At 40.1% G+C, this 144179-nt stretch overlaps 4 protein-coding genes and 1 long non-coding RNA gene across 10 annotated transcripts; 3 read left to right on the top strand and 2 right to left on the bottom strand.

Annotated features, from left to right (window-relative positions):
- The first annotated feature begins 7635 nt into the window (after positions 1-7635).
- On the top strand, positions 7636-17819 carry Rab9b (RAB9B, member RAS oncogene family). Its single transcript, XM_052170749.1, has 3 exons — positions 7636-7783; positions 13361-13432; positions 14326-17819. The coding sequence occupies exon 3, from the start codon at positions 14365-14367 to the stop codon at positions 14968-14970; it is 606 nt and encodes a 201-aa protein (XP_052026709.1). The 5' UTR covers positions 7636-7783; positions 13361-13432; positions 14326-14364; the 3' UTR covers positions 14971-17819.
- A 23993-nt stretch (positions 17820-41812) lies between these two features.
- On the bottom strand, positions 41813-103948 carry Plp1 (proteolipid protein 1). 5 transcript variants are annotated; one of them, XM_052170476.1, is made up of 11 exons: positions 103805-103948; positions 94404-94523; positions 87375-87465; positions 57819-57966; positions 55452-55598; positions 47968-48154; positions 47120-47276; positions 45786-45954; positions 45233-45306; positions 44345-44410; positions 41813-43492 (listed from the first exon to the last, which is right to left on the bottom strand). In XM_052170476.1, the coding sequence occupies exons 5-11, from the start codon at positions 55453-55455 to the stop codon at positions 43421-43423; spliced, it is 729 nt and encodes a 242-aa protein (XP_052026436.1). In that variant the 5' UTR covers positions 55456-55598; positions 57819-57966; positions 87375-87465; positions 94404-94523; positions 103805-103948; the 3' UTR covers positions 41813-43420. The 5 variants fall into 5 exon arrangements, with proteins under 5 accessions (XP_052026436.1, XP_052026438.1, XP_052026437.1 ...); XM_052170478.1 differs by lacking the exon at positions 94404-94523 and adding an exon at positions 59051-59111; XM_052170477.1 differs by lacking the exon at positions 94404-94523 and adding an exon at positions 55701-55821.
- LOC127674773 (glycine receptor subunit alpha-4) lies at positions 96390-115617 on the top strand. The gene is made up of 9 exons (XM_052170472.1): positions 96390-96457; positions 99935-100065; positions 100337-100404; positions 101128-101351; positions 101491-101573; positions 103012-103152; positions 106729-106943; positions 111004-111153; positions 115327-115617. The coding sequence occupies exons 1-9, from the start codon at positions 96390-96392 to the stop codon at positions 115615-115617; spliced, it is 1371 nt and encodes a 456-aa protein (XP_052026432.1).
- LOC127674777 (uncharacterized) lies at positions 112055-134488 on the bottom strand. Its single transcript, XR_007975359.1, has 9 exons — positions 134246-134488; positions 132518-132642; positions 131484-131690; positions 128582-128673; positions 118346-118492; positions 116059-116161; positions 114374-114579; positions 114081-114121; positions 112055-112284 (listed from the first exon to the last, which is right to left on the bottom strand). It is a non-coding gene; the product is annotated as an uncharacterized LOC127674777 (long non-coding RNA).
- Positions 132531-141674, top strand: Morf4l2 (mortality factor 4 like 2). Of its 2 annotated transcripts, none has more exons than XM_052170474.1 (4): positions 132531-132596; positions 136265-136354; positions 139264-139341; positions 140372-141674. In XM_052170474.1, exon 4 carries the CDS (start codon positions 140396-140398, stop codon positions 141260-141262), a length of 867 nt encoding a protein of 288 aa, XP_052026434.1. In that variant the 5' UTR covers positions 132531-132596; positions 136265-136354; positions 139264-139341; positions 140372-140395; the 3' UTR covers positions 141263-141674. The 2 variants fall into 2 exon arrangements, with proteins under 2 accessions (XP_052026434.1, XP_052026433.1); XM_052170473.1 differs by lacking the exon at positions 132531-132596 and adding an exon at positions 134861-134963.
- Positions 141675-144179: the final 2505 nt, after the last annotated feature.

Below are 144179 nucleotides of genomic sequence, written 5' to 3'. Positions count from 1 at the left end.
ATCTTAAAAAATGCTCCACTTCATTAGTCATTAGGGAAATGCAAATCAAAACAACCCCTAAGATTTCATCTTACACCAGTCAGAATGGCTAAGATTAAAAAATTCAGGAGACAGCAGGTGTTGGAGAGGGTGCGGAGAAAGAGGAACACTCCTCCACCTGCTGGTGGGGTTGCAAATTGGTAACAACCACTCTGGAAAGCAGTCTGGGCGGTTCCTCCGAAAAACTGGGCACCCTCACTTCCAGAAGATCCTGCTATACCACTCCTGGGCATATACCCAGAGGATTCCCCACCATGTAATAAGGATACATGCTCTACTATGTTCATAGCAGCCCTATTTATAATTGCCAGATGCTGGAAAAGAACCCAGGTATCCCCTCAACAGAAGAGTGGATACAAAAAAATGTGGTATATCTACACAATGGAGTACTATTCAGCCATTAGAAACAATGAATTCATGAAATTCTTAGGCAAATGGATGGAGCTAGGGAACATCATACTAAGTGAGGTAACCCAGACTCAAAAGGTGAATCATGGTATGCACTCACTAATAAGTGGTTATTAACCTAGAAAACTGGAATACCCAAAACATAATCCCACACATCAAATGAGATACAAGAAGAAAGCAGGAGTGGTCCCTGGTTCTGGAAAGACTCAGTGAAACAGTATTTGGCAAAACCAGAACGGAGGAACTGGGAAGGGGGTGGGAGGGAGGGACAGGGGAAGAGAAGGGGGCTTACGGGACTTTTCGGGGAGGGGGGGCTAGAAAAGGGGAAATCATTTGAAATGTAAATAAATTATATCAAATAAAAAAAAAGACAAAAAAAAAAAAAAGAAGAAAAAAAAAAAAAAAAAAAAAAAGAATGATTTTTGTTGTAGCATGGCATATATATATACATATACATATACATATACATATATATATATATATATATATACATATACATACATAATATTTGTAGTCCTGTCTCCTTGTCTGGTTTCCTCCTTTCAGTTGGTTCTGTTCCTCCACACAGTTATTTCATGTTGTGGGGCGTGTGTGCGCATGATTGTGTGTGTGTGTTCTAGTTCTCCCCTTTCCTATCTCTCTAGACTCCTAAACTATTAAGAAAATGTAAATTAAATCAACCATGAAATTCCATCTCACACTAGTCAGAAGGGAACAAATGTCAAGGAAACAAGCAATAGATAGTAGGCATAAGGACGGGGCTAGGACATGGATCTTTATGTACTGAGGATACGAATGTAAAGTAAGTGGCTTCTGTAGTAATCACAGAGTTTGTGGAGTTTCCTCAAAATCTCCTAATTGAACTACCATATGACCCAAGTGATAGCATTCCTGTGAACACATATGAAAGGTCCAGTCAGTATGCTTCAGAGTTACTTGTTCCTCCATGTCTATTTATATTAGCTCAATATAGAACCAGCAGCCCATTCATAGACAAATGGATAAAGAAAATGTGCCATGTATATATGCCTTTTTTCAGCCATAAGGAAAAATAAAATGATATAATTTGCAAGAAAAAATGTATACAGTATAAAAGTAGCAGAAGGATTGTCTTCATGAATAAAACTACTGCACACGCTGTATGTTTTGTCTATTTTTACTTTTAAACATCATACTTGCCGACAAGCAACCTATTTCTTGGAAGCTTCTTACCATCCTCCAAGGGAAAAGCTTGGACTCTCTTGGGAGAAAGTTCAACAAAATCTAATCTACCTGCAATCTCCAAGACCAGAACTAGTACCAACTTGTGTGGGTGTTAAGAGATTCTAGATTTCACTATTTCATAAGAAGAGCTTTCTGGTGAAGTAATTCTCTAAATGATTGAACTTATGAAGCAATTATTCAGAAGCTGAACACCTATGAGTCTGGGAATTGTAGAGGGGATTCTGAAAATAGCTAAGAGGATACATCAAATCCATAGTTCCCAAATGCATATACATGGGCTATATTAGAATTGTCTAAAGATATATAGATATATATAGAACTTACTAAAGATATATGTCTCTGAACCCTACTACAAGATTGTGGAGTAAGATTGTACAAGTTTTGAGGAAACTCCACAGATTTCAAGGTAACAGAACAGGAATGTTTAGTTGTGATAAGTCATCAATGTCATTTGATAGACAATTCGTTTAGGAATCACTAGATTATATAATCTTAACATATATGTCTAAAGCTGCAATTTATGACGTGAGTACTAAAGAGATGAGGTAAAAATGAATTTTCTGCTTTCCTAAGATTTCAAGTGACAGAGGACCTGTAATGAAGAGCAAGATAACAGACATTATACTTATTTTTCAGGTTCCAGAATCCTTAGAGGAAACTGAAACTTATTAACTAATCTCACTATGTTCATGCCTTATCTATTTCCTTAGAGTGAATAAGTACATTTGTATATGACTTGGATTCTTATATCTATCTTTTAGACAAAACCAGGATTAAGTACTAGATTAACAAAAACATGAAGTAGTCTTATAAGCGTAGACGAACAAATAAGAATGAAATATTTTCATTTTTCTTTTTAAATGTAAGAAAAAAGAAAAGACTGTCTAGTAAGTTAGTGTAGAGATGCATCATGCGGCTTCAACTCATTCCAGTCGGGCCTTATCTAAGCCTCCCATTTCACGACCACCCACCATATTCTTTTAAATGAGTATCAGATGTCAGTCATATCAATAATCTATATGCACTTTAGCAAAGCCTATAAAAGATGATTTTTTGGACTGGAGAGATGTCTCCGTGGTTAAGAGCACTGACTGCTCTTCTGAAGGTCCTGAGTTCCAATCCCAGCAACCACATGGTGGCTCACAATCATCCATGATGAGATCTGAGGCCCTCTTTTGGTGTGTCTGACGATAGCTACAGTGTACTCACATATAATAAACAAATCTTTGGACCTGAGCGAGCAAAGTTAACTGGAGCCACTGGGGCCGACCTCAGAGAGTAGGTTGACCAGAGTGAGCAGAGGTCCTAAATTCAACTCCCATCAGCCACATGAAGGCTCACAACCATCTGTACAGCTACAGTGCGCTCATATACATAAAATAAAATAAATCTTTAAAAAAGGATGAATTTTCTTTCTAAAGTTCTACCACAATATCTATGACAACTGAAAGAAAATTGACAGTTATTAATAGCATAAAATATATAGTCTAGTGCTCAAATTTCTCTGGTTGTATATTATAACTTTTAAGTTTATATTCAAATAAGGATGTTGATAAACTGTAAAAGGGAATAACCTGAGAACAGAGTGATAAAGCACTTAGAACTTTATTTTTTGTTGTTTGAATTGTATTGAATGGTATGCAGAGTCCAAGGGAGATGATATTTAGTTTAAAGAAATCTCTAGGATATAGGTTTTTTTGCTCCTTAAATTTGTTAAAGATTCCTTTTCTACATCTTTTATTCTCTTCAAGGTATTTTTAGGTCTAACTTTATGGAGCTATAAATCACATACCATGCTGTTGACATTTTATATAATCTATAATTAAAGGAGTTTTAGAATGCTTTCTGAATTGTGCCACAACAATGAATTTAACCACTCTCAAAAGAAGTTTCATAAATATTAACATTCAACTTCAATACTTCAATCTACCCTTTAATACTATATAATCAGTAGTCTATTTCAGTTTCTGTACATTTCCCTATTGTATACACTTCATATAAATCGTATAAGATGAATTTTTGTAACTGGCTTTTTTTCACTTAGAATGTTTTGCAAGTTTATACATTTATAACACATATCAGCACTTTATTCTTTTGTGACTTAATAATATTATGTTGTGGAGATATATTGTATTTTATAAAACATTCACTACCCTGTAACAATAGTTACAGACACTTGTGAGCCACCATGTGCTTGCAGGGAATGGAACACAGGTCCTCTGGAAGAGCAACAAATGTCCTAACTACTAAACCATCTCCCCAAATCCTTGCCATGAGTTTTTGTTATAGCTGTTCTAGTAGGTGTGGTGTGATATTTTATGGTGAACTCAATTTGCATTCCCTTGATGATCTGTGACACCAAGAAATGAAATAGAAAATAAATTTTCTATTCATTCACTATATTTATAAATCTTTTGGAAAAATAATACTCATTTTACTCATTTAGTTTTGAAATTTTTGGGTTGTCTGTTTTGAGACAGATCTCCTTATATAACCCTACCTGGCCTGGAAGTCACTATGTCCATCTCCCAGGCTGATTTATAGCTCCTAGAGGTCCATCTGCTTCTGCCGCCCAAATGCTAGCATTAAAGACATGGGCTACCGTAACCAGCAGATTCCATTTTAAAATAATAATTATTATCATTATCATCGTGGTGTGTGTGTGTGTGTGTGTGTGTGTGTGTGTGTGTGTTATGCAGGTATCTGTTCATGTGAGTGTGTTCATAACACATGTGTTTTAAGGAAGGACAGAGGTTGATTTGAAGTGTCTTTCTTGGTTGCTTTACACGTTATTTTTTGAGACAGGGTCTCCTGTTAAACCTGGGGTTAATAGACTGACTAGGCTCACTGGTCAATGAATTCCAGCGAAGTTCTTGCTTCTGACTTCCACTACTGGGGTTACACATGCATACTGCCATGGTCTGTGCCCTGCATTGCACAAGGATCCTGGGAACTTGACATCAGGCCCTCGTGCTTCCATGTCATACATCTGTGATGAGCTATCTCCCCAGCCTCTTGATAGTGTCTTGGTTTTTCAAAAGCATAAGTAAATTTAATGCCCAAGATATTTCTGTGATGTTAATAGCACTAACATTCCTTGATTACTTACAAAAGTCCTAGATACGTTTTTGTATACAGATAAATTCCCATGATTAGCAGAGTATTATTATTTTCCACACTTACAAATTACAGAATTGAAGCAATGTTATGTGATAAAATGCGATCAGCAAACACACTGTTTAAACTTTCTGTTGGAAAGCTATACAAATCAGTCACTGTATTATGGAGGTGTCTATCACAGAATACTGTCTTCAGAAGCATAAAAGTTTATTTCTTTCATTTTGAAGGAGTCAAACTGTCTCTTGTCATTGGTATCATAGCTAAGAATTCAGTGCCTAGTTTAAGGTCTTGAAATTTTACTTATTTGTTTCTTATAAGAGCCATATAAATGTTCTTAGTATAGGATTTTCATTTAGGAATCCCTGGATTAACAAGGTTTTGCTTACCCCTAGTGTTTCCAACATTCTATAACAGTGTAATGTCTTTAGCAGACATGAGAGCTTGATTACAGGACTAGCTATCCAAGCCTAGAAATAAGAAAGAATTTAATATTCATATGTATGTTTGGGAGACTCTTGAAGCCTGTTAAAAACTGTCAGAAAACAACATCTCTCAGCAAAGAACAAACAAGTATAGATTATTGTGCCTGAAGATGAGACTCTACTAAATACTTTTAATTTAGAGCTGTTTACAAAACATTTTATTAGGGTATAGAAAATAAACATTGTAATATCATTATATTTCCTCTAATTTTACAATTTCTATGTTGGAGTGTTTTAGTGTGTGTTTTATAATGTATATATAAAATAATATGTAGTAAACAAAGTTTATAACATTATTAGTTGTAACTTTAATAACAAATATTACATATATATAAATTAAATATATACATACAAATATTTAGACCTTACTCCATTTTGTACTGCTATGCTAAAATACCCAAGACTGTGAAACTTGTGAAGATGCTTATTTTGATGAATCATTATAGAAGCTAGAGGATCCAAATGGAATGCCACCAGTACTTTGATGAGAGGTTCCTGGATGGGAAACACGATGAAGAAGAGAAAATGGGCACCCAGGAGAAAAGTACATGGTACATCCTTGCTTTTTTTTTTTTTAGCATCTCATTACCATCACAGTTAGCTCACTCCTTAGAGACCAATCAATTTTGTGAGATCATCATTAATCCATTCCTGAGGGTTGTACCCTCAGGACCTAATGACATTCCACCAGGCTCTATTTCTTCTCACAACCATAATCCTACCATTCTGGGGACCAAGCTTCAACACGTGAACCAAGGAAGGATGAACAACACCCAAGCTGTAAAAGGATCATGCAAAATATTTTCTTTTATTGAAAGTTAGAACTGGTAAAAATTACTTTAGGGGATGGTATATATCTTCTTTCATCTCAAGAGTATCATAGTGTGTTTGTGAGAGAGAAGAGGTGGGTTTAAGCCATGCAAGGGATTCCACTAGATTCGTTTATTTTAAAATATCAACAATTATTGGTGATGAATCATTTATTCATTCATATTTAGTAAATACAGTTAGTGAATAATATGCATCTAGATTTGGAGGGGGACTACAATTGTGAACTTAATTAAACATAGCATCTAAACCCGTAGTGCTGTAGGGGTAGACAGTTGTCACCAAGTAAGTATGTATTAAATATGTATAATTACACATGCATGATTTTGATGAGAAACAAAAGGACAGCAAGCTACAAAATGGGTATAAGAGATAAGTTGAGTCTGCCTACATTATGGGATTATGGAGAAAGAGTATCCTGGAAAGTGGCATTGAAGTGGAGTTTTGCTGAGGTTGGTTGTTTTGCCTTGTGAAAAGATAGAGGGAGAGTGGTGTAGATGGAGGGATGGTGTATGAGGAACATATGGTGGGAGGGGGCAGCGCCAGAGACACATGGCTGCTCAGAAAGCAGTGAGGCTTAAGACATGAGTGGAACTGAGAAATAGATAAAGTGCAGGCTAAATTACTTCAAGAGATTTGCTTTCTTTTGGTTATGAGGGTGGAGAGGGGTATGTATGTGCGTGTATGTGTGTGGGGGGGGTAAGTAATCACAAACTAACTGAAGATACCAGGGGGCCACCAAAGGTCAGGAGGAACTACTTTAGTGGCTGGCCATAATTGGAATATTGAATTTTACCCTAGTAGCAGTTCGTGGAACTTCGAGTTCTGCTGTCTGAGATTCTCTAGAACAGTAATTGGTAAGGCTGTGTTTTCTGTGTCTGAGTTACATATGTCAATCTTTCCTTTTGGAATATCATGAGAAATTCTTGAGCAATGGGCACCAACAGGGCCTACTAACGTGTTGTAATCGTGTGCTTTCCTGTAGAAGAATGTGGATATACATTAACCTCTTGGCATAAAAACAGAAAAAAATAGATACAAAAAAGAAAGAAAACAAAAGGAAGGAAGGAAGGAAGAAAAGAGGAAGGAAGGAAGGAAGGAAGGAAGGAAGGAAGGAAGGAAGGAAGGAAGGAAGGAAGGAAGGAAGGAAGGTTGGCTGTTTGGTAAATGAGGTAAATAGAATACAGTCATTGGGGGACATGAAACTGTAGGTGGCTAGCTTTGCCTGAGACTAGGCCCTAGGCAGAAGGCAAGCTGCCAGAGTAATTATTCGATTGGCCATTGTCACTGTGACTTCTAATCAATTGGGAGGGGAAGAAAGACAGGGAGATTCAGGTTGGACAAGGAGCACTAAGGAGGAGCAAGCCAGTCAGGGCACACTCTACAAGAGGCGGCAGGAGGTAGCTGCAGTGGGCACTGAGAAGGGGGCACCAGGAGGCGGCGCGAGCCCCGCCCCCTCCCTTGGCGGGCGCGGGCGCGAGACGCTGCGCTGCGCGGCGACAGCAGCGGGAGCGAGCGGCAGCTGTCAGGCTACCGAGGTCCAAGCTGCACTTGCTGCCCCATTGAGGACGAGGTGGCAGCGTGAGTTGTGGCCCGGGTCGCCGAGGAGTCAGGCTAGAGGCACGCGGAGCTGACCTGCCTGGCATCTGTAGCCCTGTCCTCTCTCCTCCCCATTGTGTTGGGTAAGGTGTCTGCTGCCAGTGGGCTTGAAGAGGGGGCTAAGGCTGGCGGACCCGGGAGGCCAGGAGGTGGGGGGCCTGTGGGAGGAGGGAGAAAGGGCAGTTTAGGTCATCGCTCAGGCGACTGGCACCTCAGTAAAGGGGCCTAAAAGCTGCCGAGGTTATAGTCCGAGGTAGGTGATGGTGGAGGGGGGCGTTGCTGAGTAATCTGGAGTGGCTGCCAGACCCGGCAGAGAGGCGCAGGGCTCCGTGGGGAGCGGGTGTGGTTCACTGAGCATGCGCCGCAGACTGGCTCTAGGAGCTGAGGATGAGGTGAGAGGACCTAGGTCTGAGGTAGTTGGGACTATGCGTGATATTTCACTTTTAAGTTCCCAATATTAAAACAGTGTTCCTCATGTAGAGATACCAACATCCCTGGTCTCCTAAGGACGTTTTATTAGTGTCCTGAAAAACCTTTACAGCCTATTAAGGAAGATGTGGCCTGGGGACAGTGCCAAGTTCCTATCAAGAGTGTCTTTGGCCATATTGGCTCAGAACTGTTATTAAGAGTGAAATATCAGACATGAATTTCCACCTTGAACACTTTGTTGCATATATGATGTAAATGCAGGCATGAAGTTACAAATAGCATTTCAGTGGCATGACAACTATGGCACTTTACAGCATGGGTGTAGCTGATAACTGAGCTCTGCGAAGTAAATTGAGTGCGTCACAGGGCTTCCCCACCGCCATAAAACAACCCCCCCCTTCCCAGCATCAGGTTGTATGGGAAGCAGCCTACATTTAAATTAGAGGGTCTTGAAGATCAATGATTTCTTGTGTTGATTTTTACATACATTAAAGAAAGCCACACCCATTCTTCAGTGCAGTATTTCTGAATATTTTTTCAGGATCAGACAGTAAACTGAATAGCCCCAATCAGCATGTCGCCACAAGATGGGGTTTGCTCACAGCTCCAGCTATGTCCCCTCCCCTGTGCAGACTTCCATCAAGGCCACTCTCATCCATTGTCTAGCCCCCCTCTCTTCCCCCACCAAGCCCTGCAGTACACAGCCCTGTAAAGACAACAACCTGTGCTACTGATTGTGAGCATCACTCCACACCATGGAAACTGAACTGATGCTGCCAATTTGCTTCTGCGTCTTCTTTTCTCGTCTCCATAACCACAGTACCATGCGTCATTTTTAAAAGGTTCAAGCCTCTGCTCCCAATCCCAAGCACCCCCAACTAAACACGGTAATTTTAATAAGCCTGTATGGGTGCAAACATAGCTGATTCAAAGGGTTTCAAGTGTGCTGAAGATTACAGAACTAGGAATATAGGTTATATGAATTTCTGATACATCTTATTATCCATGACAATATTTGAATCAAAGCCAGATATTTTTTCTGAATGGGACCAAAATTAGAGTAAATATTGTGGATCAAGGGCTGGAAATGTAGCTTAGTGGTAGAGTGTTTGACACACAGTGCCCTGGGTTTGATTCCCAGTACTGGGATTTTAAAAAAAAAAGGAAAAGAAAAGGGAAAAAAACAAGAATATTTCGTTCGGATCTAGTTTGAATGGGAGCCATATTGAATTTCACCTTCTTGTTAGATATTTTTGTTGTTATCAAAAGTATTTCTCTCTGCTTAATGTTTTTTTTTCTTTTTATGTTGGATCAAATTTGGCATCTCCTGGGGAAGGGAAGTTGAATTTGTTGATTTTTATACTGTGCTGGTTCATTTCAGTTTGAATATGTACTGACACAGATCATCTTTATCTTCAAAAATAATAGGGATGACAGCATCCACTGAAAACAAAATAGACATCATTGTTTTTCTCTTGATTTTGGTAGGAATGGAGATACAGTTTTAAATATGTATTTATTTTAAACTTTGAGTGTAGCAAAAAGGAATCTGAAAATCTTCCATTGACTTTCAACAGGTGGAGATTCTGTTAAGTACTGTCTGGAAAGGGATCCAGATGAATGCATAATTTGTATTTTTGGTTACATTATATGTAGTAACATTTGGATATCTTACAGGATCATGGATCGATTGTTGGCATAGATTCCAAGACATTAGTTTGGGATATCTATTTAATCTATTAAATCATAAATACTTATTGCTTATTTTTATGATGGATTCTGGTACCACCTGCTGAAAAGACTTCAAAAACATACACAAGCAGATAACACACTATTCAAAAATTTTAAATTAGTTAAAATTTTAGCATGAAAGACAGACTTTTTAAAAAAGAAGTCTGTTAACAACATCAAACAGTGAGATAATATCAACTGCAAATAATGAGAGATTTTATTGAGACATAAAATGTAGACATATTTATGGGGTACAATATGATCATTTGATAAAAAATATGCAATGTTTAATGGTTAAAGGGTAATCAATGCTTCCATTTCCTTAAGTATTACTGATTTCTATATATTGAGGACTTTCATAATCTGGGTTTTTTTTTTTTTCCTATAAAAGACCCAATGGAAAAATTATTTTCCTTTTTAAAATGTCTAAATATTTTTAATTAAATTTGAACATTGACAATTCCATACAGGTATGTAATGCACTGTGATTATTCTCCCCTTCAGTGCTCTCTTATGTCCTTCCCATACCTGTCAAGCACTCACTCCTCTCTGTGGGTTCTTATGTACTCCAGAACGGCCTTGAACTCCTCTAGCTGAGTGTGATCTTGAACCTCCGATCTTGCATGCATTTCCTGAGTGTTACAGTTATACATATCTGCCACCACGTCTGCTTTTATATGGTGCTCTGGGTCAAACTCAGGGCATTCAACTTCTCTACCAATGATTTGAGGTACCCCCTCTTCTGAATATTTTAAAATATATAATCAATTGTGCTGAGCAGTAGTTATCCTACTTTCTCTAGTGTGAAATAGAACTCTCCTGAGAATCCAGCCCAGAATCTCATAAATATTAGACATGTTCTTCACCAGTGGTTCTATCCTCAGTCCTTATGGTGAGATTGAAGCTTAGATGTTTATTTGTAAATCCCTTATGGATAACTCCTTGTCTTAAACATTTCCAAAGAAGTCTATATCTATTGGATGTTCAGTGATAAAACTTTACAAAATAGATTGGGAGGAGAGAAACCAGAGGTAGGAACAGAAAATCTGAAAGACTCACATAATTTGGATGTAAGAAGATGCTGGCTAAAGGGCAACAGAACCATGTGTAATGATAAATGCCTGTAACCCCATCTACTTTGAAGCATGGAATAGAAAAAAAGGATAAATTTCTTGAGAGCATAAGTCTGACACCAGCCTGGTCAACATAGCAAGACTCCAATTTTAAAAATAGAGGTGAAATAGAGGAGTAGAAATTGGTATTTGGAGGCCAAGTCAGCAGGATTTAGTGACTGACTGCAAGGAGACCAACCTGAGATCTGTATCTTTCTCCCTTTACAATAAAAAGGTATTAACAATGGTGGGGGAGGATATACAGGAGCAGTTCTTAACCTGTGAGTCATGACCCCTTTGTTGGGGGAGGTCAAAGAACTGTTTCACAGGTGTTGCATATAAAATATTCTGTATATCATATATTTACATTATGATTTATAACAGCAGCAATATTACAGTCAGGAAGTACCAACAAAAATAAATTTGCAATTGGGGGATCACCACAACGTGAGGAACTAACTGTATTAAAAGGTTGCAGCACTGGGAAGGTTGAGAACCCTTGATATAAAAGATCACCTTGGTAATGACAAGAACATACAGTAAGCATTCAAATGCTTTCTCAAACATCAGTAGAAGGATTAGACCTGAAGATTCTGTCAGCACTCTCGAGAGTCTATGCAGATGTTTAGAAATTGTTAGGAAGCCAGGCATTGCTACGCATTAAAGGTCAAGAAGGAACTAATATCTTCATCAAACAAATACATGGTTTTGTATAGCATCAAGGAAGACTCTCTTTTACCTTTGCCCCCAAAGCATATAGTTTATTTACCTAGAGTTACATGTGCATATTACCAACTAGAGAATTCTCAAATTGTCATTAATACTAAACATTATTACCGGAGGTGGGCATTTAGTTTCCATATTTCCTGTTTTTGACCCACCTATGAGTTTGCCCACAGCTGGGAAAGTAGGGGTAGTGAGTTATTTAATGATGTTAACACCTGTTTTCTAGGGACCGTTAATACCAGCCATCTATAGTGTATACTTCCTTCTGTTGCTTTTAAAAATGAGAGTTGAGTTTTGAACTATAAAATTATACTATAGACTAGTATTAAAAATGAAGTGGAAACATAGCTCAGTGGGTGAGGACTTTTCTAGCCCACTGAGGCACTATGTCCCCACCCCCAAACATATCAAAAGAAAAGACAAGCAAAACTGGAAATGAAAAACTGTGCTATCATATCATAATCTGTTTTACCATCATTTCAAGAAATACTTGTCACCTAAGCTAGTTCTAAAGACAGAAATTCTAAAACAGAGAAATTTGGACAAAAACCAAGCAACAGAAATGGTAGAAAATTTAAGGTTCTATAGAGTAGATTTAGCTTAAGGAGGAAGATAAAGCTTATTAACTTAGGAGATAGTGCTTACATTTTAGTTACTGACTTAGATAGTTAATAAACACTGGATTAGGTTTGCCAAAAAAAAAGTAAGATAATAAAACAGCTTCTTCATTCTGCTACAAGAAAACATACTTGATAAGCACAGGAATTATTTGTCTTTTTTGGATCACTATTCTAGTTTTGCTTCATTAAGATATGCCACAATTAAGTATTAATATTAACCAAATGTGTGTGTGTTTTAGTAAGGACAACTAAATGTTAAAACTTGTGTTCAGTAATGATCAAGACTACCTGCAACCTCCATCATTCAGGAGGGTTGAGGCAGAAAAATCAGGAGTTTAAGGCCATCTCAAGCTACATAGTAGGCTCTAGAACATCTTGGGCTGTACAGAGAGACTCTGTCTCAAAAAAAAAAAACAAACAAACAAAAAAAACAACAAAAAAAAAAACAACCCGATCAAACAAAAATCTTGTGTACAAGACAGATAACATCAAATAAAGAATAAAATAGTTAGCTAAGAAAGCATACTGTAAGTCCATAAACCATAATAATTTCTTCTAATTGATTCCACAGTAAAACATGTGGAATCAATTGAAGACAGCTTTGAGGCACATTGCTGAGTGGCCTGGTGGTTTTTGAGATGGGAATGTTGGTAGGTAGAAAGGGAAGAAAATGTAACCTCCGATTTACCTTAAATTCCTCTGCTTTCATTCTTCCAAATTTCACTTCTCGGGATGTCACCAACTTTCTTTGATTTACTTTTACTTTGAATAGAGAACTCAGCAGAACGACAACAAAAACAATTTTTTTTTTAAAAAAAAAATCACCCAAAGTACAAACTGATTAGGGTAAGTTGAAGTTTGGGTGACAAAGTTATTTTGATCACGTTAAATACCTGAAACATTTTGAATTCTTGAAAGTATGGAGGGAGAAGAATTCTCCGCAGGTTACTTGAGATTGTTCTGTGACTTCTCCCTGAATGGAGTATGGGTTTTACTCTATTATAGATTATTAAAAATCTGCTTCTCATTCTGTTTTTTTTAGAATCCTAATAAAATATAAAGCAACAAAAAGGACAAAGGAGAAAGTTGAAATTGTGAAAAGAAACCTAACTAGGTAGGTATTTCATGAGATTATGCTATGAATTTTGATATTTTACATTTTTACCTGCTAAAAGTGAATATTTAAAAATAGAATACATTTCAAAATAATTTTAAGGACTATTATGGTTTTTAATTACCGTTTAAATGTGTGTGCTATCTGAATCTCTTTAGCACACACTCGCATAGGTGACAAGAAAAGTACTGTGTAATTCCTAGGGTTTAGATTTTATCATCAATTTTCATATTATTGGGTTTGTGGTAATTAAACTTAAATTCAAATGCCCATAATATCCTCTTTTGAATAATTCCTGTTACATTGATATTAGTCAACTGTTAGAAGCTTAACTGTAATTGTGTGTGAAGAAAAAGTTATGGAAGATCCATTTATTAGAGCATCCATCGCAATACACGTATAATGGGAATAAATGCTTAGAGAACATTGAACTTTTTCTCTTTTCCATATTCTTGGGTCTGCTCTAAATGGGACCCAGATCTCAAATGACAAAATCAAGAATACAGCTTACACCTTTCAATAACACCCAGGTCCCTCAGAAGCAAACTTTAAATCTCAAATATGTTTCATGTTTTCATCTTGTTTGCTCATACATTTGAGTGGCATACCTGTTCTAGGCTCTCTCACCTAGAATAGTGTCAGACTGAACAAATTGTGGAGCTACCTGCTAGCTGGTGTGCTCATGGCATTCAGCCTTTCCTTGCCAGGTAAGACACTTCTTTCGAAAAAATGCGAACGCTTTTCCCCCTTTTACGAAAAGAGTTTTCTTTCTGTGTTTTAAGTCAAGCAATGCTTGTGTAAGAACATTGTCAGGGGTCTCATAATTCAGGGACATTTGCTATGAAGTTGATTTGTTTTGGGTTTAACTTTCCTACCTGTTCATGTATTTTCAGGTTCTTTTGTTTGCAGACTTCTCCGTTTGGTGCGGCAACATGAGTGGGAAATCCCTTCTCTTGAAGGTCATCCTCTTGGGTGATGGAGGAGTTGGGAAAAGCTCACTTATGAACCGTTATGTAACCAACAAGTTCGACTCCCAGGCTTTTCACACGATAGGGGTAGAATTCTTAAATCGAGACCTGGAGGTAGATGGACGCTTTGTGACCCTTCAGATCTGGGACACTGCAGGGCAGGAACGGTTCAAGAGCCTCAGAACACCATTCTACAGGGGAGCCGACTGCTGCCTGCTGACCTTCAGTGTGGATGACCGGCAGAGCTTTGAGAACCTTGGTAACTGGCAAAAAGAATTCATCTACTATGCAGATGTAAAGGATCCAGATCATTTCCCCTTTGTGGTTCTGGGTAACAAGGTAGACAAAGAGGCTAGGCAAGTGACAACTGAGGAGGCACAAGCCTGGTGCATGGAGAATGGAAATTACCCTTATCTAGAAACAAGTGCCAAAGATGATACTAATGTGACAGTGGCCTTTGAAGAAGCTGTTAGGCAGGTGTTAGCTGTAGAGGAACAGCTGGAACATTGTATGTTAGGTCACACCATTGATTTGAATAGTGGCTCCAAAGCAAGTTCTTCTTGTTGTTAGATGTAGGGATTCTTGACAAGTGTGCAATAAGTTGGTCAGTCTGTCGTGCAAAAACTACTGTGCTCTCTGGTAGTATGCACACACACACATACATACACACACACATATGCGCACATGTACATGGAAGCACGCTCACACATGTGATTGCACACACGCAGGTACATACACATCCATGAAAGTACGTGCACGAATGTGATTGTATACACACACACACACACACACACACACACACACACATGAAAGTAAAAGATAATGTTCTGTTTTTGAAATTGAATTTTCAAGTTGAAGTTGTAGAGCGGTTTTTAAAAAAAGCTTTATTGAGCCAAGTGTATTTTGTGTAATTCCTGCTATTTTCCCTTCTTGTGTGCCGCAGGACATTTCAGAAAGTTTTAGTCCTGAGAGATTTAAGTATTTTAAATCACAGTTTAAACCTAGAACCCAGCCAGATGAAGGAGTGAAAGAGCTTAAAGTGTTCCATTAACCAGCTAGCAAAGGCCACCAACAGACTTTTGCCAAGCAGTTTATGTCATTTCTACCAAAGGGAAAAATTAAGATTCTGAGCTGTGTTACGGAAAAAAATAATGGAAGCAAGAATTTCTAAACATGTATTAGAAAACAGTGGTGATGATTTGGAATGTAGATGTAAAAAAAACACAGACTGACATGTTCAAATCCTTACGTATGGTTTATTCTCGTATGAACTTAAGAAAAATCATTTCTATAAGAAACACTCTAATGACACTGAAGGTCTGTTCTAATCCATGTGTTTGAGTCACAGGACACTAGTGAATGGATTACACTTAAATATGCCAACCACATTTGCAGATACATGGTTGGCCTGCTTTTCCTTCATTAAGTCTACTGCTGCTGCATAGAGATGTTGCTTCCTTGACAACTTATCAATTTAGTGATGCTGCTTAGTAATGTGGCTTCGGGTGCAGTGCTCTCTGCCTACATTTTACACAGTCCTATGGTTCACCATGCTGGCTCATGCAGAAGGCCTCAGAAAAGATTGGAGAGTAATGGGCTTTTCTCACAGTTTCCTTAACTCAGTTGCTTGTTAGATCTCAGATAACAGAACGATCTGATTCTTAGGATGTCCCACCAAATGTTCAGCTGGCCAAACTAGGACATTAAAACTGGCAAAAGAGCAGATTTTTTTTTAACTTTGTGTTAGGATGAATTTCTCATAATTAAATTTGTTCAAATGTGGAATAGACTGCCTTAATCGTGAGCTCCCTCCCAATAAAAGTAGTCACTGGATGACCATTTACTAAAAAAAGAATTACTGAACTGGCTACATGTTTGGTATAAGGTTTTTTCAGGATTATGTTCTGAATATACAAGCTATGTCAGTGCCATGTCCTGGTTGGACTTACATGATAGTAAAAGTTAAGACTATAGAGAGGGCCTTCAAAAATCCTCAAGCCATTCTGGAATTAGCTTTTAACAGCAACGACTATTTAAAAAAATACCCCAAAGGTACCATGTTTATAACAAAAATGGTTTGACAATTTTTGAATACCATGACCACCAATTATATATACTGTATTCTGAGTGTGCCATCTGGGTTTTTTTAAAATTAGTTGATCTGCATGGATTTTAATCTGTGCTTTAAAACACATATGACAAAAAGTATGAACTAATGTAGAGAGGGACAGTTAGATAAGGCCCCCAAGAGATTTAGGCCTGGGATTGGGTGGGAGCATTCACAGGAATACAGCCTCGAATTCTCCATTGTAGCCACACATGGAATCAGCCTTACATGTGGGACCTTATGTGCTTTAAGAACTCTGGTACTTTTGGCCACATAGACAAGAGTAGGACAGTATTTATTTCAACTCAGACTTTCTAATTATTGTATAGTCCTGACCCTATTGTCCAATTAATTTAGATGCCAGAAGTCAAAGCCAAAACTGGGACCCACAACTCTTAAATATTGGTTCCTATCTTGCCTATGCCTATAGTCAGCCACACTGGTTTCAACGTTCTACAGTCATTTTGCTACAATTGTGTTAGGATGAAAATCTGTATGTCAGAACTAATAAATGGTAATTATTTTTTAAGTGCATGAGACCTGGGGCCTTCTCTTTCTACTTGCACTCTGCTTATAATAGTTTCTATCTGTAGATCTCAGGCCTTCATAAAGATCTCCATCAGCTCACAAAAAGTATTTGTCTCTGTAGAGTGGCATGTGGTCATTCGAGTAAAAATAAAAGTATGTGAGGATTCAGTTCATAGACATCCTGTCCATTGAGACAAGTGTTAATTTTATTGCCAGGCATACTGAAGCCCCTTTCTTCTTAGCCATACTTTTTTTTTCTACAAAATTACTTAACAATATCAAGTGCTTAACAATATGTGACAAAACAGTGGTGTTTTAGTGTGTAACACTCAGTGGGTGTTGACATAGTTTGATTAAAAACACCAAAAGCTGCTATCCCTGGTACCAAGAACTGTGCATATGCATTCAGAAATAGACTGTATATGTAGAATGTGCAGTATAATATTTTCAATAAGTGTTTTTAAATGAACACTAGATGTTTGGGATCATGTATTTCTAATTAGAAGTATACTGGTTTTCAATAGTCCATTAAAATCATATAAATATTTATTTAGTTTATTGTCATGTATTGACTTTCAAGGGGCTTCAGATTCCATATGTCTTCAGTGGATTGATGAATTTCAGGTGTCTTTGTGCTTGCCTTGGCCATCTCTACTTTATTCTGAGGTATCCCACCATCCTCTTGTTGCAGGTGCTGCTAAAAAATCTCAAAAATGTGGATAAGATAATTTGTTCCAGTTGTTTAAAAAATCATATGTGTCAAAGTGAATAAAAGTGCATTTTGAATAACCAGCATATAATGTTTGTGGAGTTTAATTTCTCTCCTTTTCTTCTTTTGAGCCGTTTGTCAGTATAATAGATACACCTGTCAGTCAAGTCCCTCTCTCATATGGTACTTGATGTGGTATTTGCATCATTTTGTATGTGATACTCCCAAGTGGAGTCCCAATTTTCATGCAGTAGTGATTGAGAAACAAAGTCAAAAGGTTTAAAGTTAGATATTCCTTTTATTTTATTTTAGAGCCGTCTGTAATGCATAGAGAGAGCTGGGACCAGAATATAGACCTTAATTTCTACTTTATTTTTAAAAACACTTATTAAATATTAAAATATTGTAAATATAAGCAGACTATACACATTCTCTTTATTTTCTTGACTGCTAAATGATCTAGACATTAAAAAAATATGAAAATATAGATAAAACAGGTCGGAACAGAAATGATAGTTTTTAAGACAGAAATGTTCTATTCTCTGGACCCACCTAGTACACATATTTTTGGCCATTAATGTTACACTAAGCTTGAGCATATATACTAGTGACATTTTAAATTACATTTATTTATTTGTGTGTGTGTGTGTGTGTGTGTGTGTGTGTGTGTGTGTGTGAATGTATGTGTGAAGAGATCAGAAGACAATTTTCAAACTCAGATCACCAGGCTTGATGGCAAGTGCCTTTACCAGCTGAGCCATCTTGCTGGACCAGCAACATTTAAATTATGGATGCAAGTCTCACCATTCATACATGATTCATCAGAATGATTCCATCTGCTACGGATTTAACAGACTCATCCATTCCACATGCTTTTGGTTATTAGACCTTTGGGAAGACAAAAATATTCTTTTTTCTTGATCCAGAATTATTACATCATACTTAAAATATAATGCTCTAAATTCTATAATGATATGACTTGGAGACTACAGAATATCACAAATTTCGAATAACCTTAAAAATGAACTTTTCCATGGCAAATTGCTTACAATGTTCTTGAGGCCTTAGGTTTGGTCTCCATCACTGAACAAAAGGGGAGGGCAATCAGCTTTGTCATCCAGATTGATATTTTCAAAGCAGGAATCTATCTTTCTGTCTGCGTTTTTTTTTCTCTGCCAAATCATTACTTACAGGAAAAATCTCCTCCTGATGTCTTAAGGCATGATATAAAGTCTCATTTTGGGTCCAGTACCTGAGGTTTTATTTCCCAGAAAATGGAGGGTATGCAAAACCTGGTTTCTGTTCTACCTTAAAATTGAATATTAAAAACACTTTGGGAAATTGAGGCATGATAATTTCATAATGGGAATTGAGACTGCCATCTCTGTTTCACTTTAATTACTTAAAACAATCCTGCAACAATATTTTTTCCGTGTTCAATGATCTAGATAGTCAACTCACATCTCTCTTTCCTTGCTAGGGGGAGAGACAGAATTTGTCACAGAGAGTGATTTTTCTTATACTTGATTTCAGGGAAGATAAACTGTGATATGTTGTCATAGTTCAGACTGATACAAGAAAATACCATAAGGTGGGTGGTTTACAAACAATAGAATTTAATTTCTCACAGTTCTGAAGGATGGCGATTCTGCGATCCTGTGTCTGGTGACTTCTCATTTACAAATGGCATCTTCTTAGTGTGTGCTGAGTACTAGTCCCATTCATGGAGATAAATGTCCCATGACATAATCACCTCATCCAGCCTGAATCTCCTGATGCCACATTAGGATTTCAATATAAATTAGGGCTGAATGAGCACAACTATTATGATAATAGCATATATCCATATATCCCCAAATATGTGTACTTTGGACGTCATCACAAACGTTCATTCTTCAAAGCAGATATCTTCACTTACCCCTACTTTTCACACCAACAGAGCCTTTACTGTTTAGTCTACTCTTTTTAAGAGGATAAAAGGAGAATGACAGGCATGTTTTTACAGAATACAATAAATATTATTTTTTGAAATAAATATTAGTGACTGGAGAGTGATGCCGTGTAAGACCCTGACCCTCTGTCAGTGGTACTTACTTTGATATGCCCCCAAGTGAGACACCAAGACACAGATCATACAAAAGCAAGAGGTTTATTTTCTGGCACATTAATTCAATTAGTCCTTCAAAGTAAGTTACTAAGAAGGCGGCCCAGAATGGCTTTTACAAGCAGTTTTTATACTTTTTAGTGGCATGGGTTACATCAGCAAGATTACAATTTAAACTCATTGGCTAAGCATATTGACCTTTAAATCTATTGACTAGCAAGTATGACATGCATTTGAACTCTACCCGGGACTTTGCAGAGGATCAGATGACTATTGGTACATTCTGAGATTTTTTTTTTTTTTTAACTCAAGAATGTTCCTGGGGGTGGAGAATGGAACTTGGCCTAGCCTTGACTCCAGGCGGGAGGGGGAAGCTGTAAGGAGGGTGTGGGACTGGACAACCCTTTAGGGTCCCTCAGCAGTAGTTAAGACTGCATGCTTCTCTCAAGCGATCTTCTGAGTTCAGTCCCTAACACCTATGTCAGGCGGCTCACAGTCACCTGTAACTCCAGTCCCCTAGATATTGAAAGCCTCTTATTTCTGTGGGCATCTGCAGTCACATCCACAAACAGACACACATGCATACAAATAATTTCTGTAATGCACTAAATCTAAAAGCTAAACAATACTCAATGACATTTTATTGATAAGTTTACCCACAGTGATCAGTGAACTGCCTTTTATTTAGCTGCTAGTGGTAGTTGTAGTGATTGAGGGGTAAGGCTTTTTTTCTCCTTACAGAGTGAGTGAGTACTTAGTATTTTCCCTGTGAAACTAAACATCTCCATAGCTGGAGATGAGAAGCTATCATCTTCAGTCATACAGGAACAGCAAAAGTAGTAAGCTGCATTTTTTTTTGTCTGCTCTAAGGGAACACAGACGATTATTATGCAGCCATATACAAATGTTTTTTTTTAAACAGTATGCTTTTTGTGTATAGATCTATATTTTTTCAGGCAATCTGTCAATTCCTTTCTTGCCCTGTCAACTATTGTCTAGTCTCTCTCTGGCACTCCTGAATTTTAATCAGACTGCCAAGCCATGTTATTTATTCTCAGTTGGCTGATTTAAAAAGGGAATTGGGAAATGCTACGTAATGAAATAAATAAGTCAATTGAATGATACTGATTAGAGTGAAAATTTGAATCATGACTTCATGTGGAGCATTTATGATGAAGCCAGAGATAGGCTAAGATATTCTGTTGTCCATTATGTTGACCACCAGCTGCTTTAAAAAGAACTCATTTCTCTTGCAATATATAGCTTAACAGCCTGCTGATAGATGATCTTGCATTGGTAGTTTTTAATCTTCTCTTTTTCTATTGTTCTGGGGGAGAAACAGTGTTACCAGTGTACATTTTGAAGCCTGTCTTTCTTTGGAGTGGAGGGGAGACAGACTCATATGTCTGTTAAGAAAGCCAGAAAAAGGAAATAGACAACAGGATAAAATAATAATTTGTTTCTAATAGCATTATTCTAAGATAAGCAGATTTGTCTTTGTTGTGTGGGCTTTTAATATATTTATATACAGGGAAAACTGGTTGTAATACTCACTGTGTAATCTTTTGCACTTAATATATAGTGACTATTTTCATGAATCATGTTTTTTCTTCTAGGAACTGAATTTAATGTTTGCATAATTTTCTATTGAAGAATGTACTGTAATACTTATAGTGAAATTGTGTCATTTTATATAATAAAGGGGAAGAGAAGATTACTACTAATAAGCTTATTTCAGATCTGTGCTAATTTTTTCTAGATCAAGGAATATGAATATTTTATGTCTTTTGATAAATTGGCCATTGGAAAGTCGTCCTAAATTATATCAACATTAGTACAGTAAGAGACTGACTTTCTCAAACACCCACACATACTGTCTTCTTTAAACACATAGACTTCAGCCAATGAAAGTAAAAACTTGTGTTTGCTCTTGCATTTATTATGAGAACAATAGCTATGCAGATACATATTGATCACTTTTATATTTCTTAGTAAATGGACCATTATGCTACTTAGCTTATTTCTTTCATACTTCATTTTGTTATGCTGGGGATAGAATCCATGCCTGTGCCTACTGGGCAAGCACTCTTATCTCTGAGGTCCAGCATTCATTTTTGTTTTCTATAGAATTTTAGGAATCCACTTTTATCTTCTGGGTTTTGACCTTTGGTCATATCCATATTCCTGCCTTTTTGAAATTCCTCCCCATATTTCTCCCTTTTCAATTCTGCTGATGGTCTTTTAAAATATGTTAAAATTACTGGAATGCGTATGTTCAGATAAATAGAAACCCGTGATAGGTGGGGAATAGGAAAATGCCTATCTGGTTTCCCTTTTGCACAGAATCACATTGAGAATGTAGCCATTATTATTCCTTGGCAATTCTGTGGGTGTTTACACTTGTCAACATAATAAAAAGCACAGACAGAAATCAAAACACTCTTCCATCCAGCCGCTTCTCTACAGCATATCCAGCAGCTGTTTGAATTGGTTCAGTTTTGCTGTAGTAAACAGATTGCTCTTAATTCATGCAAATTACAGTGAGAGTAACTTCAGCTTTCACCCACAAGGGGACAATAAAGACTTGCTAGTTTCCTGTCATAGACATTAGAGCAAGGACTGTTAGAGCCAGAGGCACATAGAAAGTGCCTAGCTTTCTTATTTTATATACAAGGAAACTAAACACTAGAGCAGTTGGACAAACAACAACAAACAAACAAACAAAACAACAAAACAACAAAACAGAACAGTAAAAAACAAAAAAGCTGTTCAAGGCCACAGAGATGTGTGTCCAAGGTATTTTCCCATTCACAGTACCAGGACTTAGTTAAACTGACTGAAAATGTAAACACATTTTTTTTCCTGATTTGTAAAACTCATTTTATCTCTATATGTTGAGGTGAAGCTTACAGATAGCATTAAATACTTAAAATATACAGTTCACTTATATTTAGTATATTCACAGTGTTGCAGAGGCACACACCTTCCCAGCTCAAATCTAGTTCTGGCACTCAATGTATGATTTATCTTATGATAACTCTATAGCCTTGCTAGAGTTTTTGTTTAACTTGAGAAAGTGATGCCTTTTATACCTAGTTGGTGTGAGGGTTACTAGAAATATAGGCACAAGAGACATAAGTTATTCTTATCCTTCAAGATATGAATCTGAACCAGATATGGTAATACATGCTTGAAATCCTAGCACTTAGAAAGTTGAGGCAGGCACATAATGAGTTTAGGACTGAACTAAATAGTAAGACTTCTTTTTGTTTTTTTACGATTTATTTATTTAATTTATATGAGTACACTACAGCTGTCTTCAGACACACCAGATGAGGTCATCAGAACCCATTACAGATGCTTGCAAGGCACCATGTGGTTGCTGGGAATTGAACTCAGGATCTCTGGAAGAGCAGCCAGTGAGTGCTGCTAACCACTGAGCCATCTCTCCAGCTCCAAAAATTCTTTTAAAAAAATAAAAAAAAAAATACCTACCACTCACTCCTCACTGGTTTTAGAATGTATTTTTTTCATACTAAAAATAAAGTTGAAGATTCCATAATGTGTTTTTCCATCTTGTGGTTATTGCTACAGTATATTGGATTTTAATGCACTTAGAAGCAACATTTTATCATAAAGAACCCCCATTTGGGCCCCTTGGCACAAGTTTGTAATGTTAGATACCTGGAAGTCTGAGGCAGGAGAACTTCAAGATACAGGGGACAGTTTTAGGTCAGCTTGGCCAATTTAATAACACCTTGTCCCAAAATAAAAATAATAAAAATAAAGGAACTGGTGATCCAGCTCAGTGGTAGGGCATATGCCTAAAATTCTATGCTCTAGATTCACAAGGTACCCTAGATACCCTAATAGCCCAAAACAAAAAAGTACTTCATTAACTAGGGTCTTGTAACAGTTTGCAAAATTTTCAGTATTGAGTGGTTACAAAATGCACTTTTTTAAACAAAGATGATATTTAGGGAAGTTTTGAAAAGGGACAAGTGACCCCATCATAAGCACAGTGTAGTACAGAACACTTTAGAATAAATGTTGAAACGGATTGTAAAGCACGAAGGTCCAGAATGATAAGAATGCATTGGGAAAGATGAAAACAGATCACTCTGGGAAGGAAGAAAATAAGACAGACAACTAAAGTGGAGGCTTTCAACTCTAATCAAAGTACCATTTAGGCTTCAGACAAAACTGTTCATAGACACTATCAAACATTCAAAAATTAAAGAAATCATAAAATCCATTAGAGCTAATACACATTCAGTAAGTTTCAGGACATTAAACACATGAAAATGAGTAGTGTTCCTATACACTGATACTGAATCTTCTATAAGTGAATTTGTTTAAATAAATTTCACTGATTTTTAAAAATCATTATTATTATTTTATATATATGGGTGTTTTACCTATTCCTATGTATGTGTACCGTATGGGTGCCTGGTATCTGTGGAGTCCAGAAAAGGGTGTTGGGTTCATTAAAATTGGACTTACAGATGATAATGAGCCAAGATGTGGGTGCTGGGGAATCAACGCAGGTCCTCTGGAAGACAGCAAGTGCTCTTAATTGCTACACTAGCTCTCCAGACCTTAATTCCATTTATAACAGCACCCAAAGAAGAAAATACTTGGAAATTTAGCAAGAAAGGAGAAGTTTATAAATGTAAAAGTACAAAACTTTGTTGACAGAAATTAAAGCTGATCTAAACAAATGTAAAGGCAACTTATGAAGTGGGGAAGAATAAAAACTGTTTTCTGCTACGGTACTAACATGTAAAATTTATAAAGCACTCTTTCAGCATAATTGGTGATGCATATGAATTCACAGAGACTAAAGCAGCTTAGTGTTTTCTTGAACTTTATGTGTGTGTGTGAATCAGTGGGCCTCTGAATCTTGTGCCTCGAGGCTCATTTCCTTCCTTGGTTTGCCGTGTCCAACACTGATGTGATGCTTTTTTTTTTGTTTTAGCCTATTGTATTTTGTTTTGTTATGTTTCGTTGTTATTCCCTTAGAAGTCTGTTCTTTTCTAACATGAAACAAAAAGGGAGTGGATTCATGTGGGAGGGGAGGTGGGGAGGAACTGGGAGGAGTAGAGGGAGGGCAAAATATAATCAATTTTCTAAATTGTATGAGAAAGAATCTACTTTTAATAAAAGGGGAAATTTTATTTTAAAAAAGTTTGTGGAAAAAACTAATTGATGACACATCTTAAAAATAGGCAAACTAGGTGTTCTGAACAGAAGACTATGATGAAAAATATGTGATGGAGAGGTAGAAAGACAGAAAAATGAAGAGGTGGATGAGCTGTGGAGAGAGGCAGAACTGGGGAACATGATAGCAATGGTAGGTGAAGGAGAGCTGACATTGACACTGCCATTGCCCAGTAGGGTCACTAGGGACGGTGTGCGACAGCCTGGAGCCTGTGCAGATGCACCCGAGCGTGCCGGCCAGCTGTGGGAGCCCCTGGCAAAGGCTCACATTCTGGATCAGACCTTTCTGAAGGACCATCCTGAAGGAAGCCTGAGAGCCACGTGGATGTGCATCAGTCTGTGCTGCTGCCTGCTGCCTTCCTTAGTGACGTCCTCAGGCTTTGCTGCCATGTTAATGTGAGTGTCCTGTGTAGCCACCTGAGGCCATATTGAGGCTCATGGTCCATGAGTCCACTGAAGGCTGTGAGTGGGTGAGTGGTCCTGATATGGCCAGAGGCCCTGTTGGTGTGTGTGAGGCTTGTGTTGTTACTGAAGTCCATTTGGATGCCCATGGTTTGGGCTGCTGCCTGAAGCCATGTCAATGCCTGTGGGCACAGAACTGGCCCTGCTTTTCGCTACTTTAGCAGGTCTCTCTTATCAGTAGATGGCTTCTGGCGCAGGCGGAGAAAGGCTCACTTTCCCTTGTGGGGCTGGACATGAGGAATGTGACCATGCTTTAGTGAGCATATGGACAACACAAAATGGACTTTTTTTTCCCTCTTTTTTCTGGAGGTACAAGGAAGGACAGGGTGGAGGGGCAGATATAGGAGGACTTGGAGGTGAGCACAATCAGAGTGTATGATGTGGGGTTCCCAATAAAAATTAATTAAAAATTAAAATAATAGACAAACTATTGAATCAGTATTTGGCATTTCTTAATGATCTAGCCAGGTTGTGGTGGCACACACCTTTAATCCCAGCACTTGGAAATCAGAAGCAGGCAGATTTCTGAGTTCAAGGCCAGCCTGGTCTACAGAGTGAGTTCCAGGACAGCCAGGACCACACAGAGAAACCCTGTATTGAAAAGAAAAGAAAATCTACACATTGTTAAATAAATACATGCACTGACATCTTTAAGTCTGACATTACTTGTTAGGAGAATGCAATCAAATCCTTAATGAGATTGTTTCACTCAAAAAGTCAAGTAGCAAGTGTTAATGAGAACATAGAGAAACTGAAATCTTCTTATTGGATGTAGAAGCCACTGTGAGAAAAGGTTTGACAGTAAGTACCATGGCAACAGTAACTTTAGTAACCATCACCATTCAGCAGCACTTTAAAATGAACTGTACAGTCCTGGATGTTCAGGTGGGCATGGAGACTCCCTGTTTTCATTTCATTCCCCAGCCTACAAACGATTGAGGAACAAAGCTTAGAGCCTAAAATATCTTCTGGATTTAAGTCAGACTAACAAGTAGCATTGTACTAGAATGGCGCCACAGTGCCTCTCAAGGAAATATTGTAAAAAGAAATGGTTTTGTGATGTCTGTGACTTATAGGAAGGGTTATTGTTCAAATGTAACCCTACAATCCAGATGCTCTGCTCCGATTACTCAGACTTAGCACAGGAGCAGCATGGGAGATACTTTTCTACAGTTTCCATAACGAAACCCTTGTGCTTTGAACAGCAGAGTTCAGCATGAATGTCATAATGAAGCCTACTGATACAGTTATGCTTTGGAAACTGGGAATGCACATCACTTGTTTTTGTACCAATCTATTTCAGGGTGGTTCAAATTAATTTAAAACAAGCTATGTTGTCAGATTCTTTTTCATGCTGTTTCTCCTATCCTTTCAGTGACAGTGCTCAAGATAGTCAGAGTTAAAAGAAGATAGTTGTAGATCTCTTCCTTAGCCTCACTTCAAGCTCTGTAATTCAGAAATGCTTAAGCTTAGATGTAGTTAGTTGTCTGTTACTTAGTAAATGGACTCAAGTTTGTTGAATTAATTTCTGTCAACCAGATTGGAGTATGATTGATAGTCCAGCCCTAATAAAGAGCTTTAGGTATTTTGCTCACTTCATTATATCAACATGGAAGAGATCCTATCTGGGAACCACTTCTGAAATACTTGCAAAATGGAATTTAAAGAATGAATGACCCAAGTCGTTACTCCCGACTGACAAAGGCTTTTGATATTGTACATTCCATTGTGCTTAGAGTAAAAACTAGGAATGGCTAATTCACAAATATTTGCTCAACATCTTGAACAACTTAATTGTTTCAAGGAATATCAGGAAAAATGATAAGTATAAGATTTTAATATAATTCTATTTTAAAGTCATATACATACATAGATGAAACAAAACAAGTGATGGTTTTTGAATTAAAAAAACATGGCCTCAGGGTTTCTTTCTCTGCCTTCCCGGTTTCATGTCCACAAGACTGAGTTTTACCATTATTATTTTTTTTGCCATTATTTTTAATAGTCATTACTCTTCTTCCATCATGTTTAGAATAAATAAATAAACAAAGGAAATCAATTAATAAACAATTAAACATTATGTCCCGGAGTGGCACAGTTTACTCTTTAGGTTCTTACAATGCAGAACTTTGCTGGTTGGAAATGAGGAGTTCTGTTACACCTCACGGATGAGAATGACGAAGCCATAGAACATAGAACAACTGTGCTGTATTTGATACGAATAGCAAATATAAAGACGACTCTAGGATTCTCACTCTAGTCATCAAAGCAAGTTAATTTTAACAATGAGTGAAAAGTTCTTGTCATACAAACCTTTCACATGTTTGGTCTTTCACATGTTTGGTAAGAGTCACACCAAGATACTTTATACTGTTTGTGGCTATTGTGAAGGGGGTCATTTCCCTAATTTCTTTCTCAGCCTGCTTATCCTTTGAGTATAGGAAGGCCACTGATTTGCTTGAGTTGATTTTATAACCAGCCACTTTGCTGAAGTTGTTTATCAGCTATAGGAGTTCTCTGGTGGAGGTTTTCGATCACTTAAGTAGACTATCATGTCACCTGCAAATAGTGATAATTTGACTTCTTCCTTTCCAATTTGTATCCCTTTGACCTCCTTATGTTGTGTAATTGCTCTAGCTAGGACTTCAAGTACTATATTGAAAAGATATGGAGAGAGAGGACAGCCTTGTCTAGTCCCTGATTTCAGTGGGATTGCTTCAAGTTTCTCTCCATTTATTTTGATGTTGGCTACCGGTTTGCTGTATATTGCTTTAATGATGTTTAGGTATGGGCCTTGAATTCCTGTTCTTTCCAAGACTTTTAGCATGAAAGGATGCTGGATTTTCTCAAATGCTTTTTCAGCATCCAATGAAATGATCATGTGTTTTTTTTTTCTTTGAGTTTGTTTATGTAGTGGATAGCATTTATGGATTTCCTTATATTGAACCATCCCTGCATCCCTGGGATAAAGCCTACTAAATCATGGTGGATGATCGTTTTGATGTGTTCTTGGATTCGGTGGGCAAGAATTTTATTGAGTATTTGGTATAGCAGGATGTTCTGGAAGTGAGGTGCCCAGTTTTCTGAGGAACCACCAGGCTGATTTCCAGAGTGGAAATCCCAGCTTGCAATCCCACCAACAGTGGAGGAGTGTTCCTCTTTCTCCACATCCTTGCCAACACCTGCTGTCTCCTGAGTTTGTAACCTTAGCCATTCTGACTGGTGTGAGGTAAAATCTCAGGGTTGTTTTGATTTGCATTTCCCTAATGGCTAGTGATGTTGAGCATTTCTTAAGGTGCTTCTCGGCCATCCGAATTACTTCAGGTGAAAATTCTTTGTTTAGATCTGTACCCCATTTTTAATAGGGTTATTTGGTTCCCTGGGGTCTAACTTCTTGAGTTTTTTGTATATATTGGATAGTAGCCCTCTAGCAGATCAATTTGTTGGTTGCTGTTTTTGTCCTTTTGACAGTGTCCTTTGCCTTACAGAAACTTTGTAATTTTATGAGATCCCATTTATCAAATCTTGATCTTAGAGCATAGGCTATTGGTGTTCTGTTCAGGAACTTTCTCCCTGTACCGATGTCCTCAAGGGTTTTCCCCAGTTTCTTTTCTATTAGTTTCAGTGTGACTGGTTTTATGTGGAGGTCCTTGATCCATTTGGAGTTGAGCTTAGTACAAGGAGATGAGAATGGATCAATTCGCATTCTCCTGTATGCTTACCTCCAGTTGAACCAGCACCATTTGTTGAAAAGGCTATCTTTTTTCTACTGGATGTTTTCAGCTCCATTGTAGAAGATCAAGTGACCATAGGTGTGTGGATTCATTTCTGGGTCTTCAATTCTATTCCATTGGTCCACTTGTCTGTCACTGTGCTAATACCATCAGTTTTTAACACTATTGGTCTGTAGTATTGCTTGAGGTCTGGGATACTAATACCCCCAGAATTTCTTTTGTTGTTGAGAATAGTTTTAGCTATCCTGGTTTTTTTGTTATTCCAGATAAATTTGAGAATTTCTTTTTCTAACTCAGTGAAGAACTGAGTTGGGATTTTGATGGGGATTGGATCGAATCTATATATTGCTTTTGGCAAGATGGATGGCCATTTTAACTATATTAATCTTGCCAATCCACGAGCATGGAAGATTTTTCCATCTTCTGAGGTCTTCTTCAATATCCTTCTTCAGTGACCTGAAGTTCTTGTCGTATAGATCTTTCACTTGTTTGGTTAGAGTCACACCAAGATACTTCATATTGTTTGTGGCTATTGTGAAGGGTGTCATTTCCCTAAATTCTTTCTCGGCCTGCTTATCCTTTGAGTATAGGAAGGCTACTGATTTGTTTGAGCTGATTTTATAGCCTGCCACTTTGCTGAAGTTGTTTATCAGCTGTAGGAGTTCTCTGGTAGAGTTTTTTGGGTCACTTAATTATACTATCATGTCATCTGCAAATAGTGATAATTTTAATTCTTCCTTTCCAATTTGTATTCCTTTGACCTCCTTATGTTGTCTAATTGCTCTAGCTAGAATTTCAAGTACTATATTGAAAAGATATGGAGAGAGAGGGCAGCCTTGTCTGGTCCCTGATTTTAGTGGGATTGCTTCAAGTTTCGCTCTATTTAGTTTGATATTGACTACTGGTTTGCTGTATATTTTATATTTATATTTTACTATGTTTAGGTATGGGCCTTGTATTCCTGTACTTTCCAAGGCTTTTAGCATGAAAGGATGCTGAATTTTGTCAAATGCTTTTTCAGCATCTAATGAAATGATCATATGGGTTTTTTCTTTGAGTTTGTTTATGTAATGGATTGCATTGATGGATTTCCTTATATTGAACCATCCCTGCATTCCTGGGATGAAGCCCACTTGATCATGGGGGATGATCGTTTTGATGTGTTCTTGGATTCGGTTGGCAAGAATTTTATTGAGTATTTTTGCATCGATATTCATAATGGAAATTGGCCTGGAGTTCTCTTTCTTTGTTGGATCTTTGTGTGGTTTTGGTATCAGTGTAATTGTGGCTTCGTAGAATGAGTTGGTAGTGTTCCTTCTGTTTCTATTTTGTGGAACAGTTTGAAGAGTATTGGTGTTAGGTCTTCTTTGAAGGTCTGATAGAATCCTGCACTGAAGCCATCTGGTCCCATGCTTTTTTTGGTTGGGAGACTTTCTATGACCCCTTCTATTTCTTTAGGGGTTATGAATCTGTTTAGATGATCTATTTGATCCTGATTTAATTTTGGTGTTTGGTATCGGTCTAGGAAATTGTCCATTTCCTCCAGATTCTCTAATTGTGTTGAGTATAGGCTTTGGTAGTAAGATTTGATGATTTTTTTAAATTTCCTCAGTTTCTGTTGTTATATCTCCCTTTTCATTTCTAATTATGTTAATCTGGATACTGTCTCTGTGCCCTTTCGTTAGTCTGGCTAAGGGTTTTTCTATCTTGTTGATTTTCTCAAAGAACCAGCTCCTGGTTTTGTTGATTCTTTGTATGGTTCTCTTAGTTTCTACTTGACTGATTTCGGCACTGAGTTTGATGATTTCTTGCCTTCTACTCCTCCTGGGTGAAATAGCTTCTTTTTGTTCCAGGGCTTTCAGGTGTGTCATTAAGCTGTTAGTGTATGCTTTCTCCATTTTCTTTTTGGAGGCACTCAGGGCTATGAGTTTTCCTCTTAGCACTGCTTTCATTGTGTCCCATAGATTTGGGTATGTTGTGTCTTCATTTTCATTAAGTTCTAAAAAGTCTTTAATTTCTTTCTTTATTTCTTCCTTGACCAAGGTATCATTGAGTAGAATATTGTTCAGTTTCCATGTGTATGTGGGATTTCTGTTGCTTTTGTTGTTATTGAAAACCACTCTTACTTCATAGTGATCTGATAGGAGGCATGGGATTAGTTCGATCATCTTATATTTGTTGAGGTCTGTCTTGTGACCAATTAATTATATGGTCGATTTTGGAGAAGGTACCATGAGGTGCTGAGAAAAAGGTATATTCTTTTGCTTTAGGGTGAAATGTTCTATAAATATCAGTCAAATCCAATTGGTCCAAAGCTTCAATTAGTTTTACTGTATCCCTGTTTAGTTTCTGTTTTCCTGATAGGTCCATTGAGGAGAGTGGAGTGTTGAAGTCCCCCACAATTATTGTGTTTAGGTGCAATGTGTGCTTTGAGCTTTAGTAAAGTTTATTTTATCAATGAGGGCACCCTTGCATTTGGAGCATAGATGTTCAGGATTGAGAGTTCTTCTTGGTGTGTTTTTTCTTTGACCAGCAAGAAGTGTCCCTCAGTGTCTCTTTTGATGACTTTAGGTTGAAAGTCAATTTTATCTGATATTAGAATGGCTACTCTGGCTTGTTTCCTGAGACCATTTGCTTGTAAAATTGTCTTCCAGCCTTTTACTCTAAGGTAGTTTTTGTCTTTGACACTGAGGTGTGTTTCCTGTATGAAGCAAAATGTAGGGTCCTGTTTATGTATCCAGTCCATTAGTCTATGTCTTTTTATTGGGGATTTGAGTCCATTGATGTTAAGAGATATTAAGGAATAGTGATTATTACTTCCTGTCATTTTTGATGTTATCTTTTATATCTTCTTTTGGGATTGATGAAAGAAGGTACCTATCTTGCATTTTCCAGGGTGAAGTTTCCCTCCTTGTATTGCTGTTTTCCTCCTATTATCCTTTGGAGAGCTGGATTTGTGGATAGATATTGGGTAAACTTGGTTTTGTCATGGAATATCTTAGTTTCTCCATCTATGGTGACTGAGAGTTTTGCTGGGTATAGCAGTTTTGGCTGGCATTTGTGTTCTCTTTGAGTCTGCATGAGATCTGGCCAGGATCTTCTAGCTTTCATAGTCTCAGGTGAGAAGTCTGGTGTGATTCTGATAGGTCTTCCTTTATATGTTTCTTGGCCTTTTTCTCTTACTGCCTTTAATATTCTTTCTTTGTTTAGTACATTTGGGGTTTTTGATTATGATGTGATGACGGGAGGTATTTCTGTTCTGGTCCAGTCTGTTTGGAGTTCTGTAGACTTCTTGTATATTCATGGACATCTCTCTCTTTAGGTTAGGGAAGTTTTCTTCCATAATTTTATTGAAGATAGTTGCTGGCCCTTTAAGTTGTAAATCTTCACTCTCATCTATGCCTATAATACTTAGGTTTGGTCTTCTCATTGTGTCCTGGATTTCCTGGATGTTTTGGGTTACAAGCTTTTTGCATTTTGCATTTTCTTTAACTGTTGAGTCCATGGTTTCTATGGTACCTTCACCATCTGAGATTCTTTCTTCTATCTCTTGTATTCTGTTGTTGATATTTGCATCTCTGTCCCCTGATTTCTTTCCAAGGCTTACTATCTCCAAAGTTGTCTCCCTTTGAGTTTTCTTAGTTGTTTCTACTTCTGATTTTAGATCCTGGATGATTTTGCTTAGCTCCTTCACTTGCTTGTTTGTGCTTTCCTGTAATTCTTTAAGACATTTTTATGTTTCCTCTTTCATGACCTCAGCCTGTTAACCAAAGTTTTCCTGTATTTCTTTAAGTGATTTTTGTGTTTCCTTCTTATTGGTTTCTGAATTCTCTTGAATTTCTTTCAATGATTTTTGTGTTTCCCTTGTAAGGGCTTCTAACTTTTGATCCATTTTCTCCTGAATTTCTTTAAGAGATTTATTTATGTCCTTCATGTGATCCTGTAACAGCATCATGACCAGTGATTTTAAGTCCATATTTTGTTTTTCTGGTGTGTTGGTGTATCCAGGACATGCTGCTAATGGAGAATTGGGTTCAGATGCTGCCATATTGCCTCGATTTCTGTTAGTAACATTCCTGCCATTGCCTTTTGCCATCTAGTTCTCACTGGTGTTAGTTGGTCTTGTTGTCAATGCTGGACTCACCAGTTCAAGCTGCCTCTTCGCAGCTGGTCTCTGGGTGCACAGCTGACCTCCTGCACTGCCTGGAGACTGGGTGCAGTGCCCCAGGCTGTTCCAGATCCTGAAGTGGAGGTCTGAAGGCTCCCGCCAGAGGCCTCAGGGCTGGATCCTCTGCTCTGCAGGGCCTGACTCACCAGAGCATGCTGCTTGCTCCCAGCCAGCCTCCGGGTATTCCGCTGGCCTGGAATAATGAAGTTAAGAGTGCTCTCTCTGGCTATTCTTCCAGAGGGCCCAGGTTCAATTCTCAGTGTCCACATGGTGACCTACTATAACTCCAGTTTAGGGAATTAGATGTCCCCAGTGGACATCAGGCACACTCAGCACATATATACACACATGAGGCAAAATACTCATACACACAAAATAAAAATTAAAGTGTGTGTGTGTGTGTGTTTGTGTACACTTGAAAATGTTTTCACCATCTTATAAATATGTTGCTAAAAACTAAGTCCATTTTTTTAAAAAAAGATTTTTTTAATGTTTATGTGTATGAATGTTTCGTCTGCATGTGCACCTGTGTGCTATCTATGTGCCTGGTGGACAAAGATGCCAGAAGAGGTCACCACATCCATTGGATGTGGAGTTAAGGGCAGTAGTAAGCCAGTAGTAAGGGGGCACTTTAACATGCTTAAAACTATACACAACAGTTTAATCTCATTTGTATTAATACTCTGGTACCCATTTTGATAGAACATATATTGGAATGATACAGATTATCATAGCCCTGCCCAAGGATGGCATGTAAATTCATGAAGTGTATCAGTTTTCTAAAACAGACTTTGTAAATGTCACAATTATATCTAATGCCTTGTATATTAATTTTAAAAATAAGTTTTTAGAAGCATAAGGAGTATAATAAGTGAACTTATGTTTTATTTTATGAGTCATTGAATAGATGTTCAGGAGAGTGAAATTTAATAAATCAAATTTCAGCTGTCAAACTTTAAATTAAGTGAACTGTAAGACTGAAAATTTAGTGACAAGATTTTCTGAGCACATGCATTTATTTAGATACATGAGTCTTTTTGAGGTTTCATTTTCAGCTATGACATCCATTCAAGATAAGTGTTTAAAATGAACTCAGATCTCTAGAATATTAAAGCATGGTTTCATAGTTAATGAAGCAGTCATCCATACTGTCCTCACTAAAATATTAATAACATATTTAAAATAGATATTCCCAAGGGTGGTATGGCAGGGTTCTCTGGTAATATTATGCCCAGTTTTCTGAGGAACCACCAGATTGATTTCCAGAGTGGTTTTACCAGCTTGCAATCCCACCAGCAGTGGAGGAGTGTTCCTCTTTCTCTACATCCTCACCAGCACCTGCTGTCTCCTGAGTTTTTAATCTTAGCCAAAGAGTACACATGGAGGGACCCATAGCTCCATCTGCATATGTAGCAGAGGATGGCCTTGTTGGACATCAAAGGGAGGAGAGGCCCTTTGTCCTAAGATGTCTTGACGCCCTGGTGTTGGGGAATGCCAGGGTCGGGAGGCGGGAGTGGGTGGTTTGGTGAGCAGGGGAAGGGGGAACAGGATAGGGGGTTTCAGAGGGGAAACCAAAAACGGGGGCAGCCTTTAAATGTAAATAAAGAATATATTTAATAAAAAAGAGATATATTCTACAACCATCAAAATATATTTAAGAGACAATTTCACATCTTTCTCACACTTTAAAATCTTATTTTACATTAAATGTGTTAGTCTAGCAATATATGAATATGCTGCTTATACGGCAAAGAGTAGTGAATTATATATTTTAATGCATCTTTTTTTGATCAGGCATGTGTCAAAGGCTTTTTTTTAAAAATATTTTTATTTTCTATATTCTTTGTTTACATTCCAAATGATTTCCCCTTTCCCAGATCCCCCCTCCCCATATGTCCCATAAACCTTCTTCTCTCCATCCATTCTCCGATCACCTCCCTCCTTTTTCTCTGTTCTTATATTCCCTTCCAATGCTAGATCCATCCTTTCCAGGATCAGGACCCTCTCCACACTTCTTCATGGGAGTCATTTGTTATGCGATTTGTGCCTTGGGTATTCAGGGCTTCTGGGCTAATTAATATCCACTTATCAGAGATTGCATTCCATGTGTATTCTTTTGTGATTGGGTTACCTCACTTAGGATGATATTTTCCAGATCAAACCATTTGCCTAAAAATTTTGTGAATTCATTGTTTCTAATTGCTGAGTAGTATTCCATTGTGTAAATATACCACATTTTCTGTATCCATTCCTCCTTTGAGGGACATCTGGGTTCTTTCCAGCTTCTGGCTATTATAAATAGGGCTGCTATGAACATAATGGAGCATGTGTCTTTATTGCATGCTGGGGAATCCTTTGGGTATATGCCCAGGAGAGGTATAGCAGGGTCCTCTGGAAGTGTCATGTCCAGTTTTCTGAGGAACCGCCAGACTGATTTCCAAAGTGGTTGTACCATCTTACAACCCCACCAGCAGTGGAGGAGTGTTCCTCTTTCTCCACATCCTCGCCAACACCTGCTGTCTCCTGAGTTTTTGACCTTAGCCATTCTGACTGGTGTAAGGTGAAATCTCAGGGTTGTTTTGATTTCCATTTCCCTAATGCATCCTTTCATGCTAAAAGTCTTGGAAAGAACAGGAATTCAAGGCCCATACCTAAACATCGTCAAAGCAATATACAGCAAACCAGTAGACAACATCAAACTAAACGGAGAGAAACTTGAAGCAATCCCACTAAAATCAGGGACTAGACAAGGCTGTCCCCTCTCTCCATATCTTTTCAATACAGTACTTGAAGTTCTAGCTAGTGCAATTAGACAACATAAGGAGGTCAAGGGGATACAAATTGGAAAGGAAGAAGTCAAACTATCATTATTTGCAGACGACATGATCGTCTACTTAAGTGACCCGAAAACCTCCACCAGAGAACTCCTACAGCTGATAAACAACTTCAGCCAAGTGGCTGGTTATAAAATCAACTCAAGCAAATCAGTTGCCTTTCTATACTCAAAGGATAAGCAGGCTGAGAAAGAAGTTAGGGAAATGACACCCTTCACAATAGCCACAAACAATATAAAGTATCTTAATGCATCTTATAAGAGTACACACAGAAAATCCCAATTTTAATGTATATACAAGTTATCCTGGGATACCTATTGCCAAAATTCGGCTTCTACTCACACCACATTTTAAGCAGCAATGTCATGTTTATTAATAAGGCTGTACAATTAAAATGTATCTGCAGATTGCTGACAAAAACGAATTGACAGCAGTTCTTTGCTTTCCTCAGTAGTTTTGGAAGAAACTGAGCTACAATTGCTGCTTCCTTTTTTAAAAATTTATCAAAAACTCAGGAGAAAACAGGTGCTGGCGAGGATGTGGAGAAAGAGGAACACTCCCCCATTGCTGGTGGGATTGCAAATTGGTACAACCACTCTGGAAATCAGTCTGGCGGTTCCTCAGAAAACTGAGCACTTTACTTCCGGAGGACCCCACTATACCACTCCTGGGCATATACCCAGAGGATTCCCTACCATGTAATAAGGATACATGCTCCACTATGTCCATAGCAGCCCTATTTATAATTGCCAGATGCTGGAAAGAACCCAGGTATCCCTCAACAGAAGAGTGGATGCAAAAAATGTGGTATATTTACACAATGGAGTACTATTCAGCCATTGGAAACAATGAATTCATGAAATTCTTAGGCAAATGGATGGAGCTAGAGAACATCATATTAAGTGAGGTAACCCAGTCTCAACAGATCAATCATGGTATGCACTCACTAATAAGTGGATATTAGCCTGGAAAACTGGAATACCCAAAACATAATCCACATATCAAATGATGTCCATGAAGAAGGAAGGAGAGTCTCCCGGTCCTGGAAAGGCTCAGTGCAAGAGTATAGGGGAATACCCAAACAGGGAAGTGGGAAGGGGTGGATGCGGGAACAGGGGGAGGGAAGAGGGCTTATGGGACTTTCAGGGAGTGGGGAGCCAGGAAAGGAGAAATCATTCGAAATGTAAATAAAAAAGATTTATTTATTTATTATATGTAAGCACACTGTAACTGTCTTCAGACACTCTAGATGAGGGAGTCAGATCTTATTATGGATGGTTGTGAGCCACCATCCATAAACTCAGAATCTTTGGAAGAGCAGTCAGTGCTCTTAACTGCTGAGCCATCGCTCCAGCCTCCTCCCCTGCCCCCGCTTCTTACTTCTTAACTGCAGTGATTTGGATCGTAATGTACCACCCATGTGCTCAGGTATTTGAACATTTTGTTCCCAGGTAGTGGTGCTGTTTGGGGAGGTGTAGGTGGTGAAACCCTGCTTGAGGAAGTCTTTGATTGTGAGCTTTGAGATTATATAGCCTGCCCCTACTTCCAGGCCACTCTCTCTCTGCTCCATGCTTGTGTTAAACAATCTGAGTGTTTCACCATTACAGATTTTAGTAGGTGAACCTGAGATAAGATCAACATCCCTGTGTGGGAATAGAACTAACTAAAAGGTGCACATGGTCTAGCATAGGGCTGAGGAATGACTGTTGCTTCTACCTTATATGACTGAGGTGTGATGATATGTTCATGGTATCTTAGAGAGTATCTTATAATAACTGCACTCAGTAAAGCACAGTTATTATAGCTGGAAATGGTTGCCTATGAAGTAGTCAATGATTAGGTTTAGACAATTTTTTTAGTTTTCTTTAACACTGAGACAAAGAACCACCAACATATATACTACTATGCCAGAGTATGACTAAATTTTTTTAGGCTGGGAAAAATATCTAATCTGGCTAAAACCACTTATGAACACACACACACACACACACACACACACACACACACATTCAGTAAACACCTATCAACGACCTTTGTGTTTTCAGTGAAGAAAAATATTATGATGTATTTGCTCTACAGAACTATTATTTTTAAAATAGTATGTAAGCTCTCTTTTTAGCAATAACTAGCTGGGCCACTTGTAATTGGTAGCATTCTTTCTAAAGTTTTTAACTCTACTACTAGGGTGTGTGTGTGAGAGAGAGAGAGATAGAGTATGCACAACTTCTGTGATACATGTATGCATATGTATATATATGTCAGAAGACAACTTAGGGGAGTCTGTCCTCTTTCACCATTATGTGGACTCAAACTCAGGTCACTAGGCTGGAGAATGTAAAAGTTGCACATTCCAAGTTACTGTACTGGACACCTTTAAAGTTTTTTTCTGTTTAATTTTTTACATCACTACTGTGTTTATGTGAATAACGTACACAGGAGTGCAGGTATGTACATGTGGCACATCATGATTATGGAGGTTGGGGGGCAGCTTCTGTGTTCTTGATATAGGATGATACTTGTTACAATCTCATTTTTTGCTAATGTGGACAAATCACATTACCCTTAATTTTAAAATTTGTTCAGTACATGGGTTCTTCATGTATTAGGACTCAATTTAGCTATACACTTTCAAGTTTTAATTAGCTAATTTTCAGTACTTCAACCCTCAGAATCCAACTTTGTAGTTTCCCTTTTTGATGTTTGTAAGCCAGTGCTTCCCATAATACACTCAGTATTAACGAAGCTGGCTCCTCTGGAACCCCTATCCAGGTTTTTGTGTTGGCATGCAAAACAGTTTAAGGCTAATAAACATTTTTCAATGCTAAGTACATACTACATCAGGCCTCTTTTCTCTACATACGTACTTACATTTCTATCTCATGTTACCCTTTGTTTCCTTTGCTTCTCATATTTAGCCTTGACTGAGAGAAAGAGGCAGGCTGAATAGCGCCGTTTACAGAAATACTCAACCATGTGCCCTCTGACTCCTCAAATGACTAAGTGGGTGGAAGCAAGAACATGCATAAACTGTCACATGTAAGGCAAGAAGCAGGGTGACATAAAGCAAGTCACAAGTTGTCAGGAACTCTAAATTGAAGTTTTGTTTTTATCAAGGTCCCAGAAAACCAAAGCCACATGAAGTCCTGACCCTTAACCACTGCCCCTCCCACATACTGAAGGGAGGGTTCAGATGCTCATAGCTGCCAACCAATCAGATTGTCTTTCTATGCTCCCTGCTTCCACTCTGGGAGACCCCTCTGCTACAGATGAAGGTGAGAGACATTCTTGAGTGGAAGACCATGTCTATTATGATCATTCTACCCCAAAAAGCCCCCAAACATGGACCTCCCAGGCCTTAGCACAAAGCTTAAGTTTTCTCAATGAATGTGCACAGAATGAATGCATATCTCTTTGGGAAAAAAAAAAATAGCCGCTTCCACACACACAGTAAAACTGCACTCAATACTGACCCTGAAGAAAAGCCATACAACTGATGTAAGAAAATGTTTCTTGTTTATACTGCTGTATTTTAATTTTTAGTTGATCTGAGCACAAAGAGAGCTCTTTCTGTTCAGAGAAAGGAGGTTTATGATGTGGGAGAGAGCTAAGAACAATGGGCTCAATTGATAAACCAGAGATGCTCTCAGCTTCTGAGAGCCTGGAAACTCCATCTATAGATCCATCCCAGAGGGCAGAACTAAATAAGGACAGATGGAAAACAGCTTTCTTGGGAGCTGTCTTTTGCTTCTCTGAGGCAAAAATGCATTCACTCTGGAGCATCCTGAGTCAATTCTCCAAAATGTGGTGTCCTGCCCTTGTTTTCTAGTGTCTAAAAATAAGTCATATTTTTATTCTCTTTGTCTTAAAGTCATTCAACCAGACTTACTTGCAGAACAGTAATTGTGATGAAGCAGCAATCAGGAGACTACAACTGAACTACTTTCGACTAGAGTTCCTTAACTGATGACTAACATGTTGTCTACAGCTAGTCTCCTTTCTCGTGTTCCTTGTCAGTCACAACTATAAGACAATAAATCCTACAGCTAGTTTAAGGTTATCTTTCTTCAGGCTGGTCATCAGCTTGGTCCATGTTATGTTAGGGGGCCTCATGTACTAAGCACTGCAGGGTAGTACTGTCATTAATTTGTTTTAATCCTGAACGGGCATAGCATGCTTAATTCATATCATCCTTGTTATATCTCTTCTCTGCCATATAAACATGCAACTTCAAACCTTTTATTTAGCACTTCTCAAGTGAAACTATGTTTCATGTGGGAAGTACCAGGGTATCTTTATTTGGAATAACTAAACAATTTTGAGAAAAGGTAAAAGTAATTTAATACTAAATACAACAGGAGTTGGGGTACCACAACCTCACTGGGCAAGTAAACCATATTGACGCAGAATAAACAAAATACTATGAAGCCCAAGAGCAATTAGACCATTAAATATGAAATGAGCTGGTAGAGAGATCTGAGTTAAGCCCAGCATGGCAGCACACAGCTTTAATTCCCACTCTCAGGAGGTAGGGGCAGGCGGATCTGTATGAGTTCAAGGTCAGCCTGCTCTTCATGGAGAGTTCTAGGTCAGCCAAGGATACACAGTAAAACCCTGGCTCAAAAAAAAAAAAAACATATTCAACTTGAGACAAGTATTTATTGAGTTTCTTTGGGTAAATTGTTTTGCATATTGCCTCTATTTCTTCATATCTTTAGTATGAAAAAGAAATAATAATAATGTACGTATCTCTTACATTTTTCATAGAAGTAGTATAAGGATAACTTACATGGCCTGAGAAATACATGAGTACCTTGAGCTAACTATAATTAAGTTCCTGCTATTGAGGTCAAATGGAATAATTCACTCCAAGGACACGATGTTTGATTGAGAACATTCTTAATTTTATTTTCTTTAATTTTATAAAATACAAGATGAGTTTCTAAAAGTTTATCCTTTATGTTGTTAAAATCAAAATTCTCTATCAGAAATGAAGGAAACACTTGCAGTTGATTAACTCTCTTTGTACGTGCATGCATGTGTATGTGTATATGCATGTGAAGTTTTCAGGGAATGGTTGGTTATCTGTTATGATATTAAATCAAAACAAAATAAAAGGTATAGGTTATTTCACCTTCCTTGATCTTGATTGGTTTCTTACATGTCCTTTTAGCTCTCTCCTTACTCTTGTGCATCCTGCTAGTTTACCTTATATAGTGGCCCAAGAACAAGTCTCCAATGTCTTCTTGTAAATTCTTATATCTCTTTCAACATAGCATGAAGCACTTTGGGGAATGTTTGGGGAATGACAGCACAAATCTACAATAAAACACCTAGAATAACTTTTCCTTCAGTAAAAACAGATCAGAGGCTTTTCCTTCTTTTCTTTCTTTCTTTCTTTCTTTCTTTCTTTCTTTCTTTCTTTCTTTCTTTCTTTCTTTCTTTCTTTCTTTCTTTCTTTCTTTCTTTCTTTCTTCCTTCCTTCCTTCCTTCCTTCCTTCCTTCCTTCCTTCCTTCCACCCTCCCTCCTTCCCTCCCTCCCTCCCTCCCTTCCTTTATTTCTTTTTTGGACCCAACGTTAACAAATACAGGATAAGCCTGAAATCTGGGAGTTCTTCAGGTTTCAAATTCTGTCTCTCCTCTCCATGTCTTCAGAGCTCTATGGAAGCTTACCAACTGAACAGCTGACAGCTGGTATAATCTATTATGTGACCTATATATACCAAGAGATAACAAACTTTATGCTAAGCCTCAAGTCTCAAAATGCTGAGATATTATTAGCAAGTAAAATCATCTGTCATTTATTAGAAAAGAAAATATAGGACAGGTTATTCAAATTGAGGGTCAAATTTACCAAGCCTAGTTCTACAAATGGTAGAATACTTGGGGGGAAATCCCAATAATTTCATGGGACCATATAATTTCAAATATTTTTGTGATGCTTTACTGTCCAGTTTTTCTTTCTCTTTTGTTTTCAAAAAGAATTATGCTCAGAGAATCATTCTCCAGATCTTTTTGATACAATTCCAAACAAGAGATAAACAATTGGGAAATATGGAACACGAATCATTCTGAAATTAATCAAGATCATCTAATCACCTGCTATGAGTGAATGAATAAAACCCCAGGAAAAGAGCACCATTGTGAAGATATTATGCCAGAGGCCAGAGGCCAGAACTAACTGATGGAGGATAGTGGGAGAAGATTTGCTATCCAAAGAGTTAAATAAGTATCTTGCATCTACCCGAGGGCCATCTCAAGCTACACCTTTAGCACCCACCAACTGATGCTCCTTAGGTCATAATTTCATTTCATATAAGCTAGTTCTCTTCTATTCTCAGCTCCTTGGAAACTACAAGGTTGTCATGGTAGCTGTTATCAAGGAGAAGGGAGTGAGATGATCCTGACAATACTCTGTTTCTCTTCCTAATGAGCTGTAAGGACAGATGATGCCCCCTCCCCTGCCCTGCTTTGTCTATACAGACACTGCGCTCCCTAATGCTAGAAGGAAGGTTGACTGTGTTAGGGCTTAAATAGTCCATTGCCACTGGTGTCAGAGCTCTCTTTCTAAGGCTGAAAGATCCTTGCTTTGACCCCCTTCTCCCAGCTGCAGGAGGCAGAGTTGGGCAAATGCTATTGCTTTGCTAGCATTCTTTTTAGTTTCTTCTGTCTTCAGTGGAAATAGGAAGGTCAGAGTGAGTTCTTGGTTTTGTGCATCAAAGACAATATATTTAACTCCTACTGATGGCAAGGAGACCAAGGACATTCCTGCTCTCTACCTGAAAATCTTTCTTTCCACTCTGTTTTCCTCAATGGAAGTTCCTTTTGAGAAGGAAGCACATCCTGGTCTTCAGGAGATGCTTGCAAACTCAATTGGAGCTTTCATTCTTCTGCTACTTGCAGCTGGGGAATCACCTTTTCAGGCATTCCCCATTTCTAGCAGGAGCCAGATGTGGAGCAAAATGACTAAAAGAGGTACTAAGAGGGAGAGTCCACAGAGAGAGATTAATCACTGCAAGACTCTCTTTTCTTGTTATACTCATCAAGTAAGAAGAGGGCCAATCAGTGGCAAAGGCAGAGTTAAGACAGGAGACACAACACTGTAGGCTGTGTGGTTAGAGCCTCGCTATTAGACAAAGGGGAATTTCTACAGGAGATCAGAACTTGGTGCCTCGGCCCATGAGTTTAAGGACGGCGAAGTTGTAAGTGGCAGCAATCATGAAGGTGAGCTGTAGGGAAGAGAGAAAGAAGGTAAGTGACAGTAGTAAGAGAAGCTCAAGCTTAAGCAAAATTACACCTAAATAAAAGGAAATAGTCTATCTGCAAAAAAACAAAACAAAAAAACACCACCAGTCCCTGGTTTTTTTTCTATATTTGTGAATAGAAACCTGTTAGGCAATTCCACAATAGCCCATTCCTAAATAACATAATCAATAAGGATGTATTCCACAGCTAGGTTCTACTAACTGCTGACCTTTCCCTAGGGAAAGTGGCAATGCTTATGCTGTGCACACACAGCTACTTCATGCACTGTGGCCCTCCACTCTCTTAGAATCAACTGAGTTCACAAAGGAGAAGTGCGCTGGCTTTTTGTGACCACCTCTACAGTACTGATGAGGATTCTTTGAGATCCTCCTTGTGGTTAAGTACTACCTCAGAGACTTGAGGCACATCATCTTGCCCACTGGCACCTGATGCTTGACATCTGCATGATGGGTACACTGCATTGGCACTACATTAACATTACCCAAAGGACCTGGGGCACAGGACTGCATCCCAGTCATAACAATTCTAATGGGAGGAGTCCCTCCAGTTTCCCTAGGAATAACTAAACCCAGGAGAGACTATCAGGAGCATTTATACTATCTAGAATCCTAGGATACAGCAGATCCTGCTTATAGTTCCATGCTCTTCTCAGCACTTGACAATTTACAGCAGAAATGTGTAGCCCTGCACCTTGCTGTGCCTTCTCACAGCTTGTCTACAGCCTTTCAAGGCTGGGAGGAGTCTCTCTTCTAGTCTTTCAGCCTAATGCTATCCCTGGACCACTTCTTTTCTAATATTATCTTATAATAACTTACCAGGGAAACTAGTGTGGCTGCAGCACCCACAAATGCAGCAATAAACAGGTGGAAGGTCATTTGGAACTGCAGGAAGATATATGAGAGAGAATTATTTCTTAGAACAGAAAAGCAAAGCACAATCCACTGTAAATAGTGAACACTGTTGTCTGGATGGGGCTGATACCATTCCTGAATGTTGATTTTGTGTCTCTAACTAAACGTTCACTTCCCTAAGTGTCAAGCTCCCTTCTGCTATAGTCTATCATAGCACCTCACAGCAGATGCAGAAAAGAGATTAGTGATCCCACAGAATGAACTCATTTCCTACTGTTGTAACCTGGATGCCAAAGTTTAAAGTCAATACTTTCAAAGACAATTTTCAGCCTACCTCCCCAGGATTTGCCTTTTATTCCCTTGCTGCAACAGCACACACCTATTCTCAATGAAGCATTTTCTTTTTTTCAAATGTACTTATTTCACCTCTCACTGGAGATTAAGGAGTTCCAGATTAAAAGCATTTTATAGAGCCCATGGGAGTCTCTATGCATGGCACATTTTCTTGGTAAGTTTTTAACCAAAATGAAAATTTTCATTTGGGAAATTTTACTAAGTATTATCTTTACTTAAAGTTACACACGTTTCTTTTTATGATGGGAGTTTGGGAAAGTAAGACTTACAGTACAGGTCTGGAGTAAATAAGTACTTTGACTTTTAATAAGTATGCTAATTTATTCAAGTACATTTAACCATTAGTTTGTAGAAGGGAAATCTGCTAACTCAAAGTCCAACAAGGAAATACTATAATCCTTGAACCTTAAGTTCATGAGGAGAAACTTCTATTATAGGTAGAAATTCCTCCATTCTTAGCCAATCTATTTTTTTAAAGCACTCTTCTCATTCACTTACCTCGGCTGTTTTGCAGATGGACAGAAGGTTGGAGCCACAAACCTTGCCAGGGAAAGCATTCCATGGGAGAACACCTAAGATGCAAAAAAGGAACCAGAATAAACTTTATAAGGCTAGAGGCCATGTGGAGATTTTCTCTATACCCCTCTACCTTCTCTATCCTGTCTGTAAGCCTGATATTGACAGTAGGCATGATCTTTGTTTCTAAAAATTTATATAAAAGCAAAGGTGCTACTGACTAATTGTGAGGTTTTATATAATTGAAATGTGCACCTTTGGGTTAATACCAGTCAATCAGAGAAACAGTGAGAGCAGCCAAGAAGAAGGAAGAAGAAGAGGAGGAAGAGGAGGAAGAAAAGGAGGAGGAAGAAAAGGAGGAGGAGGAAGAAAAGGAGGAGGAGGAAAAATCAAAACCTCCCCAAATTTCCAAGATGCATTTATTCAGCATCTTACAATAATTTCATAATCACTATCCTCCTCACCCCAAGACAAAAACAAGTACATGTTGCTTCTATAGATGCTAGGGAATCTAAACATCCCACCCCCAACTCACCATACATTCTGGCATCAGCGCAGAGACTGCCTATACTGGCAGAGGTCTTGCTAGGGAAGGCAATAGACTGACAGGTGGTCCAGGTATTGAAGTAAATGTACACAGGCACAGCAGAGCAGGCAAACACCAGGAGCCATACAACAGTCAGGGCATAGGTGATGCCCACAAACTAAAACAATTGACATGGAGTGGTTAAAAATCAGCATCGACTTGCAGACCTTGAAACAACAACTGGAAGATCCTGGAGTGGCATGTGCCAATGAAGTCAGATTCCAGGCATCTCCCTTAAATGAAATTAGTGAGCAGGGCACGTTTGTGAAGTGTCATTGGCAGTATCTTTTAGATAACTTGCCCCAAGTGTGATGGATGGTAGGGGGAGTGGGTGGGAGTTGGAGTGAGGCGGATCCCTGGGTTAGAGGGGGCTTCAAGGGATTTGGAGGGCAGAGAAGGCGTAAAAAAGTAAAAAAGAAAAAGAGTCCTGAAAGAAAGTTGTGCCATTTTGTGCCTTAGGCTGAGCTTACAAGATGTTCTTTGCCACAGGATTTTTGTTCCCCAGTCACTGAACAACGCCAATAGGAGATTTAAATTTCAGATCTAAAACCATTCTAAGCTAACTGCTGGTCACAAAAAGTCATCTGCACAACACACACATGTTCAGATCCCAAACGATCTTTAAGTCTAGAGACTAAAAAACAATGTATGCTTTTCTAAAATACAGCTAGCCCAAAGATAAGCATGGAATATGCAGATCTAGGCTAAATGTCTCTGGGACCCACTAATAGTATAGAATCCCAGAATATCGGGACTTGGAGTCAATTCTTTAATTTCTATGATCCACCCTCCATTTGAGGTTATGTGTTTAAGTCTCAATCCCATGACTAGCATTTTAGATTCCTGTACAGTGTGGTTCACTCTTGTAGTCCCTGCTAGGAACAAAGTAAAGGGATACCAACAGATTGGTTAGAAATGGTCTTATTGTACAAAGCATCCTACAAAATTGATGCTTTTCTGTTTAAGATGAGAATTTCCAGGGAACCTTTGAAAGGTGAGGCTAAGCCGGCCAGGCACCACGTTCTTCCTGACCATATCGTTCGGCTGTAGCCATCGCTTCCTCACTCAAAAGCTAGGCCTCTGGAGAGGACCCAACCTTGGGTGGGGATGAGGCTACAGACTCACGCCCAATTGTCCCCCACCCCTTGTTATTTCCACAAAATCCTGAGTATGATCACCTTGTCGGGATGTCCTAGCCATTTTCCCAAACAATGACACACCCGCTCCAAAGAATGAGCTTGATGTTGGCCTCTGGAACCCCTCCCCTTCTGGCCCCCTGTTACCGTTGCGCTCAGGCCCTTGCCGCAGATGGTAGTCTTGTAGTCGCCAAAGATCTGCCTGACAGCGCCGGTGGTGTAGAAGCCCTCAGCCAGCAGGAGGGCCCCATAAAGGAAGAAGAAAGAGGCAGTTCCATAGATGACATACTGGAAAGCATGAATCCTGCAGTGACAGACAGAAAATTCAGATCACCTTGTTCAGAGGACACCACTCTACTTGTCAGTTAGTAAGGTACACGCCTTGGTGGCTAGGGCTTCTTCAGAGGAGTAACTAGGTATTTCATGTCTTCCTTCACCTTTTCTTCACTGAAGGAAGTGATATCAGACAGTAGGTGGCCAAGATCATTGCTTCTCCCCATATTCCTTGTTACCCTGCATCATAGAGAGCCAAGCTTGCCTCTCCTTATTTGACCCTTCAGAAGTGCTACTCCATACGCAAACTGAGAGATGTATGAAGGAAGAGTAGCCTGATTTGCTCTATGAGCAGGGCAGACTTATTACTAAGCCTGAGTATGCATAAGCAGAGTGTCAGACCAAAACCAGGGATTCCACTCTACCCAGTCATTTGACCTCTACCTGCCACTGTGGAGACAATTCAGGCAACATTAAACATACCTAGCAGAAATCAGACCATGTGTGAGAAAATGGAGGACTGAGAGGAGGCAGACCTCTATTTCTAGATCTGACATTGTCCCCTTACTTAGAGCTTCCAACGTGGCACGGTGGAACCTGTACGCAGAGGGATGTGTCAGGAATGCTACTGAGCTCCATGCTGATGAGCTTTGTCCCTCCAAGACAGGGTGAGGGTGAAGGACAACGACATGAGTGTGGAGGTGGGGTGAGGAGGTACTTACACATTAATGAGATACTCATAGTCCTGGTAGTTTTTGGAGAAGTAGGTCTCAATTAACTTTTCTGTACCAGTGAGAGCTTCATGTCCACATCCACAGAAAAGTGCCACTCCAAAGAAACACAATCCAGTGGCCACCAGGGAAGCAAATGGGGCCCCTACCAGACATCTAGCACAGCACTCTAACAAGCCTAGGGAAGAAGAAGGAGAAAAGTCAGATGTGCATAAGAGGTAACTCATCCACTCATGCTATACTGCTGGGCCAAGCAGCCCATGCTATCAAGCACAGAGAGTGGTTATTTTGGCAGTTCTAAAGAAGAATCTATAGGTTTTAGCTTTTGGAATGTGAGATTGACCCAGAATGTTTACTTTGTCCCATTCTGTCCCATTCTTAAAAATGAACCCCCACCTATAATAGTCAGAATGTATGGGTTTTATAAAGACTCAAATAATTCAGTTAGTAATACAAGGAGGTGATGAGTACCTCTTTTCTTACTGTCTTAGTCTGTTGACTAGGTTTAATTACTCATCAACTATGGAGTTGTACATGGGATGTAGAAACACAAAAGGTACAAACTTTACCAGATTGCAGTATTTAGTTTACTAAGGAAGAATAAATAAAGTAGATGCAATATTTTCCACCAACAACTGCAGGAAATAGAGTACTTGGCTATAGAGGGTAAATATAATTGGGATTTCAGATGAAATGAGTTAGTGTTTTCAGACAAAATTTGAACTGAAAGAGTATTCTACATAATATAAATTTGTTGCAAGGAATGCAAAATCCTTCCTATTCTAGATAGAAGAGTGCAACCCAGAGAAGACAGAAACTAGCACGTGATGTACATGCATATATAGATATATCAGAGCATATATAGATATAATATATTCAAATATATGCATATACATATGTAATATATAACACATATGCACACATGCTTAAAATGTATTATATACATACATGCATGTATTGGCCAATTGTTTTATACATCTATTGCATTATACATGCAAATAATTAGAAAATATGCCTGAGAACGTACTACTTTGTGATAAGTATGTTGTAATTCCTTATCTCCTTATAGAATAAAAATAATTCGCAAAAGTTTGGACTTTTATATTCATTTATTTCTCCAAACCAAGCTCAATTATTTATAATAGGATACTAGAGAAAATAGAAATCCACTGCTTTATCCTTTAATATGAGCTCAGTTTTTATTAAATGAGTATAAGTGCTACATTTATAGTCAACAGATGTCAACAGATGTTAAAAGATCAAACTATGTATATCTTAGTAAAGTTGGGATAGAGGCATGCTTTTTTTATCAGAACCATAGAATAAGTGAGTACTATTACCCACAATTCATTGAAAGGACAGCCTTTCTCTGCTCTTCAAAGAGTGTCTTCTTTGAAGATACTTGTACATGCAGTGGCATTAGAGATGAGGCTCAAAAGTCCAAGCCAAAGTATGCATGCTTGTGCACTTACACAAATGTGTATAATACATGCATGAGTACAGCAGAAAAAAATGAAACAGCTGAAACTGATCACTGTCCTTGTGGAGATACTCCGGAAATCGCTCTTCGTTCTTATCATTAGGGTAAGAGACTAAATATATCCCAGAAGTCAGGAAAGTAAACAGCACTCCCATCTTCTTTCTCTGCCCTTTTAACTCCTCTCCACCCTCCAACTCTTAGACTCTTCTAGTAAAGAAGGTCTCTGAAGTTTGGGGTGGGGGAGGGGAGGTCAGTGACCCCACTGTTCCCTCTCTCTCCCCAGCAAAGGGTCAAGCCTTGGACACAGCCCTCCATAACCTCCCCAGACAAAGAAGCCTTGTTTTCTCCTGAGATCTCAGGAGCCTCATTGGTATTCTGCAAGGCCCTGCAGGCCTGGGGGTGGGGAGGGGGTTAGATCTGGTAAACAATGGCAGAACTGTTTATTTAGCCCAGGATAAGAAGATCTATCTACCCTAGCAAGTGGTCATCTTATGCCCATTCACTCACCCCAGCATTTTCACTATGGGATGGTCTAATGGTGAGGCAGGGGTGGCCAGGCAAACAGTGTAATCTACTCAGCATTTTGGCTGGTGTACTTCTAAATCTTGTACGCTTAAGGATGGTTTTTCTATTTTATCAAGTAATGAAATATACAAGGAATGATTTATCATCTTATAAATATGATCATTGGTAGTCATCAAAATAACCAGAAAATGTAAGTGCTGGTGTTTTTACTGGGTGACAAAACTCTGGGACCAACTCTAAATCACCACCTGATACCTTTTGTAACATAAATTTTTATCTATTTCATTAGAGCTTGGATAATAACTTAACATCCCCTTTCTACTCTACTGATGTTCAAAGCAAGAAACCAGGGTCACTAATGTGGAATCCAATATAAAATGCCCTTAGATAAATCTACGACTGTTTGGCTATAAGATAGTCCAACAATATCAAAACAAGCATCAGATGCTAAATTTCTCAGAATTCAGATAAAATGTCTGTTTTAAGGGCATTTAAGTTCAATAGAAGTGCAAAATCTCAGCTAGTCTGCCCAAGCAAAAGTCAAAATTTGAATTCTAACGGGAAACTCAGAACATACAAGAGATTGTCTTTTCATCAAAGTAGTTGACAGTCAAAGCATACTGAATAAAAGTCCATTGGGTTCACTTCGATTTTTCAGAGTCCAAGAAATGAACTTGGGAACAACGCTCTAAAACTATAAGCTCTCTGTTTCAGAATACCTCAGGCTCCACAGGGTTTTGAATGTTAAAAGGCATTCTGTCATTTCCCAGCTAAGTATAAACTGTGATGTGATGGTGTCAGTATAAAAGAATTACATAATGCTAATGCTACTCAATGAGATTTAAATGTCTCATTTTAATGCATGATCACAGAGAAACCTAATGACCTTTTCTAATGCTTTCTTTTCCTTTGTGTTTGAGTGGCTTGAGGACAAAGATTAAACACATTACTCATAACAAAGATGTTGCAAGAAACAAAGAAATTAAGAGCCCAACTGCTTTTCTCAGAACATTTCCCATTTTGTTTGGGAGAACAAATTTATTTCTTAAATTAAAAACCAGAGCTACTTATTATCTAGTGTTAAAATGGATGCTACCAAATCCTGTAGTCAAAATATAATCAAAGACATCAGTTCAGAATTGGCTATATTTATCTCCAAACTCCCCAACAAGCATAACCAATCTTTAATAGAACTTCTCTTCTCACCAATGTTCTCTGTTGGAGATCAACTGTATTATTGTGAGTCTCAGATTAAGGCCCATCCCACTGACTGTCCTGATCCTGATGCTGTCTCTAAGCAGGAGCCAAGTGCTCTATGGCCCTTCCTCCATTCCCATGCTCTGGGCACACCTCAAGGACCAGTTCCACGATGGAGATTCAGTGCAAATCTGGGAACTCATCAAAGGGAAGAGAGGAAGGGCTTTCATAGAAAGAAATGGTAGAAAGAGACCAATTGTACCCCACACAATTCCCAGCTTGTCTCTTGAATCCAGCTGACAAAGGGAGAGATAGAAGAACCCTATACAACAGAACTAAACAACAGGCAAGTTCTTTGAGTAAGAAACTGGTCCCATCTCCCTAAGTCTCTAATCTGCACTGTAGTTTTCCCCTCCTCCCAGAATCCACCCCTTAACCTCACTCAACTTATGAACAGAGGCTTCCTTGATCAGGGCCTATAGACATTAACATGGCCAAGATACTAGAGCAGCCGTGACTGGTACTAGGGCTAGATGTCTATGTGTGGGTCAGAGTTCTACAAGTAAAACAATTATCAGCAGGTGACAGAGACAAAGACTTTGCTTTTGGCTTCATCTTGTTAGGACAAAGCACGGCCCATGACTTTGTGTTTCCTGTATATTAGCACTTAGACAACATTGGAGAGCTCTATAGGCACTGAGGTCTGGGGAGTCAAGCCTGCTTGACAGTCAAGTCATATGGACAAGGTTAAATAAACAAGAACTCCCACAGCCTTATTAGACAGGTATTACTATCACTGCTGCTACTACTTGTGGTAACTACTACTACAACTACCACCTTCAGGGACAGCATCTGGACCACCTTACTCTCTATGTTCTTTTTCAGACAGACACAGAGACAAAGAGGAGGCAGAGAGAAATACCAATTCATGTGCAAACATTTGGAGACCAAGATATAAGCTTGATTGTTAAAATCTGTCCCTGGAACATTGTCTCGACCTTGTCCAGTTGTGAGAAAATAAAGAACAATCTGACACTAGAGACAAGTGTAGCTGTACCTTATGCTACCAGATTCCCTCTTTCCTTGGTTAAAATGTGAAGATGACTTGCAGAATCCCACTCTTCCCTAGGATGCCATTGACTCTTTTTCGAAGCCTTGCGCAGCAAAGCTCTGAGGTCAGTGAGCGATCACTCTTAATCATTTGGCAGAGGCTAAGGAAGGACTTGCTGAACCTTTGATGTAACTGACAATGGAGAGGGTCTGTGAGTGGGAAAAGATGGGAAAACTCTGTTCACTAATCGTGGCTTATGACCTATCCTTATCAGGTCACTGTCCTGCCTTGATCTTTTCTAAATCTGATGTTCTATGGACAGATGATATTTGTGTGTTTTTCTTTCAAGACAAAAGAACTGCACCAGAGGGATGATTTTCAAAGGTATACAATCAAAATCTCTCTCTCTCTCTCTCTCTCTCTCTCTCTCTCTCTCTCTCTCTCTCTCTCTCTCTCTCTCTCTCTCTCTCTCTCTCTCTCTCGCACGTATGCACACACACACACACACACACACCAAGCAAACAAACAAACATAAAACAGGGAAAGATATTCACTGTCTTTCAGACAGCTTCGAGGGAACCTTATTGTTGACTAGGTTTCTTGGGGTCCTGGCTCAGGGCTAAGGCGAAGCCCCTCAAAGCAGGGCAAATCACTTAATCTCTCTAGTCTTTCAAGAGCTCCTGGCTAGGCAGAGCAGGGTAAGAAGTGGCATGGTGAAGGCTGCCCTTGATCCTTTCAGTCAGTATCTCTTAGTGTACTGGTCTAAACCTGCTTTCTTTTTAAATCTTAGCATTCTTGTAGTGCCTTTGATGGAATTCAGATAGTCCTTAGGCACCTAGTAGAACTCAGCCTCTGCTCTGCCTCCACATTTGTACTTCCAAACCACTCTTAGAGGGAAGCATCTAAGATACACAGTCTGGTTGCCAGGGTAACGGGGCTGCTGTTCTCAGATGACAACAAGCTTGAGGAAGCAGGTGTCTTGCTGTTCAGGGATGGCATTGTTACTGAGTAGAAAAATATTCACTATGGTTCTTTGGCTTCCTCAGTTCTATTGTTACTGCAAAAACTCAAGTGAAGCATCTACTTGTCAAGCTATTAAACTGCCCACCCATACCCCTTTTGCTCAGATATCACCAGTTCCAGTCCTAACAGATTTTGTGACTGAGGTAATCAGCTGCCTGTTTCTGGAGGTGATTAAGCAGAGACATGTGTATATTTATGTTATTCAGAGAAATGAATTCTGCACTGAAGGTTGGTTCAGACAAATTCTTTTGGAATAAGAGTCTCCATATGTTGTCTAGCTAGCCTTTTCTAATGATTCTCCTGTCTCAGTTTCCTATGGTGTTAAAAGCATGTGACACCATACATAGCTCCATCTCAGATATGTTCCAATGTTCCTTTCAATTCCAGATTCTATGATTTGACTTGTCTATTGCAATGGTTAAACAGCAATGTACTCCATATCAGAAGCAATTGCATTCCACTGCCTGGTCAGAAGTGGCTGAAAATTCACATGGTCTCAGATACTGTAATTGTAAAGACAATGGCTATTCTGTAATATATCTCTAGTCCATCCATGTATTGCTTACCTACATACACATCCTCAATGACACCTTAATTTGTGCTAGCCTTCTTCTGGAGGAAATCATCCAGCCTCCAATACAAGAAAATGTTCCTGTGATCATTTTCTCTCTTCCTGTCTTTATTTCTTCAGAGTCTTGTAAGATTCAACTTATGCTCCTCCTCTGTTTTGAAGGAACAACCTACTTAATCAGCCACATGAATGTTAGATAAAGTTCCTGGGTTCAGAGCAGGAAGTGACTTTTTCCCACCTTGCCACACTTAGGTGATCAAATGTTTCTTACATACAAGGTATGCACAAAGAAAACCCAATAACCTTGCAAAGAGGAAGGATTAGCCTAGATTTGCACTGTTGCAGAGGAGATGGTGTCATCATAAGTTACAGGGGTTATAGGACTTGTCTACACTGACAGGACTGCCACATTCTTATTACTTGATCTTCCACCCTTAAAGTAGACAAAACAGTTATTGTTGCCCCTGTCTACCAGATGATGAAATGGTGATTCATGGTGGCATGCCTAATTTTGCAGAGTTCATTAGAGACTGAGCTGAGATCCAAACCTGGATGATTGGACCCATAGTCTAGGATGCTACCCCTCTTTGCTATTCTGCCTGCATATATGCTTCTAACAATTCCCTCAGTGACTTGAGATTAAAAAAAGAAAGCCAAGCTTAACAACAGTTCAGTCTAACTGAAAAACTTCTGTGGATCTTTTTTTCTGGTTATGAAGTTGCATGGTGAATACACAGGACAAATGAATCTCCTTTCCTTTAGGATGTGTTCAAGCTGCTACTGAGCAATAGGTACACATCTCTGTAGCATCTTACCTAGGCAAAGACCATTATGAACCTTACACACACCTTACTCTGAATACACACTGCTGGACACCAGAATTTCACAGCTCCCACCCGTGTGGAACATAGAAAAGCCCTCAGGTCTCAGACAGCTTAACAAAAACCCTTAGATAGAAGCCTCCTTGTTTCATCAGGAATTCAGGCTAAGTCCATGATACTTACAAGAAATGCTGTCCTGTATGTGTGTGCTCACATGCACGCATGCATGTGCATACACACAAGCATACACAAGCACATACAATCTGTATCTATTCCCCATGGTAAAAGCACTGTGAAGTATATTTTCATTTTCTGAACCTGGAATGTCCACTATAGGCACTGCCAAGTCTGAGTCCAGTTTTCCCCATCCCTCCAGATCCTACTGATACAAAACATGCTCTGAAGTTTGTATCAGGGAAGCAAGTACTTAATGCATTTGTAGGTTAGTCAATATTCAAGTTGCCTTCAGCAGAACGAGGGGTTCCAGATAACCTGACCATAATTAGGGCCTTAAGATCAGGGAAAGGACAGAGGACAAGAAAGTGAAGGGGTAGGAAACCACATGGTCACATCCATCCTGTGTGCATTTTCCAAGGGTCTGGGGAATGCCACATGCACTGCCAGAATTCATTGGCAGTAAAGCAGTATGTTTAGCACAGCAGAGAAAGAGTTAATATAATTAAATGCTAAGAAATTAAAATAGAAAATAAGTGCCAAAACACAAGTTATTTGAGCCATTGGATACCCAAAGCCCCAAAGTTGAATTCCTGTGCCTGCATGTTCAATGCTGAAGTTTCTGACACTCACCCATGTCTTTGGCACTCTGACTCCAATTGTAGCCTGCTGGCTAGTCTGTTTTGCGGCTGACTTTGTTCAGCTGGAAAGATCCTGGTCTCTCCAGTCTCCTTCTTCTGTCCTTTACTTTTTCTCTCTGAGTATCTTTGTCCTCTTCTCCTGCAATGAAAAGGGCTTTCTGATTGACAGCCAACCCCCTTAAAGAGACAGGCTCGCTTTCCTCCTCCTCTCCTCCTCCCCTTCTCCTCCCCTTGTCCCCACCTCCTTTGGGATACTCCCTTCTTTAAGGGCTCCATCTTCTCTTTTTGCCTTTTCAATTCCAATTGTTTTCTTCTTTCTCTCTCTCTTTTTCTCCCTAAAGCTTCTTTACAATTTCATTTTGCTACAAATAAATCAGGAAATGTAAATTGGGGGTGGAAACTAAATGGAGGGGTCCTTGAATCCTCCCAAATGATCCTTGTGTCCATTTAAGCGTGTCATACCTCAGTCTGAGCATATGAAGTCATGTGAAATGGCAGCCCTGATGAGGAGGGGGTCTGGATCAAAACTCTACTTGCTATACTACCAAATATGCCCCATCCAACTCTCACTACTAGTTGCCCTTGAGCATGGAACCTTTCCTTCCCTCTGAAAAAGTATGCTTTCTCTTTCTGGCACTGGAAACACAACAGGGAAGAAAAAAATGTCATTTAAAATAATTTCTTCAAAACTTTTGGTTTTAGAAGAATGACTATAAAACAGACTGCTGACTCTATGAACAGACTGTGTGTGACCAGGCTCAAGAAAGCCAGAAGTGTAATGAGAGTATACTTTGGATAACAGAAATATAAAGGAGAGGGCAAGACCTGTGCCAAGATCACAAGGGAAAAAAAGTCCAGAATGGACCATGTAGGTGATTTCCAAGGAAAATGAACTCCGAGACAAGACATTATCACACACTGGGAAGCAGCTAATCAAAACTCTTCCTAGGAGATATAGTGTTCTAATCAGAAAGTAAAGATGAGGCTAAGAGAAGGAAGGGGCGTTTGAGAGGGTAGCAGTGAGGGGGGGAGAAAGAAAATATAGTCCTTGTCTCAGAGAAAATTCTATGAAAAAGCATGGTCAAGCAGTAAAAATAGGGGAATCATTTATGAAACATCTATACTGGTAAGAATAATTTCTGAAGTCTGTGAAGAGACCTGAGTGCCAAATATACAGGTGATGTTTGCTAGGCAAAGTTTTCAAGTACTTTCTAGAATAGTTGAAACTTAAGGAGCATTTATGTGGGTTCCTTGTCTTCTCTCTTACCCCAGAAGCCTCACACTCATAACCCTCTTGATTTAGAAACAAGAGTCTACTCCTGAATGACTCTAAGGAAAGTTGTTGATCTATAAGAGTGGAACCTCCCATTTCTATACTCCTAAAAATTAAGGTATGCCCTCATGAACTTGTCCTGTGGTTTTTGTCTTGAGATAAGAAACAATACAAGAGGGAAACTCAGTAGGATCTAAAATTCTGGAGTCCAGAATTGTAGTGTATAAGTCTGGTTCTAAAACAAACCTTTTGCTCGTATACAAGTGGAAAGGTAAGGGATCCTTGTGCCTGCCCCTTGAGGAACAGAAAGGTAATAGTTTCTCAGGGCACACCAAACTAAGGCCATGACTGGCTGTTGAGGATCTTAAGAGCCATGGCTTCCTAGGTCTGCCCTCCAGATACAGACTCCGCCTGTCATGGAAGTGCAGCTGTAGCATCTTCTTTATATTGATGACCCTGGAGGAGAGGGATGATGGCAAAAAGAACTGACCCTAAACTTTGGGAATTCTGATGTGGGGAATCAAACAGTCAATAGCCAAAGCAGGTCTATGTGTATGTGTGTGTGTGGGGGGAGAATCTCTCAGGTTGAGTCCTCAGATGCATCTCACACATTCTTAGTAGCATCTCTGGGACTGTTTATGCTACTCAGAAGAAAATAATTCCCCAGTAAACTCACAGACACCAACTTATCTACCATATTCTCCTGAGGCCTCTCTTCTCCTTTCCATCATCATCACTGTCTTACTCTTTATTTGATTTCTGTTCTCCTTCTCTTGTCCCTCCCTCTCTACCTCTTTTCCTTTCTCTCTCCTCACTGATGGGGCAGATCTTTCTGTTTCTGCATTGCTCTTCTGCCAATGGCTAGGAAAGGTGCTCAGCCAGGTGATTATGTCACACTCTCCTCTGTCCCCTGACATTCCCAGTTCCCTCAGATCTAGTGTGTTGCAGTTGCTCTGTCCATCTGACACGACGGTTTCCCTGCACACTCACTTAGCATCCTTCTTCTAAGCCCTTGCTACAGTCCTCAGAGGACTTTTTTCTAGTCTTCAAGAAGCTCCCTGATCCCATAAACCCCATCCACCCTACCTGTGTCTATGATTCTGCTTTCACTGGGTTTCTTAAGTGAGCTGAACAAAATATTCTCCATTCTGGCTGGGCTTCTGCAATGCCTGAAAATTCCTCCAGAGGGCACCAAAAGCCTTCATGGTTACAGTCTGCTGCCTGCTTTGGGAGCCTGTGAGGAAGAACAAAGCAGGATTGCAGTATACCAGCAAACAGTGTGCTTCATGCAGTTCTAGCAGTGCCACCAGAAAATGTGGGCCCCTTGATCACAGCTTAGTTTAGTTGAGCAGCTGTCTTCAATTAACTATAAAACATTTGGATAGTACCTCCATGCTCACCTCTGTCACACCAGACTCTGGAAGGTCAGAAATCAAGCAAGTTTTCTTTGTTCCACTGAACTAGGAGAAGTCCAGTGACTTTCTCCCTGAAAACTAGATAAGCACATTAAGTGCCTAATCTGGTGGTTCACTCCTCCATTTCCACTTAGAAGATGGAAAAGGAAACAGAGAAGGCCCAGTATGAGTGAGTTCCTGGGCTCACCCAGTGATATTTGAGCATCTAGAGCTGAGGCTTTTCTTGTCCTATCCGAGACTGTGTCATCACAGGCCAAATTTGGAAAGGCGAGTGGCTGGGTTTTACAAATTTTCACAGTCCTGGCACAGAATACTGGCAGAGTGGCAGATGATTTATCAAGTGTTCTGTATATGCAGACAGAACTTTCCACACCCAACTTTATGCCGATTGGCTTGGCTATGCCTTTCTGGCCAAGAGAACTGAAGGCTGAGGGCCAGAGATGTCACGTTCTTTGGTCATGCACGGTATGTGTTGTGGGAGCTTAGGGGTGTTGTTCTTCTGGTAATTCAAGAAGCAATGTGAGGATGGACAGGGCTGACTTGTAAATTGTGTATCTCTAAGGGAGATGTGCTAATGGCTTGGGATAGAGTAAAAAAGTAGCTTAGAAGATAAAATATTCAGATAAATAAACTCAGAACAAGAGAACCTGAGAAATGCCAACTATCCAGTGGGAAGACACCAGGTTTCCACATAACCCACTTAGAATCATGAAAACTTGGCTGGCTTTGCTACAGCAGCCCTAATAGAGAGTGCAGATGTATGAGGTCTAACAACATTCATTTCAATAAATGAAATTATTTCCCTGTTGTCAATAGTCACATAACTCTATGGAACATATTTATTTTCCTCATTTGAGTAATGGGGTACACAGAACCCACCTAATAGGCAAAAGACAAAAGTACCTTTAGAAAATACCTCTGTCCAGATTCATTGCTTGGAACTTGCTGGGACAACTGTTCTGTTCTGAAAGAATGTTTGAATACAGAGTTTCTTTCGTGAACAAGAGTAGCCAGGGGGAGGATGGGCAAGCATCTCTGACGGCTATGACCCAACTTTCTAACCCTTCATACTACTCTAAGCAAAGTATACAGTGAGTGTTTAGAATGTAGTGGTTTTTATGTATCTTGATGGATTTGAAATGAGATTCAGAAGGGACAATATGACAGAAAAGACTGCTGGTATGCTTCTTGGGTGTGACTATAATACCAGGACTGACTGAGTTTGTGTATTATTAGAGATCCAACTCAGAGCCTCTGTATCCTATGCCTATACTACTAAGTTGCCTCAATGGCCACAAGAATGCTTTTTAAACAGTTTTTATTTTAGAAGTCTTCATAACCAGGCTTGATGCAGCATTGTAAGGGATTACCAGGACAGAGGAGTGGGAGGGGGTTGATTGGGGAATAGGAGGAGGGAAGGGGGCTTATGGGACTTCTCGGGAGGGGGGAACCAGGAAAGGGGAAATCATTTGGAATGTAAACAAAGAATATAGAAAAATTAAAAAAAAAAAGAAGTCTTTTTAACCAGATGTCACAATCCTTGAACTTTGCCCACTCCAGAAAAAACGTAGTAATAAGATTCAATGAAATAACATCAGCCAAAATGTGATAATTATTACAGCTCCATGAGAGCATGGAGCTTTGTTCTATTCTTTTCCCTCCTTAGTATATGACTAAAATATGAAGTCAGAAAAAAAGAAGAGTCATCACAGTTAAAATTCAGACTAAGCTAGAAACAAAAGGGAAAACCTTCCCAAGGGGGATGTTTATTTCTGGAAGGGTACACCTAGCCTGATAAAAAGTAGCTGCTTCTGGAGAAAGGGGTGGAAATGTGGAGATTAAGGGAAGCTTTTTGAGTCTACACTCTTTAGCATGGCTGTGGTTGGTAATTATATGCATTTCATGCCTACTTTATTAAACTTTTCATCTGAAAACTCCTTTAATACAACAGTCCACAGGCCACTAAAGTCTCTTGCACTGATTTCAGGCAGCCCTCAGTATACTGGCCCCCACCGTTCCATTTGACATTCATCCTGCCCACAACCATATTTACATACAGCTGATGAAGATGTTATTGTGAATAGGGACCCCCTGGAAACTCTCTTAGGGCACAGCTGGTTGGGGAAGAAATGGCTGCCCTAGCTCCGCTTCTTATTGGAGAAAACTTGCACCCATGTGCTCCAAAAGGCCCTTCACCCTGGAGGTAGCCTGAAAGAAGCATAAAGCCTTTCTGCCTCTCTATAGGGTCCACCAACACCATGGGCTGCATCTGTCCCTTGAGGGATCAGCTTTAGCAGTTGCCTAGACTTCTTGATGTCACAGCCCTGGGAAGTCTTTATAGAGATAAAGCTTACCTACCCCTCCTGGTGCAACAACAGCAATGAGAGAATTTTCTGGGCCTTTCAGAGAAACAAAGGCAAATATCTGGCTGCAGAGCCAGTTGAAGTGTCAGTCTGAGCTGTGGCACTGCAACTTATACTTGGCGTGCTATAGAACAGATTGTCTAACCTTGAAGCTAAGGTCCCTTTCCTGGGAAACTGGGCCAACAAAGAGAATGAAAAAGGAGGGGAAGCCTCAGTCCTCCCTGCTGAGAGCTAAATGCCTCGGGTAAGTACATGTCATGCTGCTGGAGCTTAGTACAAAGTGGGCCCCACAGAGAGCCCTTGCTTTCTCCCTCACATGGCCCAGCTAAGCTCTGTCTAAGCATCCAATCTGCCCAGAAGCCTAGGCCTAAGTGGCATCCCAGAAGGTGGCACGGGCAAAAGACAAGAACTCCTCTGTCTCTAGGTAGGATGTGGGTTTAGGGGCTTTTGTGTGTGTTGGGCTCTTCCATTTTCCAATGGTTCCTGCTCAAATAACTTCACTCTTGTTGGCTTTTCTCTGTGAAACCAGGAGTAAGATGAGGGAGCCTGGACCCTGAAGCTGAACTTACCTCATGGTCCTGCCAAGTTGCTGGCTACCCTGTGAATCAGGTGGTGCTAGTATAGCCTCTATCCTGGCCTAACTTTTGGGGTTGTGTGAACCCTGACTATCAAAGGAAAATGCTTTCTTTTAAAAAGTGCAATTGTGAAAAATTGCAAAGTCAAAGAAATGTTCCTCACAGAGGACTCTCCAGAGAGGGCCATCTCTGCTCCTTCAGTTACCCTTTATGATCCTTCAGAATTTAGAAAGCATTGCAATCACTTCCAGAGACTGAATCTAGTTTTTGGAGTGATTTCAGGAGCACCAAGGGCAGCAGGTCCCTGCAGCATCTCTTGCATGTGTGAAGCTATCAGAAAGACAAGAAAACACTTGACAGGATATACTTTTACTGTGTCATGGCCTGGCCCTACAAAGTCCATTCAGTGCACTGCTTAAGATACCTCCCTAAGGTCTTGGCCTTAGAGTCACCAGATCTAAGGCTAAAGAACCCTATGTTAGGTTTAAGAGCTGTTCAACTCTCCTCAAATTTCCATAAAAAGGACAGCAGAAAGATAGCAGCATGACTGGATCTTTCCCAGAAAGCTATAATTGGAGAAACTCACTTTTCTTGTTTTCCTAGTAGTCATCCTCTCTCCATGTTAACAAAAAGAAAGGTCTTTGAATGGCAACATTCAAGATTTTGGCTAGATATCAAGTAGCCTTCCACTTGGTCAGGGATCTATATGAGCATAGCTTATAGTGATTTAAAAACCTAAATTCTGGAGCTGAAGTTGGAATAGTTGATCAACGGCTTGTCAGCCACAGCAAAGCCCTTGGTTCAGTAGCTATCACTAAAAACAAAGACCCCAGTATCCTTCCTTCAAACCATCCATAGATTTAGTTACTCAGCTCTATGACACTAGGCAATGACTGAGCCTCTTAGTCTTTGCTTTTTTGTTCCTAGAAAGATATAATAGTGGTGACCTCATATAGTTACTAACTTCAGATTTCACAATTGATCTTCTTCCTATTGCTATATTTTCATTTGTTTAAGACAGGGTTTTTCTGTATCATGGCTGACCTAGGTCTAATTCTCTGGACCAGGCTGGACTTGAACTCACAGAGATCTGTCAGCCTCTGCCTCCTGAGTGCTGGGATTAAAGACATGCAGTTCCCCCAACCCCCAGTCCTGCACTTCTATTGTTATTATTATAGGGCACAGGACCCATCAGGACTTATACAAAATAATGAACATGAAATTCTTAAAACACTGCCTATTCTGAGATACAAAAACAACAGTAATAATAACCGGGTGAGGGACTGACACTCTGGAAATGCCTGATAAACAAGCAAAGGCTGAACTTTAGTGATCTCTGGCCCCAAAATCTTTCAGATCTAGGACTTCTAGATAGCTCCCAAAACTTTCCTATCTTTAAAACAGCAATTAGGATATGTGCTTGGTAAAAATACTAAAATGTCTTGGGTTTCACTTAGCAGTTTCAGAATTCATTTGTTGTTTTCCAATGTTTCCAGCCCCTTTAAGTTTAAACCTGTCACCAGCTGCCAATTTGCCTGCAAGAAAAGTATTTCCCAAGATGTAGGTCTTTCAGTATGATAATCAGGTACATCCAAGGAACTTCAGAAAGGTTGGTTAGGCTCCACCAGTGGAGGGGAACTACCCAATCTCTGCACTTGAAGCAGTTGTCTCAAGCCATAGCAGGTTACAAGGCCACTGTATGGGACATTCCCAAAGTCCTCATCCCTCTACTCTCTGAAACACTATATCCAGTCAAAGCAGGGTTGCCAGATGAAATGCACAATGCACAATAGATTTTTTATTCCAGATAAATTGAATTACTGTTTAATATGTGTGTCCTAAATGCTGGATGGAGCATGCTCACATTTTTGAAAAGCCCATTATCTACCCAAAAGTCACGTGTAATTGGGTATTTTTTTGATTTGTTAACCTGGCAATCCTACATGTCAGGGCAGTCATCTGGCAACGGCAAGCCAAGTTGGCTTCTGGGGAAGGTGCCAGGAGAGTTGCTAAGGAAACCTCCAATAAAAAATACAGTGCCCTGTAGACAGATGTTCTGTTCTGAATTTCATCCCCAGTTCCTTCTCCTGATGGGCCTGACCTTTGCTCTCTCTGTTTTCTCATCTAGGGGAGCTTACCAGGGTAAGAGAAATTGAGATGGCCACTGAGACAGGCTGCACAGTGTTTGGGGCTTTGTGGTCAACCAAGTTGGTTTGGTCAACCTAACCCACTGTAGCTTAGGGCATAGCACAGCAAGTGGCAATTATTGTTAATATGCAGGTTCCCACACTCCTCCAATCTCTTTTTTGTTTACCCTTCTTGGCTTGCATCTGGCAAGTTTAGAGAAATGGGATGGTTTGTCACTATAGCACTTGTCAAGAGATCGCTTAGGGCTTTATCTGGAAAGGCTATTAGAAACACCTAACAAAACTGAGATCCAGAGACAACTGACAGAGAAGAATACGCAGCCTGTGCTAGGTGAAGACTTCAAGAGAAGTAAGCACAGGGGTAGCCTGTCCTTTCAAGTTGAAATAAAGTTGGCCCAAGTCTCCACCATCACCCTTGTCTGGAAAGTTTAATGTCTTCTTTAGAGATTTCTCTGAATCAGTGCTCAGAATTCTATGTGGTTCAGAACTGGGGCTTCTAATAAACTTCAGATTCCACAGTTCATCTTCTATTTATTATTATTATTATTATTATTATTATTATTATTATTCAGTGACAAGAATCATCAGGAACATTGTTCTTCCCTGACTTATAATTTTTAACAATCCATTTATATGAAGGCTTTTGTAACTGACATATTGAAAAGGTTTACAGTAATGGAGGAGATATATAACAATATAAACAACTAAAAACTGATTACTAATGTTCCATTCTCACTTGAAACTTCTCTGCAAACTCCAATGTCTATCTACAGATTCAATCATGTTCCTCCCTCTTGTCTTTCCGTTTTTGGTTTTTCTCTGATTCACCATAAATCCATGTTCACTTCTTGATGAATAATATCTTAGCTCCATATTATACTATGATCTACTCCTTTTCATCAGATTCCCCCTCTCATTACTTTGAAGCAGTCTCTCCTTTTTTTTCAGGAGCTGGCCTTGAACTTGTGATCTTTCTGTCTCAGTTCCCCAAGTGCTGCAATCACAGATATGCCCTACCATACCTCATGAATGAAATTCCTTAAGCAAAAGTTTGATGTGAGCTGAAGAAATAATTATTTTTCTATTACATCACTCTGGAACAAATGTAATCAGTATGGACTCAGCAACATATGAGGCAGGGTTATTATACCTATTTCACACATGAGCAAACTGAAGCTTTCTCAAGTAGTCCTGGGAGGCCTATTAATTCTTTCAAGTCTAGTATTCTGTCTATTACCTATGGAAGTTGCTGCAGTTAAAGTATTTCAGAAAACACTAAATTATGTATTAAAGGCAACTATAGAAAAAGTATACACTAGTGGTGGTAGGAGGAAAGATACTCCCAGGGAGGTGGGTTCTTTGTGAGGGAAAAGAGTCTGCCTGCTGTGGGCTAAAGCCACTTTCTCTGGCCATCTTCAAGAGCCAGCAGTGAAAAACTGAACAGCAAAACCCACCTCTACAGACTCACTACATTGCAGTATTACTAAATTGTTGTGTGGGTGCTATTTAAAATATGGCCTACTGATCAGAATTTTTGTATAGTTTGCAAACAAATTTTGTTTCAAGGTTTAAGGTAGTTTAAGGTGGATGTTTTCCCTATGTATAATTAACAGAATATGAGCATCGGAGAACTCAAAGTGATGCTGCCCATCTAGTGAGGGTTCACAGAAGCCTGACTGCTGTCTGCTTTCACATGCACATGCTGTCACTGAACGTCAGACAAAGATCAAACACCTAGAGTTGACAAAGCCAGGTTTGTCGTTCATTGCAGCAAAGGAAACACTCTACTCTCACCCACTGTATGCATTTCCCCTCAAGTAAAGAGTAACAAATTCAACGGTATCAAATACAAATAACCTTTGGTTGGGAAGCATCGATAGAAATGGAGGTTGATTAACATTCACCTGAACTATCTCTACCTTAGATCCAGGTCTTTTATTTAGTGATCAAAAGGTTTCATGTTTAGAGTTTAAGAACAACAATGAGACAGGCTGTCCTTTTTATTAGAGATTTATCTGAGGAGATACTAACACCATAGACAGACAGAAACATGGCAGTGACTCTGTGGAGAGATTAGCCCCAAATGGTGGCATAGGAGTCTCTTTTTATACTTTTCACTGGAACAGGGGTGTGGAGGAAATTGAAAATTTTCCTATTCAGTCTGAAATAGGCTATTGCTGGGGTGATCAATTAAAAAATATTGAGTGCCCAGTAAACATCTTTCGTGGTCTAGCATTCTGCCCATTACCCTGCCAGCAAGCCAGCCCTTCCCCACCACTATGGATTTGAGCCATCTGTAACCATAACCCAAAATCAACTCTCTCTTCTTTAAGTTGCTTTTGATTATGGTATTGTATCACAGCAGCAGAAACTTAACCTTGCTGAGTGCAGAATAATAAAATCATTAAAATATTTTCTATGCGTAAACTATCTTCGGGTTTTCTAAAATGGCCATTTGGGTGATACAATGATTAAACATTTTACTCTATTAAAGAATGGGTAAAAAGATAGATTTATCTAAGCTCTCTTTGAATTAAGTCTAGCCATCAAAAGACTTTTGCTTGTCACACTTAGTATGACAGTATCAAAATAATCTGACAAATTAAAAGTAGAATTCACCAACCAGATATAAGTATGTAAACAGAAGCATATTTCAGTGACTGCATACCTCTGAAAAACTTTATTTATATTTAAACACAAAGACTGTAAAATATATGCTTCAACTGGCTGAGTTCTAGCTTGCCCCTAAACTACTGGTTCTTTGTGCTGTGCAGACTCAGTGCTATTGACTCTCATCACTCACTCTTCAGCTTCTTGTCACACCTACGAAGCATCATCAGTGTTTCTTCCACACTTGCTGGTGTGCTCAAACACAAGTGTGCTTTTTCCTGGTAGTCACTACTGTTAGCCTGTGCAGATCGTCAGAGACGTCAGATTGCTTTACAGAAACTGGCTAACTCTACTAAAAATTTTAAGTAACTGAGGTAGGCAGTGCACTCGCATTTCAAGTACAAAGCTCCATCCCAAGCACCATAAGTCCATTAACTTAGAGGGATATAAAATGGGTCCGTTCAACTTGTCACAGATGATGCTTCTGCTCCCAATACAGTTGATGTCTTTATTTAAATTTGGGCATCACACATACAACATCCTACTTTATCCTGTATGCTTTGAAAAAAAAAAAACAAAACTTTTTTTGGTTGTTGTTTGAAACAAGTTCTCACTATGTAGTTCTGGAGTGTGGTATGGACTGGAATTCTGTAGACTAGGCTAGCTTCAAGCACATAGACATGTGTTTGCCCCTGCTTCCCAAGTGCTGGGATTAAAGGCATGTATCACCATACCTGGATATATTTTTCTTAAAAAAAATTACACCCCAAATATCCAATTACCTCCAAAATAAGGCACACATGGGAACTTTTTAGAACTTTTGAGAACTCCCAAAAGGGAGGTTTGATTACTTCTTCATGCTCACTACATAAGCTGTGAATTTCACAGTAGGAATAATACAACTAACAGAAATGATTACTTCTGACCCCTAAATTACATTTACTCCTAAGTCAACATTCTACTCTAAAACCACAACAAACTATTCTAAATTCAGGATTTATGGCTTTTATGACCAGTCACATTGTCCTCACTAACATGGATATCCTCTTAACCAGTCAAGGGAATTTTATGCTGTAACAAATAATTCTTGCTTTGCTTATATGCTAAGAGGTAAATAAAATTAACTGAAACTTAGGTTTCCAAAACCACTAATCATTTCATCTCTGAAAATGGCTAGTAACTAACTAAACACTGGTAGTGCTGCATACCCATTGTCTTCTGAGAGGTCTCAACAGCTCTTCCTGAAACATAAGGAACTGATTAGACTAATATTCTTAGCACAGGCTATGTTCTCTAAGCAGAATCTCAGTGGTATTGCAAGCCTCTATATCACAGATTCAGGTTCTACAGTCTATGTTTGCTTTGGGAATAAGTAAGGAAGTAAGAAGAACCAAATACTTCCTAAAGCTAGAATCTGTCCTGGGCCTATCAGTTCGCTTTTCTGGTCCCCTGCTAAACAAAGTCATAGAATATCAACATCAGATGAGGCCATTCTGTGTCCATGAAAGATAAAGACTATGGCGTAAGAAGATCTGAACACTGACTAAATACGAACAATATTTAAAGCACATGCATGACTGAACTTGCCACTATCCTCGCTAAGATGAAGTGCTGGTCCTTTATTCTTGCTTCCATAGTTCTCCTTACAGCAGATTACTAAGATGCCTTGTTACAGAAATACCTGTATCCTGAATGGAGACAGGAGGATTCCTTTAAATCATCAGCCTGGCAGCCTAAAGGAATCAGTAAGTTGCAGGTTCAATGAGAAAGTCTGTTTCAAAAGTTAAGGTCTAGGGAATTGGCTCAGTAGGTAAAGTACTTTCTGTGCAAATGTGAAGATGTGTTTGGATCCTCAGCACCCAAAGAAAAGCCAGATGTGCTAACATATAGATGTAACCCCAGCACTAGGGAGCAGAGTCAGGCTTACTGATGAAACACCCTAGAAAAAACAGTCAGCTCCAGGCTCAGTGAGAGAGCCTGCCTCAAAGATTTAGGTGTCAAAGCAACCGAAGAAGATATTCTGACCTCAGACACTGGTCTCCATCCATATCTCTGTGTGTGAGCACACTCATACACATACCACATATATGCACATGCATACATGTGTTGGAACAGAGACAGAGACAAACACGCACAATTGTATAAAATAAGTTGCAACCTAGGAAGAAATTCAAAGGCAAATTCTGACCTCCATATAAACATGCACACAAATGTACGTTCATGCATACATACACAAACATAAAGAACAGACATACACGGGGAGAAGGGAGAAGGCGGGGAAGTAGAAAAGGGGGACATGCTTTGTGACTCTGTTTCTTGAAAGCATCCAATATTGAAAAAAGCAGTGTTTCCATAGGCCCTCCTCAAAATCACATTAAGACAAATCCTGTATGGCATCCCAAACACTAAGGTATAACCTAATTCTCCCTTATTGCAATGAATAACATGTTTTATTTCTCCCATTTTACAGATAATAAATATAAGATCCAAAATTTAAATAACTTCTTCAAATCATTCATCAAATAAACTAAGAAACCCAAGAATCCAGGATTGGCTCTTTGCACTAGGTTACACTGCCTTTAAAAGAGTACATTCTATTAATATTAGGAAATTCTATTTTGTTCCTGGCAGTTCCTCAAAAAAAATTCTATTTTCCGACAAGTTACATCTGAAGCTCATATTATACACTCTACGATTGGCCTTGCCAAGGTCTAGAAAGATGGTTTGGTGGCTAAGAGTATACGCCACGCTTCCAGAGGGCTCAAGTTGCGGTCCCAGGACTCACATCAGGCGGCTCACGACTTCCCGGTTACTCCTACTCCAGATGATTGGACACACTATTCTGTCTTCTGTGGGTACCTGCACTGTTCCCATATGCACCCACACACATTTTTAAATTAAATAATATAAAATATTTTAAAAAGTCTATCCTCAGCAATTTTAAATGCTCAGATTAGTCTTGATCACAGTAGTGGGTCATTAAACTGTAACTGTATGTACATCCCAGATATGCAACCAGCCTAGGTATTCATATGCAGAAAATGTTGTACATATACACAATGGAATTTTATTCAGTAATGAAGAAAACAAAATTAAGACATCTAAAGGAAAATGTAGGGTACTGGAGAACAATGTACATTAAATAAGGTATAAAAACACAAATTTTGTATATTTTCTTCACATGCAGAATTAAGATTTAAATATGATACTGATATTTAAAAAGTACCTTCCTCTACCCCTTCCAAATATCTGTATCTCTATATATTCAGTACATAAAAATTGAAAGGGAACTATAATAGGAGAAAAAAACCCTAAATGTAGGAAGAGGAAAAACAAGAGAGGGTAATGGAATGTATGTGACATTAAAATGGAAAGGCAGGACCTTGTGAATAGGAGATCAGCAATGGGGGAAGGTAGGTAGATCAGGATAAAACATGCTGATATTCATTAGGGAGATGTCACAATGGAACCTATTTTTATATGCTAACCACAAAAGTATAAGAGGGGAAAGCAGTGTGGGTGGATACCCACATTCATGTGTATATGTGTGCTATGAATTCTGATGCATACTGGTGTGCTCCCTGATTTCTTCTGGGGTTTTACCAGGCTTATAAAATTATTGTGACCATATTTGCACAGTATAAAAACAGGAAAAGCTCTCTTTTTTCCAGGACTCTTCAGGCTGGTGCTGATAGAGGTTAGGAGCTCTGCAGGCCATAGTGAGGCAGCTGCTAGCTCAGCACAGGACTTTCCAGGGAGACAGAAGGGAGGGGCCAGAGTTACCACTGCAGAATGTCTATTAAGTGCTGATGGAGGAGAATTACAGCTAGTCTTGCAACAAAGATGGAGTGAAGCCTCACTGCTGTCAGCCTCCTGTTTACTTTGGAATAGACACAAGAAGTACAGGTTAGGAAGAAGTGAAAGACATGACTTCTACTCTAAGGAATTTATTTAGACTCACCCCAAAGGGCAAAACTTTCTCTTTTCTCCTTCCCAACTGGGAACAAGTGTTGGAATGCTGAAGGAAGTTCTCTTGGTGACTGGGAGGATGGATGTGCTGGTTTATTTAGGCATGACCCCCCAGCTATGGGCTTTCTACTTAGGTAAGTGTCAAGATTCATTGACCTAGGATAATGACTGTGCACAAAATCTTCCCATGGTTAGCAAAGAACATTATTAGAGCCCCTCACTGGAGAGAGAAGTGTGTTTCAGAGAATAACAATTCCATTTGTGGAATAGTGAAAGGTTGAAGCCCCTTGCAAAGAGAGGCTTTTTTATCTTCAGAATGTGAGCAGAAGTGCTTCAATTCTGTCTAGCCCAAAGAAATTAAGAGTACATATATGTCCTGGTTACTTTTAACTGTCAACTTGACAAAGCCTAGAGTCACTCCTGAGAAGGTAGTCTCAGAAAACTTCCCAGATCAGACTGGCATGTGAGCATGGTTGTGGGGAATTGTCTTCATTGTCAATTGGTATAGAAGGGCCCAGCCCACTGTGGAGCAAAAGATCTTGGCTGTATCCTCCCCCCCCACACACACACCAAAAAGGTAACAATCTAGACAGTAAGCCACTGGACAGAACTCTTAAATTGTGATAAGGATGCTGAAGTGTAGCTCTCCACAACTGATGGCTTCTGGAGGGAATGTAGGTGGGGAAGGACTCAGTTTTCTTTAAGGGGCTGGCCATTGGAGTTTGACATGCTCCAGTGAGTGTATGGGCAACACAAATTGGACTAGTTTTATTTTGTCCTTCTTTTTCTTGGCAGTGTTCACACGGAGGATTAGATATGGGATGGATGGGACGTGAGTCTGATTAGGGTGCTTGATATGAAATTCCTCAATAAGCAATAAAAGTACTACATTGGGGAGGGGAGCATAACTCAGGTGGAAGTGATGCTTAATGATACTAAGGTCATATAAAAATAAATAGTAGTTTCTGTAGTTCCTTCCCAACCCTGGTAACAAAGGGATTGGCCTGGCATGCACTTACCCCAGTTACTGCCTTCCCAGCTTCTTCTTGGTTAGTATCTTTTACGCAGTATCTTTCTTTACATCATCCTTATGAACTAGTCAATGCTCAATGTTCCATCTCCTGTTTCAATGAATACAAAAGTCTATCTCCTAGGAAGGCTCTGTGGAGTAAATGTTATCTCTCTTCTAGCCTTAGGCTCTCTGCTCCACATCCTCTGGAGTCCTCTGACAAGACTTCTATGGTTGGAATAGGCCAACACAGTCTTGCTCCCTTCTACTCTCAGTCTTAAATTTCATGCTATCACACTGCCCAGGAGTCAGCTGTGGATGGTTTAAGTGTCAGCCAACATGATAGATGCCACTGACAGTTGCTCAAAGGCATTCCCAAGCAGACTGCAAAGAACAGAACACACACACACAGACACACACACACACACAGACACACACACAGACACACACATACACACACACACACATACACAGAGCCCAGTGGCTATTTTTATTTCTCTGTTTCTCAAAGTTGGCCTGGATCTCTCATCTGTTTTCCTCTTCTCTCTATACTGGAGTTAGCATTGATTTGGGGCTACTGCCTTCCCTTCAGCTTCAGGCTGGAAAACCTCCTGAGGTTTACCTCTGTGTAAACTACACTAATAGATGGTGGTGTATAGCTTGCTCATTCCAGGGAAAGAGACAGTTTCTCAGCTCCTGCAGGCAATGACCACCTCCCCCCTATTTTGTTCCTGCAAGTCTTACAGACCCTTCCATAACTAAGACTACTATGTGTTTTGTGAAGAGAAGTCACTCAAACAATGCCAGCATTGGAGCTGGCCCAGAATATGCTCCTTAGAGATCCCCACAGCTTCTATGCTGATTACACTGGGTTGCAGCTGAGGTTCTAATCCTCAGACAGAAATCTTTAAGGGTTGTCATGGCCATCCGGTGGTGGCAGTGGTGGTGGTGGCGACAGTGGCGGCGGCGGTCATGCACGCCTGTAATCCCAGTACTCTGGGAGGCAGAGGCAGGAGGATTTTTGAGTTTGAGGCCAGCCTGGTCTACAGAGTGAGTTCCAGGACAGCCAGGGCTATACAGAGAAACCCTGTCTTGAAAAAACCAAATTCAAAAAACAAAACAAAAACAAAAACAAACAAACAAACAAACAAAAAAGAGTTGTCATAGCCCTTCACCTGGGCAGGAATGTGTCTAATGACAGCTCCTGGATCTTGAAAGTCGGGAACAAATCCTCTGGAGCTTCACTCATAAAAGGCAGTCTGAAATTATTTAAAACCATGGAAAGCTACATAAGGAAGATATTGTTATGATCTCCCCATTTAAAGGCAGAGGTAACTGAAGAAGTTTAAGGTTACATAGCCAGGAGGACTTCTAAACCTTACAACCTTTTATGACGAGGCATATCACCTGACTAGAATGCTCCACCTGTGCCCTCTACCTTCTGAGTTAGTCTTACTCTTCTTTGCTCAGGAACATATCCCATTTCCTGGAGGTACCATCCATTTCAGAGGAAGTCCTAGAATTTACCCTGGTGTGGCCTTAGGGGCACAAGAAAGCCCCTATCAGGAATGTGAGGAGTAGGAAAGAAAAGAAAGGAAGGAAGCAAAATCAAATATCTGGAGAAGGAAGCAGTTCGTAAGGTAACTGGAAAGCAGACAGAAACCTCATCTGACCCCAGGCTAGCAGCGACTGACCCCACTTTCCCCACACACAAATACATGCACATTATCACATGCACATGCTGCTGTGCTCAATTATTCCAGCAGAAGAACTACCAGAGAAGAGATTGCTTGTTAGCAGAGGAACTTGGCAGATGTGCCCTCCAGCTCTGCTTTTGAAAGAAGCCTGAGTGTTGGGGGCTGGGTGACCTGCAGAACTCCTGGGGCTCAAAGAACACCTCCTATGAGGACAGATGCTGAGAAAACCATCAGCTGCTCAGCAGGACTGGCTCATTCAAGACACTATTAAGCTAGCTTTGTAGGAAGCCTGGTGCATTTCTATCTCTGTACCCTAAGTCAGGTTCAATAGGCATAAGGAGAAGAAATCCTAAACTTTCTTGACTCTACTTATCCTGCTTAGTCCCTATCATTCCTATATCCTGCACCCTTTCATTCCTGTGTCCCCAGCCCTTGAAGACTAAGATATCTTTAAACCGGTCCCATGTTTCTTTTTTTGTGGCTCACCATTTTGTGTCTGGAATCTGTATGTCTATACTATTAAACACCTTTACAAGTGACATTCTTTTTGAAGCTGAGAGACAGTTCTGAAGGCCCTGGTCAAATACACAGGATGCTACAATGTACCAGGAGACTTACTTGTTTTGTCACCAACTAGTTAAGTTTCTTATCTGCCTGATAAGATAGTTCCCTTCTTGATGCCAAGCAGAGTGCAGATTTGCTATAAACTCATGTTGCGTGATATAAATATTTGCCTAGGAACATAGCATTTTAGGATATACATGATTGTCATGTGTTTATTTTATAATCCAAGCTTTAGACTAGGTTTTTTCAATCTCCCTAAGTACAGCATCAGGTGACACCAAATGAAGACGGATGACACTCATTTTTATTTAGTGCAATTTCTTTTATTTATTTAGTGCAATTTATATTTATTAGCAAATCCTACTGGCATGCACCACTACAACCAATACCATTTAGGTTTATTTAGTGCAATTGCATTAAGATATAAGATTGTGCCAAGGTACTGATTAATAACAAGGAGGTGAGTAAGATCAAGACCCATAGGAGAGGGTAATCAGAGGGACAATAGTGGGTGCTGGACCTGTTTACTCTTTTCTTGTTCATTCCAAACCATAACTCAGTCATTATGAGCATACTAAAAAGTTGAATGGGACCAAGTCATTCCAGCATCAGAGAGCCTGTTCAAAACAGTTGAAATGATCAGAGAGCCAAAGAACGGAATGGTGCCCTTGAAGCCACTTTCTTCGATTTATGCTGAGGCCTGGAAACCTACAGTGATTCATTAAACACCACAGAAACAATAAAGGACAATGGCATCACTGAAATTTAGACAGTCAGATCTGGGGCCAGTGTTAATTTACTCCGTCTTTCCTATCCAAAGAAATTACTCTCATTCCATATTCCTAGGCAACTCTGGCTTTACTATAATCCCCAAGTTTGGGAGGATAAAGACTGTTTCTCCTTATTTTATAGCAGTGGACTTGAGACCCAGGGAGAATTTTCTGTTACTAGCCACACATATTTGTGGCATGGCTAGGAATGAAAGTTAATGCTCCTAACATGTTAATGCTCCTAACAATACCCTGTGGCTAATAGCATTGTAGCTGGAGTGAGAAAAATCTGGGTCCAAATCACAGCTCCATGGGAGACTCAGAGGGGGATGTTTACCACATGACCGAGCAGCTCAAATTTCCTAACTATAACCCAGGCAAAGCTTGACTTCTTAGAGCCAAGGTGAGCATCAAGTGAAACAGATGTAAAGTTCCTATCATGGTTATAGACACACTGTAGCTACTCTACTCCATAATTCAATTGGGTATTTCTTTCACTCTGCTTTTTCCTATCCCCAGTGCTTCTCTCCAGGAGGAATCCACAAGGGGAGGAAAAGGAAAAGGGGGAAATTGATAACAAAAGCTGATCCATAAACTTTGCAACATATCACTGGTAGTGTTCCTTTATCACCTGGTGCTAGCACCTTCCTTCCCTCCCTTAATCTACCAAGGACATTGGATGAAAGCATATCCAATGTGGACTGGCGCTCTCTATATCATTTGTGTTCCTGGGCAGACAGCCTACAAAATATTTACAAATTTTTAAAAATCAGCAAATCCCAATCGTCTGACCTTGGAGGCAAAGACAGAGAGAAAGACAACATATGTCGAGCCAGGAGGACTGAGGTCCCAGGACTGAGGTCCCTACTGCTTAGGAGGAGGTGGGGAGGAAGTAGAGAGAAAAACAAAGGAAAAGGAGACACATGTACTGTACGTAAATATGGATGTTTACCACACGACCTAGTCTGCCTTCCTGCAGAAAGACTTTGCAGTGTGGTAGAGCATTTCTCTTAGTGCAACTAAAAATCAAGGTCAGTGTCAAGTACTTATACCAGTTCAGTGAAAATCCTAACCAGAGCACTTGACTCAGAAGAAATAAAATGAAAAAATGATAAGCAATTGCTCTTTCACGAAGCGGTTGCCTTTTATGTCCCCATGGCTATGTATCTGCACTTTTCAGGTCTATACTGTTTTCCAAATTTGCAGGAAATTGGCTTAGTTCTGTCTTGGAACTACAACAACAGAGTATCATTCCCCAGATATAAAACAGACCAGGGCCAGACTGTAAATATGTACTACTATCTGGTTACCTCACGAATCAGGGGCTCATGGATTGGTCTGCTTAAACTATGTCCTTGGAATGAGGGTTCTTCCCATCACTTCTCTTTTTTGCCAATAAGTCCCTAATGGCTTCTACCCCGATAACCACTTTTGGGTCAGTCAGACTTGTCTAAACTGATGGACTTACAGCAATAAAGACTCAGGCAAGTGATGTCCATTTGGGGACATTTTCTGTATTCCTATATAAAGAGGGTAGTTCCCTTAATAGAGAGAATAGAGAGAGAGGTTCATCCATATCTCTCTCTCTCTCTCTCTCTCTCTCTCTCTCTCTCTCTCTCTCTCTCTCTCTCACACACACACACACACACACACATACACACACACACACACACACACACAATTCATCCATTCATCCCAGGGAAATCTCCAGGCAGATATATAGCACTGGCTCTTCTAGGCGGGCAGGTAAAGTTTTCCCATTCTCTAGAGTAACTGAAGATGCTGTTCTCAGTGAAAGGGGACTGTCAGATAGACAGCCTACTGGCTAGGCCTTTTGGCTCAAGTTCTCAGTACAAAGATGGAGAGATTGGGAACATGAGAAACCAAAGCTCACATTCTAATGAGATACATACAGGATGTAGAGGGTCCTTAAAGGTCTTTAGCTAAAGCACCTTGTTTCATTTCAGGTGCTCTTCAACAGAGACACTTCCCCTAGAGAGAGCAACTGCATCCAAGAATATATCCAGATATACAGATTATTTGGCCTGAATGTGTTCATCCCCAAACACATATATTACAAATTAATTTCTAAGAAGAAAATGTTTGGAGGTGGCATTCGTTAGTAGATAAATAACACTATAATAAGATTGTTGGGGCAGGGTGGGGAATAAAATATGGAGTATATAAAATAATAAAAAAATTTAAAAAGATTACTGGGGTGAACTTAGTTATTTCTTGCTCTTCTGCTTTCTTCTATGGAAAGAACTAACTGTCTTTTATAGAGAATGCAACAGCAAGATGCCACCTGGCAGGTGAAGGCTGAACCCAGCTGCACCTGAACTTTAACTTCCTAGTTTGAAAACTGTGAGAAAGTTTTCTGTTTTATCCCCAATCTGTGGTATCCTGTTACAGTACTAAGACAGCAGGTGTTTTGCTTCATGGCCCCTGCCTCTAGAACTCCCTGTTCACCACCACTTGCTGCTAGGAGGACACAGAGTGCAGGGGAAGAAAGCAAACACTTGCTGGACAAAGGCTTGGAATCAGATACTGTTTTGAATATTTTTCTCTACTGTATCTTATGTTCTTTTCCTTCCTTTCTCCTTTCTGTCCTCCCTTTTTCTATGATTGCAATTATTAAAAATCTGGGAGAGCTACACTATTACTATTAGTTCATTGATAGCCCATTAATTTCATTTGATTGTATTTCTAGTCATTATTCAATTTCGTTTATTTCCCTCTTTTATCATTGTTCCTATTTATAGTGACTTTCTTGGGGGATACTGTTGTCTATCTGGATTGCATAAGTAGTACTATTCAGTGTGTCTCTTACTGTTTGTTTCAGTAATATAAAAATTATTGAGCTAATTCTACTGATATCTATGGATTTAATGTGTTTGAACATCATGTTGAATTTTACTCATCTTTTCTCTTGTTTATGGACATTTAGGTTGATTCCAATCTACCTTATTATAACATTACAAAAATCAACTTAATGCAAGACACTTTAGTGTAACCTGAATTTATTTCTTAGTGTGTATAACCAGAAATAGAACTGATCTGTCACAGGTTAAATAAAAATTCAAATTCCCCCAAAACTTCCAATTGACTCCAAAATGGTTGCATGTATTTGCATAATCCTTAGATGTGAGGATCCCAATTCTCATGTTATATTGCCAACATTTATTACATTATTCTTTTTAAATATTTCTGCAGTCTGATGTGTATGAAATAACATCTTGTTGCTACTTTAATTCATCTCTCCCTGCTTATGAGAGGGAATGGCTTCTTCTGTTTATTTGGACTTTGACTTTTTAAGTTGGTAATCTGTATATTTGTTGCTTCCTTCATCTGTTTTCCTTTTTCTTGCCCATTTAGTTCCTCAGTGGAACAGAAATATTTCCTTTTAATGGACTATAGTAAAACAATTCATCCCTTTCTCCTTAATGGGCTGTGCCTTCTACATTTAGGAAAACCTCTAAACCTTAACATAAAAAAGAAATTCATGTACATTTTCTACTAATAATTGTACAATTTGGCCTTTCATATTAAAGTTTTCATTATTTCTAGTGTTTATTTTACATCTAGCAAGTGATAAGCATTTTGCCTTATTTTATCTATGTAATAAGCACATTTTCCAATATCACACATTATATGCAGCACATACCTTCCCTGTGTTTCTCAAACTATAAGCAGTAAGGTAAGACACATTGTTTGAATGCCTATGATATTTAGATTCCCTCAAGAGAGAGTCTGATAGATTTGATTGTGCAGAACCTGCCTCCAGGAATCAGCCTATCTATAATAAACAGGGATACAAGAAAAGGATTTGAGCTTATAGAGTCACAAATTCACAAATAGGTGCAAATGAAAAAAGGAACTTGGAAACTGGGAATCCAAATTTGGAGAGTTAAAAAGAAATGCCCGTTCCTATGCTAGGACGGAAAGAATGGCTGGACTAAGGATATGAGGGTCTTGAAATGCTTTGCTCTGCCATACTCATCCAGTCCAGGGTAGCATTATGCAATGAGCACTGAATGCCAGAGAGCAGAGACACTGCAACTCCTACATATGCCATGATCTGCCTTTGCTGTGTGCCCAGGGCTTCCTTCCCTCCATAGCGCTCCTCCTTCAGCCCCAGGGTACCAATTAAAAGGAAGCGAGGTCAGTTTTCATTGCAGTCCAGTCCACAAAAATCTTCCTGAGTCAGCTGTCTCCCTTTTTCAGAAACATGGATTGAAGTGAGGAGAATTATTTATAAAATAATAATAGGGATAACAATAATTATTACATAATAGGTGTATGGTTCTTCCAGAACCCACACTTTCTCTACAAATATGTTCTACCTGGTCAGCAGTAGGAGAGAAGATAGTTAATTGAGGAAAATTGTGTGGACTAGATGCCTGGAGCTGTCAAAACAAAACAAAAGCCCAAATCTCTTGGGGGTATGAAACACAAGCCAAAAGTTCCAGAACAGAGCTGTCTCTCTTTCTCCACAGGAGTCCTTTTCTGTCTCAGGATGCTGCACCATGCCACAAAGGTATACCAACTTATATTCCAAACTTGGCCCTCCCAAGAGTCTGTCTGCATTGCCAAATACACTGCAATTATCCTCAGCAAGGCAGCCTGTATTTAGTGTAGCCTGGGACCTGATTTTGCCCCTAGTAATCTCCTTCTGCTTTAGTGATTTGAGACTCTGGATGGGTAGGTGGCAGGGAGGCAGAAAAGGAGAAGTGGGGGGTATAAAGCAAACAGAACTAATCAAAACCAACAAACAAAAAAGCTCAAGCTCCTAGCTTCTTAATACTCTCAGGGCCCACTCTTCACCATGGCAACCAGTAAGCCTCCAGGTTTCCTTAGTCTTCAACCCAGTTGACAGTGAAGAGCAGAGGCTGGCTGCTTTGCCTTTCCTGGGATGGCTTCAATACTTGGTTAGAATTAAGCCAGTTCTGGGAATATATGAAAACTGAAAGGGGGAAACACCAGAGAGAGCAAAGGGAAGACTGAGGTAAGGAATGGCAGGCTTTCATTGGGTAGCATCCCCAAGGAATTCTCTTGAGAAGGTGCTGAGGGCCTCCAATGCTAACTTGTATCAAAATTCAATAGTCTTGGTGATGAAGATGAATCCTAAACCTACAAAGAATGATTCTATAGTCTAAGAGAAATGCCTCACCATATGTGGTAGCACATAGAGCACACTTGCTACTTCTTCCATAACAAGAAGAGAAAATAGAGTTGAAAGAAAGAGAAAGAAAGAAAGAAAGAAAGAAAGAAAGAAAGAAAGAAAGAAAGAAAGAAAGAAAGAAAGAAAGAAAGAAAGAAGCATTCTTCTGGAAATATTCATGACAACTTAGTTTCTCTGACCTCCAACTCTGCCTTCACCAACATTCCCAAAGGCAGCATTGCCACAGCCCTTATGTGCTTCTGTTTGACCATTAGAGAGCACTGAACTTCATGGATGGATAGTCATGTGCCATGGTAGACAGTCTTCAAGGCAGCGGTTTTCAGTTACTCCTGTTGTGACTCCCAACCACAGAAGTATTTCATAGCGACTTCATGACAGTAATTTTGCTACTGTTATGAATCATAATATAAACATCTAATATGGAACCTCTGTGAAAAAGTCATTAAACCCTCAATAGGGTTGAGAACCACTGCTTTAAGGGGATGTCACGGACTGTACTATTCTTACTGGCTACTGCTTAGGTAACCTCCTGGCCAGAGTGATTAAGGCTAAAACTAGGCATGGGGTAAGAAATTCACTGAGTTACACTATGACTTGGCCTTTGACTTATAAATCAGACATGTAGCTAATGCTTGGGTAACTCCCATTGGTCCTATACTGAAGAGACATGGTTGAATTCTTAACTTTCCCAAACCCAGTTCGTTAACAAGGAAGGCTGTAAGTTGAGGAAGAAAAACTCAGGGACAAACCTAGAAGGTTTGTTCGTGTTCACAGCTCGTAAAAGTCACTTGCTCATTTTATTTTCTTAATGGATTTGATGTCCTCATTGGCAAACTGACATAGCTTCCTCCTTAAATTTGCATCTTCCTTCCTCTGTGGCCCTCCCCCAGTGACTGATATAATCTACATACTCTTCTCATAGCCTGAGTGAATACCTGAATCTAACAGTCTAGAAAAACAACAATCTCTTCAACCACAACCTCTAGGACCTCAAACAGTTTACATATATGACTTTCTAAGTATATGTGAGATCCAGCTTTATTCCATCAAACACTTGTTGAGAGGTATTGGATTCTCTGCAAGGGCAAATGATTGGGCTGACTACTGTCTCCAGTACTCTAGGCATATAATAAATATTTAGTGAAGATTTTATAATTAAGTCTATTATGTATATAAAGCAATTTACTGATCACTTTAAATAGCAATAGCATCTATATACTGAAATTTCCATTTATTGAGCAATTACTAAGTGTCAGGACATAATGTACATTCCAATTCAACACTTATGCAAATACTGAGATGTAGAAAGCATTAGTTCTATCCACAGATAAAAATAATGAGAGTCAAGGATAGTATTTTTCCAAACTCAATATGACTAATAAATGACAGATCCTGGTACCAAACTAGAGTTCCTTAGAGTCTAAGTCTTCCCTCTGCTGCAGCTCTGGTGATAGGGAGGTACCGTTGATAATAAAGTCATTAATTGGAAACTTGACATGTTAGCTTGACACAGACAGTTCCTTAGCCTCATTCTTTGCTCTAAACTCTACCAAACCAATCGGAGTCTGGCCAAAGGGTCTAGGGTGAGAACTTGGAAGGTTGTTGAATGCACCGTTCTACCTATAAATATCCCAAATACAAGGACCAAATCTCAGTTTTAAATACACACACACACACACACACACACACACACACACACACACACACACACACACACACACAAATAGTAGAGCAGTGTTCTGTCACCCCACCCCCATAAGATGCATTGTGTTTTTGCTTCTCCTACTGTCAAGGGAATCTGCTCTGAAACACTAACATTCCTGGGCTTCCTTTGCTGAATTATTCATTTTTGCTGCCTGGGTATAACCAAGTCTTTCTCAGTAAAAGCCCTGGGTGGGGGTGAGCAACCCTGTCTAGGTCCAGTCACACAGCTAGCCAAAGAGAAAGCCTAAAAGGAAGGCAGACGGTGTCAGGGCTAGCAGCTGCTACCTAAGCAAGAAAGAAGGCTAAAGGAACCTCTGGAAGATGGCGGCCACAAAGTGACTATGTAGTGACAATTGTGCTGGATGGGGCTGATATTATTCTCCAGTACTTTGGTCCAAACTGGAAGGCCTGCTCTCACCATGGACTCACAGTCTCACAGCTGATGTAGCCCTAGGGTTAAAGAGACTGTCTAGATTGGTTGTACTCTATATGGCTGGAGACACGAGGACAAGTTATCACTAGTGAAGAAACACTGGAGTCATTAGATGGAGAGATGCTGAGGAGGAGAAGGGATTTAATTGCTAGCTCCAGCTCTAGCATTAACTGAATGACTGAATCCAGGACCATGGCTGGCCTCCCTATGCCTGAGTCCTATCCTTACATATGAGATAGCACTTTTAGAAAGGGATTCTGATCTTGAGCTCTATGGACAGAACATGAGAATCATAGTCCAGTTCTTGTTCCTGAGTGTGTGATGGTGACAACCCATTCACTCTGCCATGTCTCAGTCTCCTCATCTCTAAGAGGGTCAACAGTAGCTCCTACCTCAAAGAGTGTTAAAGACATGTATAAAGCAGCCAGTGTGGGGCCCTAGTGAATACTCAGAAATGCTGGCTGCTCATCAGAGGCCACGGGCCCTTGATCCTTAGAGCTTCACCTTTCAAGGTGCTCTCAGGTGTCTACGCAGAGGGAACATGACATTCTCTTGCAAGTTGCCTCAGGCCTTCAGAATTGTATGCAGCTTTGGGAATACTGCATGGGGACCTGTGCTCCCATTTCTCACCAGACTGCAGACAAGAAACTGAGCATTCTTGCAGGGTCAAGAATACTGAGTAGGCAAGCTAAGAGCTACAGCACGCAGAATGCTGTCCCCTACCCTTAGGTATTTACCTGGCTAGCAGGAGCTATGGGTCTTCTCCTTTCTCCTTCCCAAGACCTTAGTTTTGCTCTTTTCTGTGCTTCTGGCTGTGATATAAGAATGCCCTTTAAACACTTGAACCTATAGAGAAGGGGAACGGTACTGGCTGCTTTCTACCTGTACTTTTTCTTTGGGTCTTTTTCTTCTGTTTTATCCCCTTTCAACCCATGATTACACTTTTTGTGTGTATGTGTGTGGTGTATGCTTGTCTGTGCATGTAGGGGTGGGGTGCAAATGTGGAGGCCAGAAGTGTCCTTTAATGCTCTCTGTCTTATTCTCTTGAGACAAAGTCTCACACTGAACCTAGAAAGTTTATTTGCTATTCTAACACCCAGCCAAATACAATATCCTCTTCTTTCCACACCCTACCCCAGTGCTGGGCTTACAGAAATGTGCAGCTATGCCACACTTTTTAATAGAGGTGTTGTGGACCGGAAGGCAGATTCTCGTACTTGTGATGCAAGCCCTGTAACTCATTGAACCATCTGCCCAGACCCATTAATGGTTTTGCAGACATAAAAGTCATTTGCTGAAGCGCTTACTCTCACTCAGCATGATGACATTTAGAATTGATGACTTTGGAGCTTAATGAGGTTCACTGAGATGATGAGTGTGGGGTCCTCACAATGGGATTAGTGTCATGAGAAGAAAAGAGCAGATTGAGATTCTCATTCTTTTCCTTCTCCCCTTCCCCCATGTTAAGACACATTGGGCCAGTAGCTATCTTTTCATCTGGGCAAAGTGGTTTGGCTAGAGACCTTGCAAAGAGAGTGTCTAGCACTGGCCCCATGGAAACATTGCCTTTTAGCATCATTCCATAGGCTGAGATGTGCTACAGTGCTTCTTTGTAACCTCTGTCATGGTTCCTGTGCTAGATGCTGCAAGTGCACAGCAGTGAGACAAATAGGCCTGACCCCAACCCTGGGGACTCCAAGTCTAGTAGGGAGGGCATGTATGTACACAGGGATGTGGGATGACAAACTCCGAGTGCAATGACATAAAGAGACTGGGTAAGATAAGTAAGAAGCCAGTAAAGTGGTGATATTTAAGCCTCCTTCCCAATTAAAAACAAAGCAACACTCAGGCAAGTGTGCAAGGCAGCTGAGCACGGATGGAGAGCACAGCAGGCCTCCACTCAGGGCCAAGGTATTTGTAAACCTGCTGTATTGGGGAAATCAAGTTCGCTCATGTCTGTGTGTCCCTTGGGTTTCAGTTGTCTAGAAAGCATTCCCCCATTTTAATTCATGTCAGATTTTGTGGACGTTATCATGAGGAAGATATGAAAGTACAGATGCCTGGGCTGCACTGTCACTGAATCTTTGGTTAGGCAGGTCACCATAGGGTCTTGAAGTATTCAGTTTCCTATATCGCATTTGGTTTCAGTATTTGAACTCTGAGAATCACCTTACATATAATGAGTAAGATGAAGATGTTAGGGTGACAGCAGAAACTGAACTACCCAATCACTGGCTTATGTGTACCACAGCCAAACTGAATTTGTCTCATGAGCCTTCTTTTTTTATTTTTTTTAAACTGGATATTTTCTTTATTTACATTTCAAATGTTATCCCTTTCTCCAGTTTTTCTACCACAAATCCCCTATTCTACCCCCTCCCCCTGCTTCTATGAGGGTGCTTTCCCACCCACCCACTGCCACCTCACCACCCTAGTATCCCCTTACACTGGGGCATCAAACCTTCATAGGACCAAGGGCCTTTCCTCTCATTGATGCCTGAAAAGGCCACCTTCTGTTACATGTGTGGCTGGAGCCACAGGTCTTTCCATGTGTACTCCTTGGTTGGTGGTTTAGTCCCTGAGAGCTCTGGGGGGGGGGGGTCTGGTTGGTTGATATTGTTGTTCTTCCTATGGGGTTGTAAACCCTTTCAGCTCCTTCAGTCCTTTCTCTAGCTCCTCAATTGGGGACCCTCACACTCAGTCAAATGGTTGGTTGTGAGCATCTGCATCTGTATTTGTCAGACTCTGGCAGAGCCTCTCAGGAGACAGCTATATCAGGCTTCTGTCAGCAAGCATTTCTTGGCATCCACCATAGTGTCTGGGTTTGGTGGCTGGATATGGGATGGATCCCCAGGTGGGGCAATGTCTTGGTGGCCTTTCCTTAATCTCATGAGCCTTCTTTAATCTTTGTGTCTACTTGAAATTTAGGTTTTTTTTCCTCATATGAGGTCCAAGAATCCTGGTTTGATTAGTATCTGCTTAGTTTTATAATGACATTGAAAATTCTGTTTCCATGGAAACCCCTTAGTCTTCAACAAACCAAAATGTTTGTTGATCCAAGTTTTCTAGGGAAGTGCTCACCTTTATTTTACAAAGGAAAGTGTTACAAAATCTCCTCAAATCTCCCCATCCACGATGTTATTAAACATGTTTTTTTAAAAAAAGCTTGTTAAACATGTCTTCCCATGCATCTGAAAAGAGGTATGCAGGCATCTGCTTCTGGGTTCCCAATATGTAATTCCTCTATTATCTTCCTAGACATGCAACTTATCAAAAAGTAGCTAGACAACAGCCAGTAGGTCTCACAGCATAGCAAATGTGTTGGAGATGGAAACAGCAGTACTTCACCAAGGGCTATGCCCTGGTGATAGAAACTAAAGCAGAACAAAGAATATAGAAAATAAAAATATTTTAAAAAAAGAGAGAGAAAGAAACTAAAGCAGAAAGAAACCATCTGCTGACAGATTCACAGGGTAATAGAAGACATAGAGCATCACGGCAGTAACCAGCCTCCAAAGGCCCCCAGCCCTTGCTCCTTTCTATAGGAGTTTTCCAGAAACAAGACGTGTCTTACTTCCTTGCTTTTTTCCCACTAGAGATATTAATTTTATTTTCCCTCATTTATGCTTCATGTTCTAGGAGCTATTTAGTATCTTTTAGTTCTACCCTTTCACTGTCATTTATGAGCCTTTTTTCCCTGCCTTCTCATTTTTTCCTTTCCCCACTATGTCTCCTTGTTTTCTCTGTCCTCTCAATTTCTAGTCCTCTATAACCTTAGCAATATTTCTATCTTCTTCTGCCAGAGCCACGCCCTCATTCAGAATGCTTTATCAGCCATAGTACCAATGGCCTAGTAAGTATTGGCAATTGCTCTAAATGGTATTCCTTATAATGTCCACCTTCTTGAATCTGGTATCTTCTCACGACTAAGCTAGGGAAACCTAGAACAAAACCATTTCAGGTCATGGAGCAAATGAAAGGAGAGAAGGGCTCCAGGGCTGAGAGTCACAATGATCATTTACCAAGTGATATGTACCTGACCCTGCTTTAGTGCTTAATATCTCTTAGTCCACTTAATAGTCACAACTACCCTGATGGAGTGGTTTATTTTCTCACTTAACAGCATGGACTGCATAGCAAGATCCTGTGTAAAAACAAAGCAATACAAGTAAGACAAAACTGGGGATACAAGAACTTGAGATAGTTAAAATGCCTGTAAAAGGTCACATACTAGGTAGCAGAAAGAAGATTTGAACCCAAGTAGGCTACCCAAAGCCTGCCCACTTTGTCTACTTTCTGAAGATAGTTAAGGAGCTTACTATCCTGACTTACTTAATGAGAAGAATGGAGTGAAAGAAAATACACCAATCAGTGCCATTTCAGTATGTGTTGCCAATATAAAGGACAAAAATAAACAGAATAAAACCTGCTCCAAATACCCACCACTACCACCACCACCACCACCACCACCACCACCAGCAGCAGCAGCAGCAGCAGCAGCAGCAGCAGCAGCAGCAGCACCAACAACACAAAACAACATGTCTTTTGCTTAAGTACATGGAGAAGTAGAGCGTAAAAGAAGCAGTGGAACCCAAGCAGTGAGCCTCTTCTTTCTTTAGACAGTTCCTGCAAACACTCATTCTTTATTCAATAAGCACACATATAGTTTGTGTTCTCTATAAGCCAGGCTCTGGTGATCTTGGAGCTGTACATATACTTGAGAAGTTGTTAGGGGCCAAAAGTCCTGTCTGTTGGACCTGGATGTTTAGTTGTCATTTCTGAGCATGGTTCTAGGACTGATATTTATGAGTCAAAGAAAATGATGGCTATGGAAGTGCCATATAAAAAATGTCTAGCAGACAAAGGTCAACTTGTAGGGACAGATTTCCCTCTACATAATAAAGTTTTCAATACAACAAACAGAGGTGCCGTATTCTCCCAGAGATAGGATAGATCCTCGGATTTTTCTCAGACCACGAGGACAAAGGGAGAGTAGAGTTGACAGAACAGAGGAGTATGCTGGAAATGACATGAGAGGCAGCTCAACTTTAACCCTGGTGAATCAAGGGTTATATAGTTTTGGGGGAAGGAGCTAGGGATTTCCAGGGTAGGTATTTAACACTGTACAGTTTAGGGTACAGGATTTGCATGGAGAGCCATTCCAGGAATTCCAAGTGCTTGCTGGACAGGGTCTTGGGGGGGGGGAAGGAAGCTAAACCTGTAATCTCCCCAAGGCAACATGACATTCCACAGTTAGAGGGTGGGGTTTTGGCCTCCCCTTATCAAGGTCACAGAAGGAGAAGATCTGCTGGTAATTAGAGTCAATCCTCTATTTCACACTAAGTTCAAGACAATGGTAGGCTGTTAATTAGCAAGGCCTAACCCTGGGCCATCCACCAACATTCTTAGGGTGGACTTTGTTTGTTTTGTGTTTTGCTTTTAGAGACAAAGTTTCATATAGTCTAGGCTGGCCTGTACTTGTTATCTAGCTGAGCTAGCTCAGAACTCGTGATCCACCTGATTCTACCTCCTAATGCTAGGATTAGAGACTTATACCACCATATCTAGTAAGGATGGGCTTTTTTTAAAGCAGGAAACTCAAAAGTTGCCCATAGCATGTACCTATTGTCTCTCTGAGAAGGAAGCATATCACTACAGGTAGCTTACTTCTTGCTGCTAAAGAGCCTCTCTTCCCACTATGGAGCATGACACTAAATTCCAAAACCATATTGAGGAGGTTTCTAGATAAATACATTGCCAAGACATTATTGTCATAACTGTACTGAGAGAATGGATGTCATAGCTACAAAGGATGGTTATCCCGTTTAAAGAAATGGTTCAGAAGGCTGAGACAGCTTAGTAGGTAAGAGTGTTTGCCTGTACACATGTGAGGACCTGATTTTGACTGTCCAGTACCCTCATAAAAAGTCTGACATGGCTGTGCATTCCTGTAAACCCAACATTGAGGTACTAAGGGAATCCTTGATCTTTCTGGCCTAGCCAACATAGTATGTGTCTAGTTCAGTGAGAAACTCTTTCAGATAATAAGACAGAGAGCCATAAGAGATACCTGGTGTCCTCCTTTGTGTGTGTGAGTGTGTATGTATTTGTGTGCACAACACACATATAATACACATACTATACTACCTTCTACATCTGTAAGGAGACACCATGTTTAAAGCATTTAACAGGAGGATTGCTTACGGTTTCTGGGGGTGACTCCATGATCATCATGATGGGAGCATGGCAACAGGCAGACAAGCTTGGCATCAGAGCAGCAGCTGAGAGTTTACATCTGATCAGGCAGCAGAAAATAGAGAAAGAAACTAATTGGTAATGGTACTGGCTTTTGAACCCTCAAATCCCATCCCCAGTGTCAGACCTCCTCCCATAAGGCCTCAACTCCTAATCCTTCCTAGAACAATTTTTAACAACTAGGGACTAAGCACTCAAAAATATGCAAGCATACGGGGGTCATTCTCATTCAAACCACCACATACACAGAAGACAGGCAGACAGTTACACACATAGACACACACATACATACACACTCACACATTATGGTTTGGGTAAATGGGAAGAAATGTCAAGAAATTTGCAGGAAATTGATCCAATTCTGTTTTTCATTCTTACTCCTCTTACCTCAGATCTGATTTTTTTTTTTTTTTTTTGAGAACAAGTTACTTCTTAAACAGTGGAGGATGAATAATTTGACTGATTTGTGGCTCAATATCAAATACCTTCCTTGGCCTGTTCCTAAATCTAGAAACTCAGGATGGCCAGATTTCTTGAACTTGTGCTGTACCAAGAGGAGGCTATGGCTATGAAGTACAGTACACAGCACAGGTGTGCATATGCATGTACTCTGCAGAAGGGAACAGTGGAAATTTCAAAGAGCATAAAGCAGACTAGTTTGAGCTTTTGCTGGGAGGGAACAATTACAAGAAACAGATAATGCAGAAACCAAAAACATTGGAGGCCTCCTCTAGCATCTTCACTAAATCCTTGCATCACTTCAGTGATTCTACTGACACACCTGTGGCCTTCAAATATAAGGAATTGCATTTGATCTTCAAGATCTGGCTACCGCTTACTTGATTTTTATATGCAGATTTGGAAGAGTTAAAGGAAGTCTAACCTTTCTCACCATTAGTTACCAAATTCAGGCATCAAACAAAAGCCAAAAGGCATGTCTAAATCACTTATGAGGACAGTTAATTTTACTGACATTTCTGGTCATTGTTGTGGGGTAAGGCAAGGTACTAGGCAGAACTGAAGAGAACTAGTATCTTGGAACTTTGGAGAGAAAAGAAGACTTTCAGAAGAACTGAGTTAATTTAATCCATGTTTTATCTTGTGGATGAAAGGATATCTTTCCTGGGATTGAGACAACTTCTTCACTAACCACAGCAAAGTTTGGTAAGGAATCAGGCATTGATTTTGACTACTGCCCCTTCATATTTTAAGCAAACGTTAAGAATCCAGTTTATTATTGCTTGACCTTGAATAGCTAGTCAAAGCTTGACTGGCTTTATCTCTCCTGAGTCCATGGTAACTTGGTTGACCTTTGGAAAAAAAGATGTATTCCACATTCTGGAGAACCCAGGTTGGATGGTGTAGTTCCTTTTTAAAGGAGCCTCCAAGGTGGCTTAGATTCCTTCAAAAGTTGAATGCTGTCTCTACTCACCCTCTAAGACTATAGGAGATATACAGTAGAAGAATCAGGCATCCTGTACTTCCTACTGCCTGATTTGCTAAATGAAAAGATTATATTTAACCCTTGCCAGGCATCAGAAAAATTCAGTTCATCTGCAGGATGACACTCTGGAATAGCTTGTTAGTATAGAGCAGTAGAGAGACACAGTACAGACTGGAACATTAGATAGCTATGTATTTCCTGATGCTTTATAAATCTCTTCTATTGTCTATCTTTATTTTTTGCCATTTTGTAAACATTATATAGCTATGTTTGAAGAAATCAAAGTGGCACAATAGTGGAAGTATAAGAAGATAGACATGTGTAGTATCTGAGACTTTGTTTGCCCATCTGCAAAATGAGTCAAGGAAGGACTGGTGATATAGCATGTTAGATTGTAACAGAATGCTGAAATGTATCCGATAATTGTTCTATATCCCACCAACCAGGAACAAAGACTTCTTTACCCCTGATAATTTGAGCACATTTAAATACTCTCTTATAATAACTACACTTCCTTTTTAGTCTCTATAGGATAAAGCAATCCACTCAAGACAGTGGCTTGGGGAGTATACTTTGGAGAGTACAGTAGACCAAATTCTGAAGCAGGGTTCAATTAATGCAATTACTATGAATGAAGAATCCCCAAATACTGCCCACTTCAGTACTGATTAAAAGCTCCTCCAGGTGACTGGATCCTGGTATTTTGGTGGTGGTGGAGTAGTTCTAGTTGTGGGTTTTGTTTGTCTGTGTGTGTTTTCATTATCTGTTTTGTTTTGTTAGCAGGGTCTTGGTATATTGCCAAAAATAGCCTCATACTCTCTATATATCCCAGGCTGACCTTAAACATACTAACCCTCTGCTTCTGTCCCCCAAGTACTGAGAATGCAGGCATGCATGCCAATTCAAGGCTTATTTAGCTTTCTCTTCTGACTGCTGCTGACTGCTATTTGATTTTGAATGGATTCACAGCAAATATTTTGTTGGCACTGGAACCCTTAAAAAATCAGATAGAAGAAAGAAGAAAGAAAATTCTCTCCCTCTACTATACCTGCATAAGCTGAGTTCCCCTGCACTCACTTCCAGTTTCCTCCTGGGTGCTTCTCCACCCTGCTAACATGTTCATCCCTACACAGTGAGCCTTCTAAACGGTTTTCTTCTATTCCATTCTACCATGCCACAGACCTAGAGATATGAATGGAAAACATATGGTCCTCCAAGTTCCCTTGCTTAACACAATACAGCTGAGCAGATTTCCTGCCTCTGTGTTCCTGGTTGCCTGGAAATATCAAGACCTCAGCTTCCTATTTGTCTCTCCTGAACCTGGACCATAATTGAGGTTAGTTGTACTGGGTTTGCAGTTGTGAAAGAGCACCTGCCTTTGACTCAGCAGTGGGTACACTGCTGTGGAAAGTGAGGGGATTATAGAACACGTGGGATGTAATGCATGGTAGAAAGGCAATGTGAAGGTTACAGAAAGAAACCGACAATGGGGAGAGAAGAGAAGTCAGATTTCTCAGAGCAATACTGGGTCTAACGACAATGTTGCTGACATTGCAGGATGTGGTGGCAGCAAAAGCTGATGTATGTGACCTGCTGAAGTTTGGAGTAGCCTGTTGTCTGATTAGGATCTCTGGTGATTATTTTGAAGTGCTTGATTTTTTTGTTAAAAATTTTCATTTGGAGCCATATACAGTATAATTTCACAAAATGAATAACCATTTCTGGTATGAAATGTGGTTCAATTTGGCATCTTACCTAGGGATTCTAATTATTCTGACTAAGTAACTGCAGCTAAAGGGGCTTCATTACCACAGTATATATAGAAACCACAGCTAGAAATCAAAAGGTCTGCTCATCATAACCCAAATTCTTCAGCTACAGCAAGTCACTCTTGGATGATAATTGCTAGCAGCAGGAGCATCACCTTCAGATTATGAAAAAGGGAACTGTCTATATATTAGTCTGCATGCACACATATGTGCATACTCAGACAATGAGCCCAATAAGAGTACAAGGTTAGGCTAATACAATGTTCACTCAATTAAATTTCTAATTCTTGGCATACAAGTTTTTTCAGATTTAGCTCTATCTATAATATTGGTGAAGCTACTGCAAATTCAACTTTGTACATAACTCTATGTAGTCACCAAGCAAAGTTTTCCTTGCCACCTACTCCTGCAGTATCAGCAACATCATGGTGGGAAAAAAGAAGGGAAGAGAGAGAAAAAACTAAAAATAAAGGTGGAAAAGAAGGGGGAAAGAAGGGAACCACAGCCCTGAGTTATTAGAAACCATTTAGAGAGGCTCCACAGTGAACGATGCTGCTAGTCTCACTGAAGTCTCTTAGGAGGAGAATGTGTTTAGGGCTGAATTACTGAAGAGAGTATGCTGGGAGCATTTCTGGACAGTGATGAGCTATGTCACTTCTGGCAGGTGTATTCCACAATAGATAGAACTGAAGCGTACTACTGCTTACTGAAAAGCTGCTTGTGTTCTATGCTGTGTAATATGTAACCTGCTCAGATGCTAGGAGAGGCTCTCAGGCCTGGACCTAATGATAAATTATGCAGACACCCTCTTGGAAAGGAATTATATTACTAACCCACTAGAGTACAAGCTATAGAAGAACACTGATTTCTGCTTTGTTCACTATCATATCTCTGGCACCTAGAACATCTGCAGTATGATTTGCACTTGATACATCTTTGTTGAACATGTCCATGAATTAGTAGAAATGAAATCCATTTGATACAGTAAATATTTATGCTCCCAAGTTCTGTTGCATTTGTTATGTAAGGACTTCTCATTTTACAGAGCCACAGAGTATCAACAATACCCAAATGACAGAAATAAGACATTCACAAGCATGGCCACACACAAAAACAAAATAAGCCCTGAGAAGAGTCATGACATGATCCTATCAACTCTGAATAAGGATGTGAAAGAGTTATGAATGCCAAAAGATGAGGATAGTCAATGCAAGTTCTGTGGGAAACCTTAACAAAATTTCTGCACAGGTAGTAAATTGCCCTCATGTGACTAATGAAGTGAATGATGATCCTGAGGATGTAGTAGCAGAGAAACAATGTACACCTCAGTGCTGGTCAATACACATGCTCTAGCTAGAGCACCATCACACTGTTATATCCTGGGCACTGAATAGAGAAGCCAGCAACAAAGGCAGAGGCCATTCCCTGATGCTGTTCTGGTACTGAGAGCTGCCCTGTTTTTGAAGACTCAAGGAATCTCAGTTAACCTTTCCATGGTCCTCCTAGAAGTTTGTAGTCCCAAGTTATTCCTGTAAAATCCATGCCTAAAATGGTTCATAGAAAAGCAGGTCATATCTTTGAATCATCGAACTTGAGCCAGTCCCTCTCCAAAGATTGGAGAGAACTCCTAACATATCAAACAGTTTTGTTCTCCCTTGACCCACCTGAGCCTCCAGGCATCCCTGATGCTGTACTATGCACACTCTTTGCCCCATCTTCTAATATCTGGAGGGCTAAGGGGCCTCCTACCTCTGCTGCCAATGCTCCCAAGCACCAGAAGTGGAGTTCCTACTTTCAAGTAAACTGGCACACCCTTAAATTAAGTTAAAAATGACTCTGAAAAGAACACTTTCACATACAGAAAAAAAGATGCAGCCTTGTTCCTTGGATATCTAAGGGAAATGCTCTGGTCAGCAGCAGCAGTAGCAGCAGATTTCTTAAATGGTTTCTGTCTTTTATTTCCATACACACCCCCTTTTAAGTACCTATCCCCTTGCTTCCAAAACTTGCTTAAGCCTGGGAGTTTTCTCAAGGCTGTGAATAGAGCCTGACTTTTTGGGTTATGTCTTAGTCCATTTTTCTACCTCAGTAAGTGAAATGGGCAGGATCAGAGCCAGAGCGTCCCTGGTTATTGGAATAGGTCCAGGAAATTATGCTAAACCCTTCTCCAATTTTTCCTCCACATGTGTAGCCCAGAAGTCACAGAATTCACAAACAATCCCCATTCCAATAATGAAATGCTGTTCCTCACATAGAAGTTTCTGCAACTCTGCTTGTCAGCAGGGTGCAGGTGCAATTTTCGCTGTATAGGATTGAAACTGATGGCTTCCCTTTGTGGAATTAAACAGTTGTGAAAATGTGTCTAATGCATTTTTAGCACTAACAAAGCTATACTTGTGAAAGTAATTTTTTCAAGACAAAATATGAAAAACGGGTTGTTTATTGTAATTTCTATACTACCTCGATGATGCATAGAAGCCAGTTCTCATGGCAATGTAGTGTACAATTGCTAAACTGGAAAAGATACAGTACTTTTTAGAACATGAAGATTCATGTGCTTCCTAGTGTAATAGTGAGAAGGAAAAGCAGTTAGAGGTCAAGGCTAGACACAACTTTGTACCTTTCTACCACATCATTTCAGAACAATGGCTTTCTTTCCAGTAGAGCAAATTTGGAGTTAGCATCTCAGTTGATTCTTGCCAAAACCAAGTGGCAGCTTATTGGGTTTTGGTTCCCTTCTTTATCCAGAGTCTGTCCCGGGCACCCTAGGAAAGCCCAGCCAGACATTTGCTCATTGCTTCAGCCTCTTATAAGAAAGAACCTGTCTTCCCAGGAAGCTGACCCTGCCATGCTTTTCAGCTCTCAGTGATCCCATGGGGCACAAAGGAGGTGAGACCTACAACAATGGACCAGTCTCCAGGGGATTATGCCTTCCATTAGCCAAGAATTCCAGATGACTGAATGTGAGGCCACAGGCCCAAGGGGCAAGGGAATAAAAACTGCTTTCTTATTTCTCTTTATTACCATTGCCTCATACTGGGCCTTTCTCTGTATGTCAAACTTATTCTATCTTGACAGACAGTGTAAGTCATAGGTGGTAAACTTGTGGATCTGGGTGCCAACGATGCATCTTTTAAAACATGTTCCCTAATTGCCTATCCTGTGCTGTGGATTTGGCAGGTAATATCTCTCTGTTCTCAGGGAGCTCTCAACAGAAGAAGCAAGGAAATCATCAAGTGTGGTATGCTGAGGAGATGGAAAAGGAAGGATCTGGGAGAATACATAGAGGGTCTCCTAACTCAGACCTATGGGCAGTGGTGGTGTTTCCATAAGTCTTGTTTGACAAAGCAATAAGAACACTGAGTCCAGACAGGTAAGTATATAGGGGAAGGGTACTCTGTAGGCAACATATGAAAATACAACAGAGCTGGGAAAACAGAACAGTGTAAGACAAATCAGTGGAATGAAAAATATGGCCAGGTACTTCCGCAGGGACTTGCCCTGTAGTCTGAAAGAAGTGGGAGTACTTGCTTGGGCAAAGGAAGAGACAGGATCAGAGTTGTCAAGGATGGGGAAGTTACAGAAAGGAGACAAGTGGGACCCTTCTAAGCTCCCCACCCTGGTCCACTACCCTGAAAGGTTCCAAGTTCAGTTCCTGCCTAAAAGTGGGGTATGTGATGCTGAAGGGAAATAAGGAGGAAGGGTGAGCAGGTAAAGGGTGGATAAACATGTTATGAGGGTAATTAGTATTTTGCTTTTACCCACCATGTAAGCACTGAAGCATATAGCAGTCTCAGCTTACTGAGCTTACTCATCAATATTTTAGCATTTATTCTTGAAAATTCTCTTCTTTGGCTTTCATCTGTAATTTGAAAAATCTTCTTCCTTAATAGAAACAGCAAAAAAGGGAGAGGGATGCTGAACAAGTTCTAGCCATGGATGCCTTGTTATCAATCTCCCTATCTAGGCAAAGAACCCCTGACCAAAAGCATCCAATCTTCCCTAACCTCTTTCTGATTAGGCTACAGCCAGCCAGCCAGTCTACATTGGTACTGATCCCTTCCCCTAGCACACAGGCACACCAATTCTGCAGCGCTGGTAGGAGAGTTTCCACTGAAGAAAAGAAAGCCCTTGGTTCCTCACTGCTATAATTTAGGAGAGTGTGAAAGATTTAAGGAAAGCTAGAGAAAGAAAACAATGAAAGACTCAGTGAAGCAGTATAGAACAAAATCAGAACAGGGAAGTGGGAAGGGTTGGGTGGGAAAACAGGGGGAGGGAAGGGGACTGATGGGACTTTCAGGGAGTGGGGGTCCAGAAAAGGGGAAATCATTTGAAGTGTAAATAAATATATCAATAAATTAAAAAAAAAAAGAAAAAAAACAATGAAAGAGAGGGGGAAGAAAGGAGGGAGACAGACAAGGGAGGCGAAACACTGAGAAGGAACAGAGGGAAACTGAAATGAAAAAGGTGGATTGTGGAAAACTTCAGTGAGGAGGAAGAGAAGCGAGCAAAGCAGGCAGGGAGGGGTACTCAGGGGAGTCTTGGTGCGTCTTCAGATGATGCACAGGGAAAACTGGACAAGCAGGCAGACGGGAGAAAATGGAGCTGCTTAAGCATCTGGATGCCACGGGCAAATGTGCAGAAAGCAAGGGAGGCAGGTCACATTCTGTCTTGCGCCCTCCAGCCAGTGTGGTGGGGCTGCCTCGCCATCTCTCTTCCCGCCTGCAATTCCTCTATAGCTGACAAAACCAATGTCCCAGCCGAGCACCCAGGATAGCTCTCCCTTCCCACAAGCAGCCCTGGGGAACAGACACTGAGGAGGATTTTAAGAGCTACAACAGGTCACAGGACTCCACAATGAGAACCTGACAGAGAGGATCAAGGAGGGGAGAGAATGCACAGATTACCAGGTTGAACAACAGAGCTGGGCAGGTAAAGAGAGGGACATCCTCCATGCCTCCATCCAGAGGGGACAGAAAAGCAGCCCCTGAAGTCCGCCTCCACACCTCTGTTTGACTTGTTTCATCTTCAGGATACCCTGTGGCTGCCCCATAATCCCTCTGAGATCTTTATTCCCTTAGAAAAAGCATTAAGACTTTAATCTAGGGCCCCATTTTGACTTCAGGCTAAAAACAAAGCTGCTGGGTACAGGAGTAACAAGGCTGACTACATGTGAGCTAGCGTTCCTCCTGTTAGAGTTGGAGGCTGGACCTAACACCTCAGGCTCCCCCCAAGTGGCAGCTCAGCAGCCCAAGCTCCTCCCTAGTACTTAGACAAGCTGGGAACCCCACTCAAGCTACTGGCGACTGTGCCTTTAAATTGCTGCTTTCAGAGGGTGCATCTAGGGGGATGTGGGAGGGAGAGAAACATCTTTCTACCGGTGTCCTTCCTCCCTCCCCTCCAAGACTCTCCAGGGTTTGGAGACCGATTGCTACCCAAAGAGAATCTTTTCTGGTTCCCTGACCGGCAGGCTGAGGCCCTTCTCAGTCTAACATAAGCTCAAGCTAGAGCTAGTAGGGTTATCTGTGTCAGGTTCAGATCTATTCAGGGGAATAGTTCTAGACCCTGACTGCTAAGGATAGGGCAGAAAAGAAGCAGGAGAGGAAAGAGTGCTCAACTCCGAGCACAGCCACACAGGCTCCTTATTCCAGTCCAAGTTGGAGAAGGGCTCTATACTGTTGGCTTTCCCACAGGGATACCTGCTCTCACCTTGGCAGACAAGCTGAGAAAGGACTCCAAGGTCCCTGCAGAATGACAACTCTTGTTCCAGCAAGCCTCTTCCTTCTTCTCTGGACCTTGCCAGGGAAGGTCCTCCTCAGGTGAGCTCAGTGGGGTGAGGAGGAGGAGCATGCAAACACTAACTGGGGGCTCGTGGTAACTGATTTAGGCAGCTGCCACAGTTTCTTCTAAGTTTGTAAAAACAAACCTAGTCTGGAGGGCATCAGGGGAGGACATACCCTCCTCAGTCAGAACCCAGGAGCTGTCCAGTACAGATGTGCAGCCCCAGTAAGGGTATAGAAGCATCTGTATGGGAGAATTATACGGGCCTGGGTAGGAGCTAGGTAGCTAAGCCCTAAAATGGGGGTCATTCATCCTGTAACTAAATCTTATCTGCATATCAGCTGGACCTCTAAAAATGACAGAAATATCTGTCAGATGCCTGCCAAATAGGCTGCAGGTGGCACAGGATTGCCACAGGACCACAGCATGTTGGATCTGGGATGCCTAAACTGCTTTCTGCAGTTACTCTGCCCTTTTATACATAGCTGCTCACTGTCCTTTTGAGAGGCACTAGATAGCAGTCATTTCCTGGCTTTGCAGGTAAAGAATTCTTGGGGCTCCTTTTGAATGTCCCCTGATCATTTGCTCCTTTCGAATTTTAACAAGAGCTAGTCTAGGTTGACAGGATATGCTGAATAGACAAGATAACTCTGGCTCAGCTACAGTGGTCTTCAAACGAATGCCTCACAAAGTGAAAAAAGTGAATGCCAGAGCCTTGTCTTCTCCCTCTTAACACAAGGAGTGTCCCAGAGCATCTTGATTCTGAGGTACTTTCAGCCCCATTGCTTGCAGACAAGAAGGGGTGCAGAGTGGGACAGTATGCTTAGAAAGAAAAAAGCACCTAAAAGTTGATTGGCAGCATAGAGGGAGCTGACAGGATACAAACAATAAAGGGGTCACTGGGTTGGACTTTGTTGACCTTTGTTGAGCGGAGACTGCCTCAAGAACAAATGGATGTAAGTAGAGTAAGTAAGGCAGGCTCTTAGAGAATCCTAGGTTCAAGCTATTTGCTCTATGTATGGAAACTGGATCACAGAGAAAGGTAGTGACCTGCTAAAAGTTGACCAAGTAGCCCATAGCTTAATCAAAATTCTTTCCTCATACCACCCCAGGGCCTTATATGGGGATTGTCAGCTCCTGACCCTTCTAGGTCCTGTCAGTGTTAGGAACTTTCTAGGAACTAAAGGGTAGATAGAGTGGTTTCACAAGGTCACTCTTAGTCTAGGTTCCTTTGACAAGATAATCTCAGAAACTGGGTAACCAAAACAGGTGTGGGGACTAAAGATAGAAGATCCCTAGCCTGTCCTAGAGTTCTAGGACAGGGACCAGTAGAGAGGTGACCTGAGTGAGGCTGAGGACAGTAGAGGTCTGTTTGCTCTGTATGCAGGGCCATGTGGCCTCCCAGCAGGCAGGTGGCAGATGGCCAACAGCAGCAGCAACAGCAACAGCAGCACAAGCACCTGGCTGGTGTGGGCATCCTGTGGTGAAGCCACAGACTTCTGCCTGCCCCAGCATCACCACCGACCTCCTTGGATTTCCATAGTAAATATTCAGGCCACCTGCTCTGGCTACACCTGCCCATAGAAGGGTGGCCTCTATTCCCAGGGCAGGGGATTCCTTCTGCCTTCAGAATCTAAGCTCTAACTCTAAGAAATCACAGTGTGACAGGTTTTGGCCTTTCCTCACTCTGGTTCTTTAATAGATCATCCTGGGCTGTTTGTCTTGTGACAGTACTGGGATAGATACATTGAATCTTGAAGTTACTGGGTCTGGTTCTGAATTTTGGCTTTACCACTAGCCACAGGCCCTTAGAGAAGTCATTTCACCTTCACCTTACTGATCCCCAGACTCATAATCTATGTACAGTTAGCTCTTCATACCCATCAGTTGTCCACATCTTCAAATTCAAACATCATAGATTCAAAATATTTATTAGCACTTGTGCTGGCCATATTTGGATTTTCCTTGTCTTTATTCCCTAAACAGCTGCTTGTATAACATTTAAAGTGAGTGCATTAGCTATTAGACTGTAGAGATGACTTACTAGTTAGTATATAGGAAGATGTGCACAGGTTATATGCAAAGACTATATCATTATACACATATACATGTGTGTGTATGTATGTATGTGTGTATATATATATAAAAATTTGAGCATCTCAAAATTTGGGTATCCATAGAGGAGTTCTAGAACCAGTGTTTCCTGGATACAGAGAACCAATTTTAATAGAATCAGGGAACACTGATATGACAACTAACCTTGATAAAGTTTGTGATACATTTCATGTGGTACCTTAGCTCCTTTAGTGATTCTACCAGTCACTGACTAGAACACAGATTTATTGAAGAAATTTATGTACATGTATGCATACATGTTTGTGTATGTGTAGGCACAAATGCATGTGCGTGTACAGTGACATGCATGTGTGCATATATGTGTAAAGGCCTGAGGTTGATACCAAGTGTCTTCTTTGATCATTCTTTATCTTATATACCGTGGTAGGGTCATTTGCTGAACCTATATCTAGCCAGTTTCATCGAGTCTAACTGTCCAGCTTGCCACAAAAAAGCTAGGCTCCCCAGTGGTAGGATTACATGTGTGTTGTTGCCATAGCCACCAGAGTTTTACCTGTGTGCTGAGGATCTGAACACTGTTCCTCATGCTTGTGCACTAAGCATTTTAGCCACTGATTCATCTCCTCAGTTCTTTTAGGAGGAAGACTGACAAAAAAAAGAGGCTAGATTTGATTTCAGGCCAAAACATACTCCCATACTCACGTCTTTCCCCATCAAGGTCTTAGGTAGAGAAAGATGGGAGTTTACTTCAGTATGATTACACTATTGGGAAATTCTCCCATGGCTATAGATCCCTGCTTAATCACCATAGCTGAATTCACCTGCCTGTCACCATGGCCATGGAGACACTACACTTAAATGCAGCTTCCTGCTATGCCAAGGAGAGAGAGAGAGAGAGAGAGAGAGAGAGAGAGAGAGAGAGAGAGAGAGAGAGAGAGACAGAGATTGAGAGCAAGCAAACCTTCAGGAATAAAACACTAAGTCAGTCATTGGTCCAGTGATTGATTCCTGACTGTGTCACTCAGAAGTTCTGAGACTTTGGGCAGGCAAGTAACTACCTTTAAAAAATTACTTTACATCCTGACTGCAGTTTCTCCTCCCTTCATTCCTCTCTGGCCTTCCTCCTCACCTCCCCTTTTCTCTATCCACTCCTCTTCTGTTTCTATACCGCTTAAGCCTGTTTTCTTGCCTGGAAAATGGAGACAACAGCCTTAATGTCATGTACTAAGAGTAAAAAGATTTAGCCTATGTGAAAGCCATTTCCCAGAACTATTGTTGAGCAGCCATGTTGGCTCATAACTGTTTTGTTCTCTCATTTAATACATCAGAGAATCATTCTCTCTTACCTTCCTGTCAGCTGGGCAAATCTACCAGAGGATGGGGGCAGGAAAGCACAAACTGTGCAACTATCATCAAACTTCTTTTCTTCTCCCATCCAGTGTGGCGTTGGCAAAAGAAGATGTCAAAGCTGGGCCCAAAGGATCCCAACCCATGTCCCCCTCTGATTTCTTGGACAAGCTTATGGGACGAACATCTGGATATGATGCTAGGATTAGGCCCAATTTCAAAGGTAAGAGAGGTCCATGTACTTAGTCCCCTCCATGCTTACTATTTTGGGTGGCACATTCCTTAGCCAGTACTTGTTTAAGGAACGAGGCTGGAAGTCTAAAGCTAGATCTTACAGCTCAAAAAGAGCCTCTACTTCCCATTGCCTGTGGGTCTGTGTAGCTGTCAGTCTTTGCCCAGCAGTGGCCTGATCTGAAGCTCAGAGAGGGACTTGAGGAACCTGCACTGAGGTTTTGGGAATGCCCTGCCAATGGGCTATGCTTTGCTACCCTTAGGTCCGCCTGTGAATGTGACCTGCAACATCTTCATCAACAGTTTTGGCTCTGTCACTGAGACCACCATGGTAAGGGGTCTTCCTATTCCCCACTTCCATTCCAGTGTACCACCATATTGCAAGCATTTCCTTTCTTCTGCCCTCTTCTTGCTTTGTGATCATAGCTTTAGCCATGGGACATTTGAGTTGATGACTGAGAGGTTATTCTTAGTCCAGAGTTTTTCCCTAGCTAAATGCAAACTAGCCTAAGACCAGCTCATCAAATATGTGAAGAAACCTGATGCAGTGCATAGCCCTTAAATTACAAAAGAAGTCAGTTCAAACCACAACTCTGCCACCTAATATCTATATTAAACAGGTGGACATCAATCTTTCCAGCCTTTGTTATTCATATGTAAAGGGTAGAACATGAAACCATTCTCCACACAAGATTGATGCAAGGTTTAAATAACACAATGTGTATGAAGAAAGCACTCAGAGCTAACGATGTGGCTCAGTGATATAGTATTTGCCTAGCATGCTCAAAAACCTGGGTAAAACCTCTAGTCCTACCAAAAAATAAGCTATTAACAATGAGTCTGGCAAACAGTAGGTAAGACATAAATAAATATCTTACCCATTCCCATCTTTGCCGTATTTGTGCAAAGTGGGCTTTCTCCACTGGAAAATGCCTACTGGCCCTCAAGATACATGTCCAGGATTTCCTGCTCCTGGCCTTTCTGCGCATGTTGGCTTTATTGGACACCTGGGAAAAGCACTGATTTTGATAGGCCCTCCTCTCCATCCTTCCAGGACTACCGGGTAAATGTCTTCTTGCGGCAGCAGTGGAATGACCCACGTCTGGCCTACCGAGAATATCCAGATGACTCTCTGGATCTAGACCCATCCATGCTCGACTCTATCTGGAAGCCAGACCTCTTCTTTGCCAATGAGAAAGGGGCCAACTTCCATGAGGTGACCACAGACAACAAGTTACTGCGTATCTTCAAGAATGGGAATGTTCTCTACAGCATCAGGTGCACCTAGTGTATAGCAAAGAGATTCTGTACCAAGAGGAAGAAGCCAGATGGAGGTAGAAGGGTGGGAAGATGGTCCATGCTGTACAGTGCTGGAACCCAACAAACTGATGTCATTATTTTTTACTGTTCCCACCAGATTGACCCTCATTTTGTCCTGCCCAATGGACCTCAAGAACTTCCCAATGGACATCCAGACCTGCACAATGCAGCTGGAAAGCTGTAAGTATTTCTAGTGAACAGCTAGTTAATGATATTTTAGACATTTTCCCAAGCACATACTATCAATTCTCGTTGTGAATGAGACTAGAAACCAAAGCTCCTTGACCCCCAGCCCAGTGTAGTTTTTGTGTTCCCACATTACTTGCTGGGCTGACTGTTGTATAGGGCTGGGGAACAAAATAACTCCCAGCCATATATACAAATGTGCTTCTGGCCACGGGAAACTATCTGAAGGGTGCCTCCTGTGCCCAAATTTCTTCCTGCAACCCCTATATTAGCTTGACCTTTATTTTCTCAGAATTAAGACATTGAAGATGCCCATTTATATGCCATCTTTGGGCAAGCTAGAAGTACTCACAGAACTGATTCTCTATGAATACAATCATGATTGCAGAGAATGAGAGGACAGCTTCAGGTATAAAAAACTGCCTAGAGAGGTGAACTCAACCAGTCTCCTTTATGGGAAAGGTGTCAACCTGTATGGGCTGCTAAATATGCAGAGACACCAAAGGATGGCAAGGATGGGTCCCCATTTATTCTTCACCTATAATCTGGCTCATGAGGTAAAACTGTAAGATCAGGAGATATTCCTCAGAGAAGAAAACTTGTAGCATTGTTTCCACGATGTGGGAAAAGAAGTACAAAGAAAGTGCCCTTTGGTCTGCCCTCTAGAATTCATACACCATATGCACAAGCAGGTTCCCACTATCCCTCACAACTTATAAACTTAGTTGGGGCAGCATCTACTAGCCTCATTTTACAGAAGAGTAGATGACTCACCTGCAGTCACACAGCTACAGTAGGATTTATACTCCATTCTGTATCAGTCTCCTCTTACACATGAGAATATGGTCATGTCTGGAATATGAGCCTTCATGAACAGCAAGCAATCTGTGAGCAACTTGGCATGTTCAGCTAACAACTCTCAAATTTTTCCAATTCAAGTCCCTGGCTAGGAGTCTGTGGTATGCACATTCTCCCATGCATGACTGGAAGGACAGAAATAGTTCTCTCTTCCCTGAGGAAAAGTGGCAGAAGCCCTGGCTCTGAGGCTCAGCTTAGGACATGTGATTGGTACACATGCTTACTGCTCTGGGCTTAAGATGTGGCAGGAGGTTCCCAGCTGGGGTCCTTGACATCTTTCCAACCTTCTTGGCCTACATCCCAAGTCTGCCAGAGTAATTTCTCTCTAAGCATTTCCCAAGCTTGAGACCCGTGTAGTAGAGGAGTCTGGGATCTTTCTGACTTGCTCATTTAGTACAGGTCCATGAGACAATTGAAGAAATTCCCTCTTCAGAATCATTCCCTTTTCCAAGCTGAGCATGTCATCTCTAAACCCCAAACCTTGTCCCTCAACTCCAAACCCTTGCTAACCTTAACTCCACCTCTATCCTCATCCCAAACACACACTCTAAAACTCTTTGATATCTCTGTGCAGTTGGCTACACCATGAATGACCTCATGTTTGAGTGGCTAGAAGATGCTCCTGCTGTCCAAGTGGCTGAGGGGTTGACTCTACCCCAATTTATCTTGCGAGATGAGAAGGATCTAGGTTATTGTACCAAGCACTATAACACAGGTAAGAATCAGGCTTGTCTTTATCGTCTAGTATTGAGGTACTAGTAGAGGGTCTCAAGACGAGAGATAAGGGGACAAGATAACCAGGTTCTACTAGAGTCTCGTCAGCTGAGATATAATGTTTCCTATGCCTTATTTCATCATGGAAGACCCTATCAACACCATTTTCAAAGAAAGAACACGGAAAGCCTATAGGGATGGCTGAGCAGGTAAAACTGACAACCTGTGTTTAATCCCCAAAACACACTTGATGAAAGGAGATAACTGACTCCTACAAGTTGTCCCCTGACCTCCACACATGCACTGCAACATTCTCATACTCACACAAACACAAAAAAACACATAACTAAAATAAATATTAAAAAGAAAGCTAACAGGGGGAGGTGAGAGTTTTAATTAGTTGTCACACAGCTAATAGCTGTCAGATTAAGAATTACAATCCAGATCTAACCCCAAAGCCTATGTTTGTATCTCTCTCATATACTGCAGATTAAAGGGCCCTTTGACAATGAACAGCAAAAATGTCTTATTTTTCACACAATTTTGTGTGAAAGTTGGGAACTCTACATTTAGGAGTTGTCAACAGCTATGATCAAATAGAAGAAACAGGCCTGAGGAACAGGTAGCTGACCATGCATACTTTCCATACTCACCTCCACTGTTTAGCTCTCCTGAACATCAGCTCTTTCTGCATGTTGAGCATGAGAAGTGGAGAAGAACTGGTTTTCTAAACTGGACAGCTCACTACTTCAGCTTTCGTAACAGTTGCTGGGTCTTCAGTTCCTTTAGCAACTTAGCTGTGTGAGAATGTAGGGGGGAAGACAGTTCCTTGAATTTAGAAACTACAGCTGGGAGTAGAAATTGGTAGAGACTTGGAAGGGGGTGGCAATTTGAATATAAATGAATTGTTTCCAAGCTTTTTATACTCGATATATTCATTCCCCTAGGGAGTCTTTTAAAAATATTGATTCCTAGGCTATAACTCCTTGAGATTCTGATTACATATACTAGAGGAAATGTCTACAGATCTGCATGGTTAACAAATATCATGAGGCTTATGGTGTTTGTAGGTAGTTTGGGAAACACTATATTTTGAAAAGCACTAGTTTAGAAGCTAATTTTTTTTCCTGCTTATTTATATAGGACTTCCACTCCTTAGAATATATTTTAAGAAGATATTATAAAATATTCATTGGCTTTAGTCACATTTCTCCTATTAATGCAAGCAAAACTTGGAATTGTTCTAAAAATTCACCCACAAGGTAGAAGTAAATTAAGACAGTGTATCTATTTGGTAAAATAATGTATAGTCATGATCATGATACTTTCACAGTTCTTATAGCTTCATGGGAAAGTACAAATAGAAAAAAGGATAAGATTCAGTGTTATGTACAGAGTATGACTATACTATGATAGGAACAAAAAGAATATATGAATTTAAAATCCCCAAAAGGAAATAATATGACTAAATATTTGTAAAGTAGTATCATAAAATGGATAAAGCAAGAACTGTGCAGTAAGATAAGCCTGAGTTTAGATCCTAGCTTCTTTATATACTGGTTGGTTACCCTTAAGAAATACAGCCTAATTTATGTTTCAGTAGCTTTATCTGTAATATGAGAGAAAATAGATTTTACTCACTTAAAAATGTGCTACAGGACTTAAAGTATAAAAAGTCCAGCCACTTAGAAGTGATTTGACAAATGAGTTTAAGAATGTTATTCCTTCTCTCTTATTTGTCTATATTAAACAACTGTTAATCTGGTAACTAAAACCCAAACTATTATAGAAAAAAGAAGGAAAGCATAGAAAGGAAATATGGAGACGGTAAAAGGCATGTTACAGGAAGAAGCCTGTGTTGTTGAATAGGGGCAGACGCAAGGACAGGGAGAAGGTCATAGAGTCATCCTGCATGTCAAAGCCCCAAGCAGTAAGTTCAATTCATTGGTCTTGAGTAATCAGTTAAGAGGCCTTAGTAGGAATAACATCAGGACATACAGTTGACTCTCCATGTTAATACGCTCCACATACAAAGGTCCATCCAACCTCAGAACAAAAGCATTAAACATAAATTTCATCTGTACTGAACATGTACAGACTTTTCCATATCATTATTATGTTATCTCATACAGCTAACAAGATGGTTTAGTGGGTAAATGAATTGAGTTCAGTTCTTGAGATTCACATTATGGAAGTCAAGAACTGGCTACTGAAATGTGTCTTCTAACTTACATACACACACACGAACACACACACACACACTAAAAAAAAACAAAGAAACAGTTTAAATGAATGATACAGACATATTTTAAAGGATATGGAAGGGTGTGCATATTTTAAATACAAATATGATGCCACAAATTGTCTCCTCTTCCTTTTGGGTTATCAAAAGCCCCTGGTTTTAAAAGGAGCTATAAACTATTGTTTTCTTAGCTTCTGAGCCATGGGAATCAGGATAAAGTAAAGGGGGCTAGTATGGGAAAAAGAAGAGCACTGAGATGTGTGCCTAGAACCGATACATTGATTTATGGTGGAACAGAACAGTGATTCCTTATACTCTGTGACAGTGGCTCTCAACCTTCCTACTGCTGTGACCCTAAAAATAGTTCCTCACATTATGGTAACCCCTAACCAAAATATTACTTTCATTGATACTTCATATCTATAATTTTGCTACTGCTATGACTTATAATCTAAATATTTGTGTTTCTGATGGTCTTAGGTGATTCTTGCAAAAGAGCCATTAGACCTGCAAAGTGGTCTCAACTCATAAGTTGAGAACCATTGGTCTATGGAAACCTGCTTTCCAGGATCCAGAGCTGATCTCTATTGTGAATCCTTCTCAGATGTATGTTAGATGGTTGTTCTAACTTGCTTAAGACACAATGTCTATTCCAGCTGGGATTCTGGAATTTGACCAAGTGCCAGTAAAGATGGTATGATAGAAATGAAGTCTAAACTAATTCTTTCTTAACAATGCTTTAACAATTGAAATAGTTACTGTGTTCAGCACCTCAACTACAACATTTCATTTAACTTTTCTAACAGCCCAATGATGAAGTTGATATTGTTAATTACTCTGTTTCTAAGCCAGAAAACTAGTGCAAAAAAAAAAAAAAAAAAAAAAAAAACCCTTGAGTGGAACTTGGCATGGTGGCTCAGAAGAGAATTCCAAATTTGATGTCACCCTGGATCACATAAAAAGACCTTGTCTCACAAACAAAAGGCATAACAAACAAACAAAAGCTTTGGGTGACTTAGTCAAGATCACATAGCTATTAAGTGAAAACTTGAGATTCAACCTCAGAGAGTCTGATTCTGGAGCCTTCTCTTTGTTCTCTTTTTGTAATTGTTACATGAAAAATCTTATTCTGGAAGTAAAAATTCTGGGAGCAAGAAGGCAATCTTTAGGGCTGAGTTGAGAGCTTTCACAGTTCATATATCTGGCACTATCTAGGGCCATCTGAGCATCCCAGAGGTTGGTTCAGCAGGGCTGCCCTATTCCTAACCTATACTCCCTCAGGCTAAACTGCAGTATGGGGACTTAGAGCCAAATACTTCATTTCTTTTCTTCCAGGAAAATTCACGTGCATTGAGGTAAAGTTTCACCTAGAGCGGCAGATGGGCTACTATCTGATTCAAATGTACATCCCCAGCTTGCTCATTGTCATCCTGTCCTGGGTCTCCTTCTGGATCAACATGGATGCAGCCCCTGCTCGTGTAGGCCTTGGCATCACCACTGTCCTCACCATGACAACTCAGAGCTCTGGATCCAGGGCCTCTCTGCCTAAGGTGAAGAGATATGCGAAAAGAGCCTGCTTGACATCAAGCCCCCTATTTCGCACTCTCTGCTATGTTCCTCTCTACCTTGCATTTGGGTTTTAACTGCAAAGAGCAATAGCTGCCACTCAACGTTTCCTGTTCTCCATAACAGCATAACAACGTGAATACTCCTGGCTAGGAAATTACTAGAAATCCTGCCTCAGTTTTCTTTGAGAAACACAACCATGCAATAGAACATTATTGCACAGGAAGTCCTATTCTTTCATAGTACAGGTAAAAATGCAGATCATAGGTTAAGTAACCTTCTCAAGGTGAATGATGACCAGAAAGAATCAAAGAAACAGTAGAGTTTTGAACTAAATTCTGTCCTCTTTCTACAACAAATAAGGTACTATTACAAAGTGCTCTAAATATAGTATTTATTTGGGGGGAAGGAAAATATTTTGAGGTTGCAAATATAATAGCAATTAAAGACAGTAGACACTGATCATCTGGGACCTGTTTATGTTTTGACTATGCAGAAAAATTTGTGCTGATGGGACTAAGAACAGTTTTCCCTGCATCGTCGTGTATTCATGTAGGGAATTTAAAGGTCACCTCAAAGTCCTTACGTCAGCAAGGCTCTGAGCAAATCAGGGAGTAAGGCCTTTTTTTTTTCATTCAACAAATATTTATTCAGCACATACTATGTACTGTACTTGGTCATGAAAGAATAGTGAATCTTGCCTCTTATATTCCTTCTAATTCTGATTTGTTGGGACCTGGCCCTGAGATATGCTTCCTCTCATTGCTTTTTCCATATAATACTTCTTTCACTGGAGACTTGGGCAGTATCAATGGATACTGATGGTTTGTGAAATTGCTATAGGGGAGGTAAAATGGAGGAGACTAGGTCAGACAGACTTAGGTTTAAATCCCAGCCTCATTATTTCCTAACAGTATGACCTTTGGTAAATTGTCTCTCAGTTGCTTTGACTGTAATATGAGACTAAGAATGCTAACCCCTCCATGCAGTTACTGTGAAAAATAAATTAATGTATTGACATGCAAGGACAGTGTTTGGCACATAAAAATTACTTAACAAATGTTAATTATTTTTATAATTATCAGTATCAGAATTTAAAAAGAATGAGTATTGGATCTAGGAATACAGTAGATGATATTTCCCCTACTAATTTTTCATTTACTAGGAAACCTGTAAGTTACTCCAAATCCCCCTAGAGAGGTAAACAGTGGTCAAGTTCAGATTAGCATCAAACAGCCGATAAGACATAGTAAGACATAGTCAGGGATCCATTCCTGTATGTGTTTTCTAAATGCACTGGGGTATTAATGAGGCTCTTAGAGGCAGACGGTCCCTAGAGGAGAGTCATAGGACCAGCCTGGGCTATGATACTTGTATTACTATAATAGCTTTTTATGGGGATCACTGCATTAAGAGCCCTGCCCTGAGTTTTTGTCTCCATCAAGTAAGAAGATTTTTCATAACCCAAGAAGATAATGCCATTTATGCCTCTTGCCAAGAGTTTTCCTTTTTGGTCCCCTCCCGTGAGTGAGCCCAATCCATCTGCTTCTAGTTATCACTCAGTTTCATATGGAAAAACACTTTGTCAAGAGGTTGTTTGCAACATTTAGGACCTTCTTGTCATATTATCATGACTTTTTAATAGCCTCATTGGTCAGTAAGCAAAATAGCCAGGCATGTACCCTGAAATGAATAGCTGTTAAGTAAAGCCATGGAACCAAGGAACCAGCAAGCCAAGGAGCTCTTGCTCACCCTTCAGTTTGGGCAACATCATACTGGATGAGGCCAAGCCAGAGGCATCTGATAGCAACAGTACTCTCATGCATTGCTTGTTGAGGCAAAGAAAGGAAAGAAAGGGAGAGACAGCAAGTAGGAGCCAGCAGAGACAAACACATTGCTAAACCTTCAATCTGCTCATTCAAAAAACAAAACAAATCACTCAGGTATTCGGGACAGAACAACATAAAAATAGTTCTTGGCATGGAAAAGCTCAATCTAGTGGAGGAAGTAGCCAGGTGTGTGATGGATGCTAAAGAGTTATGGGTAAGCCAGGCATATACAAAAGTAAAACACACACTAGGACGATCAGGAATGGCATCTCAAAAATAAATCTAAGATGGAAGCTAAACAGCAAGTTAGTCAAATCACAGAGAGAAGAGGAAAAGAGACAGACGTCTTTAAAAACACTCAAACATTTCACTATAGCAAGATAAATAGATGACAAGAGGCACACTGAGGCTGAAGAGGCAGTTAGAGGTCAAAGACCATGATAAGTGTAACATCTAGATCACAAGGTTAATAGAGAACCTATGAAGAGCTGTAGGGGGAGGGGTTGTGATATGATCACAGTGGTCTTTTTAAAATGTATTAGTGATACATTTATCATTAACAAGCCACAAATACATAAGGTGCCCTTTTCATTAACAGTCTAAGGCACTTCATGACTATTCCTTCATTGCCTAATTACTGATCTTCATAGCAGGTATTTGAAGTCCTGGAGAGCCCAGTGTGTCTGGGTGATGGACAGTTAAATGGGATCTCCTCTTCATAGGTATTGAATCGGAGACAGCACCAAGGAATTCTTAATCTGAGCAATCCATTACTACTTTCAGTGGAATTGCCCAGAAGTAAAGCAGGGTTTGCCAACTTCCAAATGTCAGTTAGAGCAAATAATTCTGGTGTGTGTGTGTGTGTGTGTGTGTGTGTGTTTTGAAGGGAGGAATGGTATGTGCTTTATAATACTTTATAGCACCCTTGTCTTCTACTCATTTGATGTCAGTAGCTATGACCACTCTAAAACTGTGTTGCCAAAATTTCCTATAAACACTGCTAAATGCTCTTGTAGGTGGAACAGTTTCATTTCGGTTAAGAACCACTAAGATAGGAGGTTGGGGATACAGCTTATTGGTAAAGCACTATGCCTGTAACACATGAAGTCACTACTCTCACAAAGAAAGCCAGTAAGTAGAAAATCTATCCAATGAAACCTTTTCTATACCTGAAGTCTGTAGCTCTTTCGGTGCTGTATAATATAGTAGCTGATAAAAAAGGAGTCACTTTTCATGAATCCTACTCTTGATATGAAGTTATATGGAGTGAGCTCAGAACTACACAGGGAAGCCCTCTGGTTAAGAATGTGAAAGGTTCCCAATAAACTGAAGTTCTGTCCCTCCTCTTAGACCCATCCAGCTGTGCCCTGTTCCTGAGGTTTGTGTTCAACCTTTACCAGGGAAGTGGGAGAAAGGCTCTTCAAAGCTATCAAAGGCAGGTAATAAGAGGAACATAGGAGGAAGCAGATGGGTGGGTGCCAAGAGTTCCTTGCAATTACTGAAGTAGCATGACAAGGGCTAGGTAGCACTCACTCCCTCAGGAGTCTGCCCTGTTTTCACCAAGGGGAAAGATGAAGCTTTAGCTTACCATTGTACTCCATTCCTCAGTGATGACTCTTACAAAAGCAGCAGAAAACGCCACAGGGTCAACAGCTGAACAGGAATGGAGGAGCTTCTAGTCTGCCAGTGAGGCTGTAACCAAAGTAAATGTCAAGGCCACTAATTTAAAAGCTCAGAATTTTCCAGTTCACGTTTTAACTAAGTGACCTCTGCTGAAACCCCTTCTCTCTGAGTAGTAAATATCTCCACACATCTCACATGGCTATGAGAAACCGAGGGCATACCAGAGGGCAAGCAAATGTGATTTTGATCACTTTTATTTACTGAAAGAGAAGAAGCATAAGAAATAAAAAAGGAAGAGACAAAAGGCAAAACAGGCATGCAAGAATAACAAGGAAGGGAAATAAAGAATAAGGGGATAGACCCATGAAAGTAGAGGGTGAAGACTGCAGAAAGATGAAGAAGGATGGGTAGCCTGATCTCTTTGGCATAGGCCTTCAGATAAAGATAGATAACATGACAGAATTTTTTAAAAACACAGAAGTTTCAGGATAAAATTGAACAGTAACAGGCAATTGATATGGATGAGCAATCCACTGGCCAGTCCATGGGAGGACTCGAGAAAGGATAACTTCTCTGTTCATGGCTGTTGCAGGTGTCCTATGTGAAGGCAATTGACATCTGGATGGCTGTATGCCTGCTCTTTGTATTTGCTGCCTTGCTTGAGTATGCTGCAGTCAATTTTGTCTCTCGTCAGCATAAGGAATTTATGAGACTTCGTAGAAGGCAGAGACGTCAGCGCACTGTGAGTACCAAAGGGGTGGGGCCCATTTTCCTTCTCCCACAAACCCAACCCTGGACTCTAGGACTAGGCACTTGGGAATCCTAGATTCTATTCCTAGGCCGGTGATAGTTAAATTAAATACTTAGTTTTTCTGGTAGTTTCCTTTATCTCTCCAATGAGACATTAACCCTTATAAGGAAGTAGAGAAATTAAAAGTATGCCATACAATAAACACTTAAAATATATTAGCCCAGACTAGTCTCGGTGGCACATGCCCATAATCCCAGTACTTGGGAGGCAGAGAAAGGAGGCTTTGTAAGTTTAATGCCAGTCTGGTCTACCTACCTTTTAGGATAGCCAGGACTACACAGAGACTCTGTCTCAAAATAAGCAAACAAAAATATATTAACCACTATTACAACCTTATTGGCAGCCGGGCGGTGGCGCACACCTGTAATCCCAGCACTTTGGGGGGCAGAGGCAGGCGGATTTTTGAATTCGAGACCAGCCTGGTCTACAGAATGAGTTCCAGGACAGCCAGGGCTACACAGAGAAACCCTGTCTCGGAAAACAAAAACAAAAACAAAAACAAAAACAAATCAACCAAACAAAAGAAACTTATTGGCTTAGTACTGGTGTTATTGCTTTGAGAATTAAAAATAGTTGTTTTTGGTTTTCCTCACATCCAGAAGGAAGGTACTTTAAGTCATCCTCTATTAAGAACTAAGAGTCAGACACCAGTGCCTTTCAAGTGGAGCACTGTAAGATGGTCCCCATATTTGAACTGGAATCGAAAGATCATTACTTGCCTCTTCTGATTGGTGGAATTTGTCTTGAACATCAGGCACTTCAGAGTTGGTAGGCTTGAGGTGGTGATCTTCCTCACTCTCGTTTGTTAGCCTCATTTCTTCCAGAACAAAGTGATCACCAAGGGGAGATAGAAGAGGAAGTTGTTGTCATGACAACAGAAGCAGTTTTCCCTCAATTGCCCAGGCAATAGGCACTAGGTAAGTTGTCATGACAACAGAGGTGCCTAGGCTACACTGAGAAAAGCAAGCTCCAATTATGAGCAAAGCTGAAAGCCTTGGTACTGGTTGCTTAATCTTCAGAGACACAATGTTTTGACTCCATGTTTTCTGTCTAATCCAGAGGCTTCAAAACCAAAGAGAAAAGCACATAATTACTTTAGAGGACAGAAAACAAATGGCCTAACCCACTGTTAAAATCTTGACTCTAGGGGGCAGCAGTTATAGCTTAGTGGCCGAGTGCTTGTCAAGCATATATATAAATCTTGGGTTTGATCCACACTAACACAGTTACACACACACACACACACACACACACACACACACACACATTCTGACTTTATTCTATCTCAGACATACTAATACAAGGACTCTTTGTTCCTCCTAAGTCTCAACTCCCACCTCAGTAGCTCCTGGCACATCCCTATTTTTACTTCCAATGATCACACAATCTATATGACTTCACATTTCTTGATATGGTTCCTTTCTGGGAAAGACAAAGCTCCTATCTCATACAGATTTTTCTGAATTCCTAGTTTTCCTCTTTAGTTCTTTCACGGTTCCCAAAGAGTGAGCCCTCTAGTGGACTGATGTACAACTACATATATTTGAATAAGACTCATTCTTCAGAGACCTGCCTATAAGATTTTCCTACCTAGGGATAGGAAAACATGTACATAGTTAGGAAATGAAAAAATCAGGATGCTCCCTTTCCTAAAATAACTATCTTGGCCTCTTCTTTAGTTATATGAAATTTTTCTCCAGGTACCAAACTCTTCGATTCATTGTTTATTTTTTTTCATGCTTTTTAACATTGTAGTCCTAGGAAAGAACAGGCTTTCAAATATTCCAGAGTCCCTTTCCTACCTAAAACACTTGTGTTGATCTCCCAATAATACAGATTACTACAGTTACTGCAATGTCATTCATCTTGATCCTAGTACCACCTCCTATACCACTTGTCCCCCTGCACGGTGCTCTTCTCCTGTAACACTGCAGGAAATGATGTTTTTTACATGCCCTTTGCCTTCCCAGATGGTCTAAGTGATTTAGAGGAAAGGGTGAAACCCTTATTCCCATCATCCCTGCAGGGTTAGCCCCTGGCTCTGAGCACACCAGCCAAAGGCAAAGGCTGTCAAACTGGATAGACAAGAATCCTTGCTATTATTAATACAGTAACTTGAGAACTAGAAAACTTACAAATATCAGCAAATCCTCTCAGGTGCTTACTTTCAGAACCCTGCTCACCTCTCCATCTTCCATTGAGTGTTTTGCCCTATTTCCAATTTCTTTCCTCCCTGACTGTCTCACTTCTATATTTATTACTCTAGCCCGACTTCATAGCCCACCTTCTACACTGGACATTATTTCCCAGCTTCCTTCTCTAGCCTTCCAGCACTTGGCTCCTAGATAAGTAGAAAAAAAATCAACTCTATTTCAATAGCCATGGAAATAGCTGTCCTTCCCCAACGCATAGACACTCACTCACCATTCAGAATTTGTCTTAAATATCTAATATCCAAACCTAGGCCTCTTTGATCCTTGTATTATAGGGTACTAATCTTTGCTGGGTAAGCTAAGATAAATAGTAAAATTAAAAAGAACCAAGAGCAGCTTACTTTATCAGATACTTTTTCTCTTCTGTATAAAATTACTTTCTTCTAGCCTGAGAAAGATTTCCACATAATTTCCTTAGATTTACTGCATAAAAGGGGAAATAACGGGATTTATAAAAACAGAAATTATAGCTGGATCTAAGTTTCTCCCTCAGAACTTTTTCTCAATGCCTAGATTCTTCTAGTTGGGAGGCTAGGCGAATATTGGGGTACAGGATCATCTATACCGGAATGCTAGGAAGAATTTTTTTTTTTTACTTTACTTACCCCTATCGTTTTTTAATTCCTTATAAAATATTTTGCTTACCTTTGGTTCTTTATCTGTAAAATGGGCCCAGAAAATCTCCTCTGTAGAAAGAATGTGAATATCAATTATAGAATACATGTGAGATTAATACCTCTGACTGAAAAAATAAAAGGCCAAAATGATAAATGAGCAGAGCCTTCAGGCTGCCAACCTGTAACTATTCAAGATTGGAATCATTTGTGCTCATTTTGCACATACATATGTATGACATACCCACGCAATACACATTTCTTGTCCTTATAGCATAAACAACTACGTCAGGTAGCCAGGGTGGCTTACTCTTCGTGTTTTACCTTGGACTTCTCCAGTGTTAGGGATGAGGGACTCTAGTCTCTGGAACTTCCTCAGTTCTGGGCACACTTGAGTTGATAGGTGAAATCAGACAAAAGAATATTTCATTTCAGACAATCTCTTAGCTGAAGCTTTTATTGCAGAGCATTCAACACTTTTGATATACGTAACCATCTTCTATTTGAAGGATATATTTTCCAAATCTGTTCTAAATTGAGAAAATAGAGTAAATAAGTTAAGAGGTAGAGGAGCTGAGGGTTTCTTATGTAACTAAAGCTCTTGTGGATGTTTCTTCCCTCTTCCTCCTCCTCCTCCCCCTCCAATTTCTTTTATTTCTTTCTGTCCTCACTTCCTGCTTCCCAGCTGTGTCATAGCTACTCAGTTGTCACCCAACTACTGTAGTAATGGTCTTTCTGCAGTCTACTACTTACTGCTTAATTAAAATGTACCTCCTCCATGCTATTAAGGCTATCAAAAGGCATGCAAATTGTATATGAATATAATGTGCATTGGGCAATAAATGTTACTGCAAATTTGCAGACTCCCATTTCCAATCAGCTAATTTGCAAAGAAATAAACAGATCTTCAAAAGAGTGGTCAAATTTAATGTACTTTGCCTAGCTTGCTTGGTCATTTAAAACTTTTGGAATCCTTATCTTTAAGTCAAAATTAGCTTTAAAATGTATTATTTACAAGAAATGAATTCTAAAGCTTTTAAAAGTAATTAAAATCAATTTACCAAGTCAAAATATGTCAGCCTCACTGTCTGTTGGTTTTATTGTTCTGTTTACCTGTCACAGAATTTGATGCTGAGATGTTGGCACTTTAGTAGGTTTTAGATGACTCCAAATATTGTTACACATTTTCAAAAGGGAACTCAATGCATGGCTATAAATGAAACCATAGCATATAGCTTCTTAATACACACACCACCTTTTATCTTTTGTAATTATAGGAAGAAGACATCATAAGAGAGAGCCGCTTCTATTTTCGTGGCTATGGCCTAGGGCACTGTCTACAAGCAAGGGATGGAGGGCCAATGGAAGGTTCCAGCATTTACAGTCCCCAACCTCCAACCCCTCTTCTAAAGGAGGGAGAAACCATGAGGAAACTCTATGTGGACCGAGCCAAGAGAATTGACACCATCTCCAGGGCTGTCTTCCCTTTTACTTTTCTTGTCTTCAATATCTTCTATTGGGTTGTCTATAAAGTGCTAAGGTCAGAAGATATCCACCAGGCACTGTGAACAGGGTAGAGGCTATAGTGTACAGCTGCTGGCTTCCTGCTTTCACCCAGGTGGGCTTTTCCCTTCCATCAGACTCTATCAGAAGCTTGAACAGTTCCTTCCAACCTCACACCCATAACTTCAATCACCAGTTCCCAATGTCTGTGGGGACTGCCTAGTGCCAATGGTAGCTGTACTTACAAACATGGCTTATATACCCTCATTCAGACTGACTGCCTACTCTGCCATTTCTCTTTGTTCATCCATGTGCCTAATGCCAAAATGACTGTCATTGCTGAGGCTCCTCTGTGAAGAATATCTAGATTTTGGGATTCTTGGTTTTGTTATCTGCATCTTTTCTACTTGCATTCAGAGCCTGGCTTTTACTCAGCACTTCTCTGCCTCCCACTGTCCTTTCAGTCCACAAATACTGCCCTGAATGACCTAGTCAGATATCCTTACCGATAGGAAGACAAAAGACACATGTTTCCAACCTCTTAACAACGATGTGGTAGTCTTAGGCTGCACAATGATTTATGGCCCAACAGCAGTAGGCTTACTTCTCCTAGAAAAGATAACATTTTCAGTACTGGGGCAAGAACCCAGGATTCTCAGAAAGTGTACCCTTCCAGATCTATGGAGGCTTCCTGGTCCCAAACATATTTCTTATAGTACCTAATCAAATAGTATAGCTATAAGTTTTGTTATGCTGCTTGGTAGAAAAAAGGTAGGGGAGGCTTCTTCTTAAGAATTTTATTTAATAATCTAGGAAAGATGATATGAAAGGTACTAAAGTCTAAGAAGTGGAGTACAAAAACACTATTTAGATTGACTGATACTCTCTCGTTTCTTCTTTTTCTCCAAAGTCTCCTTATTTTGCAGGACCTTCTAACTTTCTCCTTCATCTCCTCTTGGCAAGAAAATAACAGTGTCGCACAACCTTGTTTTGAACAGAGTAGGCTTTGAAGTTCCTCGGGAGGAATTAGGCATGGATCGGGATACTATCTAGGCTTCTATGGAAACAAACATTGGTTCTACCTATCTAGGGTAATAGTTATAGAAGGCAGAGAGCCATAATTTGGGTTGTTTCTTTACTCTTTTGTGTTTCCCTTTCTTCTATAGGATTATTTAGTAAAAGTACAGGAAAGATCAGAGTAAAGTGGGTTGTTGTGCCACTGTAAGTCATAGGGACCCTGGGCCTGGTACATTGAGTCCTTTGAAGTGATCTGAGCATGAAGAGCACAGAAATAAGATGAGAAATATTAAAGTATGAGAACTACAGTTGGAATACATAAATAGTATCTTAAAATATTAAAGTCCTTTTCTGTAGACCCAGAAAAATAATTAATTATATAATCAGATCTCTCCTCTGCCCATTCCAAATATACTCCTTCTCTTTTCCCATCTCCATCTCTATTTCATCTCTCCCTCACAACTTCATCATTTCACATAGAATTCTAAATTTTAAGCCAACAAATCCGATGCTATAGTGCAAGGATAAGATCAGCCTTTCTCTATTTACATATTAAATTTGTCTGATCTTTCCTATTCATTGGGATATCCATTTTTCCCTTAATTTTGAAGAAAGTTCTTTGGAATGATCAAGGTAGCTGGCCTAGATTTTTTTGTTGTTGTTGTTTTTTTGGAGACATGGTCTTGCTGTATATCCAAAGCTAGCCTGTAACTTACTTGCAGCCCAGGCTAGCATTGGATTTATAATCCTCCTGTCTAACCCTATCCAGTATTAGGATTAACAGCATGCACTACCATATTCAGATATAGAAAATACTTTTATTGGCAATTAGAGCACTCTCATACAAAGAATCAAATATTAAAAAACTGGTTTATAGGACGAGATTATATTAAAAAGGGAAGAGAGCCCCTATGTTCCTATTTCTGCCCAGGTAGTGCCAATCAATGAGAAGCCACAAGCAATACCCCTTTGAAAGGAGCAGAGAGTATCTCTTTGATACTGTCCCTGATGGGGCTGGGGTGTCAGGCTGCTGCAGCCCGGAGGCGGGGATGGTGGGGGTGAACTATGGAGATGAGCTTATTGCACAGAGCTTTACTTGTTACAGATCTTGTCCAGATGGGCCAACTGCACAAATCTGCCCTGTTGGAAGTCTCAAGAACAATGCCCTGGAGACAGCTACAGTACTGAGCAATAAAGGCTGTCCAACTGGGCCTCGGATCAGCGCATCAGCTGGTGCTGGGTGCCAAAGAAGCCAAAGTACCAAGCAACATAATAGACCAAAGGAATTCACAAAGCCACTTAGAGCTAATGCCAGGTGGAAGGTACTATCCTCACTGGAGCCCTTAAGCAGAGGAAGTATTTGTATAATGTCAACCTCAGATCCAGAGCAAATGGCTTTCATTTTCTTCATTCTTCCCACATATGTACTGGGACTAGGGACGTGCTCGGTCTCACTGAAGGGGTTTGACATTTAGCAATCTGTTCAATCACAAAATTGTTAAACTTGGTCCTTCTTACTAATGAACTGAGAAAAGGTAATATAAGAGTCTCATTTGGAATACTTACCCCTCTACAGACCCATACTATTTTCTGCCTGAATGAATCTGATATGATTCTGAGATTTAAGGGGTGTGGGGGGGAGGGTCTTATGAAGATAGTGTTTTGGTTGTTATCATCAATTTTACCAATTCATCAATTCTTTGTTAATATTTAATATTAGATAAGTATTTCATAAATGTAATTTATGAAATTTTCAAGAGGAAAGGCTTTACTTACTCAGTTGTTAAGGCTATTGGTGTGTCCATCTTCCTTACAGTTTGCTCTGCATTGTGGAATGCCAGGGGTTTTGCCTCCTTTTTCTCTTTAATCTACAACAGGTCCTTTTGCTCTCTCCAAATTCACAGGCCAAGCAAAGGCAGCTCTCTAAGTGGAAGAAATGTACTGAGTAAAATTTATTCCTTCAACATTTCCAAAAGCATTTTCTCACCTATCATAAAAGAACAGGCATTCTTCTGTTTAAACTGTTGGGCTGATTGAAAGTTTGGTCCTCTTTTTGTTAAGCAATGTAAATGCCTCAACTGTATCCAGAATATGTTACTTCTTTTGGATTTTTTTAATGTGTTCTCCCACCACTCTTAAGTGTCTGTATCACTGTTGGCATTATTAGTCATATCTCATTATTTCTGTCTACTAAAATCTCAAACATTGTACTTCACTATGCTGGGATTAATCTTGTTAGGCTGCACTGTTAAGGAACACTAAACAATCTAGATCAGGAATCACCCAGGGATCAGCAAGCAAGGTTCTACCCACTGGTTCAATGGAAGAAATGTAGAATACCTTTTTTCTGAAGGCAAGAGATGCATTTTATACAACTCATTAGCCTGCACAGCTCCTGGTATCTTATAATACACAATATGTGTAATTAGAATAAAAGCCTATCTTCTGTATCATGTTTTATTCATTCTCTTTCTGTTAATTTACTGAACACAGAAAAAGAGATCCAGAAGAAATCTTAGAAAATCAGAGTCCATATAGATATGTATACACAATGAGATCTTCAGGTAAAACAGAAACAAAATTAAAACGAAATTGTAGGTTGCGTCACTGAAAAAAGAATTATAATGTTCTTATTAAACATTAATAACATACCATATATTAAGACTGAGATCAGGTTGTAATTAGAATCCTAATGACTTAGATAAACACTGTCAGTGACAAGTGATACAGTAGTGGGAATTTCAGCAGCACAGCCATCTGCTTCCCCCGTTCTACATGTTGTCTCTGTTGAGGAGCCGGTCATCTCTGAAGGGAAAGTAATTAGCATGTTCTTCCCAGCCTCACATTCTGCTCTATCAGAGTCTCCAGCTAGAATAATATTTATAGGCTACAAATATGGGCTGAAGGCTTATTAGTCAGAACAGCTTGTTAGCAGGTCTTAAGCCATGAGGAAGAATGGCTTCTAAGCCAATTATCCAAAACAAAGAATTTTCTGCATGGAAAGACTAAGTCCACTAATATGAAGTCACCCAAAGAAGTCACATGAATAGCTCTGCTTTCACTTGCAAAGCTTTATAAAAATGTCCTACTGTGTTATACTGTGTAGTGTGTTATTAAAAACAGACCTTGGGGCTTTAGAGATGGCTCAGCAGTTAAGAGCACTGAATGCTTTTCCAGAGGTCCTGAGTTCAATTCCCAGCCACCACATGGTGGCTCAAAACCATCTATAATGAAATCTGATGCACTCTCCTTGCATGTGTCTAAAGACAGCTGTAGTGTACTCATATAAATAAAAAGTAAATAAATTTCTAAAAAATAAAATAAGACAAAAGTTGTTTAAAAAAACAAAACAGACCTCACTATTAATTTCCTGGAATAAGGGGAAAAATTTTGCCATCACCTAAATCTAGGTGCCATTTTCTCTTACAGAATGGATCTAGAAAATATGTAAGCTTGTTATTTACTAGCTTCATTCATGACAGTTTAGTTTTAAGACAGTGTGGTGCTTTAGTACCAGACAGAGCCTAGGTTTGAATGACAATTCACTCTGCCTCAGTTTCTTCCTCTAAAAGCGCATTCAAGGCCTTGGAGAAATACAGAATGCAGTGACTTCATGACCTTGACCAAATTATTGAACTATTCTGTACTTCAGTTGTCACAACTATTAACTGAAAATAAACTACCTCATAGTGTTGTGGGAATTCCAGGCAAAGAAAGGAATTGAACTCAAAACTCAAGTTTACTATTTTTTAGTACATTGCCTTACCACTATGCAAGATCATTTATAGGTCCCAAGGTCTTGTGGAAAGAAAACACAGGCACCCTCCCATCTGCAAATACACATACTTATACACATTCAGAGAGATTCTAGATTTTGCTTATATAAGTTGCTTTATATGGTATTTTGCTTGGTGGAGATTAGGATAGTTGACAGTTTTTACTGTTGCTTTAAATCTGTGAAAATCAAAACTGTTTTGTCTATGATGTTCAGATATAGGCCATTTAATGTCAAGAGGTACTCCAAGTATATTTTTGAGGATATATTAGTTGGCTTTTACTATCAAAACCAAAATCTCTGCCATAGACAACTTAAGAGAGAAAAGATTTATTTGGGCTTATAATTTCAGTGGGTTCACTCCATGGTTTAACCACCCCATGTGTGCTTAAGTAAAACATCTCAAGGATAACTGTGAGAGCACTTCGCATCATGGCTGACAAACATGGGAGGTGTTCACCGGAGAGTCTACAGGAAGCAGAGAGGGAACTGTTCATGCTTTGCTGGCTTTCTCTTCTTTCCCCTTTCATTCAGTCTGAGACCCTCACCCATGACATGGTGCTACCCATATTTAGAGTAGACTGTCTTCCCTGGCACTGCCTTTACAGAAGCACATCCAGATGTGCCCTCATCATGGGAAGAAATAGACTAAAGTGAAAAATAGCTGTGCCAAAGAAGTCTAATAATTCAGTATCTTTCTTACTGTAATGTCCTTTTCAACTGACCAAGGTATAGAAGTCAAAAATCTATGTTAACATACTTTTTTTACATGTATTAACAATGTCCACTGGCTAATCTCTGTCTTATCAGTCCTCAGTCCTATTCTCAACCATTTCAGGTAAGAAACTCACTGCTAGATACACAGCTCAGACAATTAAGAGCAAGAAAGCGTGTGACGTTGTTCATAGTAACACATCTGTTATCTTCAAAGCATTTGATGTTCATCTCATTTTCACAGAGTAAAAAGTATTTGACTCTTAGAAAACTGGTATCTACAGTCTTTTCCGTAGACACCCCCAGCCAACACATCACAATGCCTTTTAATTCTAGCACCTGACACAACACTAGGATCTTCTCTAATCATTTAATCTTCTCTCTTTATCCAACATAAGGTTGTTGAGGGCTTACCTAAAAGCTCAGGCCCTCCTTTTAACTTTCCTTTGTTCTTCAACAAAGTGTCACTTATTAGCTACACAAGTTCATTTTGGGTCTGCTCTGCCTTAGTTTATAACAGATTCAAATGCTAATGGTAATTTGTGGGAGTGGGTTATGACCATTTAGTCCTCAACCTCTCTGCCTTTCTCATTTTTTGCCTTATACCTGCATAAAGACAAAGAGAGCACGATTCTGGTGTGATCTAGCACAGTATTAGGGGTGGGAAAAGGTCATGATGCACTCTACTTGCAGAAATTCAAAGATTTCTTCACCAGAGCTTCTTCATCAAATTAGGGATCCATGAGATTTATACTCCTTTAGCTTTCCTCTGATAGGAACCTAATCTGTTACCACCAGCTGACAGGCCTGAGATTCAGGATGGTCCTTTAAGGGAGGAGACAATGTAGTTTCTCAATATCATTATCCCCTTATGAAATATACACAGTTGACTGCCTGTCTTATCTCACTAGGATTTCAAATTTCAAGTTTATGAACTTTCTTGATCCAAAAGAGACCTAATAGAGAAGAGCAATTAATCACAGATTTAAGCTCTTTTGCTTCTGTTACATACATAAAACTTTCTTAGAAATATCCTGGGGGTGGAGTCATGCTCAGGGAATAGGAGTCAAGTAAGAAAACTGGGTCAAAAATGAATGAATATGTCTTCAAAATGTTATTGATAGCATGTCTGATGCTATTCTTCAACCAAGTGATAACCAATAAGGAGTTTAGCTCCAATACTACCTTTTCTCTTTATTTATCTTTGGGATGAGGGTTATGTTGTGACAGGTGATAGGTAAGTATTACCCTTCTGACATCTTCATTGCTAGCAGCTTAACCACCTGGGACATGTGGTTATGAAAATAGTCCAATACTTAGCCTAGCATTAATACCTACCCCAGTATGAGGATGTCGACTTGTCTTTGGAAGCTATTTTACAACTATGCTCTTTCATCAGACCTACTCAGAGTACAAGGGGGGGGTCCTCTAGTCTATTGTCAAACCCAAGCCATTTTCCTGTAAGTTCCTCTACTGTGCTTGATTTAAAAGGTAAAACTTGTTGGACCATTTGCCTTAGTAAGACCATTTTCAGAAGGACAAGGAATAGCTACTGCCTGAATGCCCTTCTGAACATCCTGTACCATTGCCATCTTGTAACTAAAGGGAAGGGGGAACGTTTGTTGTAAACTGGCATAAGTATCAATTCTCTGAGTCCCCAGTTACACAGGTCTACCTATCAGACTGCATTTCTTTGCAGGATTTAGTATTATAAAGCCTCCCTCACTGAACCCAGGTAAGGCAAACCGTTCACCAAGAATTTAAAGCTACCACTGAGTGACCAGTGTGAGGTATTCATGCATTTAGGAGCATTATTTGGACAGACAGAAGGTCTTCTTCTGTAGCTATCAGTACTATGCTTGGTAAAATGAAGGTAGGCAACAAAATCACAGCTGAATGAGCACATGCACCTGTAGCAACATGACTACTTGGTAATACTGCTATGTCTCTCTGGTTAGGAGGACTAATACATAAATCTTAATTTGTGGAGGTGAGGGGTCACGGGAAAAATAGTGAGATAGAGAACATGACATCACAAGACAATGGGAGGCAAGTATCGTGAATATGCTCACATTTGCATTCATGTTATTCTTAATAGAGGCCAGTGGTCCTTCAGGAGCTACAACTGTAGCCTAGAGCTTGCCTAACATACATAAGAATTTCTAGTATCAAAATAAAATAGCAATTTTAAAATAATTTTCTCCTCTTATACTTGAAAAGCTTCCAAAAACTTCTCTTCATACGTAGGAATACAATCAACCTCTAGACTGGCCAATACTGTGTCAACTCTTCTGGATTAATTCACAAATGTTCATGAAGTACTTGCCATCACATGCTAAGTACTATACAAAATATACAGACTACATAGTGAAAAAAAAACCTCCTCCCCTCAGAGCTCCTATAGTATGACAGGAGAGAGAAAAGTAGAAAAATGGAGACAATACTTCAGGAATTATAGACAATTTATCTGTGGTGAAACTGGGAAAGAGGAGATTCTAGAAGTCTTTATGAGTGTAGAGACTTGTAACCTGAATGAAGAGAAAGGACCAAGAAAAACATCCAAAGAAATGAGATGTTAGAAGTAAGACAGTTTTTGTTTGTTTGTTGATGTGATTTATCTTAACAACCCTGGCTGCCCCTGGAACTCACTATGTAGACCAGGTTGGCCTCAAATTCTCAGAGACCCACTTGCCTCTTCCTGTACCTCTGCCTCCAGAGCCAAGCAGTAGTAGGACAGTTTTAAAAAGGAGAGAACAGATATTTGAGTTTTTCAAAGAGGAGGAGGAGGAGGAGGAGGAGGAGGAGGAACAGGAGGTTTCAAACAACCCTTCCTGGCTAATAATATAGAGAAGAAATGCACTGAAAAAATCTTATTTGATCAAATGAAAATGGTGGCATCCTGGAAGGTCAAAAGCAGTGGATGCTATGGGAACATAAAACAAGATACTTAACTAGGTCCTGGGGATACTTAACTGAGTCCTGGGTAGGACTCACTGTGAGGAAGTGACACTTAAAGGGAATCTTGAATACTGGAGTAGCCATCATGAGGAGTATAACAGGGTGAGAAATGTGGCATAGTAACTTACTACTTTGGCCAAAGGAGGTCCCAGTTTTGCTAATAATTTTGTTATGTCTGCAATTCCAGATACATTTACTTCATAGCAAAATCATGTGTAGCTTACTATTGTTCTCTCAAATCCCACCTTCTGGGATCAAAGCCAGAAACATTGCTTTGATACTTCTATTCCAAATTTGTCACTTAGCATTTTAGAAGGTCTATTATTTGCTGAACAGTGTTACATGCCTGTAATCCTAGCACTGTAGAGGTGTATGCAGGAGGGTCAAGAATTCAAGGCCATCCTTGACTACGTAAGAAGTTCAAAGCTAGCCTGGACTACATGAGACTCTGTCTCAAAAACAAACAATAAAATATTCTATTTGGTCTTATTAAGACTCAGCTTTATACATATCCCTAAACTCCTTATAAAACCTTCGAAAATGTGAGCTATCTCCTATTACTTTAGCATCACGCAGGATACAGCATGGTGATGAGCATATATGTTTGTAAATGAAAGGGTGGATGATACATTGGGGTCTCTGAAACCTTCATAATTCACTATGACCAGGGACATGTACACAAGTAATGGGAAAGTCTGCTTTCCCCAAAAGAATTCTACTAATTTCACCCAAAGACCTAAGATCTGAAATAGCCAACTCCTTCCCAATAGTCTCTGCTGCTCATCCCTTGCAATTCTGCCCCTTCCCCCCATTCCACCTCCTATTGTTTCTTCTGTCTCCTGGTTGTCAGCCAGGATGAGAAAATGGTCTAGCTGTTCTCAGAGACTTACACCAGCCTGGACTGCTCTGCAGTGCCATGAAGGGCCAGGACTTTTGTTTACAGCTGGGAGCCTGATGAGGCAGTAAGCACAGCTGACAGCCCTACTCTGAAGCAAACATCAATTTCCCTCTGTCCTCTCAGCCAAGTCTCACAGAGCAGCTCTATTGAAGGCTGGCTGTACCCTCCTGGATCTCCCTGACATCCCAGCCGCAACTCTGGGCTGGGAACAGCTCGGTGGCTCTCAGCTTTGTACCTTTTAGGAGCTGTTCTTACTCTCTTCTCTGTCCTTAATTACTAACCATCTTATCTCAACCTCAGGGCCTGGAAGGAACATGTTCGCTGAGGTCCCCATACCCTAAATCCTATTTGCTTTCTCACTGTGGTGTACAAACACCCTCGTTCACTTACCCATATAGTAACACACTGCTGAAAGTAGATCTAAAGCACTGTTTCAATGTGTAGTTTATAGAATCTACCTTTCCAACCAGAGCAGCAATATACTTTGTCTTTAAATGCTTGTACTTTCACACACATGTGAATATGCACACACACAGCCTTTGCTTTCTGATGGCTGTCCTACTCTTAAAAACTGTAAACAAGGTAGGAAAACATCTTCCAAAATAGATAATGACACCCTCTGTCACATATTCCACAATCTGACCTGTTTCCATACCATCTTGGCCTTCTGCATTGAGGGTAAGCAGAAAGCTCCAATACATTCTTAGTTCCTTCTTGCCCCTTGCTTCCATTTGCCTGTGTTTTTTTTTCTGCCTTCTGGCTAGTAATTTGGCCAGCTACCTGAAGTTTCTTGCTGTGGTTTTCAACCTCTCTCTGGTCCTAATTTCTTGATAACTGTGAGCTGCTGTTTACAGTAGCTCATTATAGCAAGGCTCCCCATGGCATCTGGTGGAGAAAAGACTATCCTTTGAGGAGACCTTACCAATCTCCAGTAAAAAAGGTTTTGTTTGTTTTGTTTTGAACTTGGCTCACTCTCTAAATCTGACATGGTCCATCCCTACTAAAGAATATACATTTTACTCAATTATTACTTGGTTAATAAGTACTCTTCTAAACCCATGTTTGTAGTCTAAACCATAACTGATCATTTCTTTTTCTTTAAAGAATTATTTTATTAAGGGAACATTCAGAACTAAAGTAAGGAAATCGTACAAATAACCCTCTATCTACCATTAAACAACTTAGATATGTATTTTCAAGTACTACTTGGCTTGTTCTTTTAAGCATGGCAGCTATTATAGTTTCAAAAGCTGTAACTTTATCACTTCTAGGAAATTGTGGACTATAGGTGGAAATTACAAACATAAAGAAAGTTAGCTGGGAAAATCAAAAGCTCAGGTGACAGCAGATGCTGGTGAGGATGTGGAGAAAGAGCAACACTCCTCCACTGCTGGTGGGATTGCAAGCTGGTAAAACAACTCTGGAAATCAATATGGTGGCTCCTCAGAAAATTGGACATAGCACTACCTGAGGACCCAGCTATACCACTACTGGGCATATACCCAGAAGATGCTCCAATATGTTATAAGGACACATGCTTCATTATGTTTATAGCTACCTTATTTATAATAGCCAGAAGCTGGAAAGAACCCAGATGTCCCTCAACAGAGGAATGCACACAGAAAATGTGGTACATTTACACAATGGAATACTACTCAGCAATAAAAAAACAATGAATTCATGAAATTCTTAGGCAAATGGATGGAACTAAAAAATATCATCCTGAGTGAGGTAACCCAATCACAAAAGAATACACATGGAATGCAATCACTGATAAGTGGATATTATCCCAGAAGCTCAGAATATCCAAGATACAATTCACAAACCACATGAAGCTCAAGAAGGAAGACCAAAGTGTGGGTGCTTCTGTTCTTCTGAGGAGAACAAAATACTTACAGGAGTAAATATGGAGATGATGTGTAGAGCAGAGACTGAAGGAAAGGCCATCCAGAGACTGCCCCACCTGAGGATTTATCCTATATACAGTCACCAAACCCAGACACTATTGCAGATGCCAAGATGCGCTTCCTGAAAGGAGCCTGATATGGCTGTCTCCTGAGAGGCCCTGCCAGTACCTGACAAATACAGAGGCAGATGCTCCCAGCCAACCACTGGACTGAGCACAGGGTCCCCAATGGAGGAGTTAGAGAAAGGACTGAAGGAACTGAAGGGGTTTGCAACCCCATAGGAAGAACAACAATATCAACCAACCAGACTCCCCCCACCACAGTTCCCAGGAGCATTAACCAATGAGTACATGTGGCTCTGGCTGCTTATGCATCAAGACGATTGCCTTGTCAGGAATCATTGGGAGGAGATGTCCTTAGTCCTATGAAGGGTTGATAGATGCCCCAGTGTAGGGGAATCGAGGTTGGGGAGGCGGGAGTAGGGTGGGTGGAGGAACACCCTCATAGAAGCAGGGGGAGGGAGGATGGGATAGGGGGTTTCCAGAAGGGGGGAAACCTGAGAAAGAGAATAACATTTTAAATGTAAATAAAGAAAATATCCAATAATAAAAAAAAAAAGAAAGAAACTTAGCTGGGGGGAAAACACTTGAAGCAAAGCACTTGATTCAAAGCAACCATTTGAGGCAAAGTTCGAACTACAGGCATCAACAATGACTCGCAAAACTCGTCTTTATCTTTCTGAGTTAATGTATACCATGGGTGGCTTTACATGATCCCTCTAAGTAAAGTGTGTTGCTGACAAAACCAGAATTTTGGTACGATTCAAGCTAAACTATTAACTCAGGAGGAGAAAAACAAGGGATCATGTGCAAGTCTGTCATCTCAAGGTCATCTAAGGTCATCGCTGACTAGGTGCAATTCTCAGCTGTTTGGTCATTTGAAATAAGTTTTTCGATGTCAAATTGAGCTATGCGGTGGTAGTTTAATTACAGAAGAGAAAAGAGATACCCTAAAAGGACAAACCTTCTCCCCTGACTATTCCCATTTTTTGCTTTGCCATGGGCTAACAACCTAGACAGATCCAGAGAAATTTGCAGGACTTGTTTTATGAAATTCCTATGGATTAAGGCAGTATAAATAGACAAAAGAAAAACGTCCTTATTATAGAAATGCCATTTTGTTTGGCCTTGAAATATTAGGATTAGGGTTTGTTTTTGGTTTTTTGGTTTTTGTTTTTTTGTTTTTTTCTGAGACAGGGTTTCTCTGTGTAGCCCTGGCTGTCCTGGCACTCACTCTGTAGACCAGGCTGGCCTCGAACTCAGAAATCTGCCTGCCTCTGCCTCCCAAGTGCTGGGATTAAAGGTGTGTGCCACCACTGCCCGGCAGGATTAGTTTTTAACTTGAACATTAAATAATCATCGTTTTAAGAAATTAGATAAGATAATCAGAACAAATTTTTAAAAAACTTTGTTTTAAGATTTATGTATTTGTACGTGCATGCGTTTTCCCTGCATATATGTATATACACCACATGTGTGCCTAGTGCCCACAGGGTTACACAAAAATGTGTCAAGTCCTCTAGAACTGGAGTTACAGATGCTTGTGAACCACCATATAGGGCCTAAGAACTGAACCCTAGCCTTCGGCAAGAGCAACAAGTTTTCATAACTGCTGAGCTGTCTGACCAGCTTCTACTTGATATTTTTAAAGTTTGGTTCTGATCTGAGACTGGAACACCTATATGTTGACGCACATCTTACATTACCAGTCTCAGGGAATCCGATGTCCTCTTCTGGCCTCAGGGGGCATGAGGCACATACAGGATGTATAGACATACATGTAGATGAAGCATCTATACAAGTAAAATAAATAAAATTATATACACATATACACATGATAGGATAACAAATAACGCTTTAGGTAAAGCACTTTTGTTTAGTGCCCATAAGCCATGGGAGAACACTGGGGCTAGACAACCAAATCTTGTATGATCAACACTGACCACTACCTTTCAGACCAAGGAAGGTTTTGTTATTCCCAAGGTAATACAAGTGAGGATCATATATACCAACAGGCAAGTTACATGCTACATAATAGTACTCAACTAAGAGAGTAAAATTCCTGGCCAAAATGTCTTTTTCAATGCCTTGGTGAGGTTGTCAGCAGGGGTAAGAAAAGGGCATTTTTTTTTTCTTACTGTTCCACTGGTGTACACATATCTCTGCAATTTGTCTGCCCTTAGGTGGCCTATGATTCTGATTACTACAAAGGCATTGTATGACCTAATGGTAGCTTTGCAAATTTAATACAGGATTCATGGAGCCACTGAATTTTCTGTGAAGGCTGAGACCATAAATAGTTTCTGTCTGGCCTTGGGCCTTGGAACCCAACAACATTAAGCTATCTTTCTTTTCCAGTTGAAATCATGTAAAAACAACAGTGCAACTGTAAATTCTAAAGAATATTTCTTATTTTCTGAGAACTGACTATAAGTCAGGAATCTGCTTGTGGTTTTATCCCACTAATAAGTTAAGGTTACAGGGGGACATTCACACTGATGGGGCAACATAGCATAACAGGTAAAAGCCTAGGCTTTAAAGTCAGGAAGAAGCCTGGCCTTGTTGAGCAACTTTAGGTGACTGTTTAACTTCTCTGGGCTTCTGTGAGGATTTGCTAAGATAACAGATGGAAAAAGCTGAGTCCTGTGTGTCCTTGAATACAGGAAACACTGTTTCTAAGCCATTTTTCCTTGCCACTCTGACTCTAAAACTAATTCCCATTATTCACACTCTTGTAATCCTACTCAGTAAAGCACAAGGATAAACATATTAGAATATGGTAGCAGCAGTCAGAAATGTAGATTCCAGGGCCAGACATACCCTCTTCTTAAAGTACCTCAGGTAACTTGCCTCCCTCTCCGGAACCTATCAATAAAACGAAGCACCCCAGCTCTGATCTTGAGAAGAGCAGAGAAAAGAAGTCACCTTTTTGAGAATATCTGTCAAGATACATTCACTATGCTAGACCCTTTTACATAGTCCTCTCATTCAAATCAGTGAAGGCCAGCAGAGCATTCTGTAATGGTGAAAATGATCGCTATCTACATTTGGACAACAGCTAGTAACATTAGATATCCAGAACAACCAACTGAACCATTTTTTTTTTATCCTAATGAATTTTGACTTAAATAGCCACATGTGCTAGCTTGATACTGTATTATACAGGGTAGCTGTTAAGATCATGAAATGCTTGTTTTCATCTAATAGGTGGTGACACTAAAGTTTAGAAATTTTAAGAGAACTTATTTTAAGAAATAAGTTTAATAAATTTAAGTAACTATGAAATCTGAAACACTTCTATTTTCTTAAGGTGCTTCTCAGCCATTCGATATTCCTCAGGTGAAAATTCTTTTTTGGTTTTTTTTGGGGGGGGGGGATTTGGTTTTTACGAGACAGGGTTTCTCTGTGTAGCCCTGGCTGTTTTGGAACTCACTCTGTAGACCAGGCTGGCCTGGAACTCTGAAATCTGCCTGCTTCTGCCTCCAAAGTGCTGGGATTACAAGCGTGTGCAACCACCGCCCGGCAACACTTCTGTTTCAAACCCAGTTATTCTACAAAGCACCACAATGTGGTGTGTCATAGTACTTGGTCAGCCTCACTCAATGTTGAATTCCTTGAATTGGCCCTAACAGTGCTCAAATGAGCCAAAATGCTACCATTGGAATGGCTTAGAGGAGGGGGCCTGAAGACTGCATGTCTGGTGTCAGATTAAAAACTGGTCAAAATACAACAGACAAACTTCTCTACATTTTCTCTTGGGTCAAAAAGCATCACTATCTCACAACTAAAAAATAAGAAGAAAAATCACTTAAATAGGATTTAAACCAGAGATCTAGAAAGCTCAATACTAGAATCCCAAATGCCAGGAATTATCTAGTAATTCAGGAAAAATATTCATTTATTACTTGAAAATTAGATATGTATGAAAATAACTGGATACCAGAACTCACTTTCATCACTATAAAATAATACTGTCACCTAAACGATAATCTTATTAGCATATAGAGTGTAGAATAGAGCAATAGAATGAATGACCCATAAATGGGTTTTCAACATGAAGCATTATGACATGCACCAAAAATGGTAACTACATAATAGAAAGAGCATTGAGAGATAAGAAATTAGGAGACCACTCCTGAGCTTTTGTGTGATAAACTAGTATAGTATGGAGAGGGGGAAATATATAAAAAGCATCAAGTTATTTCTCCGTACTTGGTTTGCTTTCCTACCATCTCCCTAATGGATCTGTCAACATTAGTCAAAGCAGGGAACAATATATAACGTACAGTTTGTTTCAGACTCTGAAAGGGGAACACTTATGGAGACACCTACACACTTTCTTAATCTGCAAAACAAGACTGATACTATGCAGGGTATATCAGAGCACATTTTGCTTTACATTCTATGGCACCCTCTAGTGGTGCACAAAAAACTACAACATTTTAGCCCCACCCCCAGCCCCACCCAAATTCTCACATTTTAGAGTACATTGGATTCACTAGAACGATTTGTACTGGTGTGGACTGCCAAGGTCTATCCAGAAAAACCTTTGATTTATGAGACATAAAGTTCAATCTACAAATCTAATATTCTGATAACTTACCGGGTTTTCTGATTTGTCTGGGAAATACATTTGGAGAGCTGCTTTTAAAAAACCTTTCACTGTTGTGGCTGGAGAGAAGGCTCTATCAGAAGACCCAAGTTAGGTTCCCAGCATCCATGTCAGGTGTCTCAGAACAGCCAGTAATTCCAGCTCCAGAGGACCCATAGCCTCAGACTCAGCACATGTCACATACACACACATACATACCTAATTAAAAACAGTAAAATGAAATTCTTTCAACAAACCTTCACCCATGTGTGTACAAATACATATAATTAGTAACTAATTATTTTTTGGCTGATTATAATGTAGTACAATTTTGTTAAGATAAAGAAATGCCCATGGGAAGGATTTAATACAAATCTGAAATACAGAAAATATTAAAAATTGATGGTCAGCCTGGGAAGATGCCTTAGGTAAAACGTCTGCTGCTCAAGCACGCGAGCCTAAGTTCAGTTCCCCAGCACATATATAAAAGCGGAACACGGGGCACAGATCTATAACCCCAGTGTTTTAACGGGGACTGTTGGTGGAGATGGGCAGATCCTGGGAGCTCAGTGACAAGCCAGTATATAGCCCAATAGCAAACTCTGAGTTCACTGAGACCCTTCCACAGAAAATAAGGTCGACAGCAATAGAGGAAAAGACCTGAATGAAGGTGAACTTTAGCCCCAAAATGTACAGGCCACACACCTACATAAAGAGAGAAAAAAAAAAAACTTCTTAGGGCTACAATATCATTATGCGCTTTGAAATCTAAGTTAAATGTTTTACTATTTACTATCTGACTCTAAAAAATGTAACTAAGTTTTACAGAATGTACTGAGAACAGTAAAAAAAGAAAAACAACGCCCTTTGTCTTACAAAAACAGCTTACTCGGGAACTCCTCTACCCCCAAGGCTGTACCTGATAACCAGCCCCCAATGACATCAGTCTCTAAGATAACCAGGCACAGGACAAGAATCCCATGACGCCCCCTGGACAGTGAGTATATAAGGAAGGAGATAGAGCGCATCGGTCTTTCGCTGCACACCTGGAGAGACACCTTGAGCTGCCCCGCGGCTGGAGAGTCTCCCTAGGCTCCTGCATCGGAGACTGGGCCTGATCTTCAGGTAAGGTCCGTGGCACAGATGAGCTCCCTCGGGAACACGCTTAAAACTATAGTTAGGAATTAAGAGTGTTAACTTTGTGTGATGACTCTCACCGTGATAAAATATAAGTTTTGGTATACTAAGTACCTACCTTCTTGCTCAGGAAAGCACAGAACTATTACACAAAATTGGAGTGCAAACACACATATCTGATACAAAATCAAGAGGAAGGTAATTCCCAATGCTGAGGTCTAACTTTACCTCTGAGTCACCTTTACTGACTGACTAGAGTCATCTGCAATTACCATTTGGAGGAATTTTAAGTACCGAAAAGTAAAGGGAGCAAGAAGAATATTCTTTCGTTGATTTATTTATGCAGCGACAGGGTCTCAATGTATAATCTTAGCTGGCCTTTAATTTGCGGCCCTTCTTCCTCCCAAGTGCTGATACTGTGGATGCAGCACAGCTCCCAAAGGGTTTTAGCATCAGAATTTAGGCCCATTTATCAATTTGGGGTAAATCCAAAAGGCCAGGGGAAAAAGTGCTGGGAGAACAGATGACTTTTTCTTTTTAAGGAAATTAACCAAAAATATTCTGGTATATAATTCCTTGCCTAGTACTGTTACTTCCCAGAACTTGATTTTATTCATCTTTAGGAATGTAAGATATATATGAGTCATCCAGAGATTAGGGAGCCCATAAAATAAGAAGTGGGTGGAGCAAAAAAAATTAAATAAATCTCACAATCCCTGGGAACCCAGCAGTAAATCCTTTGCTGGGATTTGGTGACATCTAGTGGTAGATTCAAGAGGTATAACGCTCATCCAGTGAACTTTCTGGAAAACTGACCGAATGTGTATTTGACCACTCCGCTTGGAGATTAGGAAAAAAGGTAGGTGAGGCTTAGCATCCAGAGAAAACTGGAGTAGTCCCATCTCAGGGGAATTTAATTGCCTATGTTTTCATTAGAATTTTTATGCCAATTTAGCAATAAACTTGGTGAGGGGCAAAAGGGAGGTTCCCAGTAAATTTGGTGAAGGGCAAAGGTGGGGCCTGGGAGACAGACAAGGGGATGTACACTTGGAAACGTGAAAGAAACGCCCTTTTATGTTACTAATATAGTTTTGAATCTTAACCATGGAAAAAGTTAATTTTGGTGGACTAAAATGTAGGAATAATTAGCCTCTCCAGGGTCTAAAAGCAGTGGCACATGCTTTTAATCCCAGCACTCAGGAAGCCATGAAGGGTGGGTCTCTGCGTTCCAGGCCAGCCAAGGCTTCGGAGCTAGAACAGGCCTCAAAACGGGGGTAGGGGGAAGCAAAGAAAGGATTTATATTAAATCCGCAGGCTTTTTCTAACAAAAGCCCTTTACTTCAGTTACTAGCACTGTCTTATTTTCACATTTATTAATACAGTTTGCGAACATAAAAAAAAGGCAGAAATCCACCAAAATGAGGCACCCCACCTACACACTTAGAGCCCCTCCCGCCATGGCGAGGGCTGCACGCCTGCGCACACCCATCATCCCCAGCGCCACGAGGGCGGCTGTGCGCCCGCGCCCACACCCACACTCCACAGCCACGCGATCGTGCCCGCGCACGGATACACCCCGTTTCTGAAGGCATCCGGGCATTCGCCCGGTGGCACTCACCACCCTCACACGCACACACCTCAAAACCTTCATTGTTCCTTTTTCTTTTTTTTTTTTTCTTTCCAGTTCCGAGAGTTGCGCAACAGGCCCGGGGGGGCGTGGCACGGGGTTTGACCTCGCTCCCCACTCGCGGGAACCTTAGCTCATTTCCGCCTAGCCTATTTCCGCAAGCCACGTCGGCACTTCCTTTCCCAGCGGTGCGGGGGCGGGGGAGGGGAACGGACCCACAAACCCATAATGCCTCCCTGCAGGAGAGAAGGAGAGCGCGAGGGAAAGGAGGTGGGGGGGGGGACCACGGTCAGGGGAACTCTGGGTCGTGAAAATGGGCCACGTGAACGCGCTGCCCTATAGACTTCTGACCCAACGGCTGTAGCGCACTTGGAGGGCGGGCTAAGATCCTAAAAGGGCGATCGTCATTGGCCGGAGCCCTCACTGAAGAAGGACGTTAATTGGCTTGATTTCGGCCCTAACCATGAAGAAGCAGGTTGCTAGCACCCGCCTTTACTGCGGCGGAGTGTCACTGCTGACGTGGGGGCGGTGGTCCAATCATTTGGGTATGGAACATTCTAAAACTTAGACAAGACGACTAGGATTGGCTGACGGGCTAAGCCCGCCTCCAGGGTGACGTGTCTGCCTATGGATATCAGTTGCCAGAGAAACCTGGCTTTACTATGGCGGTTGGAGGAGCAGCAGTGATCACACGTCGGCTGCTGGAGAGAACTGGATTCTCGTTTCAGGTTTCGGGGTGGGGGTGGGGAGGAAGGGTCGATGATTTCCTCTTTTCTTCTTGACTTATGGTTAGAATTAACTGGTGCCTTCTCATTCAGTCAAAGCTGGATTTGTATTCCTCGCCAACGCCCAACTTGGGCAAGGCTCCTTTCTGTCTCGGTTTCCATGTTTGTAAAATGGTAATAGTAGCTATCTCAGACGCGGATTCGAATGTGCCTTGTAAAATAGTGCGTGTAAGGCATTCGATGTGAAGCCTGTCTCCCAAAGGTAGTAGCAGTTGTTACTAAAGATAATTCTATAGGAGAAGAAAAATTTTAAATTACGCAAATCTGCTCGATATCGTATCTTTTTCTATGCATCATCCTCTTTCTTAGAAGAAATTATGACGATAGGAATTGATTAAGCCTTACTGATAAAATAATTGCTAGCCCATATTTGCTTCAGAATGGCTGGGGATCGGAATTTTCCCACATTCAGTCGAAAGGAAAAAGGAGGTAGGGGAAAGCGAATGAGAACGAGCTACATCCGAAGCACATGCGAGGAGTAGGCCTTGTTTGAATCCTGATTCGAGCACACCAATTGTAAAATTTTCTTTGAGACGCATCGGGGATGTTTAAATGCAGGATTAATATTCTTCAATGAAATCGGTGTCAGATTTTATTTTTAGACGCTTATGGTGGTGATTTGGTTATGTTTTCAGAATGCTTTATTTTGTGAAGATAAATATAAATGCGTAGGTATTAAATAATGTCAGAAAATGGCTTCAAAATACATGGATGACTAGGATTTGCTTCAGAATAATTTCAGCGATAGAGATGGGAGGGGTATAATTAGGACCCTAGATTAATAATCATTTAAACTGAGGGGTGGGCAGATTAGGTTTCCTGTATTTGTCTTTTTCCCATGGTATATATTTGAAATTTTCCAGAATTCTGAAGTCATTTTTTCGATAGCTTAAAAAAACGTGGGGGGGGGGAGCAGTGGGTGGGGTTACAGATGAAACAAGATGGCCTTCAGTTGGTAATTGTTGGAGCTGAATGATGGATTCGCATCCGTTTGTGCTGCTGTTCTTTTACAATTTTATTTATTTCACATTATCCCTAATAGAAATTAATTATTTTTTTCCAAAATTGCTAAACCTACAATAAGGCACATTTATCTGAAAATAAAGGATACAAGAAAATAAAATTTGTACATTATCAGCTTTGATGTCCTTTGTGTGAGATAAAATTGTATTTACTGATGGAAAAGAAAGTCACCATCTCACATCTTTTTATGTCCTTTTCCATCTCTTTGTTTGACCTTCTAGGTCACCATCAGAAAAGCTAAATTTGCTATACAGTAAGGATCAGGAGATCTGACCCTGGTTGCAGAACCTTTCCTGGTTGCAGAATACAGGGTAAGTGCCTTCCTTCTGGCCGCAGTACACAGACCAACTATATCATATAACCTTCTTAGATGTGTAGGAATATTTTGAATATTAATAAACTGCCATTTGAGAAAGTACTCTAAATTCTGAAAAGGGAAGGATAAACGATATAGTCATCTTATTCTCTTATTTAAAAATTAGTGACCTGTGAAGGCTTAACATATTCAAATATTACATTATTTTTCTCTATAGCAAATACAGATTTGATGGATTTGATTGCTGGCTCTTCGACTATCTGTGTAATCCTGAACAAGAAACTTCCTTTGTTCCAAAATGTCTTCATAAAAGTATTTCCTATAATAATACTTAAGGGTTTAATAGTCATGAAGCATTTTATGTGTGTATGTATATATGCATTTTTTTGTAAAGTAGTGAATATAATTTTCTTGCAATTATTTTTTAATTAATATTGTTGGTTTCTCTCATTTTTCAAGAAGCAGCCATTAACTACCAGAACTGAATTCTGAAATTAAGTCTTCTAGCTTTTGCAATCAATCTAGAAAAAAAGTTTTAAGGATATTTACTTAGGAAAATTCCAAGAACTATAATTTTAGCTACCATATCCAGCATGTTAAGCAATTTTTATGTAATTTTCGTCTTTTGTTCAGACTGAAAATAATCTGTTGGGTTAGAAATGTAGCTCAGTTAGTAGAGCACTCCCCTGGCACACATGAAGCTCCAGGTTTAATTCCCCAGCACTGCCGAAACTAGGCATAGTGGCACATGGTCACACACAATTTATTAGGGGATAGAGGCGGGGGAGGGGTTCAGAAGCTCGCGGTCATCCTCAGCTATATAAGAAGTTTGAGTCTAGCCTGGGACATGAGACCCTTCCTCAAAAAAAAAATGTTTATTTTTTTTAAGACATGTGGATTGTTCCAGTATCCAAATGAGATATTTGATATATATATTTTAGCCAGAGACCAAGAGATGAAAACAATTAATGTAACCCCATCATGTTTATGCCAACAAGTTGTCGAAGTCTATAAATACAAGTGTTTGTGACACGTACACACAAAAGTACATTTGGAGTCTGGTTTCATGAACCTATGAAAGGAAGGGGTGTGTCTCAGTCTAATTGCCTTATTTTCTCTCCTTTGTCAGGGCTATGTTTAAGTGGAAGGCAGTTTCCTGGCAGAGAGGCAATTTAGAGAATGAGTGAGACTTGATCCATAGAAACTGGCAAAGCAAGGACCAGGGAGATCTGAAATGGGAAAGCCTCAAAGAGAAGGCTCTTGCCTTGGACCTTTGGGACTATCTGAGTAGATTGCCTGTAAAGCACACAGTGTACTGATGTAAAAGATGAAAGTGTGTAAAATCCATGAATGACCACATCACAAAAAAATCATGAATCAGATAATATGGTTCAGGTTTTTTTTTCTCATTTCCCCCTTGTTGTCTCTACAAGTCAGTCACCAGTTTTCTTCATTCCCTTTTAGATGACCTAATAAAAATATTGCCTACAGTGTATATATGCATAAAAGAGTGTTTTGTGATTTTCTTTGTATAAACTATGGTGTCAATATATAACTAGCTATGTTTATTTAGCAAATAGTCTTTGAATGTCTTTGTTCCTTCTTAGATCTCTGTATAACTTCTTTTGTGGTATTTCTTTCACAGTGGCAGTCCTTTAGCTAAAAGGATATTTCATGAGTATATCACATTTCATCAAATCACTAGCAGGTTACTCCAGTATTTTCCCACTAAAATAATGCAACATTGGCCACCTTTTATATACATTAACAAGTATTCTAGAGCAACATTAATACCTTTGAACTATAATAATGGAACCATTATACTGTTGCAAGTGCAACCAGAATCATCAGAAGAGCCCAGAAATGGGTGTGGTGGCTCATGCTTATAGTTCCAGTGGTAGGAAAGTAAGAGGGTTAAGGTAAATTCTAGGCCAGCCTCGGCTAGTGAAGAGGGCAACTTAAAATCAACATAATTTATTTAAGGCAGATGACTTTTTAAAGATGATATCTAAGATTTAATAATATGTGCTTACCTCAAATTAAATACTCTTTTCAGCTTACTCTTGAGCTGGCTTTGGGGCTTGATTAGGAAAATGGTCTATAAGTTCATCTGTCATTCTCAAGTTCCTTGGTAAGGAAGTCCTGATGACCAAGGCGACAGCTCTTCTACTGGGTTATATTCCCAAACTGCAACAGCTTCGAAAAATGGGTTGTGGTTCTCTGAAGCACTTGTGTATGCAGAAACCCACTTCCCATTCATACATGCTTTTGTCCTTTGAGTTGGTCCTTAGTAAATTAAAGCTGGAATACCACCCTTTCCTCGGGGGAAGGGAGCTACCCTGAGTATGTAACAGGCTCATGTTTTACACATTTGCACACTCATTTAAAACAAATGGGATCACACTGTCCATAAGAGCTGTGCTCAGTTCTTCCTGTCCTGCCTGTCCATTTCAGGCTTCCTCTGTGTGCTACTTAACCCATTTATCTAGGGACATTTTCAGTGTCGGTATATAGGCCTCTGCTTAATTAGGGTATTCTGGAGTGTACATATAAAATTTTGTATCATCCTCTCCCTACTGAAAAAGCTATAAATGTGTGCAGTTCCTCATTGCAAGTGCCACTTCAGTGAACTACCCACATTAACATGTAGAAATCTTTGTGGGGTACTGTGCTAGCTGTTCAGCTGTAACATGACATTCTTATGGTAGCCTATAACAACTAAGAATAGTTACTTGTCTATGAAATGAAAAGAGGCTGAGAGTATACATGTCTTATCTTCAGCTCCATTGAGCACATCAAAAACTCTTACTATTTTCTTTCATATATCTAAGACACATTTGTAATTTTTCTTGCACATTTTTGCAAAACTTCATCTTCATTGCAGATACCTACCTTCCTTTCTAGGTTGTATTCCAACTTCATCTTTCCAGACCATCCTAGGAGATTACTAGGAATCCTTGGAAGGGAAAAAAGAACCATTGTGTAAGTCAAGGGGATTGTTGAGTGACTCATGCAATCATAGCAGGAGGCTTGGGGTTTTTTGTGTGTGTGTGTTTTTTTTAGTTCATTTTTACTGAACATTGTTTCTCTTGAAACTCAAACCCTTTATCTTCTAAAGTCACATTCTTAATCTCCTGTGGTCTCTTTCTTGCTAACTCCCCAAATACTTTATCTTTTCTGGAATTCTACATGCAATTTTGCTTTTTTTAAACGTTCACTCGTTCATAGTATATGCTACAAGGTACATGGTAATAAATCTCCATTTCTCTGTTTGAGTGCACACCCCAGATATAAAAAATCCAAAACGAAGCACCTTTCTCCTCTAAACAGTTTACTTGAGATACAAGTAAGATCATCCTTAAAACCTGAAAGTTGTCACTAATTCTTTTCCCAGTTTCTCATCCCTTCTAGCAAATAGTTACTAAAAGAGATACTTTATGAATGTAATTGTCGCTGGACTAATCTTGTTTTCTGATGACGTCAAACGAATCCTTAAAAAAAATCTGTGCTTTACTAAAACTACTCAGGCTTAGTCATACAGAGCCCATTTTTGACTCTAACCTTTGATCGTTGTTCTCTGTTAGTTCTGTGTATGATGCCATCACACTACTCATGGCCTACCTAGAATTGTATGCAGAAAGCTTTACTGTTAATTCATTTTACCTCCAACTTCCTTATTTCTTTCAAATTCTTATTCTTATTCCAAAGTCTTGAATTTCAACTTTGCTTCCTTCTATGGTTTTGTCACAATATCTTTCTCTAAAATTAAAACCTTATTTTTTAAATAGCATCAAGAGATGAATTTGTGGGTGTGTCTATTGAATTGTTAGGTGAGGTAAGAGTTGTGGGTGGAAGTAAGGATTTTGAGATAGAAGACAGAAAAGCACTTACACTCCGTCCTGAAATAGGACCTGAAATCTATATTCCAACAGACTTTTAACATGTGCTGTGGTCTGATGGATCATAAAGTCACCATAGTAAACAACCAAAAACAATACTTTATATATTGCAGTGGTTGGACTAAAAACAGGGTTGAATGAGTTCCAGAAAGCAGGCTTCTCAAACTCGTGGACAACAATCTGCTGAAGAAGACAACTTTAAGAAACCAACTCGAAGCAATATGCAGAGAAGTAAGATGAGAGGAGCTGCCTCAGGAAAGAAGTCAGCTGGTTCGCAGCCAAAGAATCTTGATCCAGCTCTGCCAGGTAGATGGGGAGGTCGCTCTGCTGAGAACCCCCCTTCTGGTTCTGTGCGGAAGACAAGGAAGAACAAGCAGAAGGCTCCTGGCAACGGAGACGGCGGCAGTACCAGTGAAGTCCCCCAGCCCCCTCGGAAGAAAAGGGCACGGGCTGACCCCACTGTGGAGAGCGAGGAGGCGTTCAAGAGTAGGATGGAGGTGAAGGTGAAGATCCCTGAAGAATTAAAACCATGGCTGGTGGAGGACTGGGACTTAGTTACTAGACAGAAGCAGTTGTTCCAGCTCCCTGCTAAAAAGAATGTAGATGCTATTCTTGAGGAGTATGCCAATTGCAAGAAATCACAGGGAAATGTTGATAATAAGGAGTATGCGGTTAACGAAGTTGTAGGAGGGATAAAAGAGTATTTCAATGTGATGCTGGGCACTCAGCTGCTCTACAAGTTTGAAAGGCCTCAGTATGCTGAGATTCTGCTGGCTCACCCTGATGCGCCAATGTCGCAGATCTATGGGGCGCCACACCTGCTGAGATTATTCGTGAGAATTGGGGCAATGTTGGCCTATACGCCCCTTGATGAGAAAAGCCTCGCACTATTGCTGGGCTATCTGCATGATTTCCTTAAGTATCTGGCAAAGAATTCTGCCTCTCTGTTTACTGCCAGTGATTACAAAGTGGCTTCTGCTGACTACCATCGCAAAGCCCTGTGAAGGTCTACTGACCACTCACTATTGTCTGGTATCTGTAAACACTTCTGTTTAGTCCTTTCATGGTATAATTGATGTTCTTTAAAACTGTCAGTGTAAAACAGGGCTTATGTTTCAGTTTGTTTTCCTGTTCTGTTGTAGACAGAAAATAAAAGGAGTGCCCAGCTCCTTTCCTCATTTCAAAGTTGCTACCAGTGTATGCAGTAATTAGACAAAGAAGAAATTCAGTAGACCATTTTATTGCCTAGTTGACAACATTGCTTGAATGCTGGTGGTTCTATCCCTTTGACACTACACAGTTTTCTAATATGTGTTAATGCTACGTGATGAAGATGCCCTGGTTCCTAGTGCCAAAGGTTCAACTTAATGTATATACCTGGAAACCCATGCATTTGTGCTTTTTTTTTTTTTTTTATGGTGCTTGACGTCCGTAAACAGCCCATCCTCTGCAAGTCCATCTTTGTTGTTCCTTAGGCATTCATTCTATCTTTGCTCAAATTGTTGAAGGATGGTGATTTGTTTCCTGGTTTTTGTATTTGAGTCTAATGCACGTTCTAACATGATAGAGGCAATGCATTATTGTGTAGCCACAGTTTTCTGAAAAGTTGATATTTTAGGAATTGTATTTCAGATCTTAAATAAAACTTGTTTCTAAATTTCAAAGCAAAAAATTGTGTGGTGTTGTTTTTTGTTCCCGAGCCTGGCAAATACAGGGTCATGAGATATTTGGGTGGCACAGAAGAAAACTGACTCTCAAAGGAAAAATTCATTTCTTGAACTGGAGAGCCAGCTCAGCCTGTTCTGCTCTTTCAGAGGACCCAAGTTTGTTTCCCAGCAGCTCACAAACACTTGTAACTCCAGCTCTAGGGGATCTGGTGCCTTCTGGCCATCTCAGGTAATTCTGTGGACATGCATATGCCATCACACATACACGTAGTTAAAAGTAAAAAGCTTTTTAAAATTTCTTGCTGTAGCAGATTATACCCTGTCAAGTCATGCCCCCTCTTTGGTGTTGCTTTTCTGGGCAGACTGCTTACTAGTGACACTTGTACCAGCCTGGTTAGTTCCTGATGTTCTTTACACCTGTGGTTTTGGCCTGTATACCAGGATAAGTACTTTTAATTGCCCCTTATTTCTAATTTATGAACTATGCCCAGGTCCTAACCCCAAAGCTTTAATTCTTAGCAGAGGAAACATGGGAAGCATACCCTGTATGTTATTTCTATCAGAAATATGTGTGGATTTCTTTAAATCTTACCATGGAAATTTTCCAGTCATGTCTCACCCCCAACAATTTTTTTGCTTTTAGCAAATTGTTGAAATTTAGGAAAATATAAAGGGCAGATAAGATGTGAGAATCAAATCCTACAGGATCAGAGTCCTTGAAGTCTCTACCCAAATTATAGTCATGGACTATAATGTTCAGATTGTACAGGTAGAACAAAGTGCTATATAGATTGGTGAACAGAAATACATTTCTTCAGTTCTGTAGCATAAAGGACCATGGTGCTGATGGAGTTGACTTTTCTGAAGCCACAATTGCTGTAAATACCACATTAAGTTACAACTGCATTTTTGAGTTGTAAGGGCTATATGAAGGGGAGGTGGCTTACACTTGAGCCCATTTCATGGGATTTAGTACTCCTAGGCAAAGGTTACTTCAGAATGGTGTACACCTGAGTGGAAAAAGGGCCATCTAACAACAGTTGTGATGCACATATGAACCCTGAAAAAAACAGATGCCAAGATAAAAAGAAACGGCTAACCTCAGTGTTTCAGTTCTATATCATAACATATAATGTCCTCCCTCTTGCCAAACTGAAGGCCAGAGAAGGAAGACTTACATGTAGTCACTGTTGAGGAGCCCAGGGTATACAAAGCAAGAAGAGCTGGATGGAGGGAGGTGAGGTGCAACATAAGGATGTCTAACATACCTGAAATAACCATACTTACTATTTTATCATATACCCACAGAAATATGAATGCATATGTCAATAAAGGTGAGATCAGAATATACATGTAATTTAAGTGTTTTTGTTCCCAGATTGGTAAGAAAAGGATGCTATTGTTATGTTTTTGGTGGGGGCTGCTTTTTGGAGTCTTTTAAGAATTCCTCCTTCAAACCCTCCCATGTAGCCCTCCTGAAATTCATGGTCTTTTTTTCTCATTTTTAAAGTAAGTGAATGGAAATAAAATGTCAAATGGGGAAATTCTAGGAAAAAAACAAGTAATGAGGGGCCTAGAGAGGCAGCTCAGCAGTTAAGACCACTTGTTTTTGCAGAGGGGCTGGGTTTGATTTCTGCCACCCATATGGTGGCTCATAACCATCCATAACTTCAGTTATAAGAACCATACATTCATACATGCAAAATACACATAAGATAAACCTTTTTTTAAAATAAGGAGTTGCTTCATAGCAAAATTCAGTATAAATTTCTACTCAGTGAAACAGTATTTTGGTCACCAAGATAGAGGAACAGAATATGAATGTCTGAATGAATATATATATTTCATAAGCTGGAACATTTGAGTAAATGAAAATAATGTAGTCAAGAAATGTGTTAAGAAAATATTTCTGGGAGTGGTGTTAGAGTTTTTTGGCATCGCATTTTACTACAAAATACATTCTAAATGGATTAATGGTTAACACTTCATTGATGAAACCAAAGGTTGCTGCCCTAAAATAAAGGTTTTTATAACCTTAACTCAGATATGCCCTTTCTGAATATTAGATTATTGGCAAAGTGCCCATCAAAAATAGGTAGATTTAAGAATATAAATATTTACATTATCTTCATGATGAAACAACATTAAGGAAATTGTGAGACATAAATAACCTGTTCTATATCTGTAGCACAGTTACAGAGCCATAAAATAGTTGATATCCTTTATGATTTTTCTACAAGTAATAGTGGACTAG

Source organism: Apodemus sylvaticus, chromosome X (genome assembly GCF_947179515.1).
Source record: "Apodemus sylvaticus chromosome X, mApoSyl1.1, whole genome shotgun sequence".
Lineage (NCBI taxonomy): Eukaryota > Metazoa > Chordata > Mammalia > Rodentia > Muridae > Apodemus > Apodemus sylvaticus.
This window is presented reverse-complemented; position numbering and strand designations above follow the sequence as displayed.

Coding starts and splice junctions, on each gene's coding strand:
- LOC127674773 (XM_052170472.1), top strand. CDS start 96,390: ATGACAACTCTTGTTCCAGCAAGCCTCTTCCTTCTTCTCTGGACCTTG. Junction 106,944..111,003: donor CCAGGGCCTCTCTGCCTAAG/GTGAAGAGATAT, acceptor TGGCTGTTGCAG/GTGTCCTATGTGAAGGCAAT. Junction 111,154..115,326: donor GGCAGAGACGTCAGCGCACT/GTGAGTACCAAA, acceptor TTGTAATTATAG/GAAGAAGACATCATAAGAGA.
- Morf4l2 (XM_052170474.1), top strand. CDS start 140,396: ATGAGTTCCAGAAAGCAGGCTTCTCAAACTCGTGGACAACAATCTGCT.
- Plp1 (XM_052170476.1), bottom strand. Junction 45,307..45,785: donor CGCTGATGCCAGAATGTATG/GTGAGTTGGGGG, acceptor TTTGCATCTTAG/GTGTTCTCCCATGGAATGCT. Junction 43,493..44,344: donor CAGCCACACTAGTTTCCCTG/GTAAGTTATTAT, acceptor TCTTCCCTACAG/CTCACCTTCATGATTGCTGC.
- Rab9b (XM_052170749.1), top strand. CDS start 14,365: ATGAGTGGGAAATCCCTTCTCTTGAAGGTCATCCTCTTGGGTGATGGA.